General features: G+C 33.8%; 12 protein-coding genes and 1 pseudogene across 13 annotated transcripts; 5 read left to right on the plus strand and 8 right to left on the minus strand.

Moving 5' to 3' along the window:
- Nucleotides 1-441: 441 nt before the first annotated feature.
- LOC146887839 (uncharacterized) lies at nucleotides 442-1,119 on the minus strand. Its single transcript, XM_085670426.1, has one exon. The coding sequence runs from the start codon at nucleotides 1,117-1,119 to the stop codon at nucleotides 442-444; it is 678 nt and encodes a 225-aa protein (XP_085526552.1).
- Nucleotides 1,120-17,872: 16,753 nt separating this feature from the next.
- LOC146887840 (uncharacterized) lies at nucleotides 17,873-21,499 on the minus strand. The gene is made up of 6 exons (XM_085670427.1): nucleotides 21,215-21,499; nucleotides 20,221-20,941; nucleotides 19,756-19,932; nucleotides 19,451-19,669; nucleotides 18,536-19,378; nucleotides 17,873-18,453 (listed from the first exon to the last, which is right to left on the minus strand). Exons 1-6 carry the CDS (start codon nucleotides 21,497-21,499, stop codon nucleotides 17,873-17,875), a joined length of 2,826 nt encoding a protein of 941 aa, XP_085526553.1.
- Nucleotides 21,500-24,224: 2,725 nt separating this feature from the next.
- LOC114174924 (uncharacterized) lies at nucleotides 24,225-27,694 on the minus strand. Its single transcript, XM_085670869.1, has 5 exons — nucleotides 25,586-27,694; nucleotides 25,362-25,482; nucleotides 24,808-25,271; nucleotides 24,668-24,736; nucleotides 24,225-24,551 (listed from the first exon to the last, which is right to left on the minus strand). The coding sequence occupies exons 3-5, from the start codon at nucleotides 24,880-24,882 to the stop codon at nucleotides 24,351-24,353; spliced, it is 345 nt and encodes a 114-aa protein (XP_085526995.1). The 5' UTR covers nucleotides 24,883-25,271; nucleotides 25,362-25,482; nucleotides 25,586-27,694; the 3' UTR covers nucleotides 24,225-24,350.
- LOC146887841 (uncharacterized) lies at nucleotides 27,065-30,485 on the minus strand. The gene is made up of 4 exons (XM_085670428.1): nucleotides 30,094-30,485; nucleotides 29,728-30,023; nucleotides 29,050-29,121; nucleotides 27,065-27,242 (listed from the first exon to the last, which is right to left on the minus strand). Exons 1-4 carry the CDS (start codon nucleotides 30,256-30,258, stop codon nucleotides 27,065-27,067), a joined length of 711 nt encoding a protein of 236 aa, XP_085526554.1. The 5' UTR covers nucleotides 30,259-30,485.
- A 4,504-nt stretch (nucleotides 30,486-34,989) lies between these two features.
- Nucleotides 34,990-48,343, plus strand: LOC114178258 (putative AMP deaminase). Its single transcript, XM_028064066.2, has 19 exons — nucleotides 34,990-35,570; nucleotides 35,868-36,031; nucleotides 36,435-36,642; nucleotides 36,941-37,095; nucleotides 37,271-37,322; nucleotides 37,447-37,574; nucleotides 37,661-37,840; nucleotides 37,978-38,045; nucleotides 38,166-38,308; nucleotides 38,434-38,495; nucleotides 38,584-38,697; nucleotides 40,863-41,003; nucleotides 45,754-45,906; nucleotides 46,545-46,598; nucleotides 46,677-46,787; nucleotides 46,969-47,142; nucleotides 47,244-47,324; nucleotides 47,531-47,629; nucleotides 47,718-48,343. Exons 1-19 carry the CDS (start codon nucleotides 35,120-35,122, stop codon nucleotides 47,784-47,786), a joined length of 2,607 nt encoding a protein of 868 aa, XP_027919867.2. The 5' UTR covers nucleotides 34,990-35,119; the 3' UTR covers nucleotides 47,787-48,343.
- Nucleotides 48,344-55,896: 7,553 nt separating this feature from the next.
- LOC146887842 (uncharacterized) lies at nucleotides 55,897-57,053 on the minus strand (annotated as a pseudogene).
- Nucleotides 57,054-65,409: 8,356 nt separating this feature from the next.
- On the plus strand, nucleotides 65,410-66,754 carry LOC114176816 (thioredoxin H2-like). The gene is made up of 3 exons (XM_028061984.2): nucleotides 65,410-65,674; nucleotides 65,796-65,918; nucleotides 66,186-66,754. Exons 1-3 carry the CDS (start codon nucleotides 65,561-65,563, stop codon nucleotides 66,315-66,317), a joined length of 369 nt encoding a protein of 122 aa, XP_027917785.1. The 5' UTR covers nucleotides 65,410-65,560; the 3' UTR covers nucleotides 66,318-66,754.
- Nucleotides 66,755-67,716: 962 nt separating this feature from the next.
- LOC114178301 (uncharacterized) lies at nucleotides 67,717-70,129 on the minus strand. Its single transcript, XM_028064128.2, has 2 exons — nucleotides 69,289-70,129; nucleotides 67,717-68,436 (listed from the first exon to the last, which is right to left on the minus strand). Exons 1-2 carry the CDS (start codon nucleotides 69,687-69,689, stop codon nucleotides 67,986-67,988), a joined length of 852 nt encoding a protein of 283 aa, XP_027919929.2. The 5' UTR covers nucleotides 69,690-70,129; the 3' UTR covers nucleotides 67,717-67,985.
- Nucleotides 70,130-83,669: 13,540 nt separating this feature from the next.
- On the plus strand, nucleotides 83,670-84,107 carry LOC146887843 (uncharacterized). Its single transcript, XM_085670429.1, has one exon. The coding sequence runs from the start codon at nucleotides 83,670-83,672 to the stop codon at nucleotides 84,105-84,107; it is 438 nt and encodes a 145-aa protein (XP_085526555.1).
- Nucleotides 84,108-93,012: 8,905 nt separating this feature from the next.
- Nucleotides 93,013-94,350, plus strand: LOC114176812 (toll/interleukin-1 receptor-like protein). The gene is made up of 2 exons (XM_028061978.2): nucleotides 93,013-93,653; nucleotides 93,850-94,350. The coding sequence occupies exons 1-2, from the start codon at nucleotides 93,151-93,153 to the stop codon at nucleotides 94,250-94,252; spliced, it is 906 nt and encodes a 301-aa protein (XP_027917779.2). The 5' UTR covers nucleotides 93,013-93,150; the 3' UTR covers nucleotides 94,253-94,350.
- A 7,859-nt stretch (nucleotides 94,351-102,209) lies between these two features.
- Nucleotides 102,210-104,483, plus strand: CRR28 (Tetratricopeptide repeat (TPR)-like superfamily protein). Its single transcript, XM_028063930.2, has one exon. It carries the CDS (start codon nucleotides 102,454-102,456, stop codon nucleotides 104,287-104,289), a length of 1,836 nt encoding a protein of 611 aa, XP_027919731.2. The 5' UTR covers nucleotides 102,210-102,453; the 3' UTR covers nucleotides 104,290-104,483.
- A 496-nt stretch (nucleotides 104,484-104,979) lies between these two features.
- Nucleotides 104,980-112,497, minus strand: LOC114175384 (uncharacterized). 2 transcript variants are annotated; one of them, XM_085671142.1, is made up of 4 exons: nucleotides 111,956-112,497; nucleotides 106,950-107,586; nucleotides 106,242-106,533; nucleotides 104,980-105,394 (listed from the first exon to the last, which is right to left on the minus strand). In XM_085671142.1, the coding sequence occupies exons 1-4, from the start codon at nucleotides 112,480-112,482 to the stop codon at nucleotides 105,360-105,362; spliced, it is 1,491 nt and encodes a 496-aa protein (XP_085527268.1). In that variant the 5' UTR covers nucleotides 112,483-112,497; the 3' UTR covers nucleotides 104,980-105,359. The 2 variants fall into 2 exon arrangements, with proteins under 2 accessions (XP_085527268.1, XP_085527267.1); XM_085671141.1 differs by having other exon boundaries at nucleotides 106,950-107,540; nucleotides 111,949-112,497.
- Nucleotides 112,498-123,056: 10,559 nt separating this feature from the next.
- Nucleotides 123,057-137,078, minus strand: LOC114178461 (uncharacterized). The gene is made up of 3 exons (XM_028064381.2): nucleotides 136,592-137,078; nucleotides 128,608-130,310; nucleotides 123,057-123,489 (listed from the first exon to the last, which is right to left on the minus strand). The coding sequence occupies exons 1-3, from the start codon at nucleotides 136,919-136,921 to the stop codon at nucleotides 123,345-123,347; spliced, it is 2,178 nt and encodes a 725-aa protein (XP_027920182.2). The 5' UTR covers nucleotides 136,922-137,078; the 3' UTR covers nucleotides 123,057-123,344.
- Between the last annotated feature and the right edge of the window lie 7,101 nt (nucleotides 137,079-144,179).

Consider the following 144,179-nt stretch of genomic DNA (forward strand, 5'->3'; position numbering starts at 1 on the left):
GACAGCACGCTTTTACATGAAATCGTGTAGGGGGTAACGTTTTTCATGCAGTAATCGATTACCATATGATGTAATCGATTACTCCATGCGTTGCAATTTTCTGTGTGTAATGTAATCGATTACAGACGAAGTGTAATCAATTACATGTGTAATGCATTATGTTCGGGTTAAATGTAATCGATTACAAAGGTATTGTAATCGATTACAATCCCAATTTTTTTTAAAAAAATTGATTAAATTAGAATTGGATACAGAGCCAAGCATAATAATTTGTAATGATTTTATAGAGTTTTTTGGTCCATCAAAGAATAAAGTATTTGAAATTATAGTGGATGAAGGCATAAGAAATGTTAATGTCATAAAAATTATCTTAATTTTGACATTGTAGAAAGAAGAAAAAAGCATTGAAAAGTAAATTAATTGAAATAAAAAATGTACAAATTATTGGCGAAATGGACATTGTCCCCTATGATGACCCTCAGTGCGACAATAAGAGCATATTTTTGGCTTATTCGTAATGGGATGATCCATTTCGTTATGGATCCTAGTCGTTGTAGGTCGTCCGGAAGCCTTGCGCCTAGTTTGGGGGTCCGGAATGAAATTAGGACCTGTATATGTTGACCAATAGTCCTCATTTCGCAGGAGGTGAAATTGGACTTGATAAGCCTTATTTATGTAATCAAGGCTGTAAACTGGATCGATAAAATTTGAAAGTGGCATATGACCAAAAGAACAAACAATTATGACGTGATGACAGGGTAACCGACTAGCTTGGAAGTGACCACAATCACACCACCAATCATTTAATCTAACAGTGAATGAGATTGGTTTTGGCCGATATTGATGGGGGCTCGATATCTCTTGCACCTCGAATTCAGAATTATCTCGATCGTAGCGTTGAACATAACAATATGCGGATTTCTGGTGATTTCTTTTGAACAAGGCAGTGTCATCTTTTGGATATTGATGACCAGCTCTTAACATAGAGTTTGCCTTTAAGCCGTTTTCAACAAACCAAATATTTATGTTTTGAAACGTAATTTTCAATAGTGCACAGATAGGTAATGATCGAGCCCCCTTAAGCACAGAGTTCATGCACTCCGCCAAGTTTGTTATCATGTGCGTGTACCTGTGCCCCCCATCATAAGCCTGAGACCACTTATGTAAGGGGATTTTATCAATTCAAGCTACTGTTTGGGGGAATTGGGACCTCATAGTTGAAAGTTTTGCTTGCATAATAGGTTGTTTGACTTCGTAAGCTGTGAAAAAGAAATATAAAATGAAATGAAAAACTATTTTGTTTGAAGGAAATATTTTATGCATGTGGAATGTAAAGTTAGGAAAATGTTGTACCCAAGTTAATGAATTGTTTCTTGAGATCAGCATTTTTGAAGCAGTTGTTGAAGTTGGAACCTAGATGACGTATGCAGTAAACAGAGTGAAGATTGTCTGATTCCCAGTCAACTTCTTCCGATCGTAGGACTGACAAATGCCCTTGCCTCTATCAGTAATTAGGCATAGATTTGGTTGAGGAGTTACATGCTCTCGTAAAAGTTGAAAAAACCAAATCAATGTCTCTTTTGTCTCACCTTCTACTATGGCAAATGCCAAAGGAAATATGTTTCTATTTCCATCCTGAGCAATTACAGTTAGCAAGGTGACATGATATTTGCCTGTTAAAAAGGTTCCATCGACTTGAACAACAAGTTTACAATACTTAAAACCTTCAATGCATGGTCCAAATGCCTAGAAGCAACGCTCCATAATGTATGTGGATGTCTCATCCTCAACATCAACATTAACTGGAGGACCAGAAAGTTTGAAAATTGTCCCAGGATTGGTTTGTTGGGCAACTTGTAACCATATGGGAACTTCATTATAAGATTGATCTCAATCCGTAACGAATTTTTATGTCTGCGACCAAGCTTTTGATGCGAATGCTTGGATTTGTCCGGACCAAATGAAAAACAATGGAAGTAATTTGGGTGAAATCCAGATTGCAGTGCTCTTGTGAAATTAATGTAGAGAAACAAGTATGTGTACCATCAATGGACTTGATTTCCCAATGATGTCTGATTTTACTATAAGTAGCCCTCAGATGCCATTGACATCCATTGTTGTAATGGATGCATCGTGCAACGTAAAGATGAGATTTCGATTCTACCACATTGAAGCTGTATCCATTGGTGATGTGATAATGTTTGATGGCAGACACGTTACCTCTTTTGAATCGAATTGCATGTGTTCTTGTAGTTCGACTTCCCCATATGAATTGTAATCCATAGTAGGAACCAGAACAATTTCTTGGTCGTTTGCATTGTCTTCATAAAAATCATCGGAAGTAAACTTTTCAACAATTTCTGGAATGACAGGTTCATCATCGATTGGATTAGACGAAGAAGATCCTCCATAATTCCACGAACTCATTATAAACACGTTGGTATGCAAATATAGTTTAGGAGATTTGAGATGTGAAGCTTGGTATGCAGAGAAGTATTGATAGAAGAACCAATGGTAGTGTGATTGTATATATAAGCGTTTCAATTTCCATAATCAAAAGGAGTGGGTTGGGGGTGCAAAAAGAAAAAAAATAGGATTTAAAGAAAACGTGCACCCCCTACACATTTTCTTATAGAAAACGCACACCCCCATCACGTTTTCATATAGAAACGTTTTCTATTTAGAAAATGTACACCCCTATACACTTTCAATTTAAAAATGTTTGCCCCCATGTCATTTTCTTCTTAAACCTATTTATTTTCCCGTTTGAACGTGATTCTTGGACGTCTGTTGCACTTGCAATCTGCCATATTACTATTTGAACTTCACGCTTCTGCACAGTGTTATTCACAATAATTCACGCTTCTACACAATGGTATTAAAAATAAAGCATGCTTTCTCTTCTGCACAATACTATTCACAATAATGAATGCTTTTTTTTCTCTCATTCACCTGAAACTTAGAAAAATGGTGTGAGAATATTTTAGAAGGTCATTATTATTGAAGAGAAAGGTGTGTGTGGTGAATAAAAGAAGCCATGTAGTGGTATGCATGGGGGTGTAGGACAATAGACTGTCATTGGTGAGACAATTCATTCGGTACGTGAGAGAAAGAGAAAAAAGGAAAAGGGAGGCATGTGAATGAATAGTATGGTGATGTAGTTTAAATAGGCATGTTAGGTGCAAGACTTATTTCACATCACAAAATACTTCATAGCTTTGCCATCGTAGTTGGATTTGTAGTGTATCAAAAATAATTTTTCATCTGTCAATCTAACAGGTTCGGTCATTTTTATGATTTTTTTTGTGTACGTTTTCTTATTCATCAAGTTTAAATGATATTCTGGTAATCTTTTCATATATTTTTACGTAGTTTATTATGGCTCAGAACACAACCTACCAGCAAACTTGTTTGTATTGCGTCATCAAGACGATCACATCACCAACCAGATTTGGGAAGGAAATGAGAGAGTGCTCCGACCACGATGCCATTCTATCTGGATTTTAAAACATACAGATCTTATTGACCCTAGGGTCAGAATGTTAATTGATGAACCTGGTTTTGGTCACGTTTTGAAAGTGAGTAATATGGAGATTAACCACCTCATGGTAACAGCATTATGTGAAAGGTGGAGGACTGAAACTCACACCTTTCACATGCCACTAGGAGAAACAACTGTTACCCTGGAGGATGTTTCACTACAACTGGGGGTGCCAATTGATGGTGAACCTGTCACCGGTGGAAGTTCCAGAAACCTGTTGCAATTGTGTCAAGATTTATTGGTGAATATTCCACCCGAAAATATGATCACAGGGAACCGGATAAAGCTATCATGGCTAAATAGCAGATTCTGAGAATTATCGGATGTACGAGCACACATCCTCATACTGATTGGCAGCATGTTGATGCCAGATACATCAGTCAGTCTCGTGCATTTTATGTTCTTGCCATTGTTAAAAGAATTGGATCATATTTCAAATTTTAGTTGGAGATCCGCAGTATTGGCATGTCTGTATCGTGCACTGGATCACAACACAAAATTCCAACAAGACAACATTGGTGGATGCATGTCATTGTTGCAGTGTTGGGCGTGGGAGAGATTCACATGTATCTCTCCAAAAATACAACCAGTCACGGATGAAGAGATTGTGGCTAGCTTTGCGTTGCCCTTAAGTGTGAGGTGGTGTCGACAAACATGTTCCGTCTTCCATGACCAAACTATTGTGGTGGAGTTCCGAAAAAAATTTGATCATATTCAACCAAAGCAGGTTCATTATCACCAATGCTCTACTAGTTTGTTTGCTGAAATTCCCTTTGTTTTTTTTTATGTTTAATATTAACTTTAATTTTTGCAGTTTTTATGGACACCATATCGACAACCCCATGTTAGTCGCATGATAATCATAAATGCTTCTCCCATAAGTCGGGCATTGGTTCTTCTTATCTGTTTTGCGACTGTTGAATTTCACCAAGTCGACCGGGTAGTCAGACAGTTTGGTTGGCGACAGAGCATCCCAGCCGACCCGATGAACTTGGATGAGGTTCACCGAATTGATCTCCGAGGAAGGGGGGAAATTAATTGGAGGCAATATCACCATCGGTTTATAATGGTATGGAATAATCGTCATAATTTCATTGTTCAGGGCGAACCTTTCACCAAAAGTGGTCATCTGCATTATAACTCTCCCTACATGCAATGGTACATAAATCATATCATCCGTTACATCTCGCCTATTGCGCAATCATCCGATGATGAAGTGAGAATCATTTATTTCATGCATATTTTTAAATTAAACTTTTTATTGTTATTGATTTTCAAACATATCAATTAATTATTAATTTTCTTTTAGTATGACATGCCTGAGCAATATCAGAATCTGCCTTCACATCAGCAGTTTCATCCGGATAGACCCTTTTTCTGGCCTCCTTCACTCACAAAATCTAGCTCCGAGTTTTGGGAATTTGGATCAAAGAATGCATCCTCCATCGTCATCTCAGTAGGTCCCGACTTCATATGGTTTTTTCCCACCGCCATCAAACTTTGGAGCGGGTCCATCCCAATATTATGGTGGTTCATCTGGCCCACAATTTTCCAGCTATGGGGTGTTCCATCACAAATGTTTAGGACATCATCACTGACTCCACCATCCGCATACCGAGGCCCGTCATCTTCACAACAATACTACAGACCTGAAATTCCATTTCATGTTTCAAAAGAAGGTTCTCAATCTGTGGAAGTGGAAGATATTGGCGACAAAAGTGAGTCACCCCCTCCTCCCCCACAACCTGAGAGACGACCTCGACGACCCACACGAAGGCCACCATGCGGCACAGGCAGCCATCGTTGAACAATGTATTGTCAAATAAAATTATCACATTATGGGAGAATATTGTACTATGTATTTGTACTATTTCAATATGACAATTGAATATGTACGTAATCAATTGAAGCTCTATAATTTTTTCTTTATTTTTTCACTCAATAATGGTGCCACTACTATGCTTATAAATACCACCTCCCTACACTACATGAAATGCAAATTTTTAAGTGTCCAACACATCCATTGCTTGACATCTCCTTCTACCTTTTCTTTCTTAATTGAAAACCCTAACATGGAACATTTTTCCCCTGAAATGTTTGGCATCACAGAGTCTCAGGATTTCACCAATTCTTACATAGCTGCCTTATACACAAACGGTGAAATGAAACTCTGTGAGGATGGGGTGAAGTTCATATGTCAGAGTCCCCAGATATTTCGCATTCCATACATCTGCACATACAACATGCTAAAACAAAGAATTTGTGTAGCCATTCCATGCCAATCAAACACATCCATAAATAACCTATACTTCAGACGACCCACCATGACTTCTAAAGGAAATATTGTCTATGACGCATTTGAATTAAAAACATATGAACATGTTTTTCAAATGTTGCAATATAAGTCTTCTTTCCCTTTCAACACAATGATTGAATTGTATGTCACCTTCACAAGATCACCTGAAGAAATCCTTTCTCTTTTAACTACAAACACCTCATCATCATCATCCTCAAACTTTGTCCCAACTTCACCAACTATTCTTTATTATGGTGGACCTTTAAGGGGTGCTAGTATAACAAAGAGTCCATCTGGTTTTGGTCTTGAGTTTGGTTCGGATGCCACGAAAACCTTCTCCATCAGACATGATTGCACCTATAATGAATTATTACAAACCATAACTCAATTAGTCGAGTGTGGTGATCGCAGAGTTGTCAAACAAATTGGCTATCGTCGCCCTACAATAATACGCAACAGGCGACTAGTTCATGACACTGCGGAAATCAAATGTGACTTTGATGTGTCACAAATGATCAGTCGTTGGAAACACGTACAAAGTCTAGACCAATCTGTCAAAAAACCGCGTATCTCTTCGTATATCGAGCTTTTCATCCAAACTAGAGGCATCAGACCACCAACACCTACCGAAGAATACGAAGATATCAATTCTGGATGGTTTGTGGATCACCAAGGGAGAACAAGATACAGATGGTTTTCGTAATGCATTTAGTTTATTTTCTTTGCTTTCCATTTTAAGTTATGTGCAAGTTGTTAATCATTTTATTTTTCTTTAATTAGTAGAATATTTTAAACCTTTTTATTAATGGAGTAGAAATGGTATCACAAAAATATGTTATGTTGTAATCAATTATATGGACCATGTTATCCATGACCACAATTAATTTGGTGCAAAAATATGTACTGTAATCGATTACCTTCATAGTGTAATCGATTACCATCATCAAATTTTTGGCATCTGATGCGAAGGTAATCGATTACAAAGTAAGTTAATCGATTACGATTTACCTTAATTGATTAAATAATACCCGTAATCGATTAACACGTGCTCCTGCAACAAAATTGTAAAATGTAATCGATTACACAAAGCCTATAATTGATTAACGAACTAACAAGAGTCCCTGGATAAGAATTTCTAACTTGGTAATCGATTACAGAAGCCCTGTAATCGATTAACAGGAGGTTTTAGGAAAAAAAAATGTCACGCTGTAATCGATTACACTAACCCTGTAATCGATTACAGCTCGTCTTCCACTATAAAAACAACATTTTCTCTCTCCGCCGCTGCAGACCAAAAACCCCATCGCACCCCCTTTGCCTCCACCGTGTTTTCACCATTGTGCCTTCATTTCTTAACCAAATCACCTCCCATTCGTTGCAATCTTTCTCATTTTCAATTCTCTACAAAACCCACTGATTAAAATCTTCAGAAACACCAAAAAATGGCTGAATCTTCAAGGAAACGCAAGACTCAAACCGGTGCTCGTCGTCGCCGTGGTGCCACCGTGAACGAACCTGAAGAAATGATTGCACCCTCATAGCCACAAAGACTCTTCTCTTCCGTAGCACAATATGAAAGGTATACTTCAAAATTTTCTAGCAGAGATATTATTGAACTCAGATATCCTGATGATTTTATTGTTGAGCAAAACTTTGAGTGCTATGATATACTGCATAACTTGGGATTGTTACCTTTTTTGACTAATCGTCAATGTTATTATCCGTAGTTAGTTAGAGTATTTTATTCTAACTTACAAATTACTAATGAAGGGGTTATTCTTAGTGAAGTTAAGCATGTTAAGATTAGAATGGATATAAATATGTTTTATGGTATAACCTAGTTGGGCACTCAAGGTGTCTGTTTTGAGGGAAATATGGTGGAGGAATGGAGAGATGATTATTCTAGTCGCAATGCAAAATTAATGATTTGTCGTGAGAATGTAAATATTGGAGGAAGAATACTGGCAGGCCAAATGAAAGTGGAAACATGTATCCTGCACTACATCCTATGTTGATGCTTGGTGCCCCGATCAACTAACCTTGCCCAAGCTACTAAAGAAGACATTATCTTAATGTGGGCAATGCTGACCGGAAGGCAGCTTAACTGGGATCATCTGGTTAGATATCGCATGAAAAAGGCATTAAGAGACCATGCCCTTTTACCATATGCAAATCACATTACTGACATTTTAATTAAGTTTAATGTTCCTTTAGAAGATGAACCATTTGAGGAGGTTAATTGGAGAACAGGTCCAATTGGTGCTGAAGTTATTCATTCCTTTAGTTTGGTGAATGGATTCATAAACGTGATATGCAGGATGCACCTATTCATGATGACCGCTCACCATCTCCACCGCCTCACCCTACCCAGGATGCATCTGCTACTATGCTTAATGATATTATCCACAAAATCCGCGATCTCTGGGCTTTTGTTGGTTCAAGATTTGATAGTATAGATGCTCAGGTTGGTCAACTTGAGGAAGACATGGCTTATGTGCGGTGCCAATTTCCCCCTTCTTAGATGCATTTTAATGTTTATTTCATTCAAAAACTTTGTATTTGTTTAATGCACTTTCACATTGACATTATTATGTTAGTACTTTAATTGATTATAATGTTTTTTCATTATTATCACTATTTTTAGTTTCATATTCGACTATATCATATGTCATTGCTTTCCTATCCAGTAAAATGTCTGTTAACGTTTTTTTTCAAAAAATTATGCATGTAATTGATTACACTTCGTCTGTAATCGATTACATTACACCCAGAAAACTGTAACGCATGCAGTAATCGATTACATCATATGGTAATCAATTACTGCATGAAAAACGTTACCCCCTGCATGATTTCATGTAAAAACGTTCACCCCTCACATCACTTTCTTTAAAAATAGTGCACCTTTCTTTAAAAATAGTGCACCCTCCACACGATTTTCGCCCGCTGACTAATTTTGACCAAAAAACGTTTGGGGGCTAGATGATTTCTTCATACGAAAACGTCCTACCCTGACACGATTTGCCCATTTCCGTATTTTTTTTAAAATGTGCCTAGTTCCATAATAATGCAAACTGAATTCCCTATAAGGAAAAAAAAAACCCATGACTCCACATGGCCGAAACGTACTCGGCCCACTGATAACTGGTGGTATTGGCCATGATGTGTCCAGCCATCCTAGGCTGAGAACTTGTTGCTTTCACCTCACCCTGTACAATTGTTATATCAGTTATTGAGTGACCTGTCATAGTATATGTTTATCATGCATATATGTTAATTTGATACTCATCATAGTATGTTTGAATTGTTTGAATCCTTATTAATGTTTTTTCTCGAGTATTTCATTTCTCCTTTCCACGTTATCTCTACAGTAGTTCACAACTTATGCTTCCTCTTTGCATTCTCGCCAACTCCATTGTCGTGTCTTGCATTCTCACAACTTTCGTGGTGGTTGTCTTCTTCCATTATTGAATTCTCATGAAGAGGTCAGTTATTGAATCCTAAAATGTTATATTCAAAATTGCTTCAATTTGGGAAAGAGCAATTTGTTCTTATTGTTCCTCACACATTGCACATTTGTTTATTTACTCATATGACTATTTTGGTATGCTGCCATGAGTTGTCCTCAGAGCAAGTATCATCGGAGAGCAGAGTTGCAAGTCAGATCGAGGAAGGCGGCATTAGGGTTTAATATGATCTTGAAGAGTCTTTTGAATTTTCTTTGTAGTTTTTATCTTTTAATTAAATATAGGAAATAAGGATTCATATAATGGAGATTAAATGTCGTATTAGTAGGTATATTAGTTATTGAGAATTATTATGAAATTCGTAGGATCTTTCCTAATTCATCCTATACAAGGATGCACTTTGTAATAGATTGATATATATATGAATTATGTCAGAAAAATGAGTTTTCTCTTTGTGATAGTTTTTTGGAGTTATATGTTATATGAACCCCAATTTTGATCTTGTCAAGGTAACCTGTGGCGATCAACCACATGACTTATCACTCACATTCTCATCTTGATTGAGTGTGACATCAATATCCTTTCCCAAATTGAATATCATAATGGTCTCCCTGATTTTTCATCAGAGTTGACCATGTAAAGGTTGCATGATGACGAATTTGTCATGGGTAGGTTCGCCGGTGAGAGCCACTTATCGTTGGTGTACAAGGAGATGGAGAATGGTAGGACTCTCTTTCGGTTGGAAGCGCGAGAGTTAGAGAAGTTTGGACTTATTATTTGTACACCTAGCATATGTCGTATCTTTCGCCACGTCATAGAAAGTGCACATTTTCTATATCTGCAACTATGGTACCAAAATAACTATAATAGTAAGCCTCGTACACCTGACATAAAATCTCGTGTATAGTAGTGATCAAGAACAAAGTACCACATCAATTATCATCAAGTATACAATGCAATGCTTTATCTCTTAAGTTTGGATTTATTTTAAGTATATAAGAATGGTATCTTTTGGGTGAACTTAATATTTATAATAATAAAATTTTTAGAATTTACACAATTTTAATTATGTTATGGGCCGAAGCATAGTAGTGACAAGTGAATTTATTTTATGAGGATATTATCTAAATTTGTTCTGATTTTAATTAAAAAAATTTGTATTGACTAAGTATGAGCAATATTCGAATTTTTAAATTGAATAGGGGGCGAAGATGTGTATGGACATAAATGTCATGTCTCTCGTTCTCACACCCCTCGCAACACCTATTCTTGCATCCTCATATTCGTTCTTTTTTAAATTATTAAAATATCATTAATTTATTAAGTAATCTAAAATATTTATTTGAAATTCTCTTTGGTCCTTAATTTATCGTTATAATTTATTTATACTTGACATGGGAGGAAAAAAATGTATCTTTAACATTTAATATTTGATACTATGATATTTTCTTTGTTATAATTTTTTATTTTTTGAAGAAAAATTATTTAATTAATATTTAAAACAATAAAGAGACCGGTAGGAACTTAAGTGCGAGTACACTTATTCTTCAACGGGATGAGGATGTGAGAAAAGTCTCCTATTCATTGGATATTTAAATGAGGATGAGGATGAATTTATATTTTGGAGATGAGATAATTAAATTTGTACATATCTTACTTTTTATCATCCTTATTTACATAAAGAACAAATATTATTAAATTATAATATATAAATGAATGTAAATTTCAATTTAGTTATATAATGTGATCAAATTATCTATAACTATATATAAAGCATTGCTCTTTTTGATGTCCACATTTATTTTTCGTATTTACCCTTTAAATAAAATATTTTTTAAATTAAAATAATCATTTTATCAATTTTATTATTTTTTAAAATTTAACATTTTTTTTAATTTTACCATTTTTTTAATTAATATAATACATATTTTAAGAAGATTTTTCTTTTTTTCATACATGATGGATTGTTAACTGCCTTTATAAGAATAACTGCTATTTTGAAATTTGTTGAATAAAACTGTTTCTTTTCTTTTTTATCATATTTGTAAAAATATATTTAACTTTATTAACAAATATAAAATTTTACTTTTACATATGAACTTAATTAATTTACAAATATTAATCACCTATGTCATAATACAGCTATTTAAAAAATAGAACAAACATGTACAACAACATTTATGTGTCTAATAGTACCTACAAAATAAATTAAAAATATTTACAATAAATTTAAAAAATATTTATATTTAATTTCATAATTATAATAATAATAATTTTATTATTTTTTATTATCATAAAAAAAGAGTGAATACATACTATAATGCATATATTTTCCCTAATAATATAAAAATGAATTCACATCTTAATTTATTAATATCGAATATGATCAAATTTTCTCCTTTATGTACACAATTTATATTTATATTTTACCTTTTATAATATAATTATTTTAACAATTTTTTTCAAGAATAACCGCTATTTATAAATTTGTTGAACTACTTTCTTTTTCATCGTACCTGTAACGATATATTTAACTTTATTAACGAATATAAAAATTTACTTTACATATCAAATTAATTAATTTAAAAATGTTGATAACCTATGTTATAACATAATTATTTAAAATTTGTGGACACAAGTGTGACAATATTTATGTTCATGCTAGTACCTATAAAATAAATAAAAATAATTCACAATAAAATTATAAAATTTATTTATATTTAATTGCATATAATGCATATATATTTACTATATAAATGAATTCATATCTTAGTTATGTCAATGAATTCATATCTTAGTTATATCGAATAAAAATACACATCAAATTATAATACATATATGAATGAAAATATCAATTTAGTTACATAAAATAAAATTGAATTGTATTTAAAATTTACTTTCTAATATAATATTAAAATATATAAAGTTGACTTGAATTTAAATATACTTTAGAAAGAATAAAAGATAATTATAATTTATTGTGAAAAATATTGAGTTTTTACATTGCTATTTAATTACAATATCACGACTAAGATATCGGTTTTGTTTAATAATAATAAATTTAGCATAATTTTTAATGATTTGATAATGTAATATTTTTATGATGTGTGGCGGAACTTGGACAAAAAAAATATAAGGTACCAAATTAGATTTTTTATATATAAATTTTTTTTAGCTAAAAAAGCTTTTCATTTTCTCTACTTAAAAAATCACACATAATAGTAGAATAAGAAAAATGACTATCATTCACTGATATATCATGATATCAAACTATGAATATCATCTTAGATAAGTCTTTCATACCTCATTAATTTAATTTGATGACTCTTTTCTCATATCACGTTCTAATAAATTTTTTAATTTATTATATGTAACTCTAAAAACTTTAGAGATTTGTTTTTCATTGTCTTGAATGTTTGGTTCTCATGAGATTTCTCAAGTTTAGTTATCGTATATGCATTCTTTCTCATCTTTATCACAAACCTTCGTCTTTAAATAAAATTAATTATTTTACTCTTTATCATAATCTTTCTAATATAAAATTATCACATCTCATCTATTTAGAAAAATATAAAATTTATCTTCACAAATCATAATTATCACATTGCAAAATATAACAAAACTCATACCACTTTACTAAATAAGCAAGACCGTATAACTTCAAAACTTTAACAAATTTAGGAAAACAAAAAATTCCTAAATTTCATAATTAGGATTTATACTAATTTCATAAAAGAGTCTTTAAAATTACTATTAGGGTTAATACTAATTTGGGAGAAACATCATAAGAAGAATAATAAATCTAACATACATAAATCATAATAAGACACTAATATTAATCAATAAGAGATCATGTGAGAATGTATAGTTTAATTTCAATCTGTATATTTTCTAACATGTGTTCTCCGTTCTATCTCTTTGTATTTTTTTCTTCTCACGTACTTTCATGATAACTTATATGATAAAAAAATCTTATAATCAGAAAAATAACTCTAATCTTTTTTATAAACCGATGTCTCCGTTTAATTTTTTATTTAACCTTTATTTTAGTTTTTATTATAAATTTTCGTAATGTAAATAATATATAAATATAATTTTAAAAATTATATAAATATATATGAAAAATAAATTCCAAAATTTTTTGGGGAGCGTGCTCCCCTCTCACAACAATGTTCCACCCTGTTTACGATAAATGAACATAAATATACATATCTAAAAATATATGCTGACTTTGTTAGTTATCTATAGACTCTTTCAATTTCTTATTTAACATATTTTTTCTCATTCTCTAATTAGTTTTTGTTTTCGTGTCTTAAAAGATAAGACCGATAAAGCTACATAAATTTTACTTAGTAATAAACATGTTTGAAATGCATTATAATTTCTTATTTGAAACATAAAATCATTGTCTCTTAATATATAAAAGAAAAACTCAATATCCTCGTAAATAAGCATTTTTATTATTTGAAAAATATAAATAAAATACTTTCATCTCCATTCATAACCTTATGCCTCAAATATAGAATCTCACCCACCAAACTCCAACACAATCGAGCACAAAAAATTTGTCAAATTCACTAACCTGATAAAATTTCATCAACGCAATCTACCACAGTTCCGTTTGGATCGAAACACTCCTGGATCAATCGTATGAAGAAGTGATTGGATTAAATATCCAATTCAAAAGGTCCTTCTTTTTACACTCCCACTTTTTTCTTCTACACCCTTCATTTATTTTAAAATATCCATTTTGCTTTTTATTTTTGGATAAAATATAAATTCAATAAAATAATATTTTAGGATAAAACTAGCATGAGACCCGTTGGTTTTTAAAATTTTTTTGTTTAGAAAATAAATTTTAATATTATTATCACTAAATCAATAATTTAAATTAAAAGTTATAGAAGTTATAATTGTCAATTTAAATATATTGAATGATAAGATTCATTTAACAATGATATAATTATATATTTACGTATAATTAATTATTGCTATATATTATGTGTTATATGTTATGTGTTTTTAAGTAATTTGGAATAATCAATTTGTGATTACATTAATTGTTATTTTGTTTAGATTAAGAAATAACAGTATGATGTTTTTTAGAAGTTTAATAACAAAACATTGTTTGTGATAATAAGTTTAGATTTCTAGTAAAGATTAAAGAGTAAAAAACAGGTCTGGATTTTTTTTTTTGTTTTGAATTTTCTTGTTTTGAAATCAGATTTCAAAGTTATTTTTTATAAACCCATTACTATTTATATTTACATGATTCTAAAGACTTTTTTTCTTAATTTAAGAATATGTAATAATTATATTCCTTAAATAAATATAATTTTCATATAATTTTGTAGAATTAATTATGCTTATATATTAGTGTTGTTATATTTGTAATAGTATGGTCTTATTGCTTTATTAATTTCACAATTAATTTGAATTTAACGTTAATTTCGGTTAAATGTCGTATGTTTTGTGATTATGGTTTTAGATATTCTTTGACCTAACAGTACATCATTAAAGTGCTATGATAAACGTTTTTTACTACCAATTTAATATAATTAAAATAAAAGTAATATTTGTATCAGAATATGAAAAGATGGCGGCAATATGAAGTTATTACATGTCTTATCGAGGGGTGATATTTGTGAAGCACGTTGATTGGTTTCGTCAAGAGGTTTCATTTGGTGCAGACGTTACGTTTGGTTTCTTTAAAAGGTAAGTTGGATTAGTGTGCGTGTGTTTGGTCAGAAAGGAAGGAACAAACCATCATCCTTCGCAGTTACAGCACGGTCCAAACCTAGAAATGTCTTCATCCAGGCCTATCAGCTTCACAAACTTTTACCAGAACTCAGTCATGGTGATGGAGCCCGCAGAGGTTGGTCGATTATCTTCTTTCATTTAGTTAAAGTTTGCTTTTTTGGATAGGAATACCTACTTTCTGGCCTAAAGTTTATATTTTTTTTGTAAGATGGTGTTCTGGTTGAAGTGTCTCTAAAATTTTTTGTTCAAAGTTTTGATTTTTATGAATCCTTCTCCTTTGGTATATGTCAAGAATGTCTCGAGTTTGAAGTTGGTTTTTGTGAACAATGGGGCAAATTACTACTGATGGGGACCAACTTTTTTAGTGATCCGAAAGGAAATGTGATAAATATAGAGTTTGAAGAAGGTCTTTTGGCTCAGAGGCAGATTCTGTCCTTTTATAACCTAAACAATGTTTACTATGTCTGTACCGTTTATTGTGGAGATCGTTATTTTCGTATAAGGGTTTTCGACTTGGATTGGATGGAGGTTGAGTATCTTGGTAAAAAAAAGAATTCTCTTGCATGTAACCCTTTGTCCTCAATAAGGTTTTTCCAAGCATTCAGGGTGCAGTTCATCCCAGCCACATATGCAATATTAATCCATTTTTATTATATTTAGAACTGCATTTGTATAGTCATTCATACTAATATATTTTATCTGTTGATTGTTGTCGTAGTTGTTGATAACTTTGCCGGATTACTTCCAAATATTCTGTCAGGATAAACTTGCGTTTAATTATGCGGTCAAGTTGTATGATCCTCTGTCGAAGATGTTTGAAATATATGTCGATACAGATGAGTCTTTGAGGATGGTTCTGTTTGGTTTCAGTAGGTACATTCCAATTATGGGTTGACTGGTCCGTGTTACCTACATTTAAACTATGTAGGAAACAATATATTTCTTCATAGGATCTTCTCGACCGAAGGAATAGAAATGGATTATAACAGGAATTCGGCCAATGCTTCAAACACCCAAGTTCCAGTTGTTGTTGCTGATTTTGAGAAAGTATTAAGCAATTATGATGTTAAAGTATCTTCTTTGGTAAGATTTATATGTATAGTGTTGTTTTTATAATTTTGTTCATATTTATGGTGGCTTGACACGTTTTGTTTGAATGTAGTATTTGGATTCCAAATTTGTAAAAGAATGCTTGATCAAGGGATGCAAAAGCTACACGCTGATGAATGGCCAATCTCAATTCTGGAACTGCAAAATTCGTTGGACGGACAGAAGTTCCTATGAGTGTTATTTGAGTTGTGGTTGGAAGAAATTCTGCAAAGAAAATGGATTGGCTGCCGGTGATCGCATAAGATTTGTTATGGAGAATGAAGAAAAGAGCGTCATCCATATATTGAAGAATTAGCTTGTTGTAATGTTTTGAATATTTTGTCTCTACAACTATTATGTAGGACCTATGAACATTTTGTTTCAGTTTCGTTTTTATGAATTGCAGATGTTAAATATTTTGCATATCAACATTAATATGTTTTGGAATGTTGATATATATGTTTATATAGAATTGCTTATTTATTTATTATATTGACTATGTCTACTAATTCATAAATATGTACATGTGTCTTGTGTTTACTATACCAAATTTGAATTTTCGTTATCTACATTATTTGATTAAGTTAAAAATTTGAATAAATATAAATTTGATATTAGCGAAAAATTTCAATAAATAAAAAGTATTATTACCAAATATTCAATTATTTTATAATTAGTAAAACTATAATTAAACCTTAGTATAGTTATTGTTAATACGATTTCATAAAGAATATTGTTTATCTATATAATTGTTATTCGGTAAAAATGGTTACAAGTTAAAAATAATATAAGTATTCTAGTTTGGAATAGTATTAACTAAGAGGAATTCAATTCATTTATTATTGTTATTATTTATAAAAAATTAACCATTCGTTTTCTACGATAAAATTTACTATAATATTACATTAATATAAAAACAAAATAACTTGTATATAATAATATTAGTTATATTTATCTTTAAAAAGTCAATTTTATAAATAATTGTAATGTTCATAATTTGTTGGATTTAATATAGTTTGGATAGTTATAATTAGGACAACTTGTTAATAAATGAACATGGATCATCATTTGTATCGGCTTATTACATTAATAATATCAGACATGTAGGAGGTGCGTTTGATAATTATGGTAGTCTGTTTAGTTAAATATTCAATATTACTTGGGCTGCTGATATGAGTTTGCAAAGTCTTCTTCGGGTTCAAAACATTATTAAGCTGACAATTGTGGGAGGTCAACTGCATGATTACGGTGGTGTGTCAAGTAAAAAGATTCAATATTAATTGGGCTAATTATATGGCTGGAAAGTAATACTCTATATAAGCAATTGCTATATGAACCTACATCAGGAGTTATTCGAAAATATTGTGCCAAGGGTACCAAAGAATTAGGATGGTGTCCATAATAAGTACTAACATCATTTGGTTGAATGTCTACATATAATTAATTCTTGTTTTCTTGTTGGTGTATGGTAGTTTGCATATTTAATGCACTATGCCCAATACGATTTTTACGATAATGTAATTGTCATTTCAGACATGATAAATGGAAAGGATAACATCAAAGTACCAGATCTTCATTTATTACTGCAAGGCATTGTTACAAAAAATTAATACATTACGCCAGAACATCATATTTATGCACATCAATTAAGCATTCTTACTTTTGTAACTATTGCAGATATGCATTCTTAACAAAATACAGGAACATGTATCTTATCGTTCATTACACATTGTTGAAAACTTCTTTGAAAACTACATTTGTGGTAGCAGTCAAAGGATTATTCTCAGTGTCATGGATTAAAATCTTTAATCCTGACTTGCTTTTAACTCTAGAAGCTGCAACATATAACTGACCATGACTAAAAATTGGTGTAGGCAGATACAATCCAACACAATCTAAAGATTGACCTTGAGATTTCTTTATGGTCATAGCATAGAATAACATGATCGGGAATTGTCTTCTAATCATCTTGAATGGCCACAGTGACTGAGATGGGAACACGGACATACGCGGAATGTAAACTTTTGTTCCTTTGTTTTTCCCAGTTATAATTTTTGCACTAATTACATGCTTTGCTAGTCTAGTGACTATTAATCTACTTCCATTACAGAGACCTTCAGATTGATCCAAATTTCTCAAAAGCATTATTGGTGTCCTAACTTTGAGTCTTATACTATGGTTTGGTAATCCTGATGTTCTCAATGAATTTAAAAATTCTGGTGTAATACCATCATATACATCAACGTCCATGGTGTCAGAAGTATCAATGCATTCTGCATTGAGGTATTCTTTGACTTCACCTGAATTAGATGAATAACAATTGTTAGACTTTTAAAAGATGACAAATGTATGAAAAAATGATAAGTATGAGTTAAGCATCTCCTGGAATAGAATCCAGAACAAATTTATTGATTTCATCTACTGTTTCAATTCGACTGGCTAGAATAGCTCTTGATATCAGAAACATCTCATCGTTGAATTTTTCGTGTAGTTGTGGATAAGTGCTACTGATTATAGCTTGGATAGGGTCTTTGTAGTTCTTGATTAGAAATTCTGGAGGGATTTCTATATCTACTAAGCCATCATTGGGTTCATTCAGTGAACCATCACCAATTTTGATTATCCAGGAAGAAAACTCTTCAATTTCAGCAATAGTAGAGTTGTGCAATCCCTGCTGTAACGGTCGCATGTTTTTGGTCAAGTTTAGGATCTGGCAGAGCTCCCATAGATAGGATGAGTTGATAGTTGCATGAACAATATAAGATCTACTTCCTCGAGAAATAACAGGAAGAATTTGTCTAAAATTCCCTCCAAATACTATTACTTTGCCACCAAAAACAAAATCAGATTTGTTGTGTTCTCTCATGATATCTTTTAAAGTTCGATCCAGTGCTTCAAAAATAAACGTGTGTGCCATTGGTGCTTCATCCCAAATTATGAGGTTGGCCAATTTCATCAAATCTGATAATTCACTACCTTTTGTAATGTTGCAGACAGAGTGTTCAAGTGTTGGAACTGGAATCTTAAATTTTGAATGAGTTGTTCTACCTCCAGGCAATAACAAAGAAGCTATACCACTTGATGCAACTGTTAGAACTATTTTTGCTTCAGATAATGTGTTCCACATAAATGTTTTTCCAATTCCTTCATATCCATATAAAAAGAACATGCCCCATTTTTCATCATGCACCACATTTATAATCTTTTGGAAAATATGTCTTTGTTCATCTGCATATCAATAATAATTCAGATATATTGCAATGACTTGTATTGCAAAAATGTATAGAAGAAATGACTAACCTGTCATACTTCTAAAATTTGATTGAAAGATATGTAGTTCATCATCCTTGTTGTAATCAAGTTCAACATACACTAATCGGTTGCCATAGTAATTTACTACAAAATCATTAGGATAAGGCATGGAGGGGAATTCCTTTAATGTTCTTCTATTATTTTGTAAAAGCTTCTCAATTTCAATCAAAGTCAAATTTTGCAACAATTCCATATTCAGGTTGAGGCCTGCAACAAATAACTTAAGTTAACATACTTTCATATCCAAACTTAAGATTAATATTGTTAAAAACAATTTCACCTGGATTTCTTGCAAATAATTCTGTCATTATATAGAATTCCATCAGAAAGCCATTCCCATGTTTTCTTCCAAACATCCTCAGGTTTGTTGATACTATTTGACATGAGGACAATTACGAATAATCTCCTCAAGAAGTTTCCAGATCCCCATTCTTTGGCTTCCTTGATAGCTTCGACATATTCTGTATCATCTGCCAAAAATCCAGAAGCTTCACATGCTTATCTAAATGTAGGATAAGTTATGTTTTCAATAGTTCGTAGATCTATGTAGGATATTGGACTTTTAACAATTGTTAGCATCCTCCTTAGGTAGAAAAGTTCACTAGTTGCTGAGGGAACCCAAATAAGTCTTCCAATGGTATTTCCTTTTTTCCTTGGTTTCCAACACCTTTGATTTTTATTATATACATACTTAGTAACAAATTGTGGATATGTTAATTCCCTTACATCTAAATATTTCTTATTGCACTTCATCCAACTTGTGAACATGGACTCCCTAACTGTCGGTTTTGCCATAATTTCATCAATATCATCATCATCCTTGAAGTACACTGATTGCTCGCCAGGTAGATGAAAAAATAATCGTTCAACAGCTGGATTTCTTCCATGAATTGGAAATGAAAATATTCCCCAACATGCTTCGCATGGAGAAATATATCTGCAATCAATATATTGTTTGATTTCATCACTTGGAAGATCAGTTGAAAAACCTGGCTTATCATTAGAAACAATGGCAACAATAATTCTATCACAGCCCTTATTGATGTACTTAAATAAGTACTTGATTGAATTAGATCGGTTACACCATTCTACATTCACATGAGCCTGATATTTGAGTAATATGGTAGGATTGTAAGGAACCACAAATCGGTTATCTAGTGCAATATCATTCTTCACAATGCTAAGACCATTGTTTCTTCGGCGATAATGAGGAAAACCATCTTCTGAAATTGTTGTAGTATCTTGAAATTTCTTTGGATAAAATCGAGAACACGATCCATTTTTCATGCATGGAGATGATGTCTTAGAGATTCCACATGGGTCGTGAATCATATGTTCTTTTACACAGTTATACAATTTTGCATCTTCGTTGGCACATGGTATTTCAGCTGAGATTACCTTGTTAATATCCATGGTTGTCGGATACTTGCTAGATGGATGCAAAAATAACAGCAAATGAGCATGTGGCAAACCATGTTTCTGGAATTCAATACTATACATTATGCAATCACAGATCAGTTACATGATTAGAATAATCAATTAAATGAAATAAGTAAATAATTAAGTATATGAAATATACACACATGCTATGACCCTTCCCAATATGTTCTTCTTTCTTAAATCTAATAATAGTTGGTCAAATTTGATTCTAAAAACTCTTGCAATGATATATAGCCTGTCTAAAGGAGTTAATTTTAAAGGGTTCAATATTCTGGAAATCTCGGGTCATTTTGGATTGCACGTAAAAGTTACAAAAAGATCTAGGAATCCTACATGACCACATATTGCCATGCCATCAAAATATAATTGATCCATAAATCTCCTACCACCAACAAAGCTAGATGGAAGCACAAAACGTTTTCCTTTCTGTGAAGCTTCTATGTAGCTATCATTACTTGGTTGATAGAGGTTACTGTATTTGTCAACCCTAAGCTGCGACTGATTGTTTCTGATGAATGATAGCCTTTCAGACTCAATCATTGTATATCCATCTACAACAAATTGTTGGAATAATCTTCTTGATCTAAGAATGGTCATTGCCTCACATTGTCAGGTTTGAATTCTGAAACAAAACCATTCCCTAATCGTTAAGTGGTTACGTTTGAGTGCCAAACAATCACGATGACTAATATCATGCCTATATCCATCTTCACTATAGGGAAACAACAGAGGATACTGATATCCCAAGTAGCTTATGTGTAACTCATTTATTCTTTGTAATTTTCATGTTTTGCTTTCCATAATAATATCCCTAGGAGAAGCAGTATCAACATCTCCTACTATTAATGCAGCAACCTCTGAAACGGTGGGGATGTTATATATACGTCCATCGTTCTGCCTATCAGCAATAAGTTTTAATTTAAGATCATGATATAGCTACTCCGCATATTTGTCCCTTGCCATTCGAAAAGATTTAGCGTGCATATTGTACTTATCTAGCATATTTGTTAGTGTTCTAACAATTTCAGCATCAATATCATTGTTGTTCCTACATTGAATTTCAGATCAATAGAAAGATGCAACATAATATAATAACAACTATTAAGACGAATGTATTGTACCTCAGAGATTGAATTCTGTTGTGTATCTTGTTTTCAGTATCATAAATATATAGTTGAGCAAATTTTGGCTGTTGTCCAATTGGTGGAAGAAGACTACCAATTCTGTGACATGATTGTCCTTGGATTCTCAAATTTGGTGGACCACCTCCATTGTTGTATTTATTGTCAATTTTTGCTCAAGGTGATGTGAATGCAAACATCGTGTTGTATGTTCTAATATTCTTCTGATAACTTCTGCTCTGTTTTGAATCTGATTGAAATAAAAGTTGACTTAGCTCATTAGGGGTTTTTTTCAACATTGACAATTCAACTTTTCCATTTGAGCAACACAGTTGAAAGTTTGGATTAATCATATGATGAGATTTGTCAATGCGTTCTTGATACCACATATATGCATTGCAATGTTGACAAACATAGATCGGATCTCTTATATATGCATACAATTTGCAAATTAATATAATTATTAGTTCAACTTCCTATATATGATAACAATTATGTTTATGAAAAACTTTTTAGATTACTTATCTTGCATTAGCCTCCGTGTTTCGATGGTTCATATCATGTACTTCATCAATGACTGCTTAATTAATAATGATGAACATATCAGTAATAATGGTAAAACTAAGTAATTTTTTGGTAAATGAAATGACTATTAATTTCATTACCAAAATAAAATTACCTTCTATTGCTTCACCAAGTGATTCAGACTTATCCGAATTTGATTGTAGTTCATGAACATCTTCCAATACAAATGATTGAGTTGGTATATTGGAATGACTTATGTTAGTCACATTATTCACAGTGATTTCAAACTTCTCAAGCAAACTTTGTGGCTTTTTTCGTGTTGCTGTAACATTTCTTTCAACATTCCTGAATCTAACATCAGAACATTGAAGTTGTGATTCCATATGCAATGTATCTTGATTAACAAAATAAGTTGTTACATCAGCTAATGGTGTACGATATCGTGTTTTGTTTTCAACGCGCTTCTGATTTTTGCATGTAGCATTCATCCTCTTCTCCTGCATTATCAGTTTTCTTTTTATTCTTGCACTTGAACTATAGATTTTATTTTCATCGGCCATCATTCTACATTAAACAGCACACAGATTGACAATTATTTCAGAAACAACAACATTTGCATATTATATAAAGGTTATATATGAAGATGATAGAAAAAACTTCTACACGAAATTTTCAAAACATTATAGATATAGTTCATAATCCTGCTTTGTCAACAGAAAAATGTTACAACTCCAATTAATGAATAACAATAGTACATTGTGCTTCAATCGTTTAGAACATATTTGATTTACCAAATTCTCATATGTTTATCCATTAAAGGTTGTGTTTACATAAGGCTATCTACATATTTTGGCAGTTGCATGTTACTGGATAGATGAATCGTGAAATTTTTACCGCCAAAATTAACACCACTATAAAGTCATGTCAATGGGAAGCATGATTTGGGGTTATTAAATGCAAGTCTTTTCACCTTAATGTGTCTAATCTGCCAGCTTTATACATTTACATTTCATTATATTATATATGACATTGTACATGCAGATTGTTCTTAGACATTGCTTGTAGTGCAGGAAATAATCATCAAATTCATTGGTTTAATACATTATAATATCGTACCATCAACTTTAAGTATTGCACATTTTTGGCTTTATTAAATGTCGATCTGATCATTGCTTTAAATGAATTATGATATCGTATTACTCCATAAACTTTTACGTATCTTTATTAAATGCATGTCTAATCAATCCATATAAGATGTTATTAAAAACATATCCAAATGTAAAACTGAATGGATAGGTTGGAATGTAACAAAAGTTCGAATTAATATACATGTTAACAATCATGTATGAACGGGTATCATGGTAGTATACTTTAAAAAATATTCATAACACAGTCTGATAGTAGTCTACTTTAAAAACAATTGATAACATCTTCAATTCTGACAATAAAAACATTAACGTATGGAAGGCTACAAATTATTTTTTATAATACAAGTTAGTGTTGACTTTATAAATGTTAAGATATAAAGTCACTATGATTTATGAATTGCTAAATACGATCTCTAAATATATCAATGAATTAAATATTTAAAGATCACAACATAAAAAAAATGCACAAACTTCCTTCTAGGTAATCACAACCAAAACTATTTAAAATATTAAAGAAGGTTCACCAGTGCAATTTATCAAAACAGGATCAACGAATGTAGCCTTTGAAGGAGCCAAAACATTTCTAACAAAATGAACATAAAGTTTTAAGCAACATTTACTACAATAATTTCCAAGGCTTTCATAAATTAAATATCATTTCTCCTTCTTGATAGTCTTCATTGTCTTTGTAGCTGACAATTGGGCTAATGGCATGTCCTCCAAAAGATCAAATTCCATGAAATTTGATGGAATGTACTCTATGTCTTCATTGTTACTGGTAGTACAAACATCTTTTTTGGGCATGACACATAAAACAATATCTGGATCAAGATCAGCAGTCCTAGAAAGGCACATCTGCAATGAATCATATGTTCAGTAAAATTACATCTTTAAACTGTATTACATCTTTATTACATCTTTAAACTGTCCAGTAAAATTATGACGGTAATTGTATCTACTTATATACTTACTAATGAACTATCAGTATCAGCAGATAAGTCGCATGCTGCATTATCACCACATTCAGCAAGTTCCATTGCCTGAAAAATTTAACATCCAAAATTATAAATTTTGATCAGACCACAAATCAAACCGACTTTAAAATACTTACTAAAGAACTCCCAGTATGAGTATGTACATCAGACTCACTGGCACTCATACGTTTTCCAACCTCAATTGCCTGCATTATTCAATATACATTAAAACATACAATACATTAAAATGGGTATTAATAAAAGTAGCCAATTTCAAATCTATTCACTATGGACTTCTCCTTATGAAGTTGTAATTCATCAGAACAATTTTCCTTAGCTTCAACAAATTTGATTACCTGGAAAATTTGATCTGTTTAGTTCTATCTCAAAATAGATGACATAATCAATACACAACAATTAAAATTACAACCTGAGTTTGTCCAAGAATACTACTAATGTGACCTATAATTTCACGATCAGTTGAAACTCTCATTACTGAAGCAGGTCGGTTATTTCCTTGGGGCTTGACCTTGAAAGCCAAAGTACAACCCAAAAGAACGTCTAGATCCTTTGGAAAACACTTAGGATCCTCCTCACCATCCTAATATATTTTGAGAAACAAAGATGAAATGAAATATGAGTATTATTATGACACTATTATATTACTAATGGAAAAGTAAAGTTGTACAACCTTGATCATTTTCTTTCGCAAATCACCAGTAGAAACACCAATTAAATTGATGCAGTCTTGGTCCCAAAGCATGAAGTTAGCAACCTTTTTTCCATCAGTCACTTGAATTTCAAGCTTGTATCTGAAAACATATATTGAATCATAAATAAGATTATAATATACGTAATCTATTAAGCATTTATTACTAATTAGTAAGATAATTTTATTACACAACTATTACTAACCTCATTTTTGGATACTAATTATAACCATCACAATTCAAACACTTAAAAGAACCAACTTCATATGTTCTTTTTGCGCATAAGTTACAAACCAAGTAACTCCATCCATCATTTCCTAAGTTAAATTTAAGTACATGTGCAACAGTAACACATGAAATCTCCTACAACAATAAAAGAATGATTAATAATAACAAAAATCGATTATAAAAGTATAGAAAATCAAAACTACCTCTGTCAACACCCAATTTTGTCCGGATTATAATATATATATATTCCTTTATTATTATTATTTTTACTTATTTATTTTATTATTATTATTATTTTTATTTTCTTTCTTATCTTATTTTACTTTGATTTTATTATGTCCTTTTATCTTATTTTATTTTATTTTATTTTTTCTTTCTTCTTTCTTCTTTCTTCTTTCTTCTTTCTTCTTTCTTCTTTCTTCTTTTTTTTCTTTGTTTTCAATTCTCTTCATATTTATTTTATTTTATTACTATTTATTATTTTAAAAACGGATTAAAAAACATGAAAAGAAAAACATATTTGAAAAAAAAAAGCAAAGAAAAACAAAAAATAGGAGAAGAGAGATTTGAAAAAAAAAAACAGAGAGAGGTGCGGGACATTCAATTTTTCTGCACAGGATAGGCTAGCCCTTTCCTCATTTGTTACCCTGAAAGTCCCGTTGCTGCAGACTCATCACACAAAAATGGAAATTAAATCAGCTGCATATGCATGGATTGATTGAAGAGGGGGCAGACAGAACAAGGCAAAGAAGCAACCGCCACTTTACACCATGTTACATCTCTCAACCACGAACAAAAGGGATCTCATAAGTATAACAAGAAAAAAGAGAACGAGGAGGGGACACAAAAGCTAACTGGAAATAACAAATTTTAAGATACAGTTTCGCAATATAACATATAGCAAGAGCAAGAAAAAAGGGAACACTCAACGAAGCAACACTCAACAAAGCAACAACAAGGGAGGAAGAAAGATTTTAAAAACAGAGAGAAGAAGGGAGAAACAGGCAGCTCGAGCAAGGAAAGAATTGGGGCCACAGCACAAGTTAATGAACTCCGAGAGGTGAGCCCTGCGCCTATACTTGATTGAGCATGATGTAAGCGGGCGTGTTAAGTCTGATATGTTTCGTTCTAATCCTCGAATGCCATGAACAAGATGATATTATTGTGTTTGCTGCATTTTATTTGTTGGATTTGAATCACACGATTTTGCTACTCCCCATTCTTTTCCTCGTCACGATCCTCATTCATCTATGCTCACCAATCTTCTCACACACATTAGTGCACACCAATATGTCGCATTCTCTTATATGACAATCAAGACTACGAGACCAAACCCAGCACGCACGTAAAATCTCCTCCATTCACGTCCTCACTTCAACTTCAACCTCAAACACATTCCCCATTCCTCCAATCTGCACAAAACAACCAAAGCCAGAGAACCTCTATTCACTCATCCTCACCATTTTCCATATCCAACTAAATAGCCAAAGCTGTGAACATTCCTAGGACCTGTTTTCACCATTATCTCGTCCACATTCTCACACACGAATGAGCCCAAATCTGTCTCGGCTTTCATCTCCAGATTCATACCTTCATCTAACAACAATCTTTCCTTCCTCAATGTTCGAATCCACCTGCATAGAAACCCAAATAAAAAATAGAGTATGCGCACCAATGGCAGTGGCCCTGTAGTTCGCGCAGAAGCAGTTCGAGTTGCGCATGAGGGGAAGGAGAGTGAAGGTCGCATAGGCTCTCGTCGCCAACGACCGTGGTGGACACCGGTGTCGCCCGCGATGGCTGTGGTCGATGGTGACGAGGTGACGATCTTTCGAGGTTCGAGTCAACGCGTGCGCGAGAACAAATCGAACAAATCGTTGAGCCGCCGAGAACGAGGGCGACGTCTCCGCCGTCAATGGGCGCCGCTGGCAAGCTAGTCGTATGATGGTGCGGTGGCGTGGTGATGCAACGGTGAAGGTGGTCGTTGATGGTGGCGAGTGTGCGCTGGTGTGGGTCTTGGTGTCGTCGAGAGAGAGATAGAGAGAGGGTTTGCCTCTTGATTCAGGAGTTGCTAGGGTTTAGGTTAATCATATTCGTCACACGTGATCAAGTCTCAGCCCACTTCACTCCTTGCACCACCATTTTTGACACTTTCACCCTCCTGTGTATTAAAATTGGGCCTGCGTGGTTTTTCTCGCGCACCCCCAATATTAACTACACACCCCGCGAGTTTCCTTGGGCTGGCAACCTTTGTTCCTTGCGCACCCGCACAATTACTAATCCCGCACCCCTGCACACGCTTTTTACTCCTATTTTAGACTTGTTTTATATTTTACTCGCTACACCCCCATCTTTCAATACACACACCTCATTTACTTCATACACCTCCCACATGTGATACTCATGCACCCCCACTAATGACTCATGTACCCACATATTTTGTTTTCCACTTTTATCCTTCTTTAGTAATTTCATCCTTTTATTTGTTTATTTTATTTTATTTATTTTTTATTTTAAAAAAAACACAAATATATTTGAAAATTATAAAAATTACAAATATAGAAAATATAAAAAAAATGTTCTCTTACTTTTTTTATTGTGTCTGTCCGGCTGCTCGTGTGACATTTTCTTCCAAATAATTCAAAAATACTAAAAATAATTTTCTTTCTCTTTTTTTTTGTGTCTGTTCGGTCGTCTGCACCGCGTGACACTCATTTTCTAAAAATATAAAAAATGATTTTCTTTCCTTTTTAGTGTCTATTCGACCGCTCACGTCGTGTGACACGTATTCTCAATTAATTCAAAAATACCAAAAAAATATAAAATTTCAAAAAATACAAAAAATGTCAATATTTTCAAACAACAGTCTTTTTAAGAACTACGTGATCCTTGATTCTCCACTGTGAGATACGTAGGAGCAAGGCCAGTCCTTGTCAGGTTCACCTCCAAAATAATCATATCATTCTCCAAATCGTTTTTCCCAAATCGTTTCTTTAAAGAACTATGTAACCCTGATTTCTCATTTTTAATGAGAATACCTAAGACCAAGGTCAATCCTTGTTGGGCCCAAAAAACTAAAAAAATATTTTGTTTCTTTTTAGCATTTTTATCTCATTATTTTTGGGGAAAATTAACATTTTGAAAACCACATCAACTTTGCATTCTTTTTAATTAAAGGTACCGCCCTCGGGCGGGTGCTGTAGGGTGCTAACACCTTCCCTACGCGTAATCGACTCCCGGATCCAAAATCTGGTTTTTCGCGGACTTGTCTTATCTTTATGGTTTTCCATGGTTTTCCAGAATAACTATGGTGGCGACTCCAAATCTCTTTTTTAAACCTGTTTTCTTTTTTTGGTTCGTCGTCCCGTCGCGATCTCGGTTGCGACAACCTCTATGACAGTCAGGCTCTTTGAAACACTTTTAACAACAGTTTTATACATAAACCTATCAACATGACTAATCTGGGAAGACCCACTATATTGGCTTCCCTCCTCAAAAATTTCATGAGTAGAGGTTCTACACAATAAACATTAGTTAGTACTTTATGAAATACAAAGAGTTATACAATAAGATAGTCGTAATATAAAACTATTACTTTGAAAATTCCTTCCTAAATTGAGTCAGTTCAGGTATATCATCTCCCAAAATCAACTTCGATCCATTCCAACAATTAGACAATGACACCGACCATGGACCTATACAAAATAATTTAAATAAATTTCCAAATAACGCAGACTAAAAAATATAACAAACATTTCGAAATACAATGAAACCTGAGGCAACCTTTATCTTTGCTTGAGTAAGAATAATAGCAAGATAAGGTGTTTCACGACTTTCCCTCCAATAACTAACCAATCGCATACAATATGAATCTCAAAGAGTGCAACAGATTGACGCACCACTACATTATAGAAAAAAAAACAACTTCAAAAGAGCATTAAAATGAAATAATAAATTTAATCTTTGACAAATAATAACATTATAATCAATTGTACCTCAAGTCCTTTAGGTCAAACACAACATTTTTGGAACTTGGTTTCTCCTCCACATTATCCACCACACCAATGACATCTAAAATGGAAAAACAAAACAGTAAGTAAACATAACAAAAAAATAGCAAACATATATGAATGAAGGATAAAAAACTTACCAACCAACAAATATGCAGAATAGTTTCCATCAATGATATCCTTTATACTCTTGAACTTCCAAACTTTTGTAGGAATACTGGCAATTGGTTGTCGTCGTACAAACGTTGCTCCAATAAACAATAGCTTAAAGGGGTGGTCGCAAACTCTATATTGAGCTCTGTTGTTAAGAATTTTGAAGTTATGCATTATATAACTTTCTCCCTCCTTTAACTTGTCTTCCCACGTACTAATGTCTTCCTTCTTAATCATAGCAGGAATAACATCACCCTGACCAGCATAATCATGCATAAACGTCAAATATATCCATTTTTTCTCCAATTTCAAACATGTAATGCACATAGATCATACAATGATACATTACCTTCTGGTCTGTCAAAATCATCTCCATATTTCGTTTGGACTCCCATGACTCAACAAACCACAGATCCACAATTCGGACAACAAGTTTCAAAGTCTCCCTTTTTCCATCAATATCCTTGATCATATCAAATTTCCTTGCCATCTAATACATAACAATAAAATAGGTCAAATGTTTTACAGGAAAAAAAACTATACAACTTCAAAATAACAAAACACATGAAAAACACATGAACAACACTCAAAATAACAACATCTAAAACAACAAATAATATTCAACAGTTTGTAAATAAAAAATATCAACCTTTTCTTCGACACCCTAAACATAGGAAAAATTATATGTTTCAGCTTTATAAGAAAATAAAAGTTGTGCACCGAGTAAGAAGAAGAACAAAAAAAAAAGAAGAAGAAGAACAACAACAACAACAAAAAATGATAAAAATACAACAAAAAAGAAACTACACCAAAAACAACTTCTGCAAACCTTCAACAACAACAATCACAAAAAAATAAAAAACACGAACAAAAAAATTTTAAACTTAAACTACTGTGAAGAACAAAAAGAAGGACCTTTAAAAAAAATAACAACGATCAACCAACAAAAATAAACAGCCAAAAAAAAATTACGTTGGTACGAAGAAGAAGAAAGAAGATGCAATGAAGTCGAAGAAGAAAAAAGAAAGCAAATATGTGTTTCAACAAAGCTAACGGAAGAACAAAAAAATAAAAAAACACGAACAAAAAAATTTCAAACTTAAGCTACTGTGAAGAACAAAAAGAAGGAGCTTTAAAAAAATAACAACGATTAGCCAACAAAAATAAACAACCAAAAAAAAAACTTACGTTGGTATGAAGAAGAAGAAAGAAGATGCAATGAAGTGTCGAAGAAGAAGAAAAAAGAAAGCCAATATGTGTTTCAACAAAGCTAACGGAAGAACAAAAATTGAAATGCCTCCACCAAATGCAATGCCTTGAAGAAGAAGCCTCCGACTGTCAGCAAACATCAATCAACATTTAATGCTTTCAGCGGGAAAAAAAAATCCAGAAGACAAAAATATCCTCAATTTGAGACAGTTGTCAATAAGTTAAGATGTCTATTTCAGTAATTTACCTATACTAAGAATTTCTTAGATATATAGTAGATATGTATACAATGCCTTTTATATACCACGAGTTAGGTGTCCTATAATTAATATCATGAAATTTTACTTCAACTAGCATTTTTACACGTGCATTGCACGGTTTTAAAAATAAATATATTTATTATATAAAATAAATTTATAAAATACAATTAAAATTTAATATGAGTATTTTTTTTGTAAAATTAAATAATAATACTTTATTAATTTTATGTTGAAAAGTGTATTTAAATTATTTATACATTATTTTAATAAAATATATTATATCATATTTTTTTAAAATAAAATATAAAAATTGAGTAATTAAAATAAAGAATTCAAATTTAAATGAAATAATAATTAATAATCTCATATTTTGAGAATAATTAATAAAAAAAACTTTATATTAGTACAAGAAACACAAATAAATTTTATAAACTTAAATTAAATTTAGTAATTAAGAAATTTTCATATATATATATATATATATATATATATATAGGAATATTGTTTATAATAATGATTGTGTCTTTGATAGGAAAATAAACAATTTCAATAATTAAATGACTTTAATTGTTATCTTATTTTTTTTAGTAAAATAAAAAACTTCAATTGAGCAATTATATACATGTTATGAGCAATTATATACATCTTATGAAGTTGTTCTTGACTTCTATAATTTAGAATCTCTTACTTAAGCATGAATTTGATTTTCATTAGATGAATTTATAAAAATAATCTAAATGTAAATCTAAGTTCTACATAGAATAAAAATAACAAAGTTAAATATCATATAAGAAAAAAGACTCATAAACTGTTTTATGTTTTTAAGTTAAGAATAAAGTCAATTCCTTTTGTGACTTCATATTACACACACACACACACACACACACACACACACACACACACACACACACACACACACACACACATATATATATATATATATAATTTCTCCCTAACAAACATTCTTGTAAGAAGAAAAAACACATGAGTAGTATTCTATATTTATATCACTTGTAAGGGGTTTTTACTTACCGTTAGTCTAATTATGGTCTAACCATACCTTAATACGGTTATTATGTTGATTTGTGTTATGTTTTTGTATTAATTAGTTACAGTGGATGCTCGACCGTTCGGTCACATTAACAACTGACTGGCCTACACTTGCTCGGAGAAATTTTTATGATGACAAAACTTCTAAAATAAGAAGGATTTACATCAATATTGATATCAACAAAGATTTGGTCGAGTTGGTATGCTCTACCAACATGATTGGTCGGTGTCTAATGTTGGTTCGAGACATTGTGGCATGGACTCATTAGTCCATATTATACAAAAATGTTACAATAAATATTTTAATCAATTAAAATATTGAATTATTCGATTGAAACACTTAAAACTAATAATAATTCCTGACATTTTATTTTTATTTATTAAATTGTGTTTTTAATCAATAATAATTTTCATATATTAAAGTGTCATTTTAATTCAGTACAAAAAAATATATAATTTTTTCAGTTCAAACTATAGTTTATGACAAGTCAAGATCGTCTCAAATTTTATTTTTAAATAGATAAAAAATGGAAGTTAAAAAATGTTACTAATTACAATATTTAAATGTGTTGATTAATCACACATTTAAAAGTGAAAAATAACACAATTAGTTTAAAATTTTAAAAGTTTAAAAATCAAATAAAAAAATATAATCGATTAATATAATAATGTTATATGACATTTTTACGTGATTTTTAACTTTTTAAAATTAAAATTTTAAATCAATGGTGTTATTTTTCACTTTTAAAGTTTTTGTTCTAATTTTAAACTAATTGTAATCTTAAAACAAAAATATTTAACAAAAATGTGAATTTTAATAAAAATAATAGTATAATGTTTATATAAAAATTAATTGTCATAATTTTGAGAGAACAAAATCGCTCAATTTTAAAAAAAGATTGAGATTGAATTCAATAAAAATAATGAATATTAGAACCAAATTGAATATAAAAAACTGATCTGATAGTCACGTGAACATTTTTTTAAATAAAAAAATTAAAAAATTAAAGAAACACGAAATGACAATGACAAATCACTTTCTACTATTCGTTAAACGGTAATAAAAAAGATCAAATTGAACAAAATTAATAAATATTAGTATCAAATTGAAAAAAAATATTACAACCAAATTGAAAAAACTAAATAAAAATTAGAACCAAATTAGTATTTAAACATACAAATTATCATTTTAATGTTTGGAATACAATTAAAAATTAAAATAAAATGTAAAGATAATTCGATAGCAATAAAAATCACCCTACCTTATATTGTGCTTTCCTAATACTAATAGGATCATTTTCATTGTGACAACCCTTATACCCAACAATGCATTCTGTGTCTGTCTGAAAGTTGTTTTCTAAAGCTAACATTCCTAAAAAAAATCCATCATTCGCAAAAAGTTGGGAAGAAGTCAGATCAAACTGCACCCATAAAAATCTCATATCAGCAAAACTATGTAATCAAGTGTATATTTTCAGAAAACCTTTTTTTCTTAGAGAGCTAAAATTGAGACAATTATATCTTTATGGAGCTTTCATGTGCACAATTAAATATCTAATTTAAGTGATTTTGTTCTTGTAACAATTGTATTTGTATGTAAGGATTGTGACTTGGATATGATTTTCAGGTATATCTTGTAATATGGTATTTCAAGAGGCTAAATCAAGTCTTGTAGCGTTCAACACTTTGATTCTTGTTTGTTTTTCTTTCATTGCTTTGTTATATGATTGTAAAACTTGTAACTGGGCAAATAAATGTAACTCTAGTAGACTTTACACAAGGAAACTTTAAACACATCGAAAAAAATAAATGGAGCAAAACATCAAAACTAAACCACAATTAACCACAATCATTAACGTAAACCAAATTGCAGATTCCTATTCTAACAAAACAAATACTGAAATTAAATATTTGTTAGATTAGAAGAAAATAAAAAGCAAATTCCAAAAATGAACAATAACAATAATTAAACCTTTTGAAGAAATAATAAAATGATAACCTTTTGAAAACATGGAAATAATAAAAATCAAACCTTTGACCTTGTGCTTGAGAGATCCGCCATGGAGAAATTGAGAGATGAAAATGAGAAATAGCCATGGTGAGAGGGAGAGAAAGAAAGGGTGAATCAAGTAAATGAGAAGAGAAAGCAAAAGATGCGTTAGGGTGAAAGGTTGAATCTAAAAAGAAACAAAAAGAAGATTAATTAGGGTTTAATAAAAGAAAAGAAATGGTCTTGGAGAAAAACGGAAAGAAAGTTTAAAAATTGAACACGTATCAAAGTTCTTTGTTCTGCTACATGTTGCAATTTTATGCATTAGGTGTTTTATAATGGAAATTATCTTTTTGAGTTTTAAAATGTGTTCTGAAGAGTGTGTCATATGCAACATGGTTTTGCTTTTTGTGTCTACTCAATTGTATTTTTTATAAATAGATATATTAGATTTAGTATATCTAATTCAAGAAGATTGTTACATTTTGTCAAAGTGATAAGTTTGAGTTTTCAGATTAGTAATAAAATGAAATAAATAAATAATAAAACTAAAACATTAATTCATCAAAAATATTTTCATTATCCGTATATTTCACGGGTTAACATCACCAAAGTTTCAGCGAAAATATAAAGTTGCCACGTGTTGCGTGTTCTTTTGGGTCCCATGTGAGAGAAGCCAACGTATTCAGTTAGTTAGGTCGAGCTAAAGCCACCTTTCTCATTTCCCTCTTCACTTTTCCACTCACTCTTCACAGAGTGCGTGCGACCGTGTCTCACTGCTCTCCGACCAAAGCCTCCAAGATCATCATTTAAACCAAACGCATTCATAGTCGCTTCCTCCAATGGATCCCTCATCTTCCACGTCGCTCCCTCCATCGCTTCACCTCGCCATGGCGGCGTTGCTCGGAGCCTCTTTCATGGCCATCTCCGCCTTCTACATGCACCGCCGCACCGTCGACCACGTCCTCCACCGCCTCGTCGAAATCCGACGCAAGCCGCTCGCCGCCTCCGACGATGACAGCGAGGATGACGACGATGATCTTAGCGGGCTCGGAGACGATGACGGAGGAACGGATAAGGACGCCGATCCGAGGAACTATTTCCGAACCTTTTCGAAGTCTATGGACGACACATCAAACGTGCTTCGGAGCTATAGGTTTTCGTCTTCGATGCCCAACGTGGTTTCCGCAGCTGATTGGTTCCCCGAGGACACTAAGAATCGTGCCTCGTCGTTCGAAAACCTTCAATTCGCTCCGCTAGGGCTTCCGTCTAATCGGACGGGTTCCACCAATGGTTTGAATGTTAATTCTCGTTTTAGCTATGTACAGCTTTTGTTCAGTTCTGTTATGTTTCTTATTTTTATTAAAATGGGAGTTTTTCTTAAAATTTAATTCGCATGCATTTTTAGACTGTCATCCAAACATAAAATGTCATATATAGCATGACTGTTGATTTTTGTAATAATTACTTTAAAATTATGGTTTTTAATCGTTGCGTGTACAATAATATACTGATAGTGTTTGAAAATTAAGCTTTTTTCTTTTCTTTTTCGTTTGTTTTAATGATGTTTCTTTTGTTTGGTCTGTGAAGGCGAGAGTGCTCAGATTTCGCGTTCGTATAAGAGGATAGCTTCTGTTGGTAGAATTATGACTCCGAGATCACCAGGGAGAAACCCATTCGAAAGTGCTGGGGATTCTGATGAGGAGGAAACACAGCTTGCTGATAACAATACCATTCCTTTCTCAGATACTTACGTGAGAATACTGATTTCTTATTTATTGCAAGGATGGCAACTGTTTTAAACTTTGTCGACTAAAAGTATGGCCTGTAGTTGATTGTTATTCGGGGGAGTTGGGAAAGATGCATCCTCCTTTCAATAATTTTAGTTACCGTTTTATCAGGTTTCAAAATAAATGGATATTATTTAACTTAATGTCTTGAGTTGCTTTTTGTTTGTCAACTTAGTGCTTTGATGGTTCAGGGTTTCATGGTATACAAACTTCTTTTATTGATAATTTGGAAATTATATAGTATCAGTGTGGTCTGGTGCATAATCATAAATCTTCTGGCTTTCTAATCTTTGCTTATTTTTGGATTATCATTATTCATTTTACAGTTATTTCTATCCTTATATTTTAGTGATTCATGATGTTGCAGGGAGTAAATTCAAACATGGGCAATTTGTCTGCCGTTCCATTCAGAGTTGATGATGCAAACTGTGCAAAAAATCAGATGTATGGAGAGGTTTCAAAGGAAGCGAAAGCTGGTGCGAATATGAATGTGGTTTCTTCAACTTCTGTACATGTAGCTGAGGATGACCGTGTGTTTGCCAATAATGTCTTGCCTGCAAGAATCCCTGGGCATGGTACATTCATGTCACTATCATTATCTTTACTGTTCTACTTAGTCCTTCTATATATTGGTTCATGTGAAATAATTTAAGCATTACCCCTGCATGACATGTTACATATTTTTATCCCCGTTTTGCTATCTTTAAGTTGATTCTACATGCCCCCAGTTTTATTTTCCTTTTTCATGTATATCAAACGATGTAGTTATTTTAATTTTTTTTGTTCATAGTGTGACTTGTATAATGTGGAACAAGATTGAAAAAGCTAGAATTTAATACATAATCTTTTTCTTACTTTACACAATATATTCAGAGACAAATATAGAAGAGGATGAAGTATGCAAAATGATTCAAGAATGCTTAGATTTGCGTGAGAAATATATTTACAAGGAAAATATTCCATTGAGGACAGAACCTGTGGAAACTAACTTTGACCCGTATCATTTTGAACCAGTTGAAGCAACAAAAGTAAGTTTAATACTTCTCTGTTATTACTTTTTTATTAGTCGCACATACTGCTACATGTGGAATCTTCTTGAGTTATTTATGGTCAATTTTGTTCTGAAGTGCTCTGTTGATATTGTTGTATTGCTCTGAAGTGTTCAACTGATATTTTTATATTGACTCTTTATGTTGCAAACAGCACCACTTTAGGATGGAAGATGGAGTCATTCGGGTTTTTGCAAGTAAAACTGGTAAGCATGGAGTGTTAACAACATGAAAATGGAATGGTTCCACTGCTATCTTTATTTTGTCGATTATTTAGTTTGTTAAGTAAAAAAAAGTTCAAAGAACTGAGATTTTTGTGAAACTGCTCAGATACCGAAGAGCTCTTCCCTGTTGCAAGCTCAACAAGATTTTTTACTGATATGCATTACATTCTAAAAGTTATGTCTATTGGGAATGTTCGCTCTGCATGCTACCACAGGCTACGATTTCTTGAGGAAGTATGTCTTCACAAACTTTAGTCTACATGGTCTCTTTGTGCTTGCCAGTGGCATTTGTTTATAACATTCATCTGATCATTACACAGAAATTCCGCCTTCATCTGTTACTAAATGCAGATAGGGAGTTTCTGGCTCAGAAGGGTGCACCACACCGGGATTTTTACAATATCAGAAAAGTTGATACTCATATTCATCATTCTGCTTGCATGAATCAGAAGCATCTTGTGCGCTTCATCAAGTCAAAATTAAGAAAAGAATCTGATGAGGTAAAATAACTTTTGGGTCTACTTAACTTTTTTATGAGGTGGTAATTTGTTGCTTGTTTCACCCTTCGTCTCTTTCTATTTTACTTTCGAGATTCTTAGTTTTTCCTAATTTTCCATATCAATACTTATGTTAACAGGTTGTTATCTTTAGAGATGGAAAATATATGACACTTAAGGAGGTTTTTGAGAGTTTGGATTTGACTGGGTATGCTTTATTTTGTTCTCTATCTCTTTTTTCATCTTACTATTTGGATAATTGAGTTTTGGAAATATTTATTTGCTTGTGTGTCGGAACCTTTTCTAATTAATGGAAATTATGACGCAGATATGATCTGAATGTTGATTTGTTGGACGTGCATGCAGATAAGACCACATTCCATAGATTTGACAAATTCAACCTTAAGTATAATCCTTGTGGACAGAGCAGACTAAGAGAGATATTTTTAAAGCAAGATAATCTTATCCAGGGTTGGTTGCTGTATATAAATGTTCCCTATTGTTTTCTTGTATTTTTATTAATTCTAATTGAATATTAGAAGTGTTAGTTTTTGCTTCTTGAATTCATACGGGCTTACAGCCACTAAAATTCACAGGAAGGTTTCTTGCTGAAGTAACAAAGGAGGTTTTGATAGATCTTGAAGCAAGCAAATATCAGGTTATTTATCCCCATTATAATATATTTTGTTATGGTGTCTCCTATCCTAATTCATTTTTTTATGTATAAATAAAAATAAAATTTACAGATGGCTGAGTATAGGATCTCTGTCTACGGAAGAAAACAGAGTGAGTGGGATCAGCTGGCAAGTTGGTTTGTTAACAATGCTCTTTATAGTAAGAATGCTGTATGGCTAATCCAGGTACTATTCAGCTTCTAGTCTCTGATCCAGTTTCAATCAGATTGGTTTACATTAGCTTCATGTGTGTTTTGGTTGAAGTTCTTTTCCATTAAGACACTAACCTACCCTTTTCCTCCTTAATTCTTGAAAGAGTTAAATATGTTTTTAGTCCCTAAACTTTAACACGAAATTGGAATTTGTCTCTATCAAAAACTTTGATACATTTTGATTTCCAAACTTTAAAAATGAATTAATATAATCCTTTTACCCCGATTCTGTTAGATTCTTTTTACGTGTCAAACACGTTTCATGTTAGCATTTAAGTTGCTTACACCATTTGACACGTTCCCGCTTCAATGTTCGATAGGAAACAGGTTTGACGTGTAAAAAATTAACGTAAGTGGGGTAAAAGGACTATATCTATTAATTTTTAAAATTTAAGAATCAAAATATGTCAAAATTTCAGACAGGGACAAATTTCCATTTCGCGTCAAAGTTCAAGGACTTAAAAAATATTTAACCCTTCTTGAAATTACTACTTCATTTTAACCCTTCTTGAAATTACTACTTCATTCGGTCTTCCTTATCTTTGAGTTTTGGGACTGTTTCATCTTTTTTAGCACAATGACAATGAAAATGGCAGTGTTTAGATAGAATTTTGACAAATTCCCTAGGAACATTGGTGAAAATCACTTCCTACGTAATTTTAGGTTTCTAACACTTACCCGGTTTCAATCAGATTGGTTTACACCAATTTCACGTGAGTTTATGGTAAAAGAGTTTTCCATTATGACAGTAACGTCCCTTTTCTTATTTAATTCTTGAAGAATTACTACTTGAGTGACTCTTCCTTGTCTTTGAGTTTTAGGACCATTTCATTATTTATCCCAATGACAGCGGCAATGGTACAATGTTTAGATAGAGTCTTGACAACAAATGCCCTTGGAACATTGGTCAAAATCACTTCGTACTTAATATGAGGTTTCTAACAGTCTGTGCACCATATTGCTCATGTGCTCTATACTCAACTTGCTTTTCCTTATAAGATTAACTTGTGTATGTCAATATCTCCTCAAGAAGTGTGCAGTAATCCTTTTACACAGTTGCTGAAATATTATTGTTGTGAACAATATTTTCTATTTTTTGATTTTGCATTCTCTCTTCTTTTCCATATAAATTTTTCTACCGTTTTGGATGGATCTTCCACCTCAACTTCTTTTTCTATGTTACTTTTATTTATTTAGAGTGTTGATCGTTGCACTAGGAAAAGGCTGCTTGTTGTCAACAGCGTTATCACCAGATTGCCTACATCTTTTCCTTCTTCAAGGCTTGAGAAGTGTTTGAAGTGCTCATTGGGATTAACATTTTGTTTAACAACTAACATGGTCTCGTAAGCAACCTGAACCACGAAAAAAAAAAAAAAAAGAATGCAAAAAGTGTGAGTTAGTTAACATTATTTGTATTTTTGGAACTTGTTAGGAGTTCTACATTGAGTAGATCAGCTACTTGAATGTGGTATTTAAGTTGTGAGGCTCTCCCACCTAATGGACTATTCTTTTTGGGTTGAGCTCTCCTCTTATGCTTAAATCCTAGCAATATGCTTTCATTAAGTGTTAGGCTACGAAAAGGACTACTCGTATGCTGGACTAAGGTGCAAACCGAATACTTATAGATAACTGAAGCTGTCTCAAAAAGGAAAGGGTTACCACTTGGTCAATATCAATAAAGTGAGAGTCATTATGGACGTCAGCTCTGGAAAGGGGTCACAAATTTAGGAGTCTCACATTAAGTATGATGAGCTACTTGATGTGGTACATAAAGGTTCTCTCACCTGATAGACTAGTCTTTTGGATTGGACTCTCCTTTTGTGTTCAAGTCCTAGTAGAAGTACAAGCAGAAAAGTCCACTTTATATGGTACTGATTCTTATTATATAGAATGGAATGTGTAAGGCAACTTATTTTCAGAAAGTCAGTGACTTTAGTTCACATTGGATCATGAGAATCACCATAAATATGAATTTTATGTATATTCTATTTGATTTGATATGATGTTCCTTATTTGTTGGCGTTTATTTAGAATTTTGTTTCGTGCTTTGACTGCTTTCCCTGTTGCCATCTTTTTTAATTTGGGATATTTTTCTGTTTGTTGATTTTGACCATGTTTTGTGAACTTGTATTGGCACAGTTACCACGGTTATACAATGTGTACAAGAATATGGGAATTGTTACCTCCTTTCAGAATATTCTGGATAATGTGTTTATTCCTCTATTTGAAGTCACAGTGGATCCAAATTCTCATCCTCAATTACATTTGTTTTTGATGCAGGTTAGTCATTTTTTTTCTTATTTGCTTGCACACCCTACTCTTGTTTGCGTGTACATGTATTTAGTTGTATGGTTACCTAATTTTTCAAATGTAGCATTTTAACAACTATGTATTTCCTGGTGTTACTGTTACACTGTGCCACTGGTACATGAAACCATCTATCTTGTTATATAAGAAACAGAAAGGTGAGTTTTAAAGCCTTATACAGTTCAATAACATTGAAAATTAGGCATGCTATCGAAAGGCAAGAAATAAGATAGGAAAAGCTGCGAGTGAGGTAGAACCGAAAGCCTTTGAGGAGTTTTCCTGTGATCTTGAACATAATAGGAACATACTATAAATAAGCTTGTCAAAATTAGGGAAAGAAAGTCAAGAGATCTGAACCAGTAAGATGGATTAAAGATGAAAAATGAAGTCTTTATCCAAGCATGATCAATGATCAACCTGCAATATTGAAGGATTAGAAATCCAACGGGGATAGCCAAGCTTTGGCTTATTATCGTAAAATCCAAGTTGGAAAGGGAGTGGTAAAAGAAGTCTTTAAAATTAATAAGAGTAAAAGTTGATGTTGATGGTGTTCCCATTGAAGTTCGTTATCAATTTCCTTGCAAAGCCATTTAATGGGGTTTGATAGCTAAGAAAATGATAAATGAGTGGAGTAGCACTTTGGTTACTATATAACAGCTTTGGAGATACAAGCATTCTGTCTGCTGCAAAGGGATAGAAGAACTATGGAGTCATGCTATAGAATCACAGAAAAAGGGATGGCACAGATTAAGAGGAGATCAGGATTGCAAGAAATCAATTTGGATTTATACTGAAAGTTCTGCAATCAATGTTAGCTTACCCTTATTCGGTGTTCCCATTCTGTCTGGTCACGGACCCAGATGGTCCCCCTACCGGCTGCTGAGCTTCAACTTCAGCCTTTAACTTTTCCATCACTCTGGCTTTCTCTACCAAAGCAGGGAATTCTTTGATAGAGAGTGGAGCCACCATGAGTTTGAGATTGTCTCTTAACCCATTCTCAAACTTTCTGCACTGTCAATCCTCTGCCATCCGCAGGGTATGGAATTTGCCCAGATGTTTAAACTTTTTAGCATACTCCGATACTGATATTTCTCCTTGCATCAGTTGCAAGAACTCAACCTCTTTAGCGTACCTCACACTGTCAGGGAAGTACTCAGCATAGAACTTCTCGAACAGATCCCAGGTGATAGGTTCCCTGCTCTCCTCCAGCATCTTCTTCATACTAGACCACCAATGCACGACTTCTCCAGCAAGAAGGTACACTGGTACTCAGTGTACGCTAATCTATTCTCTGCAGGACACCTCTTTGCATCATAGATTTGTTCCATATCCCTTATGCCATCGAAGCGGGATGGATGGTGTTGTAGAAAATCCTCCAAACTCCACTCTTGCACTCGAGGTGGTGGAGCTTGGGAAGAATCGGCTACTGAACGGTTTTCTCCTATTTGATGCACGGCTTCAATTGCCTCTGCTGAGTTGCCTCCGCTGCTAGCCTAGCAGACTCCATCTGTTACAAAGCTAGGTTGTGCTGATTCACCATGTTAGCATTCTGCTGCTGCATGGCTGCAATCATCGCCTCAATTGCTCCCACAAAATGAAGGTTATCTGGGTTTGGAAGAGGAGGAGGAGGAGGCCTAGGTGCCATAGCTCTGACCACACAGAAAGAACCATCAGTCTGACTAACAGATACCATAATTATGCCAAAGACGTTACGAGGAACACACAACAGAAACTAAGCAAGCTCACACCTACAAATCCTAAAGGAACCACTGCTCTGATACCAAAAATGTAACATCCCATTTAATAGTTTTCAAACTACTAATCAAAACATTATATCATGATCAAGCAAAGCATATAGTCAGAATAGGCCATATAGAATGTTAATACAGTCATCCAAAATAACCATATAAGTCGCTAACTATATGTATAACGTGTACATCCAAAAACTTTATCCCAAAGCATGAACAAGAACTACGGCTAGACATCCCTAGCCACGGGTCAACTCCAGTCCAAGAGAGGAGTGTCTTCGCCTGGATCCTTCTCTACTCACACCAATTAGTAGGTGATCATTGCAAAAGAGAATATACACAAGGAGAACAAACGCAAACAAGAAGGGTAAGCTAACTTAAATAAGAGAAATCATGCAGTTCATTTATGAATACCAAGCAAGTATTTCACATTCATCATAATTATTTAAAACCACCACAACACAACACAAATACATGACTTTAGACTCAATATCCAGATTATGTAAACGACATTGGATCTCTTGGTAGTGTGCTCCTGTGACGATCCCCAAACTCTGCAGAGTTTGGGCTCAAGGGGTTATCACCCGACCACTCCCAGGGTAAGTCCCCTTCGTGTCTAAGACGGATCAAGTCCAAAGATTAGGACCTCCTGCTACTCCTCACGACATAATTCATTCTGCTCTATCTGAGCGTGAATGATTATTGGAGTTTCAAGATACCAACCAATCAGGAGTCCTCATGTCCTTACACACACTAACATACTCTTTTGAATTTCCCTTGAAATTCTAGTTCAACCACATCTCCTCATAGTCCAAATTCATATAATTTCACCACTCATGTTATTAGTAACAACAATCCAAGCATATAATAGCCTAATTGCACATTTTCACATTCAAACATATAATTCCACCCATTAAACAGAGAAATAAACCCTCAACTGCAGTGGTTCTCGCTCAAGCTAGAAGATCTAGCCCAGGCGAGAGGCCATCTCGCTTAAGCGGGTCATTCTCGCTTGAGCGAGGCTCCAAACAGTGGGCAATTAAAAATGAGCGAATTCTCGCTCAGGCTAAGTTGTTTCGCTTAGACGAGAGTGTCGCTCGCTCAAGTGAAACCAGCTCGCCTAGGCGAGACCTTGCGCAGTGACATGAGTGAGTTTCTGGTGTTTTCGCTCAGGCGAGAGCTACTCGCTTGGGCGAAAACATCAGATTTCCAATCTGTTTTCACATGCAGAGCTATGAAATTTATGCCAACAATCCCCATTCAGCGCAAACAAGTGATCCAAGCATCAAACAAACACAAATTCATGCAATCAAAGTCATCAGGGATAATTCTATACGAAATTTAAGCAAAACAGTCAGCTTCCCTTACCTCTAGAAATCACCAACTAGCAAGAACACTTTCAACAAGGGACACCTCAATTGCACCACCTAAGGAACCGGAATGCATAAACTTAGAGTGAGAATAAGATCCTAATTCGATTTGGTAAGAATGGAGCTCTAAAATTTCGAAATTTGAAGAGAATTGGGGAAACTGAAATTGACTTACATGGTTGAGAAGGAAACTCAGCTGGGGGAAGGGTTTCTGTTCTGGTCAGGTTCGCTTGCTACAACAAAAATGGAGGATGGATCAGAATGGAAGCTCAAGTTCTCTGGTTAGAGAGAAGGCAATGAAAGCAGAAAGGGGAGAAAATGCAAAGTGAGAGTGGAGTGTGTTGTTATGTGAAAATGGTAGCTGAGAGAAAGAAAGTATATGGAAAAGGAAAAAGGGGGTCTCACACATATGGTTTTGATTTACATGGAAGCAAAAGTATTCAAAATTGGTAAAGACTTTTGAAAAGAAAGGGGTTTGTGTTATTTATATCTACTAGAGAATGGATAGATAAGTATAATGTGAAATCATTCCAGAGATAACTCTTGGAGGCAAGACCAAGGAATTTTCCACAAGGATACTCTTGGAGTCCTTGCTTATTTAATCTAGTTTGATGTGCTTAGTCCTCCTTACCATGAACATATATTATAGAAGATTACCCCTGAATATATGGCTTTTGCAGATAATATTGTTTTCGATTGAGGAATAGGGAAAGAGTTAACTCCAAACTAGAGCTTTGGAGAACGAAGTCAGGATCAAATGGTTTTAACTTGAATACAAGTAAAGGCATGGTATATGCATTGCAAATCTAACAAGAAGCTAGGGGAACATATCTTAGAGGTAAGAAATGGAGAATATATTACAGTGCAGATTAAGTTTAAATATTTGGAATCGATATTACAAATGGGACAATTAACTGGGAGGCATACTATTGAGGAAAAGATTTTAGAAAATTGGTTAAGATGATTTGGGCACATTCAAATGCCACTGGAGGCATTAGTGAAATGGGGTTGAGGGGTGAGGGAGAAGGACGTTTGAAGAAATTAATAGAAGCAATTTCGAGATGAATAATACTCATGAGAAATTGGTTTTAAACTAAGCCCAATGACATGTGATCCATCTCATCAAGGGAGATAAGGTTATTCTGTTTTCAGATGTATTCCCTCCGTTGTAGGATTTTATCTGTTGTTTTTAATGTATGTAAATTCTCCTAACAGTTTACTTTGCAATTCTACTCTTTTCTCATGTTGCCAATTCTTATTATTCAATTGAAGTTTTAATTGAATCAGCTCCATATCTGTCAAATCAAACTGATTTTCTGATTTTGTTGCAAGCAATTTTTAAAAAACTCAATGCACTTTAAAGTAATAAAGGGGTGTATCTACTGTATTTTGATTTTTTTTTTATTCCAGTTTATAAATGTAAGATTGTTTTTGCTAGTATAGAATAAGTTGAGGACTGAACGTATTCACCATTAAATTTGTTTCTCATGATTAGTCAGTTTTGATTTTTGTTTAAAATTGATAGATGAAAGATATTGATAAAATGAAGCAACTCTGTTCTTTCTAGAGTTTCTTTCTTTTCTAAGTAGCTTCTTCTGCATACAGGTGGTTGGATTTGATCTTGTAGATGATGAAAGTAAACCAGAAAGGCGTCCAACTAAGCACATGCCTACTCCAGCTGAGTGGACAAATGAATTCAATCCGGCATATTCTTATTACCTTTATTACAGCTATGCAAACTTGTACACGCTCAACAAGGTTTATACTATTTCTTTCTTTGTCGAGCTTAAGAATTTAACAACTAACCATTGCCCTTTTTAATTTCCATTGGGGCACAGATTTTTTGGTTAGATCTATACTTGAAGAAATAGGGACGACAAGGGTATGGGTCATAATATGGCCCAGTTGTGAGTAAATTTGGTACAACATAGGCTTTGAAGGAAAGTAGTTAGTGAGGGGAAGGCTTTCGGCAGGAAAACCAGTTGTAGAGGCAAATAAAAAAGTGAAACAGTAAGGAAATAGTTAGTTTTAGTCATTTTCTGAGGGCTCTACAATTCCCTCATCACGAATTGTTCCTTTGTGTATCTTGTTTCTATTTATAGGGATTCTGCCATATATTTTTCTTATCTGGTGCCTAACAAATTGTTCGAGAGCCTTTTCTAATGGAATTTTTTTTTTCCATGGTCAAGTCCCGTCTGGAGAGAAACCGGACATTCTATAATTGGTGGTTTGTTATAGTTGTGGTTGACTGGTTTTTGTTTCTTTTTTTGGTTGGGTGTGGTGAAGTTGAGGTCTCCAAGTTCAAGCAACTTGATAGACAACTTGAAACAGGAAGAATAGATTTATAAAATAATTCCTGGTTATCAACAATATTAATATCTCACCATCTGTTTCAGTTGCGTGAATCTAAGGGAATGACCACAATAAAGTTGCGGCCTCACTGTGGAGAGGTTGTTTTCTATTCACTAGAAGCATAGTTTAACTCTTTATGTTCAATATGATATTTATTACCCAATCTACTGATGCAGGCAGGTGACAGTGATCATTTGGCTGCCGCCTTCCTTCTATGCCATAACATTTCTCATGGGATTAATCTACGTAAAACTCCAGTTTTGCAGTACTTGTATTATCTTGCACAGGTTAGCCCTTAGGAATATCATTTTGCCAACCTTGTGATTCTATAAAAGTTGAAATCGAACACTACATATTTCATTGCCATTCTGAGTTTGGGTCCTGTTCATTACCAATACTTTATTACTTTCTCTTTGTCATGATAAATATTGACAATATGTTAATACCATTATGTTATTATCACTTTAGATTGGATTGGCTATGTCACCACTTAGCAATAATTCCCTTTTCTTGGACTATCATCGCAATCCACTGCCAATGTTTTTCCAGCGAGGTTTAAATGTCTCTCTCTCCTCCGATGATCCTTTGCAAATTCATTTGACAAAAGAGGCACTGCTAGAAGAATATAGTGTTGCAGCAAAGGTCTAGTTTCTGCCAAACTCCTAGCCTCTCTAGATAAGTTGGTTAAATATTCTGTTTTATATTTACTGTGGAATTATTTTACTTAAACACGTGCATTGCAGGTATGGAAGCTCACAGCCTGTGATCTGTGTGAGATAGCTAGAAATTCTGTCTACCAGTCTGGATTTTCACACCAGGCAAAGGTAAATTAGAAGACAATGTAGGAATATTCTGTTTTTGCTCACCTGTACCGAGGCTCTGAAAACTTATTATGGACAGTTAGTTGTAGGTGTTTGGTTTGATCTTCTTTTGATATATCTTCTTAAGTTCTTGTTGAATCATTCTGATCTTATTTATGAATGTATTTTCTGTTTATATTAATTTCTTAATGTTTTATCCTCCTTTACAGTCACACTGGCTTGGGGAAAAATATTTGTTGAGAGGTCCTGAAGGAAATGATATTCATAAGACAAATGTTCCCAGTTTGAGGATTTCTTTCCGATACGAGGTGAAAAAGACCGAGAAACAAACCCTATATACTTTCAGTTTGATTTTGTATTCAGTCTTTTTTCACTCAATTTTTGTTGATTATGCAGACATGGAAAGAGGAAATGCAATATATTTATGCTGGTAAAGCCATCTTTCTTGAAGATGTATACCCATAGGGGACTTTACCATTCACCCCGTGGTAACGCATACTTGGTTACTGGGATCAATGTTCTGTTGAGCAGTAGCAGCTTCGGCAGTGAGAAGTTTTTGTAACATCCTAGTTCCTATTTGCCTGATATAACAAATAATGTGGACCGGCGTAATTTTACATGGTAGAGACACTTATGCCAGTTATTAACAGAAGTAACAAGATCGGCATCTCCGGTGCTTTTGCATGGTAGAGAAAGGTAAAGAGTCGGAGAAAGTAAAAGAAGTGGGTCTGCAATGCACTGTACAGTAACGCATGGTGTGATGGTCGGACAGATTTAAAATTTCTCTTATTACAGTACAATTCGTTCTTTATGAACGAGTGAATAGACAGAATGAAAGGTCCTCTCGAATCTCGTTTATTTTACTACACTTGTCTATTCGATGCTACACGGCTCTCCTTTTCTGTTATTTTCATGGCAGAAAAAAACAGATGTAGCTCACAACTCATACTTTAACTTAAATCTTTGAAAGTGATGACTATAGTACGAGTGATCAAAGATGGAGAACGGAGTTATATTGTTCATGTGTTAGTGTTTAATCTTCCTTCAACCAACTACATATCGCTGGCTAAATTGCTTTAGTGCTCTCTCCTTAACTTTTTAAGGCCGTTGGAGTTTCCAACGTGATAGTTATTAGTTTAGGAGCATTTTATAAAGAATTTCTTAGCAATAAAAATAAAGAGGGTAATTTTCGTGCATTTGTAACATTGTTTTGAAAATTTAGTAAATCAATTAAATTAATTACTTTTAACTATCCTCCAAAATGTCGCCAGGGAGAGGAGGTGGTTGGATGAAGATGTGCCCACAATGCGAAAAAGGGGAATAAAATTAGGATCTCTTTCTTTTTCTATACACGGAATAGTTAATTAAGTAAATATTATAAATATTAAAGGCCATCTCTTCCTGCACCTTTTACTCTTATGAAATGTTATTAAACAAAAAATTAGAAAACAAAATGAATGTCTTTATTGTTCTCCTTCCTTCCGTCCTCCCTCAACTTATCATTCCAAGTCATGTTCTTCCTTCAAGACACTATGAAATGTGCAATTCAAAATGTAATACCAAATTTGGGAGTCCATTCCGGATTGCTTAATATGATAAGCACGTGTAGATTTTCCAATTAACCAATTTGAAACTTGGTTATAACTTTTGTATTGACCAATCCGGTATGAAGTAGTGCATCATGAATATATTTAGGATTTTTCAATTCGAAGATCATTATTAAATTACGAATTGGACAATTCAAAATATATTCGAGCAATTCGAAAATCATAATTGAGTTTTGGATTGAATAATTGTTGGAATACAATCTTGGATCGGGTAATACATTCTAGATTAGCCATTTCAAAAGTGTATTCTGGGTTACGCATCCCAGTACACATTGCATTCAAAATATGTCTTGTTCTTTCGCAAACATAGTTTGTAATTGTGATTTAATTTACTGATGAGGTAAAACCCGATTATCATTTTGTGGTTCGATTTGTATCCTACTTTATGAAAAAATTGTTATATGTGCTTGAATTGTTGTGTTTTATCATGTGAATAACTGAAACTAACAAGGACATCATTGCCCAAATAACGTATGCTACCATTGCCGATGATAATGTTCATCATGCAGCATATGCACATTAGAGGGAGATGTGTGCGTTGTTCGCGAGAGGAGACCTGTGTGGTGATGGGGTATAGTGCGGCGGCATGGAAAAGAAAGGGGAAGATAAGAGAGAAAAAAGAATTAGGATTTTTAGTGTCACCGAGGATTAAAGGGGTATTTTCAAAGTTAGGCGTGCAAGAAGAAACAATAGGGTGCTGGAAGAAATGACCAATATTAAAACGGGCCAACCCATTTGTTTTTGATTAGTCTAGTCTTGACCCATTAATGTTTTTGGACCAATTAAAATGCTAAATTTGCTTTCCCTTTCTGCACCCGCTCATTTGCTACATAATTTACGCCAAAAGTCAAAAATGCCTTTGATTTTTGTGTTGATTGTGTTGCAATAGCTATAGAAACCAGAGAATGCAAGGATGGTGACGTTTGAGCTGGTTAAAAGAGGTTGATGATAAAGCATATGGTAACAAGCAATGGACCATTGTATTCATAATTACGAGAGATACAAAGTAATTTCACAATCTATTCTTCATCAATTTATTTTTTTATACTTTTCCTTAAAACTTAAAATTTAAAAGAACACTTATATTTTCTACTAATAACCTATTCTTTTATACCTTCTTCACCCAGACTAGTCAACTTTAAAACACCACCACAACCAGAAATTGTCAAAATACTTCTCCTTTAAACTTTCATTACCCTTATTTCTTCTTACAAAGAATAACCCATTTAAAAAAAAAAAAAAAGCTAAGTTAATTTTATCATTATCAAAACCTCTTTCACTTCAAGTGTTTAGGTTATATTTTCAATCAAAATCTTAAAAGGTGTCTTTATTACTTATTACAATATTAAAAGCTTAAATTCCTACTTGTCACCATTTATATTTTAAAAGTATAGTTAAATTGTTCTTTTAAAAGGGTTGTAGAGTTCATTTATCTTTTTTGAAGTTTTCCAAGTATTCTTGTAATATTTATTATCATGTTACTTGTATGAAACAATTTATTTTTATTTTTGTTTGTTTTATGACACTATCTATTGTAACTGACTCTTAGATTTCATGGAGGTGAATGTTTTGCCGACACCAAGTGCCAAACAAAGGGTATGAAATGGGAAAGGAAAGGACTGCATGTTGTTGTTGCCGACACAAATGAGCTTATCCCATCACCAAACATCCATCACTATAAAAAAAAATACTATTTTTAAAAAAATATATTTTCTTAATGTAAAGTCTTTATTGCTTTATTGTATTGATGTTTGTTTATCATTATACTATTTTTGATATAGCAAATTCTATAATATTTTATATAATATAATTGTTTGAATTAATATATTAAGAGATTAACTTTAGAATACAATGAAAACGGTTAAATATGTTTTTTATTTTCAAATTATATTTTCATTTTAAATTAAATTTTAATCGTTTATTTATATAAAATATTTTTCTAACAAATAATATATAAAATATTTTATACGTAATAATAGTTAAAAATATAATATTTTACATTTTTTATAAAATATAAAGATAAAAATATTTTATAATTTTGTTTAAAAATTAAATATAACTTTACAACAATTTTAGGAAAAAAAACAATTTAATGAAAATGAAGGAACTAAATTGATAAAATGTTTTAGGAAAGTTGGTCGATGCTAATACTCCACACACAATGTCAACAATCTCCTTTATCTTCTTTTCATTTTGATTTTATTTTATTTTGACACTATGGTTGTGTGAAATAATGAGCTTTATTTTGATCCAAAAGAATTAATATGCCTAATGACAGTGAAGTCAATTGGTGTAACAGCTGGCAGATATGATTTAACTCAAAAAGTGTTAAACACCTTTGTTTATTGGCATCTAGTTGATTATTAGTTTTATGGCACAAAGATAATGTTCTATTTTAGTATTCTCATAGATGCCTATGTGCGAGCTTAATTTTCGAATTATTCCACTTCCACTTTGTTAAAGTTTCATTAAATTTATTTATCTTAGTAATATGTATAATGCTTTGATTGTTAATGCTTGAAGAATCTATTTTGTATTTTTATACTTTTTCTCTCTATTTTCTTTATATATTTTTAATCTTCGGGATATTAGTATTATGCAGATGGATTCTTCTAAAACCAGAAGTAGCTATTTCATGTTTTCTACTTCATAATTAAAAGAAAAAAATTTGAAGAAAAATATTATTATATCATCTATTAATGACAAAATCAAATAATAAGATATTTAAATAAAAATTAAAACAAAATTTGTTAAAAAAGATTCAATTAAAATATTTAGATTTATAATTTTAAAACTTAATTATATTATATTATATATATATATATATATATATATATATAATATTTTAACACAATATTATGAAATTTCATGTTTCTAAAATATATATAAATTTTTCAAAATTATACTCTTAACTCTTAGAATGTTATCTGCACACCATTTCTCATATCAATTATAACAGTAATACAACATAAAAGTGTGTTGATTTCTTAAACAATCATATCACTATAACATCTCAACAATTTTGTAATACTTATCGGTAACTCAACTTTGACTTTCAATATTTCAGTGGTTTACAGTAGATGCTTCCGAAAAACTGCAATTACAACTAAGACGGCGTGGTTTGACTATTTGAATCTCTCATTTCAAAATTTTATTAATTCATCTGACCAATTTGGGTTAACTTTTGGTCACAGCAACTCGATTCGATCAAATTGACTCGAGTAAATCCTTTATAAGTTGATTTGAACCAACATTTGCTGAATTAACTTGTTTTAATATTTGGCTTGGACTAATTTGAATTTTTTTTTATAATTAACTTGATTGATCTTTAGTTTGGACAAATTTTATTAAATTGATTTTATTTAATTTTGACTTCAAGTTTTGATCTAATGGACTTGATTTAAATTTCAGGATAAATTGACTCAACTTTTGGCTCGGTCTTGTTCAGCTTAATTACTCAGCCCAATTAATTTGGTTCGATCTTCGTTCCTGGTCATCTCAGCTCGATTTTTGGTCTGGATTGACTCAGCTCAATTTTTGGTCCGAATTGACTGAGCTCAATTTTCAACCCAAATTGACTACTTCAGTTTTATTACACTTTTGGCCTTACCAGTCTTTTACTTTATATTTTTTTTTTGGTTCCGAGGCATGTGAACCAAGGCATTAGTTTATTTTATATTGCTTCCTATTTAAATCTATTCGTTTCTTCCTTATTTGTAATCATTCTTTATTTTGGCAGTTCAAATCTTTATATTCTGAACATCTTTGTTTCTAATTTTTTTGAAATAAATAAAACATATAGAGTTTTTTATAATGATAATTGGTATCTTTATTACACTAGTTAAAACTTATTTATTCATATTCGTTTCTATCACAACAAGATAGACAATCCCTATGGATTGGACTAAATTGACAATCGTGCTCTCTATACATATTATACACATATTCATATCGGAAAAAAAAAATTAAACTGTTATATATGATCTTAACATTTATATTTAACCAATAATATTTCAAAATTTTAATTTTAAAATAAATATTTTTAAAATGAAAATTTGATCTTAGAAGATAAATTTAAGGTTTAATTACTTTTTTGTCTATGTTTTTGTTCAAAAATATCAAATTAATCCTCTAGTTTTTTTAAGTTTATATTTGGTCATGATTTTTTAAAAATTGATGCAATTTGGTCCTTTTCATTAAATTTCTTGAAATTGATCAATGATTTTTCATCAAAATTGAAGTTGTTAATAAGGATAATTGGCTTTATTGATGCGATTAACATAATCATAGTGTCAATTTTGATAAAAAAAAATCATTGATTCGCTTCAATAAATTTAACGAAACGACCAAATTGCATTAATTTTTTTAAAATTGAGACCAAATTGAAACTTAAAAAACAAACTGAAAGATTAATTTGACTTTTCTGGACAAAAACAGGGACCAAAAGAGTAATTAAATCTAAATTTAATTATTTAATCTAAAATAAAAAATAAAAATATAAGATATTTTAATTAGTCTACCTAAAAACAAAATTAAAAATTAAAAAATATTTAATTACAAGTTATTCATAACATGCATTTTAATTTTTTGAAATTTTTAAAATTCTTCAAATGATATCTTACACCGCTTGAGCGATCCCAATTATTACAAGTGTCCATTTTGCTTCCGTGAGATGGAATCTATTTCCAATATTCTCTTCACATGTAATTTGGCAACTTAGGTGCATATCAAATGTCATGCTTGGAAAAAGGTTCATATAATTTCATATATCTATCTTAAAGCACACTTTTTGGCAGGAAGCACTTACGAGATTTCAATTATAGAAAAATGAGAAATGGAGATTTATTTTACATGTTGTGTGAAGGTGGGTTTGGAAATACATAAATGAATGGATTTTTTGAGGAGGGTCTTTAATTAAAATTGTTGTGATGCAACAAGTGTTCTTCACTTCTTAATCGTGGATGAGAGGGAAAATATCTCATTTTTATTACGAGTTCATGTGGCTTTTTGTTTTAAAAAATATCCATACGAATGGAGGATTATTTGTAGAGTAAAATATGCATTTGATTTGATTCACCTTCAGGAAAATAGTAAAGATAAAATACATCTTATTTTGCATGAAGAATTACATAATAGATTACATAAAAATATAATCCAAGGAAGCGAAATATGACTCTCAACCAATAATTCTACCCATTTTCTAAATAGATGGAAGCATGGCTCAACCACATGCTATTTTGTTATTCTTTTATCAATAACATTAGGATGTCTTGCTACACTTGGTACACTTGTTAGGTTTTCAAATTGTTCTATGTTTTGGATTTGTGGAGAGATATCTAATGTTGGTATGTTGGATTAACAAGATATGGCTCAAACTCTCAAGTTCACGTTTCTTAAAGTTAAGGCTTAAGGTTTGTGTGGTGATAGATTCAATATCAGATATATCAGATTAATAAAATATAAGTCAATCGCATTGACGAAGATTAATATGAATAATTTTGGTTTTTTTTTTCCCTTATAGGCATTTCAGTTGGCATTATTACGGAACTAGGCACATTTTAAAAAAATTACAAAAATGGGCAAAACGTGTAGGAGTAGAACGTTTTCATATGAAGAAATCGCCTTGCCCCCAAACATTTTTTGGTCAAATTTAGTCAGAGGACAAAATCGTATGGGGGTGTACTGTTTTTAAAGAAAATTGTTGTGGGGTAGGATGTTTTTACATGAAATAGTGCAAGGGGGTAACGTTTTTCATGCAGTAATCGATTACTGCATGCGTTGCAGTTTTCTGGGTCTAATGTAATCGATTACAGACGAACTGTAATCGATTACATGCGTAATGCATTATGTCCGGGTTAAATGTAATCGATTACAAAGGTATTGTAATCGATTACAGTCTCAATTTTTTTTAAAAAAATTGATTAAATTAGAATTGGATACATAGGCAAACATAATAATTTATAATGATTTTACATAGTTTTTTGGTCTAAAGAATAAAGTATTTGAAATTATAGTGGATGAAGGCATAAGAAATGTTAATGTCATAAAAATTGTCTTAATTTTGACATTGAAGAAAGAAGAAAAAAACATTGAAAAAGTAAATTAATTAAAATTAAAAATGTACAAATTATTGGCGAAATGGACATTGTCCTCTATGATGACCCTCAGTGCGTCAATAAGAGCATTCTTTTGGCTTATCCGTAATAGGTTGATCCATTTCGTTATGGATCCTAGTTTGGGGGTCCGGAATGAAATTAGGACCTGTATATGTTGACCAATAGTCCTCATTTCGTAGGGGGTGGAATTGGACTTAATAAGCCTTATTTATGTAATCAAGGCTGTAAACTGGATCGATAAAATTTGAAAGTGGCATATGACCAAAAGAATAAACAGCTATGACGTGATGACAGGGTAACCGACTAGCTTGGAAGTGACCACAATCACATCACCAATCATTTAATCTGATAGTGAATGAGATTGGTTTTGGCCGATATTGATGGGGGCTCGATATCTCTAGCACCTCGAATTCAGAATTATAGACAATATGCAGATTTCTGGTGATTTTGTTGGAGCAAGGCAGTGACGTCTTCTGGATATTGATGACCAGCTCTTAACATAGAGTCTGCCTTTAAGCCGCATTCAACAAACCAAACATTTATGTTTTGAAATGTAATTTTCAATAGTGCACAAATAGGTAATGATTGAGCCCCCTTAAGCACAAAGTTCACGCACTCCGCCAAGTTTGTTATCATGTGCGTGTACCTCCGCCCCCATCATAAGCCTAAGACCACTTATGTAAGGGGATTTTATCAATCCAAGCTACTGGCTGTGGGAATTGGGACCTCATAGCTGAAAGTTTTGCTTGCATGGTAGGTTGTTTGATTTCGTAAGCTGTGAAAAAGAAATATAAAATGAAATGAAAAAATATTTTGTTTGAAGGAAATATTTTGTGCATGTGGAATGTAAAGTTAGGAAAATGTCGTACCCAAGTTAATGAATTGTTTCTTGAGATCTTCATTTTTGAAGCGGTTGTTGAAGTTGGAACCCAGATGACATATGTAGTAGACAGAGTGAAGATTGTCTAATTCCCATCAACTTCTTCCGATCGTAGGGCTGATAAAATGCCCTTGCCTTTATCAGTAATTAGGCATAGATTTGGTTGAGGAGTTACATGCTCTCGTAGTAGTTGAAAAAACCAAATTAATGTCTCTTTTGTCTCACCTTCTACTATTGCAAATGCCAAAGGAAATATGTTTCTATTTCCATCCTGAGCAATTGCAGTTAGCAAGGTGGCATGATATCTGCCTGTTAAAAAAGTTCCATCGACTTGAACAACAGGTTTACAATACTTAAAACCTTCAATGCATGGTCCAAATGCCCAGAAGCAACGTTCCATAATGTATGTGGATGTCCCATCCTCAGCATCAACATTAACTGGAGGACAGGAAAGTTGAAAAATTGTCCTAGGATTCGTTTGTTGGGAAGCTTGTAACCATCTGGGAACTTCATTATAAGATTGGTCCCAATCACCATACTCCATGGTAATTGCTTTTTCCTTCGCAATCCATGCTCTTCTATATGTGACCGTGTATTCGTAACGACTTTTTATGTCTGCGACCAAGCTTTTGATGCGAATGCTTGGATTTGTCCGGACCAAATGAAAAAAAATGGAAGCAATTTAGGTGGAATCCAGATTGCAGTGATCTTGTGAAATTAATGTAGAGAAACATGTATGTGTACCATCAATGGACTTGATTTCCCAATGATGTCTGATTTTACTGTAACTAGCCCTCAAACGCCATTGACATCCATTGTTGTAATGGATGCATCGTGCAACGTAAAGATGGGGTTTCAATTCTACCAAATTGAAGTTGTATCCATTGGTGATGTGATAATGTTTGATGGCAGACATCGTTGCCTCTTTTGAATCAAATTGCATCTGTTCTTGTAGTTCGACTTCCCCATATGAATTGTAATCCATAGTAGGAACCAGAACAATTTCTTGATCATCTGCATTGTCTTCATAAAAAACATTGGAAGTAAACTCTTCGACAATGTCTGGAATGACAGCTTCGTCTTCGATTGGATTAGACGAAGAAGATCTTCCATAATTCCACGAACTCATTATGAACACGTTAGTATGCAAATATAGTTTAGGAGATTTGAGATGTGAAGCTTGGTATGCAGAGAAGTATTGATAGAAAAACAAATGGTAGTGTGATTGTATATATAAGCATTTCAATTTCCAGAATCGAAAGAAGTGGGTTGGGAGTGCGAAAAGCAAAAAAAAAGGATTTAAAGAAAACGTGCACCCCCTACACGTTTTCTTATAGAAAACGTGCACCCACTCCACTTTTTATAAAGAAAACGTACACCCTTATCACGTTTTCATATAGAAAACGTGTACCCCCCAAACGTTTTCTATTTAAAAATACACTTTCTACCCCCATGACATTTTCTTCTTACACCTCCTTTATTTTCCCGCTTCAACGTGATCTCTAGACGTCTGCTGCACCTACAATCTGCCATATTACTATTTGAACTTCACGCTTCTGCACAATGCTGTTCACAATAATTCACGTTTCTGCACAATGCTATTGAAAATAAAGTATGCTTTCTCTTCTGCACAATACTATTCACAATAATACATGCTTTTTCTTTCTCTCATTCACCTGCAACTTTGAAAAATGGTGTGAGAATCTTTCAGAAGGTCATTATTATTGAAGAGAAAGGTGTGTGTGGTGAATAGAAGAAGCCATGTGGTGGTGTAGGACAATAGGCTGTCATTGGTGAGACAACTCATTTGGTACGTCAGAGAAAGAGAAAAATGGAAAGGGAAGGCATGTGAATGAATACTATGGTGATGTAGTTTAAATAGGCATGTTAGGTGCAAGACTTATTTCACATCATAAAAGACTTCATAGCTTTGCCATTGTAGTTGGATTTGTAGCGTATCAAAAATAATTTCTCATCCGTCAATCTCACAGGTTCGGTCATTTTTATGATTTTTTTTGTGTACGTTTTCTTATTCATCAAGTTTAAATGATATTCTGATAATCTTTTCATATTCTTTTACGTAGTTTATTATGGCCCAGAACAACAACCTGCTAGCAAACTTGTCAGTATTGCGTCATCAAAATGACTACATCACGAACCAGATTTGGGAAGGAAACGAGAGAGTGCTCCGGCCACGATGTCATTCTATCTGGATTTTAAAACATACAGATCTTATTGACCCTAGGGTCAGAATGTTAATTGATGAAGCTGGTTTTGGTCACGTTTTGAAAGTGAGTAATAGGGATATTAATCACCTCATGGTAACAACATTATGTGAAAGGTGGAGGACTGAAACTCACACCTTCCACATGCCACTAGGAGAAATAATTGTTACCCTGGAGGATGTTTCACTACAACTAGGGTGCCAATTGATGGTGAACCCGTCACCAGTGAAAGTTCTGGAAACCTGTTGCAATTGTGTCAAGATTTATTGGGAGATATTCCACCCGAAAATATGATCACAGGGAACTAGATAAAGCTATCATGGCTAAATAGAAAATTCCGAGAATTACCGGATAACGCAAACCTAGCAACAATTGGACAGTATGCACGAGCACACATCCTCATACTGATTGGCAGCATGTTGATGCCAGATACATCAGCCAGTCTTATGCATTTTATGTTCTTGCCATTGTTAAGAGAATTGGATCATGTTTCAAATTTTAGTTGGGGATGCGTAGTGTTGGCATGTCTGTATTGTGCACTGGATCACAACACAAAATTCCAACAAGACAACATTGATGGATGCATGTTATTGCTGCAGTGTTGGGCGTGGGAGAGATTCACATGTATCTCTCCAGAAATACAACCAGTCACGGATGACGAGATTGTGGCTGGTCTTGCGCTCCCCTTAAGTGTGAGGTGGTGTCGGAAAACACGTTTCGTCTTCCATGACCAAACTACTGTGGTGGAATTCCGAAAAAAAATTGATCATATTCAACCAAAGCAGGTTCATTATCACCAATGCTCTACTACTTTGTTCGTTGAAATTCTCTTTGTTTTTTTTTATGTTTAATATTAACCTTAATTTTTGCAGTTTTTATGGACACCATATCGACAAGCCCATGTTAGTCGCATGATAATCATAAATGTTTCTCCCATAAGTCGAGCATTGGTTTCTCTTATCTGTTTTGCGACTGTTAAATTTCACCAAGTCGATCGGGTAGTCAGACAGTTTGGTTGGCGACAAAGCATCCCAGCCGACCCGATGAACTTGGATGAGGTTCGCCGAATTGATCTCCGAGGAAGGGGGAAATTAATTGGAGGCAATATCACCATCGGTTTATAATGCTATGGAATAATCGTCATAATTTCGTTGTTCAGGGCGAACCTTTCAGCAAAAGTGGTCATCTGCATGATAACTTTCCCTACATGCAATGGTACATAAATCATACCATCTGTTATATCTCGTCTATTGCGCAATCATCTGATGATGAAGTGAGAATCATTTATTTCATGCATATTTTTAAATTTAACTTTTTATTATTATTGATTTTCAAACATATCAATTAATTATTAATTTTCTTCCAGTATGACATGCCTGAGCAATATCAGAATCCGCCTTCATATCAGCAGCTTCGTCCTGATAGACCCTTTTCTGGCCTCCTTCACCCAAAAAATCTAACTCCGGGTTATGGGAATTGGGATCAAAGAATGAAACCTCCATCGTCATCTCAGCAAGTCCCGACTTCATATGGTTTTTTCCCACCGCCATCAACCTTTGGAGCGAGTCCATCCCAATATTATGGTGGTTCATCTGGCCCACAATTTTCCAGCTATAGGGGTGTTCCATCACAAATGTTTAGGACATCATCACTGACTCCACCATTTGCATACCAAGGCCCGTCATCTTCACAACAATACTATAAACTAGAAATTTCATTTCATGTTTCAGAAGAAGGTTCTCAATCTGTGGAAGTGGAAGATACTGACGACGAAAGTGAGTCACCCCCTCCTCCCCCACAACCTGAGAGACGACCACGACGACTTACACGGAGGCCACCATGCGGCACAGGCAGCCATCGTTGAACAATGTTATTGTCAAATAAAATTATCACATTATGGGAGAATATTGTACTATGTATTTGTACTATTTCAATATGACAATCGCATATGTACGTAATCAATTGAAGCTCTATAATTTTTTCTTTGTTTTTTCACTCAATAATGGTGCCACTACTATGCTTATAAATACAACCTCCCTACACTACATGAAATGCAAATTTTCAAGTGTCCAACACATCCATTGTTTACCATCTCCTTCTACCTTTTCTTTCTTAATTGAAAACCCTAACATGGAACATTTTCCCCCTGAAATGTTTGGCATCACAGAGTCTCAAGATTTCACCAATTCTTACATAGCTGCCTTATACACAAACGGTGAAATGAAACCCTGTGAGGATGGGGTGAAGTTCATATGTCAGAGTCTTCAGATATTTCGCATTCCATACAACTGCACATACAACATGCTGAAACAAAGAGTTTTTACAACCATTCCATGCCAATCAAACACATCCATAAACAACCTATACTTCAGACGACCCACCATGACTTCTGAAGGAAATATTGTCTATGACTCATTTGAATTAAAAACATATGAACATGTTTTTCAAATGTTGCAATGTAAGTCTTCTTTTCCTTTGAACACAATGATTGAATTGTATGTCACCTTCACAAGATCACCTGAAGAAATCCTTTCTCTTTTAACTACAAACACCCCATTAACATCATCCTCAAACTCTGTCCCAACTTCACCAACTATTATTTATTATGGTGGACCTTTAAGGGGTGCTGGTATCACAAAGAGTCCATCTGGTTTTGGTCTTGAGTTTGGTTCGGTTGCCACGAAAACCTTCTCCATCAGACATGATTGCACCTACAATGAATTATTACAAACCATAACTCAATTAGTCGAGTGTGGTGATCGCAGAGTTGTCAAACAAATTGACTATTGTCGCCCTACAACAATACGCAACAGGCGACTCGTTCATGACACCGCAGAAATCAAATGTGACTTTAACGTGTCACAGATGATCAGTCGTTGGAACCACGTACAAAGTTTAGACCAATCTATCAAAAAACCGCGTATCTCTTCCTATATCGAGCTTTTCATTTGAACTAGAGACATCAGACCACCAACACCTGCCGAAGAATACGAAGATATCAATTCTGGATGGTTTGTGGATCACCGGGGAGAACAAGATATAGATGGTTGTCGTAATTCATTTAGTTTATTTTCTTTACTTTCCATTTTAAGTTATGTGCAAGTTGTTAATCATTTTATTTTTCTTTAATTAGTACAATATTTTAAAATTTTTTATTAATGCAGTACAAATGATATGACAAAAATATGTTATGTTGTAATCAATTATATGGACCATGTTATCCATGACCACAATTAATTTGGTGCAAAAATACGTACTATAATCGATTACCTTCATAGTGTAATCGATTACCATCATCAATTTTTGACATCTGATGCGAAGGTAATCGATTACAGATTAAGTTAATCGATTATAGCTTACCTTAATCGATTAAATAATACCCGTAATCGATTAACGAGTTGTCCTGTAACAAAATTATAAAATGTAATCGATTACACAAAGTCTGTAATTGATTAACGAACTAACAGGAGCTCCTGGATAAGAATTTCTAACTTGGTAATCGATTACAGAAGCCTTGTAATCTATTGACTAGAGGTTTTGGGAAAAAAAATTTCATGTTGTAATCGATTACACTAACCCTTAGTGTAATCGATTACAGCTCGTCTTCCACTATAAAAACAACATTTTCTCTCTCTGCCGCAACACACCACAAACCTTCATCGCGTCCCCATTGCCTCCACCTTGTTTTCACCATTGTGCCTTCATTTCTTAACCAAATCAACTCCCGTTCATTACAATCTTTTTGATTTTCAATTCTCCACAAAACCCACCGATTAAAATCTTCAGAAACACCCAAAAATGGCTGAATCTTCAAGAAAACGCAATACTCAAACTGGTGCTCATCGCCGCCGTGGTGCCGCCGTCAACGAACTTGATGAAATGATTGCACCCTCACAGCCACAAAGACTCTTCTCTTCCGTAGCACAATATGAAAGGTATACTTCAAAATTTTCCGGCAGAGATATTATTGAACCCAGATATCCTGATGATTTTATTGCTGAGCAAAACTTTGAGTGTTATGATGTACTGCACAACTTGGGATTATTACCTTTTTTGACTAATGGTCAATGTTATTATCTGGAGTTAGTTAGAGTCTTTTATTCTAACTTTCAAATTACTGATGAAGGGGTTATTCTAAGTAAGTTAAGCATGTCAAGATTAGAATGGATGTAAATATGTTTTATCGTATAACCCAGTTGGGGACTCAAGGTGTCTGTTTTAAGGGAAACATGGTGGAGGAATGGAGAGATGATTATTCTAGTCACAATGCAAAATTAATGATTTGTCGTGACAATGTAAATATTGAAGGAAGAATACTGGCAGGCCAAATGAAAGTGGAAACACGTATCCTGCACTACATCCTATGTCGATGCCTGGTGCCCCGATCAACTAACCTTGCCCAAGCTACTAAAGAAGACATTATCTTAATGTGGGCAATGATGACCGGAAGGCAGCTTAACTGGGGTCATCTGGTTAGATATCACATGAAAAAGGCATTAAGAGACCATGCCCCTTTACCATATGCAAACCACATTATTGACATTTTTATTAAGTTTAATGTTCTTCTAGAAGATGAACCATTTGAGGAGGTTAATTGGAGAACAGGTCCAATTGGTGTTGAAGTTATTCATTCCTTTGGTTTTGTAAAAAACCAAAACGGTGAATGGATTCATAAACGTGATGTGCAGGATGCACCTATTCATGATGACCACACACCATCTCCACCGCCTCAGCCTACCCACGATGCATCTGCTACTATGCTTAATGATATTATCCACGAAATCTGCTATCTTCGGGCTTTTGTTGGTTCAAGATTTGATAGTATAGATGCTCGGGTTGGTCAACTTGAGGAAGACATGGCTTATGTGCGGCGCCAATTTCCTCCTTCTTAGATGCATTTTGATCTTTATTTCATTCAAAAACTTTGTATTTGTTTAATGCACTTTCACATTGACATTATTATTTGTTATGTTAGTACTTTAATTGATTGTAATGTTTTTTTTTTCATTATTATCACTATTTTTTGTTTCATATTCGACTATATCATATGTCATTGCTTTCCTATCCAGTAAAATTTTTGTTAACATTTTTTTTCAAAAAATTACGCATGTAATCGATTACAGTTCGTACGTAATCGATTACATTATACCCAGAACACTACAACGCATGCAGTAATTGATTACATCATACAGTAATTGATTACTGCATGAAAAACGTTACCCCATACACGATTTCATGTAAAAACGTGCACCCCCCACACAACTTTCTTTAAAAATAGTGCACCCCCCACACGATTTCGGCTGCTGACTGATTTTGACCAGAAATCATTTGTGGGCCTGACGATTTCTTCATACAAAAACGTTTTATCCACACACGTTTTGTCCATTTTTGTAATTTTTTTAAAATGTGCCTAATTCCGTAATAATGCCAATTGAATTGACTATGAGGGAAAAAAATCGAATAATTTTACATAAGTTTTAAGACAATTTATGATCTGTAAGGATAGATAACATTGAAGAGTTGGGGACGATGAATAAAGGTCATAATAAGAAAATTTTCATAGGAAAAAAACAAAAATGATAAAATAGAAATTAAGTCATGAAAAAAACATAAATATCGAATGCTTCTATCTCATTAGACCGAGTACCTCTTGGTTAAACCAGGATTGTTGCCTATCATCTATTTTGCTACATTAAATAATATATATTTTAGAGGAAACCCTTGTCGATGACCTATTGTTGAATTTTTTAAACTTATTCTCAAAATCGACTTTAAGGAAGAATTTCTTTTTTTCTTTTTGTTGGTTTGTATTACACTTTCTAATTATAGCTTTGAACCATTCGTGTAAGACATATGCTTTGGCGTTAGTTTTTTAATTGTATATATTTTTATTTGTGGTCAATATAAAAGATACTTTCGGGGTGGGGGATGTCAATGTTTAAAGCTTATAAATTAGGTTCTGAAAGTTGGGTCGAGTAACTTTGTCATGTTCTTGTATGGTTTAAAAAGCATTAATCTCTATTGTGTCTTACAAGGAAGGAGATAATATGAGTTATTTTATAAGAAGAAGTTCTATCGGTAGAATAAAGTAGTTTACAATGAATGTTTTCATATAATATATGTAAAAGTTATTTTATTTTCCGATTAAAAAAAACTCTAAAATAAAGAAAAGTTACTTTATTTTTCATAGGATACCATTTCCTAGTTATAATAATATGAGAAACTTGTGCTAGAACACGTGTTATGAAGATTGAAACATTGAAATAGTAGAAAACGTAAGAATTTGAAGGAAAAAGGTGATGCGAAGACAAAAAAAGATGTAGTGCAATTGGTTCGGTAATTGGCAGCATCTACGTATATAGGAATTGGCAGAGACATTTTTATTCCATAAATGACAGCAAATTGGTGGTTGTATGATTCCTTTGTTTGGCGAAGTTGCAGAGATAGAAAAGTTTCTTTTTGTACTTATGTTTATGTTTTCCATTATCATCAAACTCTTTTACAGCATTAATTTTAGCTGAATCCAACCGTGTAACAACTCAAAGTCAAACTCTGCTTCTGATACTTCATGTCAGTTACACATCATCAATACAAAATTTTATATTTTACTTTGGATCATACTTTTTATTTTTCCCTTCTGGTCTTTTATATATTTTTTTATCTTTGCCACTTATATTGTTTTGGTATTCTTTTTAGGTGTTGAGTTTTTTTTTTACACCAGTATTTCAATCAAATTTCGGTTTTAATCCTTAGTTAATAACGGAATATTCAATCAGAAAAATAAAGGTGAAACTTTGTAAAATTAAAAATGCTGTGATAATTTGAGTGTTTTTTTAACAATAATACTAAAACACCAAACTCAATTACAATATATCAGAGATTGAAGTACAGATTTCCTCTTATTCACCATCTTTGAATTCCAAAACATTGGCTTGATCTTTCAGCAGAAACGTTCACTTGTTAAATTCCTGGTTTAGCCAATCATGAATATGTGTACTTTGGGAAGCTTCTTGCATACAAGGATAACCTTGTGGTGTCTAGAAAAAGAAACCTTAACAACCAAAAAATGAGAATTTGAAAGAGGTTACTGTACTTTCATGTTAACATCATGGGACGAGAATGATGTTGGGACCATCCATTTTTTGCAGGTACTTATGCTCTCCATTGTGTCCCTGAACTTGCTAGCTTTGAGGGTCCAATTTACAGCTTGCCACAAACACCAGAATCTGATACGTTTCAAAGAAATCATATCTTAGTTTCCCACTACTTAGTTACTCTATATATAAACCTCTCCCTCCACTTTAATTTTCCATCATCAAAAACAAAGAACCTCTTCTTTTTTTTTCAACTTATTAACTTTGATTCATACAGGGTTTTTTCAATAACCTACGTGGGATCAGACTTATCTGACATGGCCATGGTGTATGGTGGTAGAACAACTTCACTCCCATCTCAAGTCCTCACCTTCCACTCCTCTACTAAATGGAATGAGCACTTTGATGCCTTCAAAAAAACTAACAAACTGGTTTGTTCGGAAACTGTCTTTTGGTTAATTAGTGTAGCATATTGAAGTGGTGAAATGTTTTGCTCTACTTTTCACCCCAAAACTACTAAGGTTTTACTGAGATAATTTTTCATTGATACAGATGGTGGTTGATTTCACTGCTTCATGGTGCAGACCTTGCAAACTCATGGACCCGGTTATCCAAGAGTTTGCTGCCACATTCAGAGATGTTGAGTTTGTCAAGATTGATGTGGATGAGTTAATGGTATGATCACTCAGTCCTTTTCACTTTAACTCATTAGGTTCTAATTTCAAAAATCATACATTACAAAACTCTATTATGGATCACATGTGTTAGTTTTTGGTAAAAATTTGTCTGAGTTTCCATATTTATATACTTGGTAAATTTCATCTCTCGTTTTAATATGATAAGTTTCATAAAAAATGGTGAAACTAAGTAATTAAAATCATCTATCCAAGGTCAATTTTGATCAAAAGTTTACTCTTTTTATGATTTGGATTGTGAAAACAGGAGGTAGCAGAACTTTTCCAAGTACAGGGAATGCCAACTTTCATGCTAATTAAGAAAGGAAAAGTGACTGATAAAGTGGTGGGAGTAAAAAAGGAGGAGCTACAAAGGTTGATTGAACAACACAGAAAATGAATGTGTCATCAAGCAATAAACTAAAATCAGCAAGTTCACTTCAACATATATTTTTACAGGATCTTCTTGCTATGCACAATCTTTCATAGTCACGGCCAGAGAATATTGAGTGTCCTGAATACTTTCTTTGGGGATGTTTCTCGTCATGTTTCGTTCCCTCGTGGATTCTAGTTTAGTCCAATTTTCTGTTTTTTTTTTTTTTTTTGAGAAAATAAACAAAAGGAAAAGCCAACAACTCATAGGATGCTGAATAAGTTGGTACCATTATTTCAAGTAAAAACAAGTGTCATTGTTTAATGTTCACATCACAATTTAATATTTAGACCTATTTGCAATTTGTAATGTGTCGGTGCTGATTTTAAGCCATGAATGAAAAACGACACAAAAGGGCTCTGATGCATCCAATTTCTATATAATATATATGTTTTAAAAGGTCACATCCATTGGATTGGTTAGTGATATTTGACACTTTATCAGTATCCATTACAATCAACATTATTAGCAAAACACCACACCTCTCTCAGAAAAAGAAAAGGAATTTATTTTCAAAGTTCTGATAAAGTAAATGCAGAAATTGATAGACATATCATGGGACCAAATGCACGGCCACTGTAAAATGAATGTAGATTCTTATCAGCAAATATCTACAGACTAGTCATTTTCATAGCAATGAACACCAAGATTTGGTTGAGAGGTTATTTCATACCCTCTACGGGTAGCCATTTAGGAAAATATTTATTCTCTGTCCTCAAGCTTGTAAAAAAATATCACCTTTGATCTTTGGGCCACTTAGCATTGCAGCAATACAAGACACTCCAACAACTCAGTGCAGAATGTTATCTCCCTAATCATTAGGAAGGTCATCTCACTGAAAACACAATCAGTTCCTCCATGATATCTTCCATTGTTGAATTTGCTAAGCCACTCAAAATCAAAGACTTCAACAAAAGTGGTCTAATTGTTTTCATCTAACCAAGAACTTGAATGTTGCTGCAACAAAGCTCACTCCTTAAATGAGTTTGGTTGGTGGAAATCTCTCCCTTAGATCATAGCTACCGACTTCTATAAAAATATTCAAATTATAGGTTCAAATAGTTTATTCTTATTTGGGTTTGATTTTGTCCCTTTTGTCTTTTTAGCTACTCGTTTTGATTTATTGATATTATTTGACTTGATGCCAATTGCAGAGTCTCTCGTGCTCTTTGCATTCTTTTGATGGAAAAGACCTCTTATTTCGCTGAAGTTGATGTCTTTAATAAATGATGGCATTGTTAACAGAAACGGTAACATCAAATTCTAAAATGATAAACATAATTACGGAGGCTAAAAGTTATTTAAGTCAAGATTTAAATATGAATAGAAGGAAAAGGTGAAAAGAAGAAAAGGGTGAATAAACATATTAGGACTGTAAATATTCTCATCCATTCAATAATGCATTGTATTGTAATATTGATTGAACACAGTCCAGGACCCTTACAGCAGCTGAAATCGCTTTATTCCAAAGTTACACCTCACTGCAGACATGGTAGTAACATGCTTGGTTTATTTGTATTATGCACACTTTTCATGTCTAAGACTAAAGTTGTATTTCAAGTATTTACACCGTAAACTGAGCTCTCACCTCATGTGTGTTAATTGGGAAAAAGCCACAAGACATGAAAGACTGAACTAGTCATCAGTGTTGCTCAAAATCCTTTTCAGCTCATACTTCTGTTGTGTGGTAAGCCTTGATGGGAACATAACATCAAACTTGATTCTCAAGTTTCCTTTCTTTCCAAGTTCCTTTGAGATGGGCATTCCTTCATTTGGGACCACCAACACAAATTTTGGTTTCACAACATCAGTCACTTGAATTGTGAGCTCTCTTCCATCCAAGGTTGTTAAGTTGAGAGTCTTTCCCACAAGAGCCTCTACAAGTAAGATTTTTTGTGTCACAACCAAATCATTTCCATCCCTCTTGAATAAAGCATGTGGTTTCTCATCCACCACAAAGATTAGATCATCAGCAGCACTAGCTTCTGCTTCTTGGTTTCCTTTCCCAGGAAATGTTATTTTTGTGCCTTTCTTCCAACCAGGTTTGATATCTATTTTCAAAATCTCTTCCACAGTCTCCAACTTACTGCCAACACCGAAAAGAGTAAACTTGTGAACCCGAAAGCACGTATTTCCAAGCAGTCTCAAATTGTAAAAGGTAATAGAAAATAGGCCATATTTGAAACACTCTTTTCTATTCACTTAACCAATTCACCACAAAGCAAACCTTAAACTCCAATATCTTTACAAAAACTAACATTTTATGCAACTTCCTGATTAATAATTTCACTTTGTTTCTGTATATGACTAAAATAACATGAGAGGACTAACACAAATCCCAAAATAATAAAAAAGATATATTTTTTCTCCACATGTGGCTACACAAGTATGCATGCGTGCCTGCTAAGGTGTGTGTGTGTTATCTGGCCTGGTCAGTGAATAGCCAAAAGAGAAAACAGCCAAACCAGAAGTGGAATAGCAAAATAAAAAGAAAAAATATGCTAATAAATCAAATAGAGCGAATAAATCACAGTTTCAAGTAAAACGTAAATTGTCCAATAATTTGCAAAATAATACAGAAATTGGGTCTTGGATAGTTTTCTATTCATGAACTAAATACTGGACAAAAATTCATCCATTCGAAGTACAGTGTAATCCCAATAAATATCAGAAAGTTTTTTTTTTTTTTTTATAGTTTCAGAGTTTTTACAATTTCAATCAACATCATAGCACATATAGCCCATAAGCACTAAAATGAATTCCTTTTCATAAGACATGCACTCCAAACAAAATATTACTATGGCAGCATGAAACCAATCAACAATTCAACCATGCATATTCACTGGTAAAAAAACAATTAAAACTACAACCACACATAAATTCCACCACTAATGCAAGAATTAAAACAAGAAATACAAGGTGAAAACACAGATATTACCCGAATTCATGATGTACAGTCCTTGAGATCTTCAACTTCTTTCTGCAACCTTTGTAAAGTTCCTCGAGGGTGCATACCAATTTTCTCTCAACCACCCCAACTTTCTCATTTTTGGGGACCCTAACACCCCCATCACCCTTCTCCTCCTTCATCTTCATAGAGTTCAAGGGATAGTGGCCATAAAAATCATAGATCTGGCGCTTCTTGGGATCGCTGAGAACATCATAAGCCTCCGAAACCTGCTTGAACTTGGCCTCAGCTTCTTCTTTCGTAACAGGGTGGTGCTGATGGTTCTTATCTGGGTGCCACTTCATGGCCAACCTCTTATATGCCCTCTTGAGTTCTTCGTCCGAGGCATTGCGGTTCACCTTGAGGATCTTGTAGTAGTCCCCTGCACCCATCTTGGTCCAAAATTCAGCCGAATTGTGAGCGAAAAAACTTGCCTTTGTTTTTCCGTTACAGGGTAGAGAAAAGTTCTGTGCTTTCTTGGGTTTGGAAAGAAAAAACAGAGGGGTGGGTTTGACTCTGTGCACGTGGCTGCAAAAGGGGTTGTGTGGGTGAGTCCAATAACACGGAATCTACTAGTCCTAGCTGTGAATGAAGGAAAATGCACACGCGTAAAAGTAGCAAAGATCACGTTCAATGTTCAGAGATAACAGGGGAGAGAAACACTCAAACAGAGAGTGAGTGAGTGAGAGAGAGAGCATGAGAGTTTAAGGTTGAACACTTGGATGGTGATGGCTAAGAGATAGATAAATATCGATTTAGCATTTTGATTTTGAAATTTCTGATAGGGTTGTGGCTACTACTCAGTGTTGCAGTATAAGGAGTACCTTGTGGACAAAAATGTTCTACAAGATCCAATTTATAATGGCCAAATACTGCTAATAAAGAAAATGTTGAAGCCTTTCTTCAATTCCATTTTGGTTTTTTATTTTAATTATCTTCTCAATTTAGTTTTTTCACCTCTTGGTTAATTTGTTTTTCATTATTTTAATCATGTAACTAAATTCTATTCGTTATTGATATCTAGTATATTTAATAAGAATACAAACATGGAATTATATTATATTGTTTTGTAAAGAATCAATCTTTTTCTTACAAAATTTAGTTATTAATAGAGTGAAAAAAAAAACTTCACGTTTATTACACAATAAAAAATATTATATTATCATTTTTTATATTCATAATGACCTATCTATTACTATTGTGTCATTCATATTTTATATATATATATATATATATATATATATATATATATATATATATATATATATATTAAGTTTTTAGGTAGGGCAAAAGTTAACAATGAAATTCAAATAAAGTGATTAATAAAGACAGATAAAATAAAAGGACTAAATTTACGAAATGAAAATAATAGGGGTACGAAAATACAATTACAAGAATTTTGAACTACCTATTAAAGACACATTTATGTTACTGATCAGAAAATGTAATTTCACATTATATTTATGAGATTTGACTTAAATGCATGTATCTCCTAAATTACTGAAATGATACAAAATTGAAATTTTTGTAACATTTGATTTGGAGTTTAATAAAATTAATCCAGGATCATTAAATTAATTAATTCCAATAATTAAACTTATCTAAGGTGTGTCACAAAAAAAATATATTGATTTTAACCTTTAATTAAACACATCACAAAGATTTTTAACTTTAATCTTGTATTATTTTTGCCACCTGCATTTTTTTTTTCAGTTTATTAAATTATAAAATAATTTTATTTACATTGCTATTTTAAAGACTTTGAGGTCTCTATATTATTAACACTGTTTTTCTCTATACTGTATAATTTCTTTCAATATATATTTTTCATAATTACATGATTGTGTAAAGCTTTCTTTTTTTCTTTTATTAATAATTGGTTATTGTTTAAAAATCTAGCTAACAATTTTCAATAAATTTCTTTCTTTCTTTTCAGTACCATTTTTTTTCAATAACTGTTCTTTGTTATTCCTATTATAGTAAAAAATATTATAAATTTTGTTGTTGATTGATATCAGAAAAAAAAATCTTACCTGATGATCATTCTTTCTTTCACTTCTCAAAACTTAAATATTCATAAATATTGATTAAGGAAATATTTAACATAAGAATAAAAATATCTAAAAAACAATTATTGGTGTGAATCACAAATATAAAGAATCATGATCTCTATAAATGATTAAAATATATTTAGTTGATAAGAAAAATATTGTTAGAGATATTTATATGAATTTTGTAAAAATTAAATGCTGTTATTTTGTTATGTGAACAAATCTCATATTTGTTAAACATAAATTGTGTATATTTAAAATAAAAAACTTTAAATTAAATACTTTATTAAACGTAATTATTGACTTAATGGTATTATTTTAGTAAATTTAAGATAAAAAAAAATTATGTTAACTCACTAAAAACCAAAAATAGATAGTTCCTACCTCCTTAACTTTTTAGGGGACTTATTTTAGCACATTCAAAAGTTATACATTACTTAAGAGTTAAGGTAAATAGTAGTTTTTATATACTTCATCCCCTAACCTATCAAATTCCTTTTCTAAAAGCAAGATGGTGATAAGAGTATGACATTTTAAAGTGGGATAATGATATTTCAACAAAAGTTTTTGACAAGTATTTGACAAAGGTGACGTGGCAGCGATTTTTTTTAAATTTTAATTACGAAATGGTTAGTTCACACGTGCAGCGGAAAGAGAAACCAAAATGAAATTAAATGTCAGTTAGAGAGAGAAAGTGAAGAGAGAAAAGGGGGAAAGTGAGGCAGGGGGGTTGCGAAGTGAGAAAATGAAGAGAGAAAAGGGGAAAAGTGAGCCCGCCGGAGTTTGTGGTTCAGTGAAACTGAGATTCCGGCAACCATTTCGCCGGGGGGGGGGGGGGGGGGTGGAGGATAGTTATCAGTGAAAGCGAGAAAGATAGAGAGCAAGAGGGATAAAGCGAGAACGAGAATGAGAGAGTGATCGGAGTTAAGCATTGCAGATTAGTGGTGGATAATCGCAGTCATTGACGCCATTTGGGTGGGTTACCAAAGGCAAGTCGTAGAAGAAGTCATCAACGACAAGGAATTTGTCATCCCGAGCGTACACAACTGTATAAACAGCTGACGCCGATGTGGGTAGTAAGGACGCTGTATGTGGGGAGTTGAAGCAAAGTTTTTTGAACAAAACTACAGGACAAACCAATAAACCTAATTAAAATGTGGTAATTGTAAGCAATATATGTCTGACTGAATCGAATATTATTGATGTATTTACTAAATTTAAAATCATTTTATTGGGTTTTTTTTTGCAGCTTTCTTAGTAAAGTTTGCCCAAACTCCCTAAACATATATGCATAACTCCCCACATCTGCGTGACATGTTTTACACATGATTGTGGAGTTTAAAAAGCACAAAATTCAGTGAAAGTAGTGTTAATTGGAGGTCTGGACTTCGTCAAGAATTTGCATAATTGTTTATGCTCCAATAAGGAGATTTAAATAAAGTTGTGTACAATATGCAAGCAGTACTGATTAAGTTGAACTCCACTCCCCAAGTAGTTGCACTTAACTCCCCACTTACCATTACAGGTTTGAATTTGGTCTCTAGTAAGTCTACACTCCCACCAAATTACTTGAATTGGGATTGGATAATGGAAAGGAATATTTGTTGGGCTAAATCAAACACAAATGATGTGTTTACACATTATATTAATTGTGTTCGCTTTTTCTGCAGTTTTGTTAAAAAAGTTTGCCTTTACTCCCCACATATGTATGCATAAGTCCCCATATCTGCGTCAAATATTTTTTACCGGTTTGTGTAGTTGAAAAAGCACAAAATTTAGCGAATGCAATGTTAATTGGTGTACTGGACTTCGTGATTGACTTCGTCATTGAGTTACATCATGGCCATTACTCGAATAAGGCGATTTAGGAAGAGTTTTTATTCAACGTGGAAGCAGTATTGAAAAAGTCCGACTGTACTCCCCACATAGGGGCGAGTAACTCCCCTTTTTTGTAACAGGTTTTTACTTGGGGTCCTCTGAGGCTACACTCCCACTAAATTAATTGAATTGGAATTGGGTTATGCAAACGAATATGTTTCTTAACGAATGAAATACGAATAACGTATTTACCAAATTTTAAATAAGTTTATTGGTTTGTCTTGCAGCTTTGTTCAAAAAACTTCGGTGCAACTCCCCACAAACAGCGTCCTTACTATCCACATCTACGTGAGCTGTTTATAAAATTGTGTGCACATATTAAATCCACATACTTCACTTAATTCAAATTTAATTGGTCCATTAGACTTCGTGATTGAGTTACTTGATGGTCAATGCTCGAAAAAGGCGACTTAAGAATAGTGTTAGTTCAATGTTGAAGCAGTATTGCAAAAGTTCATGTGTACTTCCCACATAGTTGCGAGTTACTCCCCGCTTTTCTATCAGGTTTATACTTAGGGTCCTGTGAGGCTACTACTCCCACTTAATTATTTGAATTGGAATTGGGTTATGCATACGAATATTTTTCTTAAGTAATGAAATAAGAATAACGTATTTACCACATTTTAATTAGGTTTATTGGTTTGTCTTGCAGTTTTGTTCAAAAAACTTTGCTTCAACTCCCCACATACAGCGTCCTTACTACCCACATCGGCTTCAGCTGTTTATACAGTTGTGTACGCTCGGGATGACGAATTCCTTGTCGTCGATGACTTCTTCTACGACCTGCCTCTGGTAACCCACCCAAACGGCGTCAATGACTGCAATTATCCACCACTAATCTGCAATGCTTAACTTCGATCACTCTCTCATTCTCGTTCTCGCTTTATCCCTCTTGCTCTCTATCTTTCTCGCTTTCACTGATAACTATCCTCCACCCCCCCCCCCTCCGGCGAAATGGTTGCCGGAATCTCACTTTCACTAAACCACAAACTCCGGCGGGCTCACTTTCCCCCTTTTCTCTCTTCACTTTCTCACTTCGCAACCCCCTGCCTCACTTTCCCCCTTTTCTCTCTTCACTTTCTCTCTCTAACTTACATTTAATTTCATTTTGGTTTCTCTTTCCGCTGCACATGTGAACTAACCATTTCGTAATTAAAATTTAAAAAAAATCGCTGCCACATCACCTTTGTCAAATACTTATCAAAAACTTTTGTTGAAATATCATTATCCTTTAAAGTGAGCAGTGTTTCAAATACATTGATAACTTTAGAATTAATATCTGATATTAACAAACTTTAAATTAAAATAATAAAAATGTGTTTATTTTCGATAACAGAGATTCACAAAACACAGAAATACTAAAAAAATAATTGAAAACCAATATGAAGTAGTACAAAAAATAACTATACAATTTCTTTTTTTAAACTTCTTACAATATTTACATATAAATACTAATAAATAAATTATATATATATATATATATATATATATAATCGATTATGTAATATATAGAATCGATTCTTTATATTTGAGAATTGATTTCTGCGAGTTAGAAAATCAATTTTATATACATATTATATATATATATATTATATAATTACTTTTTATATTAAAATAAATATAATTAACAAAATAGTTAATATAATAAAAAGGATAAAATATAATAAAAAATAATAATAAAATTTATTATCTCAATGAATAATTTACAAACTTTTCGGTAATATTTTACTATCTTTCTCTGAATTTGAACATTTTCACTTTTCACTCTCTTTTTCTTCTTTTCCACTCCTTGAAATTTATCCATCAATCCAAAGAAAGCATAAGGTTATTAGCATCTAACATTTGAAATTGGTAAAATTTGAAACTGATAAAATACAATGGTGAATATTAATCCATAATTTTGAAAACGTCAAAATAACATATTCAAATTTTATATATTCAATTACTAATAAAAAAATTAAATAATTGGGTCATTAACACTATGATTTAGAATAAATGAAAAAATTGAATTTGTGTTGTTTATAATCTTTATTTTTATCATTTTCTTAATTTTTTCTTCATTTTTATCATTTCTCAAAAAAAAATATTTTTTAATTTTTCATAAGTATATCTACTCTTTTTTTTAAAAAAGAAAAGAAAAATAAGACTTAAAAATAAACTATCAAAATCTATCTAAATATCGAGAGATGTAATTATTTTTAAAAAAAAACTAGGAGACTAACCCGTGCGTATGCACGGGTTGTATTTTTATAGTTTTGTATATTAAGTAGTAAAATATTATGTTATGAAATATCATGAAAATTATGTTATATTGTTGTAAATGTTGTTACTAAAGTAACGAAGTAGTAAGTACTAAATCTAAATGATGTAATAATAATTTCAATTTTAAGTATAATAAATAATAATGTTTATGCTATAAATATTAATGTCAATGTTATACTAAGGTTAATTTAACGATAATATAATCTATAATTATATATAAAGATATACATAAGTAACAAAACAAATAAAAATGACAACTAATTGAAATATGATTTTATAGTAAATAAAATTAAAATGTGTGTCTAACTATAATAATAATAATATCATTATATTAATATTCCGTAGTGTTAATAATAACTATACAACAACTAAATATATAAAAAGATATACATTTTTTCGTGTTCTTTTTCTATTTTACAATTTTATCATGTTAATTATAATTTGTTAAATTTAAATAATTATTCATAATAAAAAATTAGTTGTCAGTTTTATCATTTTACTAATATAGAGATAAAATAAACAATAAAACAAATAAAGAGCGCAAGTAATTGAGATATGATCTCGTAATAAATAAAAATAAAATGTCTAAACATAATAATACTGATAATAATAATAATAATAATAATAATAATATTATAATAATATCGCATAGTGATAATAATAATAATAATAATAATACAACTACATATATAAAGAGATAAACATCTTTGATATCCTCTTTTGTTTTTTCAATATTACCGTATTAATTATTATATTTTAAATTTAAATAATTAATTATAATAAAATAAATAGTTTTATTAATTTATATAATTATTTTTTTGAATTGAAATAATTATTTAAATATAAAGATAAATGAATAACAAAACAAATAAAAATAGCAAGTAATTGAAACATGATTCTTACCTAATAAGTGAAAATAAAATATGAAACTATCCATAATAATAAAAACAATAGTAATAATAATAGTAAATATTATAATAATTATATTTCTTATGGATAATAAAAACAATTATATTTTAATAATAATAATAATAATTACAAACGATAAAAGTAATATTAATAATTAATTATTATTATAATGGTTAATAATATAATATTTTTGAAATATGATAATAATTATAATAATAATATAATAATTATAGTTATTAGTTATAATTCTTATTAACGATAATAATAATAACTATTATTATTAATAATAGTGATAATTAATAATAATAATATTAAAATAAAATAGTTATAATATTTAAGAATAATAATAACAATTATTTTATAATAATAATAATAATAACAATTATGGATAATAAAAATAATATTAATTATAATAATAATGGGGTTAATAATATAATATTTTTAAAATATCAATTTTTTAAATTAGATATGATAGTAATTACAATAATAATATAATAATTATAGTTCTTGTTAATGATAATAATAATAATTATTCTTAATAATAATAATGATAATAATAATAATAATATTTCTAATACTTCTTTTCTCATATCAATAATATATAATAAGAAAATTAATATATTACATATTAATATTAATAATAACAGTAATAATTTTACTATTAATGATATTAATAATACTAATATTAATAATATTATAATGGTGGTTATAATTTTACTATTGTCACTATAAATAATATTTATCAAAATTTTAATATTAAAACTTATAAAAGTATTACAAAAAATAATATTACTTATAATTAATATTATAGTTGAAATTATAAATAAATGAAAAAGTAAAAATAAAATGACTTTTGTAGGATTTGAACCCAGGTCCTTTTGTATAAGAGTTTTAAAATAAAGAACAAACTAATTTTTATAACACGTGTCAATAAAAGAAGATGGGTAATGTAGTAATTTTGGTGGTATCTTCTTTTTTTAAGATGTAATAGATATGATAATTAAACTACAATTAAAATTAGGTTATGAAAAAATACATAATAGTTAATTTTTTCTTTTATGTTTATAAAATAGTATTATACAAAAGACTCATAGGATAAAAAAAATATCAAACTAATATTTTAGTATCAAGTGAGACATGAGAAAGAATTACCCTTTTTTATATAATGAAATAAAATATGTGATTAGAACAAAAATAATAAATTTATGTTTAAAGAGAAAAAAATTTATGTTAATAAATTTTTTATTCTTTATTATATTTAATTTTGTATTTTATTATTTTATTATTTTAAAAAAATTACAAATTTAACTATTTTAATTCCCATAAATTTTTAGTATAAATATATAGAATTTTTAAAGTTAGGAGAGCAGGACATCTTTCTGCCTCCAAGAAGATGCACCTCTGATAAAATGTACATAGAAATGCAAATCTTTGAAAATATTCATAGTAAAAGTGAACACATAATCATTGTTGAAAGTAATTTCTAATATGATCTTTAAAATAGTAAGTAAAAAAATGTGTTAAAATATATGTACTGTATGTCCCATCGGTCTATCGGCCACGCCCAGTCCTCAGGTCCATCGAATAAGGTTGGGAGGGCTTGTGTATGAAACATATCCACCGGTCGAGTGGCCTCACGGATGGACTGTATAGGACCATCGGGCAATCGGTTTCACAAATGAACCACGTATCATACTGCAAGGAACCATCAGTCGATCGGTCTCACGAATGAACCATGTTAAGGACCATCGGTCTATCGGTATCACAAACGAACAACATATTATATCATAAAGAACAATCGGTCGATCGACCTATATATTATTTACACCTTACTCAGCAACGGATCATCGGTCGTTCGGTCCCACACGAACAACACCTTAATTTATAAAGGACAATCAGTTTATTAGTCACAAGGTCGATCGGTCAATCAATCTCCTAAATGATTCGCGTAGTGCTTTATAGGCGACCATCGGTCGATCAGTTATAAATATTATATTCCCTTGTTAAAATCAGAAGGTAACCAACCTAGCCAAGCGGCCATCGGTCGTATGGCCAAACAACACCAGTCAATCAGATTAATTAACATTAAACAAGCCAGTAATCTTGATTAGAGGATCATTGGGCCGCAATTAAGGATTCCTAATCACAGGCCCACACCAAAAACTATAAATAGAGCCCAAAGGTAGGTTGGTGAGGATCTTTAATTCGCATTTATTACGGCAGTTATACTGATACACCGATCGGTCCAGTAACTGACTTAAGCATCAGAGCCTTTTAGACAGGTACCCCGATCGTCTGCCCAACCGATCGAGCGAGGAAGTGGATTTCTTGGAGAAGAAGTTATCGCAGTTGCGAGGAGAGGAGAGTTCAAGAAAAGGAGTAAGATCGAAGAGACTCTTAGTAGACTCTTGGTCCCTACACCCGAAACATTTTGGCGCCCACCGTGGGGCCGAGCAGTCTTCTTTAGACCATACACCCTTATAGTGACCAAGGAACCGAACTAGCAACATGGACGGAGGAAGGATGGTGGATGATCAAGTAGATACAAGGGAAATAATCAGGGTAATGCAGCAGAGGATGGATGAGATGCAGAGGATGGATGAGATGCAAAGGAACTATGAGGTGCAGATGCAGATTCTACGTGAGTAGAACACCGCCCTTCGGCGAAAGGAGGAGGGTATCCCTTCAACTGCCACTGTGCCCGATCCGCTCAGGCTGAGCCGGGTGCAGCAGCATCGGAATGCCGAGCGCATGGAAAGTCGCCTGCCCCCCACAGGACAGGAGCAATCACAGCCTCCTCGGGTGGAAAAGACGTAAGCATCGAGGGGAAACCTCTCTCACACGATGGCCGAAAGTTCTGGGGCCAACGAGGGAGGTCACCCTTCCCAACAACCGATCCACGCGTCAGGGTATTTCCCCTTCACTCAATTCATTCTGGAGACGCCGCTACCGGAGAGATGGAAAATGTCGACGTTCGACAAGTACGACGGCACGACGAACCCTGACAACCACATGCGGGTCTTCACGCACCAGATGATGTTCCACGCAGTGAGTGACCCGATCTGGTGTCGCGTTTTCTTGACCTCCCTAACGGGAGAGGCGCTGGAGTGGTTCTCTGAGCTGTCGGCCAACAGCATCGACTCCTTTGCCACGCTAAAGGCCAGGTTTAGCACGCAGTTTGCACCCCTGAGGCCGGCTATCCTGACGGTAGATAATTTAGTGAACATCCGGCAAGAGGATGGGGAATCGTTGAGGAATTATCTCGATCGGTACAACCGTATGTCGGTCAAGATAAAAGACCTCAGCGATGAAATCGCCCGGCATCACTTCTCGTATGGACTGCAACCGGGTGTGTTTGCAGACAAGATAAGTCACAAGAAGCCGAAGACGATGGAGGAGATGAGGGAACGAGCGGCTAAGTTCATACAGATGGAGGATATGCAAGAGTTTAGGGTGAAGAAGAGGGAGAAGGAAGATGCAACATCCCAGAAGAGCGCCCCCTGACAGAGCAAACCCCTGGCCCGGCCTAGTGAGAAGAAGACACCAAAGTTCATGACGTATACCCCCCTGGCCGTTTCCCGGGTGAAGATCCTGCAGGAGGCCTTCAGTGTCGACTCTCTTCCTGCATCCAGGAAGAAGCCCCCACCTCCCGAAACTGATGGCAGCAAGCACTGTCAATACCATCGGACGATCGACAATACCAATGAAGAATGCCACATACTCCGCGACAAGATTGAGAAGCTAATTCGGCAAGGGCATTTGAAGAAGTATATTCAACAAGATCGCCCCCAACAAAGCTCGGTCAGAAACAGGAGCCCCGCACGAAGGCAAGCCCCAGCCAGATGGGGGAAGTGGAGAGAGCCGGAGCTTGAGAGGCGAAGAAGAGAACCATCCAGGACCCACCGAAGCCCGAGGAGGAGTCGCAGCCGAAGCAGGGACAAACCCCTGAGGGGTTATATCAATACCATCTCTGGAGGCTTTGCTGGAGGTGGATCGAGCTCGTCCGCTCGGAAGAGGCACGTTCGGGCGCTCAAATCAGTTCACCTGGTAAAGAAGAAGGTGTGGTCGATGCCTCCCATCACTTTCACCGACGAGGACTTCAAGGCTCCTGATCCTGATCATGATGATCCTATGGTCATCTCCATTGAGGTAGCCGAATATGGAATCAGGAAGGTGTTGGTGCCCCAGGGGAGCTCCGTCAACATCTTGTACTGGAAGACCTTTCGGAAGATGAACCTCTTCGAAGATCTGATTGTCCCTTATAATAAGCAGATTGTCGGATTCTCGGGCGAACGAGTAGACACGAGAGGCTACCTGGACCTCCGCACCAGGATCGGCTCACGAAGGGACGACCCGGAGGTAAGGGTTAGATTCTTGTTGGTTGAAGCTAACACTTCCTATAATGTATTGTTAGGAAGGCCTTGCCTTAACGCTTTCAAGGCGATCGTCTCCACCTTACACCTGACCATGAAGTTCCCGTCGGATAAAGGGACGATATGCACCGTGCATGCGGACCAGCAGATCGCCAGACAATACTATGCAACGGGACTGAAGATCGCTCCTTACAGCCGTCCTAGAAAACAACACCGATCAAAGGTCGTCATGACAGATCTGGACCCCCGAACGAACACGGAGGATCGAATCCAACCTGGGGGAGATACAAAGGAGATTTTGATCGGTCTGCGACTAGGACAGGTCACGAAGATAGGAGGAGCTTTGAAGTCGGACGACGAGGAACTCCTAGGCGCGGTAATCCTAGAAAACAAAGACCTCTTCGCATGGTCGTCGGCCGACAAGTCGAGCATTCACCCGGACGTAATGTCCCATAAGCTGGCTATCTTCAGAGAAGCCCGACCGAACGTCCAAAAGAAGAGGAAAATGGGGGAGGAGCGGAGAAAAGCGGTTGAAGAGGAGGTGAAGAAGCTGGAAGGAGCCGACTTCATAAAGGAAATCAAGTACACCACGTGGCTGGCGAACATGGTGATGGTGAAAAAAGCAAGCGAAAAATGAAGGATGTGCACGGACTTCACCGATCTCAACAAGGCATGCTCGAAGGATGCATACCCCTTGCCCAACATCGATCGGTTGGTGGACGGGGCTTCGGGGCACAATTTCCTGAGTTTTCTGGACGCGTACTCAGGGTATAATCAGATCCCTATGTATGGTCCAGACAGATCCAAAATGGCGTTCATCACCGATCGGGCAAATTTTTGCTATGAAGTCATGTCGTTCGGCCTGAAGAATGTAGGGGCTACCTATCAAAGGCTCATGGATCGGGTCTTCAGAGGGCAGATCGGTCGGTCCATGGAGGTATATGTGGACGACATGGTTGTAAAGTCGCAGACAGCCGAAGACCACGTTAGTGACCTCAAAGAGGTCTTTCACCAAGTGCGCAAGTACAACATGCGTCTCAACCCTGAGAAGTGTGTTTTCGGAGTGCCAACCGAAAAATTTTTGGGTTTCATGTTGACCGCCCGAGGCATTGAGGCCAACCCAGACAACTGTGGCGCTATTGCCGAGATGAGAAGTCCCAAGAACTTGAAGGAGATCCAGTGGTTGGTCGGGCGGCTGACATCCCTTGCGCGTTTCCTGCCTAAGCTCACCGAGAAAATTAAGCCGATCCTGAAGATTATGAAGAAGCAGACCGCGGATAAATGGGACGATCAATGCGAGGCGACTTTCCAGCAAGTAAAGGAGATGATTAGCAGTCCACCAATTATGAGCCGGCCGGTAGAACAATTGCCTATGCAATTATACCTATCGATCTCCGATGACACGATCAGTGCGGCCTTAGTATAAGAAAATCTGGAGCAGCGACCGGTGTACTTCATCAGCCGGGTCTTACAGAGCGCGGAAACGAGGTATCAATTGATAGAAAAGATAGCTTTAGCGCTATTGACAGTCGCACGCCGCTTGCGCCAGTACTTCCAGAGCCATCAGGTGATCATCCTATAGCCAAGATACTCATGAAGCCCGACCTGGCGGGAAGAATGATCGCCTGGTCGGTTGAACTATCTGAGTTTGGCCTCAAGTATGAGCCAAGAGGATCTGTCAAGGGCAACATTTGGCAGATTTCGCCGCGGAACTCCACGGGCCGATCCCCCGTCGGAACAAACGTGGGTCCTCTTCGTTGATGGCTCGTCGGACAAACGTAACGCCAGAGCGGGGATTGTCATTGAAGGGCCGGGCGGCTTTATGGTTGACCATTTCCTGCAATTCAAGTTCAAGGCGTCAAACAACCAAGCAGAGTATGAAACACTGATCGCCGGGCTGAGGCTAGCAAAGGACCTAGGCGCAAGAAGGATAAAATGTAATACTGATTCGCGGATCGTGGTCGAGCAGGTGCAAGGGGAATATCAACTTAAAGACGATCTGCTGCTGCAGTATTATCACAAGGTGATTGAAGCCATGAAAGAGTTCGAAGAAATAACTATCCACCATATCCCTCGAGCGGAGAATGCCAGAGCTGATAGGCTATCCAAACTGGCAGAAGGAAAAGAAAAGGGTCAGCTGAAAACCATCATCAGGCAAACCCTGATGAGACCCTCGGCCGGAGAGTGCGCAGCAGTGGATCGACCGGCAGACTGGATGAGTGAGGTGCGAGAACTCCTGAGAAGATGTGATGCTGGGGAAGACGTGAAACCGATCGAGCGGCGTCGAGCGCTTCGATTTGTTGTCATCGGAGAAGACCTGTACAAGTGAGGCTTCACCGCGTCGCTCCTCAAATGCCTATCAGGGGAAGAAGCGGGGTATGTCTTGAACGAGGTCCACAACGGCGTTTGCGGAATGCACACCGATCGGAGGACGATGAAGGCGCGAATACTCCGAGCGGGTTACTACTGGCCGACCATGGAGCAAGACTGTGAAGCCATGATACGCAAATGCGAAGGCTGCCAAGCCAATGGAAACGACGTTAAGAGAGCCCCGACCGAGCTACATAGCCTGGCAGCCCCTTGGCTGTTCGCACAATGGGGTATGAACATCATCGGTCCATTCCCTATCGACCGAGCACAAAAGAAGTTCATACTGGTTGTCGTAGATTATTTCACCAAGTGGGTCGAAGCCGAAGCTCTGGCCAACATCACCGCTCAGCAGGTCCACTCGTTCGTTTGGCGAAACATTGTCTGCCGCTTCGGTCTGCCCCATACCATCATCATCGACAACGGCCGATAGTTTATCGACAAGAAATTGAAGGATTTTTATAAGCAAGTGGGGATACGCCATGTAACCAGCTCGGTCGAGCATCCCCAAACCAATGGCCAAGCCGAAGCCATGAACAAGGTCATAGTGGCAGAGCTGAAGAAAAGATTGGGGGAAGCCAAGGGAGCATGGGTGGACGAACTGCCGCAGGTCCTTTGGGCCTATCGGTGCACCCCGCATGGGACGACCGGAGAATCTCCCTTCAACCTGACGTACGGAACAAACGTTATGCTACCAGTTGAAGTTGGAGAGCCGACTCTTCGGCGGGAGATGCAAAACCTTGACGTAAATTGCGGACGCATGCGAGAAGAATTCGACTGGACGACAGAGCGGAGAGAAATAGCAGTCGTACGAGCTGAAGCATGCAAGAGGATGGTGGCCAGAAGGTACAATGCAAAAGTCAAACCGAGGAGCTTCATCCGAGGAGATCTAGTGTGGAGAAAAACCAACGAGGCGCGCAAGAAATCGCCACAAGGGACCGAATTGGGAGGGGCCGTTCCGCGTAACTGAAAGCTTGCAGAACGGAGCCTATCGGCTGGAGTACCTAGGCGGCAAGGAAATACCGAACACATGGAACGCCTCACATTTAAAAATGTATTACAGTTGACATTTTCAATAAAATGAAGGTTTCATTCAAGTCAAACTAACTGACCGACGGGGCTCCCCACGGGACTCGAGCAAAAGCCTGACCGGTCAAGGCGAGGGCTTCCACGAGGCCATGATTTCTGCAAACAAGAAAAAACGCGTAAGTTAATTGCAACCCCTACAACGATCGGGAAGATCAGAACAACTAACCATAAACCACCCTCGGCAAGTCTGGAGAGCGGAGGCATTGAATCAGCGGCCTCGGGGGGATCTTGTCGGGCAGGGTCTTGAGGACGGCTAGGTCGACCCGCTCGGCGGGGGTCAAACGGTCTTCTACCCAAGGATCAGTAGGTGGAGGGAATGTTGTCCAGTACAAGGGGAACTTCGGTCGGCCTTCCTCATCGAAGATATACTTCCTACCCCGGTCGGGTATCGCGACCTTGAAAAAGCCGGTTTTGAAACCCTTGTACAAGGCAAGGTAGAGAGTGAACAGACTCTTGTTTGCCCCAAGAAACGAAACCCAGCCTTTCGACGCCGTGGGTCGGGTCTTATAGAAGTGCAGGAACAGAGGCATAATGGCCGTCAGACCGGCCGCTCGGCAAAGAACCTTGAAGGCCTGCATTGACGCCCAGGCGTTCGGATGTATCTGGGTCGGCGCACATTGAATTTGACGTAGGACCGCCATTTGCCAGTCGGCGAACGACACAGTCAGACCCAGATCGTTGAATAAGCAAGCATAGACATAGAAAAACTCTAGCTTGGCCGCTCCCTTGCCATGGCACACCCTTTCGTTACTGGCACACACCTTTACCCGAAGAAATCCGTCCTCCACCTCGTCACCGAAAACCTTGGTCCGCTCAACCAGATCCCCAAGGTCGTTACCCCATCGGAACCTCGTCGCATGCGTACGCGGCTCATAGGGGGGCCATTCGTATCCCTGCACTTCTGGCAAATTTGTCTGTTCCCCCTCGTCACGAACGTCGATGCTGATGACGTCCCCACTCTCTTCCGGAGAGACGACTTGTTCCACTGCTTCAGTGACCAGCTGCTCGGCTTCTGGGCTACCGTTGAGAAGGATGGGAGAATCCGCCGAACTTGACACTCCCCCGAGCGAGGTCCCCGCATCTGAGGAGCTGAACAAAGCGGAGGACCCGTCTGAACTCGATGCGCTGGAAGACATTATTACCTGTAGAAAAAAGAAGACGATTGGCGGCTCGGGTAGAAAGAGAGAGGAAAGCGTGAAAATAATGACAGCCACAGACACCTATTTATAGGAAGACCTAGGGACACGTGTCAGCACCAGAACCACACGATCAAGCGCAGATCAACGGCCCATACTTCGTGACGCTTCGCATCTTAACTAACAGGCGCGATCTACGAAGCAACATAACTGTCAGAGAACCTCGTCAGCCCATCGGCACTTTAGTCCTAGTAAACCTTCTCGCTTCACCTGTATCATCGCTCAAGGCTAGGGGGGCTTGTGTACTGTATGCCCCATCGGTCTATCGGCCACGCCCAGTCCTCAGGTCCATCGAACAAGGTTGGGAGGGCTTGTGTATGAAACATATCCACCGGTCGAGCGGCCTCACGGATGGACTGTATAGGACCATCGGGCAATCAGTTTCACAAATGAACCACGTATCATACTGCAAGGAACCATCGATCGATCGGTCTCGCGAATGAACCATGTTAAGGACCATCGGTCTATCGGTATCACAAACGAACAACATATTATATCATAAAGAACAATTGGTCGATCGACCTATATATTATTTACACCTTACTCAGCAACGGATCATCGGTCGTTCGATTCCACACGAACAACACCTTAATTTATAAAGGACAATCAGTTTATCAGTCACAAGGTCGATCGGTCAATCAATCTCCTAAATGATTCACGTAGTGCTTTATAGGCGACCATCGGTCGATCAGTTATAAATATTATATTCCCTTGTTAAAATCAGAAGGTAACCAACCTAGTCAAGTGGCCATCGGTCGCACGTCCAAACAACACCAGTCAATCGGATTAATTAACATTAAACAAGCCAGTAATCTTGATTAGAGGATCATTGGGCCGCAATTAAGGAATCCTAATCACAGGCCCACACCAGAAACTATAAATAGGGCCCAAAGGTAGGTTGGTGAGGATCTTTAATTCGCATTTATTACGGCAGTTATACTGATATACCGATCGGTCCAGTAACTGACTTAAGCATCGGAGCCTTTTAGACAGGTACCCCCGATCGTCTGCCCAACCGATCGAGCGAGGAAGTGGATTTCTTGGAAAAGAAGTTATCGCAGTTGCGAGGAGAGGAGAGTTCAAGAAAAGGAGTAAGATCGAAGAGACTCTTAGTAAACTCTTGATCCTTAGACCCGAAACAATATAATTATTTGTTTCTAGTATACAATATCACTGATCAAACCCTCCTTAACGATCATTAAACCAACTTTTCCTATCTCACACACAAATGTCAATATCTCAACAAAAATCCAAAACATCTGTAAACAATTTAGATAAGCTTTCTTAAATGCCTAAGTGTGCTTCTTATTTTGATGAAATTAAGCTTGAAGCAAACTTTAAGATAGAGGATTTGACACTACCAACCACCATGTTGATGATACAAGAGTTGAAATTGTGGATCTTATAATCTTGATACAAGAATTGAAATGTTAAGTTATAGTTGAATAGATTAAAAAACATTTTCATCTAGTTAAAATGTTCTTAAGAAATTTTTAGGTAAGAACTTTTTAATTATTAAAACTTAATTTTAATATATTAATTTCACTATATCGTTTTAATTGCACCATCCATTATTTTAATCGATTAAAATGATAAATTAATCTGATAAAACGCTTCACATTTGGACTTTTGAGATTTTAATAGATTAGAAGTGTGATTTGCTCAATTAAAATCCTAAAAATTGGCGCATTTTTATGTTTTAATAAATTGAATCAGATTTTAATCTACTAAAACAATCAACTTAGAGGGTTTTTCTTTTGAAAAGTCGAGGGACATTTGCTTCCTCCAGCTCATAGATTATGAGAGCTTAATGATTGTGGTTCCGTTAGGATCATAAGTGAAACTATAACATAGGAAAGAGTCATTTTGACTTTATTTTTATAGAACTTGTTACCTTTATTAAATACATTTTTTAAATGGTTACATTATTTTTTTTTCTTTATTTTTTTCAAAAATATTAATTTGGTAAGTTTTTTTATCCATCTCAATTTGGTTCTATTTTGGGATATTTGATGATTATTTTTGCTATTACTGTACTAAAAACATTAAAAAAGAATCATGTGTTAGCTTGTGATTTTTTTAATTAAAAGATAAATAAATAAATTGTCATATGTAAAAGTTGATGACGTGCCAGTGACATTATGATGTAGTAGTGGTAGTGTGTCACGCCGTCAGAATGAGCAATTCCATCCATCCCTAAATTAAAAATAAAATTTAATTTTTGTATAAATGTTATACTAATAATTTTACTAAAATTGATAATTTTATTCAAATTTATATTTTTATTAAATATTTTTAATAAGATTAGTTTATTTACATTTATAATTTACATTAAACTTTATTTAAAATTATTTTAAAATGTTAAATTTATTTGTTTTAAATTATTAAAAAAAATTACATTTGAATTTATATAATTGTTATTTTTAAACAACCTCAAACATTTATATTAAAAATTATTGAATTTTTCATATTTTAAAAATATACAATTATTTAAAATAAAAAAATTCAAATAAAATAATATTATGATGATATAAAATATCAATACAAATAAAGTTTAATATAAAATATAAATTTTAAAAAGTTAAAACTTTTGATAAATTTATTTTATTTTATGAAATATAATTGATAAAAAAGTTTAACCTATTTGTTAGTTGAAATTAATTTTGAATTTTTTTTTCTATTAACATTACTTATTATTAACAAATTTAAAATAGTTTTAAATAAAGCTTAATGTAAAATATATATTTAAATAAACTTAATATTGTTAAAAATATTTAATAAAAATATCAATTTTAATAAAAGAAAATTATATCATTTATTTAAAAATTAAATTTGATTTTAATTTGGAAAAGAATAAAATTGCTCAAAATTTAAAAAAATTAGAACTAAATTGAAACAAAATAAAAATACAAGACCAAATTTAGACGAAGGTAAATAACACCTTGGCATGACAATAACATGTGACACTATTACTGTCGCAGCATACTGCTATGTGCTACATGTCACGTGCCATGACGTAGATGTGACAAATTTTTAATTTTTTTAAATTTTAAAAAATTTTAAAAATTATAAAAATCACGAACTAATACTTGATATCTGTTTAATATTAGTAATGAAAAAGACTTGATTGTATCAAACTTTCCAAAATAAAAACCAAATTGAAACGCATAAAAAAAATGGGACCAAATTAATTTTTTTTTTAATAAAAATGGAAACTATAGACATAATTTAACCTTTTTAAGAAAGTTTTCCGTGAAAGAAAACCTTTTTAATAAGAATATGAAATAAGGTTGAGAAACAACATACCTTGAAATGTTAAGAAAAAAGCTAAGATGGTAAAAAAATTGAAGGAAGCTTGAAAAATGCTTAAAGGTAAAGCATGCATAAATGATAAAAATGACAATAATATTGTATAAAAGAAAGAAAAAACACTTTATATAGAAGAAAGAGATATCACTTCAAATGAAATTATATAAAAATCAAAACACGTCTTTTCATCTACTTCCAAGTTTCATGAAATTTTAAGATAATTATAGGTAAATAAGTCTTTTGGCAAGTCAAAAATCTTGGTGTTTTAGGTAGAACTAGGTATTGGAGCACAAGCCTCAGGACCACTTGCCTCATCACAACACCAGTGCAAGTTTGTATATTTTTGTAAAGACAATATCATATTCTTTTAATAATGTTTTCACTTTAACCCACAAAAATTAGGTTCTCATTTTTTTTTTCATGAAAATATTGTTATGAAAAATGGGCCAAAAATTATTATTAATTAACATTTTTTATTATGTTAGAATGTTAACCAATATGAAAAAAAAAAATCCAACCATGAGTTTTTAAAAAGGGTAAAAATTTTCTTTTATGAAAGTTGCCATATAAGAAATAGTTAGAGAATTAGAGCAGAGAAATTGAAGTAAGGATAATATTAAAAATAAAAAATGTGATTAAGTGGGTGGTTGCGATTTCGACAGCTGGACTGATAAGAAAGAGACATTTCTCTTCTCTTCTCACAACAACTTCAAATAACTTCAAATGCATCATATTATACTTTTCTTCTTTACATTAATATAAATCTCTTTTGTTTCCTTTAAAAAAAAAATAACAAATAATTGTACTTGCTATACAAACAAACAAACAATAATATGACATATTTTGTCTACTTTTTTTATTTAGTAGGCCTATTACGTGTGCTTTATTTGTTTTTTTCTCGTTTAAATGTAAATAATTATATTTATTAAAACACCTATGACCATCATGATTCTCCTAATCCAAATATTTAATATTTTTATAGAAGTTTATGTTCCCATCCAAATTAATTATTACCACTGAAATGTTTTTTAATTCAAATTTATTTTATATTCAAATTAAAATTGTTTTTTATTAAACAAGTACATCAACCATAGTGTACGATTGTTCCAATTTAACCATTCTTTGATAGATACCTCTAGATTTTTCTAAAAAAAATAATAATATAGATAACTAAATTGTTAGCTAACAATGCTATTGTTGTTAACAATGCCATTACACATTGAATTCTTGAAATAGTTTAGTGTAACTATCTTCAAAATTATTTAATTTTCTTCTATGTCACCTTTTCTTCTCTTTATATAATCTTTTTTTCCTTCACATTTGGATTATCGCACTAGCCTATTTTAGGGTGCATATTTCATTCCTTAGTTAGTTGTTTATTTTTTACAACTAGTTTTTCCATAAACACTTATAAAAAACATTCTTCGTAAATTAAAAGTAATTTATATATAAATTAAGAATAAAAATTTTAAAAAATTGTATGATTTGTTTAAAAAATTATTTTATGTACGAATTAAATTTAACATTACAATCTAAGAAAAAATAATTTGATTTTTTTTATCGTAGAAATCTAGCCCAATGAAATACGAAAGTTTTAGTTTTTAGTTTTAGTTGAAATACACCATCCAAAACAACAAAAAATGTATTATAATTAATAATTCAGAATGCATTTATATTCCATATTATGTAATCTGGAAGGTGTGAGACCCTAAAATAATAATAATAATATTAACAAAATAAAATTAAATAAAATAATTGGAACGGTGACTAACAAAATTAATCATACATTTAATTTTCAAAAAAAAAAAATGTAACTATTACACATTTTACAACCAAAAATCATCATCATTTTGGAATTAAATAAACAAAAAACTTTTGTCACTTTGGTGGAGAACAAATTATTGTACATATAATTTCAAACAAATATATACCTATGTTATTAACCATATATAGCACTTTATTTTTCTTATCATAGGTCAAACAATTGATAAATTTTCTTTATGTCTTTCTTTTGTGTAAACCAATTTCATTATAACATTAAAGCACAAAATTCAATCAATTTGCAGCAAAAACAATAATCTTTATACATACAATCAAAATGACATAATTTTATCATCTAATCAAACTGTATGTGAAGTAAAAACCCTATAAGCATAATATAGGATAAAAAAAAAAAAAATCTTTTTCATACCCATCATATGTAAAAATCTTATAAATCCAATTAAATGAATAATGATCCCAGGTTTCACTCACTTTTAATTCATTATCTATGATTTCTCTTACTGGGTACAAAAACATAGATACTTGTCAAAGGGACATTGTCTATACAGATACAAGGTCTTTCATCCTACACCCCACCTTTTTCTTCCTGCACTTCCATACAATTTGAAATTCCCAAATTATTCTTATATTTTTTAGATTGAGTATTCTAGAAAATATTTTCAGATAAAAAATATTTTTCAGAATACTCAATTAAAAAGTATAAAAATGTATTTATATTTGAACGTTTCAAAAGATATTTATAAATCTAAAAATATATTATGAATGTTTTGGAAGATATTTATAGATTAAAAATATATTACGAAATAATTAATCTGTAATACAAAAAAAATTTGGAACAGATGTTCTAAAAGTCATTTTTTAGTATGAAAATATAGTCTGGAGCACCTATTCTAGAAATGTTTTTTTATATTCTAAATTGAATATTTCGAAAAATATTTTCGGATCTGAAAATACATTTAAAAATAGTTAATTCACAATAAAAAAAAGAAAAAAAATCTGAAGCAGGAATTGGTGTTTCCGAAAATATTTCTAAATTTGAAAATAATTTTGGAATTGAAAATTCAAGTTCATAGTGTATTTTTTATCCAGAAATACCTTCCAGAATAGTCATTCCGGAATAAAAACAAAAGGTTGGAATAGGTGTTTTAAAAGTTATTTTCGAATAAGACAGGTGTTCCGGAATGTATCTCTCACCAATTTTTTTTTTTTTTTTATAAATCTATTACTTGAGATTTCTTTTTCTTATTTTTTTTTCTATACATCTTTTTTAATTTTTTTTAAATTAAAAAATGTAAGTTAAGTTCATTAAAGAGAAGGATTTTTGTTTTTTTTTTTCTGGAAAACAAACTGCAAAAAGTGGAAGAAGAGGAGAGAATGCGTGGTGATGGAAGAACTTCTCTCGAACTTCTCGAACTTGAATGGTAATGGAAGAAAGAGAAGGAAAATGACGATAAAAAGGAGCAGGAAAATGGTAAGGGAGAGCTTCTCCAACTCAAATGGTGATGAAAGAAGGAGAAGGATAATTGCAGGGGGAGCTTCCAACGCTGTGCTCATGGAAGAAGAAAGAGGAAGAATAGTGGAAATTAAGCAATTAGGGTTTTTAATATAATTTAATTAAAGAGTAAAATAGAATATAATATTTTATGGGGTGTAGGAAGAAAATAAGAAGGTGCAGGAAGAAGCACCCATAGATACAGACCATATAATTTTGTTAGACCCGTTAAATAATATCAGCAAATTATTCTTAATTAGTTGAATTACTATTTTATTCTTTATCCTATAATATTTATTTACTAATCTCTTTAATTAACAAGTCGTATCACTCACATAACATATAAAATATTAGAATTTATCTACGGATTATTTACCCACATATCATATTCATGCTTTTTATATTTACAGAAAAACTCATTAATAATGATTTATGCGAGTCAAATTTTGACGCAGATGATTTTCATTCACAATGGTTTGTTATACACATAATTTAGGGTCTGTCCAACGAGTTTGACCTCGTCAATCAAATCAAGTTTTTATAGTGAATAGAAGAAACTAAGGGATTACAAGGCAGACATAAGAGAATCATAAAATCCATACTAACACATGCATTATGCCCAACCTTTTTATCTTTTTACTTTCTTTATTTAGGTTCTTACTAGATCTAAAACTCAAGGAAAAAAAAGAAGAACATAAATGAATTTTGGACTATTAGATGAATGAAACAATAGTGCAAAACCCTACACGGTAGTAGTCAACGTCCTCTAAATACATGCATGATATCCGCACAATGAAAACACTAAAACCATTCATCCAATATTGCGTGCTGCTTTGAAAACGAATCACGCGCTTTTATGATTTCTCCATCCTTATCCAAATGAAATGTGGAGATGAAGTTGCTCGCTTCACTTTCCAGCGTCAAATTTTGAATCACAGAATCAACAATACTCACCAATTCTTATAATTGGAGGAACCAAATTAACAAAGTCAAAAAAAAAGAAACAAAAGGAAGCCTCCACTCAAATTCCACTTTAGCCACACGTAAAAGGGTTCCCACTTAAATACATTAACCTTGAGTTGATATATAGTTTTATTGAAACACACATTTTGATTTTCATTATTACAGGTAGATTGAAAACACAGATGGCATCATTTGTTCCTCCTCTTTCTCCATCTTTGTTATCCAAGACCCCTCAGCAAGTGCATCAAGTTTTCCTTAGCTTTAGGGGTGAGGACACACGTTACAGTTTCACCAGTCATCTTTACGCAGCATTAAGAAGGCTTCAGGTCAAAACTTACATTGACAACGATTTGGAACGAGGCGATGAGATATCACCCTCGCTTCTTAAGGCAATCCAGGATGCAAAAGTCTCCGTCGTTGTTTTCTCCCAAAACTATGCTTCTTCACGCTGGTGCTTGGACGAACTCGTCAAAATCACCCAATGTAAGAGGAACAGTGGCCAAATTATAGTGCCTATTTTTTACCACGTTGACCCAACCCATGTTCGCCATCAAACTGGTTCCTATGCACATGCTTTCGCGTCGCACGAAAAACGTTTCGCCGCTGATTTGAATAGGGTTCAAACGTGGCGGCTTGCACTCACCGAAGTAGCCAATATCTCTGGCTGGGATTGCTTGACCACAAGGTAAAACATCTCATCTTTAGTGACACCTTTTATTACCACCGTTATCAGAAAATTTGTTGTTTTTTGGTTTTATTCTTTCACTCACCGTCAACCATTCATTAACATGTAGTTTCACTTCCAAGATGCTGTTATACTTAAAAGTATACTTCTTAACTCTGAATTTTAATTGTAATACTTTTTTGAAATTGATGAGCAGTGTGGAGTCTGAACTAGTGGAGATAATCGGTAAGGATATATTTGAAAAGTTGGAGTCGGTGACAGGTGGGGGACTGGAAAGACGCATTGGCATGCAGAAGGAAATGGCACAGCAGAAACTGGAGAAGTTACTGAGAACGGGTGATGTGAGGGACATGGAAGAGTTGATCACAGCGATGCATGAACTTGGAGAAGTGAAATTGGAGAAGGCGATGCAAACGGATGATTCAGGCGTTTGGAAGGAGGTTATAGAGACGTATGAGCGTATATTGCAGCTTAAACAGGACAAGTGGATGCGAACACTTAATACGAAAGACATGCAGGATTTGATAAGTACGAGGGGGCATGTTATGCAGATTCAGAGAGAGCAATCCAACCGTAGGATGGGCTTCCGCGGTATATAGATGCATCTTTCGTTCGCTTCATCATTATGTAATTTAAATTAAACCAAATCAAACCTGTGTAATTTGGATTGATTTAATTGTTTTTAGTTTTAAAATAATTTAGTTATTTATTGTTTGATGAACAATGATTTTAGCTGCAAAAAGAAGATATGCCCAGTCCTTTTAGGGGCACTAGAGCTGCTACGCGTGACCACTTTACTAAAATAAAAAAGAAAAAAAAAAGGCAGAGTTGCGTTATAGAGAAACGGAAGAATAAAGGAGAAGAGAAAGGAAAGACTAAAAGAAGAACACATCCGAAAAGTTTTTTATTTAATAATTTAATATTTATTAAATTCAGTTTTTCTTTTTTCTTTTAAAAGATTTACATATTTTTTTAATTTGAATTTAAAATTTAATTCACAATTTAAATACGGTTTATTATGTAAATATATCATTATTATTACATTAATTGAGACCAATTTTTATATTTTCATTTATTTTACTTTAAATTGCGGAACATAAAGTTACAAATTTTATACTTTGAATCTCTCTTTTCTTAAATGATAAATTAACATCTCATTAGATATAAAAATCATAAAGAAAATAAATTAAACTTTTACTTAATTAATTTTTACGATAATTCAACACTGGATTATTATTTATGGATTATTATTTATAGCTTTCTTTTAGAATTGTCGAAAACGATTTTTTCAGTAACATGTGAAATTGATATACATTATCTTTAGATGATTATATCAAGAATAAGTCTCAAGATTTTTTTAGACGTATATTGATTGATGTTGATTTGTTATCTAATTTGTCTGATCAATTTTTTGTGAAAAAGTCATCATTTGTGTTTATTGTTGATGTAAAATAAGAGAAATTACTTTTATTTTGTTTAAATTGTAAAATGATTCGTTATGGTCTATCTAATTGTACATGGTTACAAAATGAAGCCAATGTTATTTCTAGTAGGAAAAATAGTTGACAAAAAAATACAACAACATTATTGTTCTTAGGTGATTGGTGCATAGAACATTTCAGCTCAAGTGGTAGAGTCTGTGGTTCAGTTTTTATGGTGCAACATGTTGCCGTACAACTTGTTGCTCTTTCACATCCTAAGCCAGTATTGGTTAATCATAATAATATTTGTGTTGCGAATGAGTATTCTCTTGTTAATAATCTAGATGGTGCTAATGAAATCTGATACCTTGGCTGGTATGTCTTCTTTGGAGGATGTCATTCCCATTATCAATAGTTTGCAAGGTTTCCAACAATTAGATTCAACTCATAGTAATTCTTTGACAATTTGTAATTCTTTGACGTCTAAGAAAATTTGCTTTGCGGATGAATTGAAAATAGCTTTTAAATGGACTAATATATGCTTGATATAGTAGGAAGATTCTAATAGTGAAAAAGATGGTGAACTAATTTAAACTACAGAGAAATCTGGTAGGGGTAAGTTAAAAAATGTTAATACTAAATCCTCCAAAATAAGGACCTTAAAAGTTAAAGGTCTTTTTTGGAATATGAGAAAGTTGGCTAACGATATTTAATTTTAATATACTGAGGATTTTAGTTTTTTTTCTAATATACAAAATTTAAAGTATGAAATGATTTTCATGATTTATATTGATATTTTAATATTATCTGTCTATGTTTTTACTTAGCATTTTTCACAATAGGTATTTTTTGTCTTTATATACAATGTAATCGTGTCGTGGATTTGGTGCGATTTTCTATATTTTTTTAATAATTTCTTCGTATAATGAGAGTGATGCTTAATATAAACTTATTTGAAAAAAAATACACCTAAGTCACGTTAAAAGTATTTGTAATCATTGAATTTTAAAAAATATATATTAGTTGTTATCAGATATTACTATCACTATAATTATAATAGGTTAAATAATGGGATGTTGAAAGTTTTTACTATCAAACGTGCATAGGAAAATTAACATGAAAATATAAAGCATCATTTTTAGCTTAATCGAATTACAAATTTTAGAGTTTTTTTTCATAATTTAAAAGAACATGTAAAATATTATAATAGTATTTAAAATTATTTTTAATATTTGAAATTAGTTTAAATTTATGAATAATATTAAAAAATATATACACAATATACAATTAATAATAATATTTAAAAATATTTAAAAATAGTGTTAAAAAAATGAAAGTTGTAATTAATAATTATCAATATTTATCTAAATTTGTGTAGTACTATTAAAAATGTCTTAAAGTATAATTAATAATAATAAATAATTAGTATTTAATTAAACATTATCTAATATTAATAATAATCTTTTTATTAGATACTAAAAAATTACTAGTTTAATAACTTATTTTAGAGTTATTATATTTATTAGTAATAAATGTAATTGTAAAATTCATAATTAAATTCAATTTTAATCGACATTCACATATTCCTTAATTACTAAAATTAATTATTAATGCTAAAAACGTAAGTAATAATAATCATCAAAATTTTAATTTATTATATAATATTTTAAAGCAATTTTTTAAAATTAAAATTTTAAAATATTTGATTGATTTTATGCTAATATATTTTTAGAATAATTTATTATTATTATTACTATTATTCTTAATTTATATATTTAATTATTTAATAAATATTTAGGTGATATGAAAATAATATTATAAATATATAAACTAGATTAAAAAGAAATTTTAAGGATTATATCAAGCAGTAAAATTAATTTGGGAAAATATTTTCTAAGATTTTTATTAAATAAAATGAAGTTTACATTCAAGTAAGTATCGTTATACGAGGATGACTTTATTACATGATGGTTTTCTAAGTCCAAATTTTTTATTGTTTTTTTGTGTTGTATTTTGTTGGACATTAGGAATACACTTTACTGATATTTTAAATATTTTTTTAATATATTTAATCAGTATATTAAGAAAACATAATAGAAAAATAACCCACAAAAAACTAACAGAGAATCCAAATTTTGATTTTTTTGGTAGTGGTTGTTCTTCGAAGGTCGGTTGCTGTTTAGACAAAGGCTTATAGTTGGATACCGGTATGAAAAACCTCATGAGTTTCATGCACTATATGTCGGTAAATGGAACACTAGAATTTTCAACATCAATATAAAAGTTCTCCAAATAAAGTGATTATATGTAAGTATGGGCTGAAATTGGTGTTGTAACATTTGTTGTAAATAAATTTCACATTAGATCATCAAAACTTGATAAATGTTGTCAAACATTCATAGTCGAGGTGAAGGTATAATGTACTCAGAAGTTGGGTATGGAAATTTTTTGAGGAACCGAGTAATGGAATAAGTATTCATTTCGAATGAAAGAAATAAAAATCACTTGTGATTTTATATTTATGGTAATATGTTGGGAAATTTGTAATTCTAGATCACTTTTTACGTGAATTTGTAAAAAGGGATTGGTTGAAATTTTTATTGTAAAAGTGGGTCGTGTCGTCAGGGGAGGACGACATTAAAGGTGAAGTCATCTTCCCATAGGTCGGTTTCTCTCTTTTTTTTTTTTTTAAATGAAATCGTCCAATTCCCGACCAGTTTTTGCATATATCCTGATGAAGTTGTCCGGCAGGAGGTCAGTTTCAGTTTTTTATTTTTTTTTCGTTGCAATCAGTAGTATACTGCATTTTAAAAAATTACTTCTTTACTTTTTCAATGGTTGATTCTGGCTCAGCCTCCTCTTCCTCCAGAATGTGGTGCTCCGTCCCGGAACGGGTTCAGCTGCATGCGGCCATGTTGGCCCTGCAGTTTGGCTACGCCGGATTCCACGTCGTCTCAAGAGCTGCCCTTAACATGGGCATTAGCAAACTTGTTTTCCCAGTCTACCGCAACGTTATTGCCTTATTCCTGCTCCTTCCTTTTGCCTACTTCTTGGAAAAGTTAGTCACTCACACTGCTACTTCCTCTAACATCACATAACATAACAAAACTAACCAACCCTTGTATAGGGTAATCACCGATGCCCCAGCCACACAGAACACTGTTCCCGCAACCTTCGCTATCCCATCCTTTCGGTTCAGCCGAACTTGCTCTATCCTGAAAACACGTACCCACACTAAGCCTTAGGCATGTGTATTATATATTACACTATAATCATATCAATATCTAAATATCTTGGTGTCTGGCGGCGGTGCAATTAAGGGCTTGCCTGAATATGGCTGCCATCAGAAATGTAATGGCTGGGACAAAGTTTTGTATCGCTGATGCAAAGGTTGGGGATGTGTTGTCCAATCCAAGCAAGTAGAAACCCTGGTTGGCAGTGATCCTGTGTAACCAAAAAAAATCAAAAACTAAAACCGGCCTCCTGCCCGACAACTTCATCACGGTATATGCAAAAACCGGCCGGAGGCCGGACGACTTTAGTTTTAAAAAAAAAAAGGGGAAACCGGTCTATGAGAGGACGACTTCACCTTTAATGTCGTGTTCTCCCCTGACAACGCGACCCACTTTTATAATAAAACTTTGGGTTAAATATGTTTTTGGTCTCTTAACTTTCAGTGAATTTTGAAATTAGTCCATTTCGAAACTTTAGACCAATTTAGTCCTTCATCTTTCGAAATATGTGAGTTTAGTTCTTTTAATCAAATTATGTTAGATTTATTTGACATTTCAAGTGTGTTTCATAATAGTATTTGACTTAACATTAAAGTAAAAATATGTCAAACAATATAAACAACTTAAATACAATCCTAAAATACGTACGAACCATCAAATAAACCTACCAAAATTTGATTAAAAGGACTAAATCCATGCATTTTGAAAGATCAAGGACTAAATTGGTTCAAAGTTTCAAAATGAACTAATTCCAAAATTTACTGAAAGTTAAGGGACCAAAAATATATTTAACCCTAAAACTTTCAACCGACCTCTTTTTACAATTTCTTGATCAAAGTGACCCAGAATTACAAATTTCCCTAATATCTTTTATCTTAATCACAAAATTTCATATTTTTTAAGACATAGAGACAAGCGAGCCAAATGATAGGATAAAATATAATATTCATATCATCCAATTAAATGATAAAAACTCAATTAAAAATAGTCAAATTTATGTTACAACTTGTGTTATTTAATAACAAAGTATTATGAAACATTAATAAGATAAAAGGAACCAAAATCCATTTATACATTAGAGTTAAGGGGAGAAGTTACGTTATAACCCTAACCAAACAAATTAGTCACAAATATTAAAAAAAAAAAACAAAAAAAGGTAAATTATTCATCGGATAAAGTAAATTGAAATTACGAAAAATTGTCTTAAATTTCTCTCTCTGTAAAGTTTACCATTATCTTCCTCTTAAACTTCAAAAGAAAGAAACTAAAATTATTATTTGAGATGAAGTTTGCGTAAATATCTGAATGTCTAAGACGTTCAATATGAAAGATTACAAATAAAACAAATCTTGAGCTTGGCCTCGAAACAATTCACATCATGTATGTGGTTCGCTTATCATGACAGGATAAATGTATTATAAGCTATATGATGCACATATACGATACGAGTATCGGATACGACATGTATTTGATACGTCGATACGTTTATTTTTAAAATAATAGTATACAATACGTGATAGATGTGATTTATAAATATTGAAAAGTGTATAATAATTCTTACAAACAAATAAATATATGACTTTTAATGTGTGAATCCAAATTTTCTAATTAAAGACTAATTATTTTGGTAGTCAAAACCTAGTATGTGATACCCCTTTTATTTCTCCTTATTTTCTCCTTTGCATATTCACAGAACCACTCACAAACTCAACATTCTTCTTCTTCTTTCCTTCTTGATCTCTCCCACTCTCTCTAACTAGAGGACTTAAGCCTCCATTCTGATCCATCTTTCCTTCTGTTTGCAGCAAGTGAAACTGAGACTAGAACAAAACCTCCTCCCCCAGCTGAGTTTTCTTTCCCTCCATGTAAGTTAATTTCAGTTTCCCCAATTCTCTTCAATTTCGAATTCTGGAGCTCCATTCTTGCTAAATCGAATTAGGATCCCATTCTCACTTTATAAACCTAAATTCCAGTTCCTTAGGTTGTGAATTGAGGTGCCTCACGGTTGGAAGTTATCCTTGCTAGAGGGTGATTGTTAGAGGTAAGGGAAGCTAACCTTTATCTTAAATTTTCGTATAGAAATCATCCCTGATGACTTTGATTGCATGAATTGTGCCTGTTTGATGTTTGGATTACTTGTTTATGATGAATTGAGGCTTTTGGTATGAATTTCGGGGTTCTGCATATGACAACAGATTGGAAATCCGATGTTTTCGCCCAAGTGAGCAGCCTTCGCCTGAGCAAAAACACCAGAAAACCCACCCTTGTCACTGCACGAGGTCTCGCCTAGGCGAGCAGTTTTGCTTGAGCGAGAGGCCCTCTCATCTAAGTGAGACAGCTCGGCCTGAGCGAGAATTCGCCCAGAGCCTGGGTTGTTCTCTGTTTCGAGTCTCGCTTAGGCGACAGTGATCCGCTTAAGCGAGATAGCCCCCTCGCTTGGGCGAGATCATCTAGCTTGAGCGAGAATTACTGTAGCTAAATGTTTAATTCTCTATTTTTAAATGGATGAAACTGTAATTAAATGAGATAATGTGAAACTTATCATACTATGATTGGATTGTTATAGCCGGTAGTGTGTGTGGTGAAATTGTATGGATTTGGATGATGAGAATAAGTGGTTGAAGTGGAATTTCAAAGGAAATTCCAAGTGGTATGTTAGTGTGTGTAAGGACATGAGGACTCAATATTGGTTGGTATCCTGGAATTCCAATAATCATTCACGCGCAGATAGAGCCGAATGGATTATGTCGTGAGGAGTAGCAGGAGGTCCTAGTTTTTGGACTGGATCAGTCTTAGACGCGAAGGGGACTTACCTTGGGAGTGGTTGGGTGATAACCCCTTGAGCCCAAACTCTGCAGAGTTTGGGAACCTTCACAGGTGCATGCCACCAAGAGATCCAATGTCGCTTACATAATTCGGATATTGAGTCTATAGTCAATATATTTGTGTTGTGTTATGGTAGTTTGATTAATTCTGATGTATGTGAAAAACTCTGCTTGATATTCATAATTGAACTGCGAGATTTCTCTTAATTAAGTTAACTTACCCTTCTTGCCTGTGTTATTTCTCTTGTATGTTCTCTCCTTTGCAATTACCAACTACTAATTGGTGTGAGCAGAGAAAGATTCCGGCGAGGACACTCCCCTCTTGGACAAGAGTTGACCAGTGGCTTGGATATCCAACAGTAAATTTTTGGCTCATGCTTTGTATCAAAGTTTTGGGTCTTTAAGTTAACTTTTTCCTTGTATAGGTTGTACATATAGTTAGTGACTTATATGGTTATTTTGAATGATTATATTAGCATTCTATAATGTCTCTTTTCTGACTATCTACTTTGCTTGATCATGATATAATGTTTTGTTTAATAGTTTAAAAACTATTAAATGGGATGTTACATGGTAGCTAATGTTAGTGACCAATTTAAAAACAAATTCATAATTGAAACTATTTTAATTATCAATTTAGTTTCAATTATGAATTTAGAGACCAATTATAATTTTTTTGAACTATTTTAGTTCTCAATTTGGTCATTATATAGTGACTAATTATTTTTTCACTAAAATTGGTCATTGTTCAAAGATTTTATTATATTGTACTACGACTTTATAAATTATATACTTCATTGATAAATATCAGTAAAGTATCAGACACGATGTGTCAAATTCGGATACGTAATCCAAGTTGAAGTATGGGTCCATCGTAAATTATAAGTTACTCTAAATCTAAATCTTGTTGTGTAACTCAAAAAATAAAAAAATTGTAGAATTGTTTCTCTTTTCGGTACGGATGTATTGAGTCTCACATGTTACTTAATTTTTAAAATTTTAAGAAACCTCTTGTTCTTAAAATGATTGTGCTTCACAGTAACACAATTGTGCTGCGTAAGTATGTTCATGTTTGTGCTTATTTTAAAGATCCTTTTTTCCATCGTTTATATAGCTGATTGTTTTCTTATTTTTGGATGATTTGGCATTGTTTCTTGTGATTAGGTAGAAAAACTCAATCATACCTTAGCATCCACCTTATCCGCTTCATCCAGTGAAGAAGATAACGGTTGATGGTTGATACGGAAACATCGTTGATCTCTTTACATCAATTTTCCCGAAGAAATCCCACGTTGTAATATTCTTCATTGAGTCCTTCACCATGTCTACAAGCCCCCCTCCTCTGTTTTTCTCCACAGCCACCACCACCAACAACCACCAAAGCCAACACTTGAGCCACACACACCTCATCCACTTGTTGAACCCCAACACCTCTATGTCTCAACTCAAGCAAATTCACGCGCAAACGCTACGCACAGTTGACACCAACCACCCACAAGCTCTTTTTCTCTATGCAAGAATTCTTCTTTACTCCTCTCTGGCTGATCTCAACTACGCCACTCGTGTGTTTCACCACTTTTCGCACCCCAATTCCTTCATGTGGAACACCCTCATAAGAGCCTACGCGCGAAGCACCAACACCAACCACAAACACAAGGCCATGGAGCTTTACGAAGCAATGGTGACGGGGGAAGAGAATACCGCAGTTCCCGATAACCACACGTTCCCTTTTGTTCTGAAGGCATGCGCTTACACGTTTTCTTTTTGTGAGGGAAAACAGGTGCATGCGCACGCTTTGAAACATGGGTTCGAGTTAGACACACACGTTTGTAACAGTTTGATTCATTTTTATGCGACGTGTGGTCGCTTAGATTCGGCAGAGAAAATATTTTATAAGATGAATGAGAGAAGCGAGGTTTCCTGGAATATAATGATCGATTCTTACGCAAAGGGTGGAAAGTTTGACACTGCTTTGAAAATGTTTGGAGAGATGCAGAAGGAGCATGAGCCCGATGGGTATACGATGCAGAGTGTTTTCAGTGCTTGTGCTGGTTTGGGTTCTTTGTCTTTGGGTTTGTGGGCACATGCTTATATTTTGAAAAAGTGTGACAAGAATATTGTGGATGATGTTTTGGTCAACACTGGTTTGGTGGATATGTATTGCAAATGTGGTGAGATGGAAATTGCAAACCAAGTGTTTGAAAGCATGCCTGCTAGAGATGTAAATTCATGGAATTCAATTATCATGGGTTTTGCAATGCATGGTAAGGCTGAAGCTGCGTTGGACTATTATGTCAGAATGGTCAAGGTAGAGAAAATTGTTCCCAATTCAATAACTTTTGTTGGTGTTTTGTGTGCATGTAACCATAGAGGCATGGTTGAGGAGGGTATTGTTCACTTTGACATGATGACTAAGGAGTACAACGTGGAACCAAGATTGGAGCATTATGGTTGTCTTGTTGACCTTTTTGCTCGACCAGGGCGCATCGATGAGGCTCTAAACGTGGTCTCAGAAATGCCAATCAAACCAGATGGTGTAATTTGGAGGAGTCTTTTGGATGCTTGTTGCAAACAACACGCAAGTGTTGAGCTAAGTGAAGAAATGGTAAAGCAAGTCTTTGAATCAGAGGGGAGTGTGTGTAGTGGTGTTTATGTGCTTTTGTCAAAAGTATATGCTTCTGCATGTAGGTGGAATGATGTAGGGATGCTTAGAAAACTAATGACTGATAAGGGTGTGACTAAAGAACCTGGCTGCAGCTTAATAGAGATAGATGGAACGGTTCATGAATTTTTTGCAGGGGACACCACTCATCCACAGAGTGAAAATATATATAAGTTTGTGAATGAAATTGATGAGAAGTTACAATCAATAGGTTATTTACCCGATTACTCAGGAGCAACTACGATTGATGAGGCTAATGATGGTAAACAGAATACTCTAAGATTGCATAGTGAGAGACTTGCCATAGCATTTGGGATCTTGAACTCAAGACCAGGCATTCCAATTAGAGTGTTCAAGAATCTTAGGGTGTGCAATGATTGCCACAGGGTTACCAAGTTGATCTCCAGAATATATAATGTGGAGATAATTGTAAGAGATAGAGTACGATTCCACCACTTTAAAGACGGAACTTGTTCTTGTATGGATTATTGGTGATTCATGCTGGTGTTCAAGGTAATATGTATATTTGAAAATCACATTCTAGAACAAGAAGGATTGAATTCATTCTTTAAACTGTCCTTATGTTAACATAGAAGGATTGATTTTGTCAACAAATATCTCTTCATATATACGAATGTTATGATGTTATGATTAAATCTCTGAACAAATGTCTAAAAGACATTATTACATATCAACATGACTCCATGTTAGTTTATTAAACTACTAGTATTTGTATGCATCTTGTTTCTTCAAGATTCTTATCTTTCGGCTGGGAAATTGTAACATCTCCGAGAATGATTCAAAGCAAAAAGCCTCAGTAACAGGACTAAATGGATCACACGTACTAGCTGCATTTGGAATTTTTGATCAAGAAATCATGTGAGATATATTTTAAAGTGGTTCACCTCTTTGAAAGACAGCACATATGATTCCGACAGAGTATAATGCATAATGTGCACTGGATCATGTTGACAAATAAACTTATATGATATTGATTTTACAATGCAAAGATCTACCACTTCCAGTCTTTATTTCATTCCATGCAGCAAAATTACAAACAACTGAGGAAAAATGAATATCTGATTAAAAAAATGTTAATAATTCTTGAAATTCATGTATGACTAAAAATAATTTATCTCTACTTTGCTGACAGTGTCTATACAAGTGGCTTAAAAAACATGAAAAAAAAAGAAAAATACCAAAAAAATAGATACAACAAAATATATGAATCCACATTAATAAACTGAGATTAAAGCTAGCACTAATAAATAACAAGCCCAACAAAGGCTTCCATCTGCATAAGAATCGTCTACATTCTACATACATAGTATTGGACACCACTTAAGAGTGGATATTGCTGACATGAGCCTTACCAAAATACTTTAAGGTACAATTTGACCTCCACCAATTCTTCCTTATGAATGCCAGGGAATCACTTGAAATAGGTGAAGTTTTGCAACAAATTCTTAAATGTTATCATATAAAATTTGAAACAGGCTTTGGATCACAACGTAAATAGGCCTTGCATTTCAGCAGATTCAAGACTCCAACAATAATCTAGCTTGTCAAAGTAGACCTTGCTCCTCAAAGTCTTTTGCCACTGAAACACCAGAACAAGAAGCAAATGTTAGTTAGTTCAGCACGATAACATATAAGATAACTCTAACCTAAACGTGAGGAAGAAGAAGCCGAATAGTGTAACTGAAGTCTTATGTGCAATTGAAACAACCAAACCAGAATCACAGGAATTTATGAGTTCTTAGAATTTGCGTGAACATGCTACATAAGTGGTATAAACCATGACAATATAATATAAAATGGGAAAAGCTAATATTCGTTGAATAACTTTTATGGCATTTGACGAACTATAACTAGATTTTTCCTTGAAATGAAACAATAATCAAGTCCTGAAGAAGTAGCTGATTTTTCTATGAAGTAGAGAAAAATATGTAAAGCAGAACAACAACTTGAATACTTGGTATAGAATTTTGTAGTTCATGAGAGAATTATAATGAATGAAGCCATCAACATAATCCCCAATTCTTCAACTTAATACTTCTTTTGTTTTGCTCAACATCCATCATATTTTATAGGATCCAAGATATCGTATAAGTAAGTGCACACAAATTTGTCTAGAGAGAGAACAAAAGTGAGAGAAAATAGCTTATAATTTATAAAACTCTGGTTTAATCAAATTTGAATAACAAATTATCATTTCTAAACGTCAGACAAAAAAAAAAAAACTGTCTAATATAGAGGTTTCAAAATAATAACAAACCAAGGGCATGTTTCTTCAGCGTAATAATCTAGGAATCAATTTGCTATTTTTATATCCTAAATTTTAGCAGAAACAGTTTAATGAATTCCCCATAAAGTTCATGAAATTGGGTAACAAGACAAGTACAAGACAAGTAAGAAGAAAAAGATTTGACAAGGGAAAGACTGACCTTTAGACGAGGGAAGAACCAAAACAACTTGCATGGTGACATTGTTTGGAGGAAGCTGCAAGCGAAGAGGGTAGAGTTTTCCATTCAAAGGACTTCGAGTACACACAATAACTCCCTGAAGCCCCGTTTCTTCCTCAAACTTCCGAGTCAATTGCTCAACCCCATTCCCTTTGAAAACCAAAGAATAACCCTGCACATTCTCATCATCCACGTCCCCATTATCCTCTGCAACATGGTAGTATATAGTCCTCCCCTCCAACTTTGGTGGCGAACCCACATTTGAATCCGTTGACTACAAACCCATCCAAACAAAACATTAACAGTATAATCTTAATACAACACTAATTTATGAAACACTGATTTCTGAAAGGACTAAAACCTCATCACTTCATATTATGCATTAAATTTTTACAGTCACAACTAAAATCAAATTTGAAGATACTTTCAGAAGCAAAGTCAACTATTTCCATACCAAACCCATCATGCTACTGATACCAATTTTACTAATGATTAATAATGTCTACAACAGAGTACATTTATAAAAACTATTTACTGAATCAATTAACAATTTTCAATTACACAACAACATGATCCTATCAAACTAAAAAAAAAAAAACACTATATTCCAGTTGACTCCAGGCAATAATTAACATTGAACAATCAATTAAGAAAAGTGTGAAAGAAAAAGGCATAAACATAGAGACATACCTCTTGTCTGGAGAAAGTAGTGGATTTGATGGAAATAGCAGAGGGAGTAGAGGAATCGAAATCGAGGGAATCGGAGTGAGGAATAGGAGGAGGAGCAGGAGACACGACGTGGATCTCCAACACATCAACATCCCACAAGATCCAATCCTGTGTGGCGGTCCTATGAGGGATATCATGCGTCACAGAGTTCCTCCAAGGTGGGAGGCCCCCATTGGCCCTCAGAAAGTTCCCATAACGGGTCTTCAGCTTCACCTGCGCGCCCTCCCTCACAGGCTCCCACTCCACGGAGGAGTCCAGCCGCCGCGGCATGCTCTGCACCACCTTGCGCCCCGTCACACCCAGCAGCAACGGCTGGTTCGACGCCGTTAGATACTTGCCGTAACAGCTCTTGAGCCGCAAGAGGTTGTCGAACTCCGGAATGAGCTCCACCGTCCACTTGGAGTTCTTGGAGGATCCGTTTCGGTCCTGGGTCACCGACTCCTCGTCATCCTCCGCCAGGAGGTACTTGTCGTGGTGGCTGCGCAGCCGCACCACCTTCGCGCGGTGGAAGAACTCCATGCCGGAGCGGAACACGCTGTCGGAACTTGTGCTCTGCATAGCAATAGTCGACGGGTTAATCGAAATTTTCGATTTTGTACTATGTATCCGAGGAACAGGGTGGTTGACTGACTGGTGTTTGTTTGATTGATTTGGATCACAGATGAAATGCAAGTGACTTTGTTGAGTTGGCTTTGATTTGGGCTTAAGGTATATATATATATATATAAAAGAAAATAGAAAGTTGAATTAGTTTATAAAGAATTATATTTTTTAAAAAATAGAAAAACTGAATAGTATTGTTTTAGAACAATGAAAGTTTTATAGTTTATTTTGTTTAAGAAACGAAAATAAAAGTGTAATTTTGTATTTTTTTTTTACTATTGAACGATGTAGATTGGGTAGAGTGAAGAGCAAATTGTGGGTGGCAGGTAGTAAGAAAACGAGAAACGCGAGCCAAATGAAAGGTACGCGTTTGGTGCATTGCTGCTGAAACTCCGCGTGAGCCAGTTGGGGGAGGTAACAAAAACACTCACGGTTTCATAGAAATTAAAACTTTCTAACAAAATCAACTGTTTCTTTACGTGTTTTGTTTATGTAAATGAAATTATGAATTTAATTGTTCGAATACAAATTTTAAAATTTTCATATATTTTATCTGTGTTCACTTTTCTGTCATCACGTTAGAAATTTTACTTTTTTATTTATTTCTTGTCTTCACCTTCGTCTCGCATCTCATGAAAACTCATAACGGTGTGAGAATTTTATTGCTCTAAAACTTTAATAGAGTGAACGTAAAATGTCATATGTGAAAAGTTATGCTGACAAAACATCATAATAAAAAGGACAAAACATTGATTCCAAACATTATTTGGAGTTTTATTACAGATTACTTCAGAATAAAGAAGCCGTGGATTAAAACGTAAGTCAAGCACTTATCACTACTGAAAGATCGTTCGGATCGGTCAATCTCATTTGACTTATTAATGGGCTTTCCTTTTATGTTTAATCTGTTTGAAAGATTAAGAATACAATAAATAGTTACCAATTTGTTAAGATTAAGAATACAATAAATAATTAACAATTTGTTAAGAAAAGATATTTTTTTTATACCATGTAAAAATAAATGCATCACTTATAAGGTTTTGTAGATCTGATTTCATCATTTTTACATTTCTTATTTTTGCTTAGTTTATTATATTTTTATTTGAAATTAAACTTTATCTTTAATAATATGTAATGGTTTTAAGGAGTTGCTTATTTTTCTTTAGGTTATGAGTTCCTAATTTGTTTTTTCGTATTATACTGTATTTTAGTTGCAATTTAAAATATATTTTATCTGATCATGTTTTAATCTTAGTACGTGGATTTTCTATTTTTGGGAAAGTATGTTACTATTCTGCATTTACCTTCTTTATTTTTCTTATAAGTAAACATGTTTCCTGGCTAGTACTTATGTTGAATGTAATTATGCATTTGATAACACTTTAAAACTTGCACTCTCTTGTTACACATTCTAATACATTTTTTTTTAAATATTGTAACAACTATTTATAATAAAATTGTTAACTTGGTCAAGTTTGCATATTTAGATTTGATCCACGTGGAGTAGAGTAAAAAAAGTTCATACGACAAAAAGTCTACATAATAAAAAGTTCACAGGAATAAAATAATAACAAAAGTCCTATGGATCAAGATTAATCTATGACTCGATTTGTAATATTAAGTCTTAAGTTAAGATAGAGAGAATTTGGTCAGGACCAAATTAAGTAGGTTATTCAGGTTGGATCAACAAGTTAGGCCTAGGTCAAACAAAGGTTGATATAGTTCAAGTAGAGTCAAATACACTTCATGATAAGCCAACTTGACTCAATTTGAAAGTTGAGACAAATTAGTATAGATTGAAGGTCGATCTAATTCAATACAGGTCGAAAGTCAATCTAAGTTGATTTGGACCGAATGTCAATCCAAGTCAACACAAGTTAAAAGTTGACTTGAGTCGGTCAAGTTGAAGACAAGCCAAAAAATCAAGTTATGTCGACCTTAGTTGAAGGTCAACCCCAATCAGTTAGACCTAGGAATCAAGTTAAGTCGTCCTGGGATGAAGGTCGACCAAGTCAGCCTAGGTCAAGCTGATTTGAGCCTATTAGAGTTGAAGGTTAAAGACGACACTAGTGCAAAATTGCATTTTTACCTCGCCTTATAGGTCTCGGTTGGTAAGGAACCGAAGCATATAACGGCGCGGTGGCATTTTTGCAATTTCAAGCAACTTTTATGCCTCGGTTCAAGAAAAGCCCGAAGCCAAAAGGGGTTATAGGCTTCGGTTCAAAAAAAACCGGTGCCAAAAGGTCCTTATATGCTTCGGTTGAATAGACCCGAAGCCAAAAAGGTGACTAGAAATTTCAAAAATGCCACTAGCGGTTACGTCTTTGGCCTCGGGTGGCACTGAACCGGGACCAAATAGGGCTATATGCCTCGGTTATTAATTGAACCGAGGCCATATACTTTAATTAGGGCATCTCCTTTACTTCTTCCTCGCGCGCCGCTGCTCCATCTCTCTCTGCGACAACACTCTCCTCACTCTTCCCCTCTGCGCACACTCTCCTCACTGTTCCACCACCACCCCACACTCTCCTCACTGTTCCACCACCACCCCACACTCACTGTTCCCCTCTGCGCACACTCTCCTCACTCTCCTCACGGAAGAACTGGTTTACGAAGAGGAGAACAACGCAACGCAGAGTCTCCGTCACCCTCGGAACCGCCGCCGCTACAGTCTTCACGGTGGACAACGCAACGCAAACCCTAATCCCTCTCACGGTTGCGCGGCCCTGCTCGCCTGGGACTACGTCAACGATTGACGCCGGCACGCATTCGCTGCCACCACGCCAGCCACCGACACTGGGTCCGCGAGCACCAAGGAAACCAGCCCTCCGGCCGCCGCGACAACGACCACTCCTGTCCGAGACTCCGACTCTCTATTTCTCTATTTCTGATTTGTTCTTGGGTGTGAACGTTTGGGGAAGATGAAATGTGAGAGCTTTGTACTGGGACGGGGTTCTGATTCGGTGTGATGTTGTATTGCAGGGAAGCGGAGGAGGAGGAAGAAGAGAAGGAGAATGAGGCGGATGACGGTGGTGACGCGGAGGTCCGTTAAACCTATCATCAAGAACGTGCAGAGGGACATGTCTCGTGAAAATTTTAATTAAAAAAAAAATATTTTTACCTATGGCTTTGGTTCAGTTAGAACCGAGGCATAAAAGAGACTTTATGGTTTCGGGTAACAACCGAGGCCAAAAGAGGTACCTTTTGGCCTCACCCCAATATGCCTCGGTTCCAGACCCGAGGCAAAATGAAGAAAATGACCGGGGCAAAAAGCCCTTATTGCACTGGTGCGAGTTGACTCGGGTCAAAAATAAATTCGAGTTGGCTCAAGTGAAAGATGGCACCAAGTCATTTCGAAACTAAAGCTCTTATACATTACAATTTAATTAAATTCTTGTAATAATGTTAAATATACTTTGATCGTAACCTTAAATTTACTTTAAGAGAAAGTTTTAAGAATTGAAGCATTTTGAGATCTTTTATTTGATGGATCAATAAAATAAAAGTTTTTTTAAGAATAAATTAAGAATGACCCATGATTATGTATGAAATTAACACATTTAATCTATAGTCTCTAAACCAAATAGTCATACAATGTCGCGGTCGAAATTAGAAATCTATAGTGAGAGATACAATAATTATATATATATATATATATATATATATATATATATATATATATATTAATGTTTTATTCTTTAACTAATATAATAAACTATATCACTAATATTTCTTGCATATTGAAAAAGCACCCCAGGAACTGTATATAAAATCTAATTTCAAATTAGTGTACACTGTCATTTCTAATTTAATCTCCATCGTCATCTCTATTTTGTTTAAACAAAACCCGGTTACGTTTTAAACCCTTAAAACTGTGTTATAGTAGGTTTTACTAATAAGTGTCTTTAAAATGATGATTATAAAAGTAAAAGAAGAAATGTTTAAAAAGCAAGACGAGCTGAAATTAACTTTTTTCCAGAGAATATATATATTAATGGAGATATTTTATTCCAAATTAATTGAAATAGTTATTTCCGTTTTAATTTATGGCAATACGATTTTCTTTTCTTTATTTTTCAACAACACACCCATCTGCGAGTTCAATCCAAGCACGTTGTTGCCACCTAAGAATATTCAATGTGATATTAATTCATGATAGATACTAAAAACTAAGTGTGTTCTAAACAATTAAAAAAAAATGAAAAGTGTTTTTAGTTAAGGCTTTTAAATAAATACTGCAAATTAATTCCAGATGATGAAAAATGAATTTGGTTATCCTCTAGAAAAGTTGATCTTAGAAACGAAGAAGATACAAAAGCTGAAGTTGAGTAGTAAAAGCAAGAGCGTAAAGACGTACCTGCGACAGTGACGAAAGCGACGTGGGCGAAGCCGGTTCTTCCGACGAAAAGCGAGTCTCCGGCAAAGAAAGCAGTTTGTCGGGAAACTCCAGAGGCTCCACACCCCACAAGATCCAATCGTGAGTAACGGAACTATAAGGGTCATCGTGCGTGATCGAGTTTCTCCACGGTAACGTTCCACCGTTCCCTCTAAGGTACTTCCCGCACCAGCTTCTCAGTCTCACCTGGAACCCTTCCGTTATGGGTTCCCATTCCAATTTCCCATCCCAACCCTCCTCCAAACTCCCCTGCACCACCTTCTTCCCCGTCACGCCTAACAGAAAGGGCGCGTCCGTCGCCGTTAGGTAACGCCCGTTCCAGTTCCTCAGACGCACGTGGTGGCTCTTCCCCTTCACTTCCTCCACCAACCATATTGCCTTTCCGGTTGACCCGTTTCTGCTCTGACGGAGTTTCTGGTGGTCGTCGTCGGCCACTAGGTACTTCCCGAGGTGGCTCCGTAGCTTCACGGCCTTGGCTTTGTTGAAATACTCCATTCCCTTGTGCCTCCCACTACACTCTTATGCTTCCTGTTATTTATATGAAGCTCTTATTCTTCGTTTTCATCACTATTTAATGTTCAGTGGTCCCAGAATTTTGTATTTTTGGATGGTTAAAATGGATGAAAATTAAGAATTTTACGTATATAAACCAAATAACGAATAGATTATGTGTATAAATCTAATTATAACAAGACTTACAAAGACTCTTACTTAGGGTTGACGGAGCAAGTTGGACTTGTATTATGGGTTTGAAATTTGGGATTTTTAGAAAGGACAAGGAAATGAAATGGAAGTTTCATAAAGAACATTCTAAGAAAATGAAGAAACAAGTGAGTTTCAGATTGAGTTGTTCTAGTAAAATTCACTTTGATTGTTTCTACATCTTCATCAAAATTTGCCTTTGACTATGGAATAAAATGTTATTTATTACATTCTTTATATATATGTCATGCATGAATTAGCTCTCTGCATCATCTCTTCTTAGAAAGTTAAGAGTTGATGTCACGTGTATTAAAATTACGTTTTCCTACTCATTTTATTAGTTGAAAATGTTGTTATATAATAGTGTAATTTATACAATGTTAGTAGCTTTTCCAGAAATATATTTATAAAAAGGAAAACGATCGTTTGACAAAGAAAATGTGACAAAGTTTTTGACAAAGTGATGTGGCATATATTAAATGAATTTTTTGAGTTAAAAAATACTGGTGCACGTGTGAATGTGGAGGAAAGGGAGGTGGTTCACGAAACGGGGTTCTCTTTCACAGAAGCTGCTCCTGTGCTGGTCTTCTCGGTGGTGCAGATTCAATTTCTTCAATCCCACCTCCTCTTAACCTTTTCTTCCCCACGGTAAGAGAGAATGATTCTGCAAAAAAGCATTTCGGCACCTAATTAGAATTTCTGCTGCATTTACCCAAACCCCATTGTGGTTGCATTTCGAATCCCACCCACACGAAAGCAGTTTGTCCCGACGGTGGTAGACGAAATTACAGCGGAACGTTTCCGACGATGGTTGACAGAAAGCATTGAAGTTGTAGAAGAATTTGCGAAGACTAAGGCTGCAATTTTAAATGACAATCAATAATTACCTATATGGCAAACACTTTAAAGGGTTTTGCACAAACAGTTTTCACGGACAGGTGGTAACTTCATTTGCATTTTCTTTTCACAAAAAATTTTTAATAAAAAATCAGTACAACTTTTTTTGTGTCACCAATATATGACAAGCACAAAAATTTCCAAAATAATTAGCGAAGACTAAGGCTGCAACTTTAAATGGCAATCACTAACTACCTATATGGCAAACACTTTAAAGGGTTTTGCACAAACAGTTTTCACGGACAGGTGGCAACTTCATTTGCATTTTCTTTTCACAAAACTTTTTTAATAAAAAATCAGTACAACTTTTTTGGTGTCACCAATATATGGAAAATACAAAAAGATCCAAAATAATTTGCGAAGACTAAGGCTGCAACTTTAAATGACAATCACTAACTACCTATATGGCAAACACTTTAAAGGGTTTTGCACAAACAGTTTTCACGGACAGGTGGCAACTTCATTTGCATTTTCTTTTTACTAAACTTTCTTATTAAAAAATCAATTCATCTTTTTTGGTGTCACCAATATATGGCAAGCACATAAACTTCCAAAATAATTTGGTTTGACTAAGGCTACAACTATAAATAACAATCACCAACTACTTAAATGGCAAATGCAGTTAAATGTTTTGCACAACAGGTCTTCATGGCTATGTGACAACTTCATTTACATTTTTTTTTCACCAATCTTTATTATTAAAAATCAGTACAACTTATTTGGTATCACCAATATATGGCAAGCACATAAAGTTCCAAAATAATTTGGTTTGACTAATGCTGCAACTTTAAATGGCAATTACCAACTACTTAAATGGCAGATACAGTAAAGGGTTTTGCACAACAAGTTTTCACGGACAGGTGACAACTTCATTTGCATTTTCTTTTCACCAATCTTTATTATTAAAAAATCAATACAACTTATTTTGTGTAAGCAAGATATGAGAAGCATATAAAGTTTAAAAATAATTTGCGAAGACTAAGGCTGCAACTTTAAATGGCAATCACCAAGTACTTAAATGGCAAACGTCGTAAAGGGTTTTGCACAAAATGTTCTCACAAACAGGTGCCCATTTGAATTGGAACAAAATTTAGACAGGGATACATGCCTAACTTTCTCATCCAAATATTAGTGCATAATTTGTGTCCTTGGGTATGTCCTTTACACATTTTGGAAAAATAATTTGAAATTTTAGTTGGAGGTTAGAGTGGAGGACATTGACAACTTAAATGGAAAATGCAGTTAGTGTTTTTGGATCAATACAGATGTACATATTTGTGACACATCAAACCTAATAAATGACACTAATTTGGTCAACACAAAGTAACTGTCTTATACATAGTAAGTACTTTAACATAATATTGTAGCAAAAGCTCTAACTGATGTCTCATAACAAGGTATTCCAATGTCATAATAACATAAATACATAAATTATTTTCTCTCCAAAAATTTCAAATAAACAAGTACACACATCTATTTATGAAACTTTCGTCTCTGATATGTGGCAAATGGAGTTCGAATTCTTGCACTCTTCAAACGTAATCGTGATTGATGCTTCATTCGATCATACATATTGCTTTCTTCACATTGGGAAAACCCTACCAATACGATTTGACAATAAAAATTCACAAATGCCCAACAATATATAAACTCTAGAAAAGTCAGGTACAAAAATTTCTTTCCTATTTCACATTAGGAATTCATACAACGTGCTTAAGTCTACGTTCTTACTTTGAAACACTTTCCTACAATTACTCTCCACTTCGATTTCGTTTAAATTGAATTTTGGACCAACCACCCTAAGACCAAGACCTAGACAAACATTCAATAAAGTAAATCCAACTTATTGGGATCTAATTTGAAAGCATCCACTCTTTTCGTCCCATTTAGAACATAATTTACTAAGAAGGTTTCTAGACAATTTCGTAGACTCCTTTCAACATTGTTAACCATCCGAAACACGTCCCTTCAATAAATAACTTTTGCTCTACTGTTAACTGGTTGTTAATAGATGCAACATATTTTGTTCCACCAGAATGCCTCAAATGTATCTGCAAAGAAAATTAAACAGCTACACTAATGGGACTTATTAAAATGTCAAACTCAAATCAAATGTATGGTAACACTATTCATACCTTATTTTCAATAGAGTCATTACCTTGTTGCATATCCATACTTAGTAAAGATATCAACAAACACTCACCAATGCCCTAAAACCTAAAAATGACCACACAAAAAACCAATCATAAAAACCGAAAAAGCATATCACCAAAACGGATAAAACACACAACACAACATGGTCAAATTAAGTAATCAAACTAATAAAACAAGGAACAAAGTATTAAACAACAAATTGTAACTGTTTATGTGGCAAACGTAGTACAACTTTTAGAATTCAAATAATATAAAAAATATGAAAAATTTTAACCAAATAATTAGCACATTAGAATGTGCTTGGAAATAGAGTTCCAATCTAAATTCTTAAATGGTGTTAACTATGTTCATGTTATTCACCATTGACACTAGTAGCAAAGTGATACAAAATGGGTAAGGGGAGTTTTCAAAAGTTCCAATATTCTTACAGGATCATAACTACATAATTTAATCTCATTTTTTGTCATAAAACATATGTAGCATATATGATTCGGGTAAAACTTTGTTTCATAGGTTCATTCAACAAAATAATATGAAATCAATTACTAACAAAAAATAATTTATCAAATTAAAAATATGAACCAAAATCAATTTTAATAAAAAATTGAAAAAGTAAAAACACGCTTTTATTTTCTGTCTCGACTATTATAAATGAAAACATTCCATGTTAAAAAAATGAGACATCACTACATATATTATTAGGGCTAGGCATAATTTACTAAACTATACTAAACTATAGCTAATTGTAATATATTAAACTAAAATATACTAAACTATTCATAATAATAATTGAACTGTACTATTAAATAGTTCAGTTTTAAGAAACTAAACTTGTGTTAAGTTAACTAAGTTAACTAAGTTAACTATTGAACTATAGTAGATTGAAAGAGCAAAATACCTCAAATAAAATATTGGTATTAGGATAAAAATTGGACTTATGTGTTTTATGTCTTACGTTCTATTCTTACTCTTTCATATTGAAATATTTATTTTATTTTGTTTTAATTTTTTTCTTTACTCTTTCTTTGAGAAAAATATAAAATATTTATAATTAATTTATTAAAAAAAATTATAAATTAATTCAATATCTTATTTTATTTTGAATGAATTTTACTATGTAATGTTATTTTTATGTTATGATTTTACAGAAGTTATTTTTAAAAATTAAATTTTGTGACAGTTAACATTTTTATAATTTTTTATTTATATTAAAGTTTTTTTAACTTAAATATTGAAATTAGTATAATAAATATAAATATTGGTACTAACGTATTTTTTATTTTAAAATCTTATGTAATATTATTTTTTAGTTTAAAAATATTTATTATGTGGCATCAACTTTTTTGAAGAGAATTTATTTTAAAAAATTCTTAAAATATTAATTTTAGAACTTCATAAAATTTCTATAACATTTTTCACACAAATATTAATGAATACAAATGTTAAAAAAAATATTAATTTGAGAATTTTTTTAAAATAAATTCTTTTAAAAAATTTTACGCAACATAATAAACATTGTAAAAGTAAAAAGTAATATTACATAAGATTTTAAAATATAAAAAATAATTTAATACCGATATTTATATTTATTATATTAATTTTAATATTTTAATTACATTTTAAGTTACGGAAAACTTTAATATAAATAAAAAAAATTATAAAAATGTTAATTGGTGTATTGAAGTATTATGCATATTTCAAGTATTACTTTCTAAACACTTTCAAATTATAAACTTTAAATTATTATTGTTGTTGGGTATTGGGCTCCCTTCCTATGTGGAGAAAATGCCCAAAATTTGAGAAGCCCATGTCTCACTTAAACCTAGTGGAGAGGAGGCTGTAAAATAAAGAGAGAGGCAGAACAATAGAGTCAGAATACACTGAAAGCCCTAACACAGAGGGAGAGGTAGAGGGAAAATTCTGTTCACGTTTTTCATATAGCTGTCGCAGTAAATTCGGCGCTGCGGATTCCTTCACCGTTGGATCGGGCTGAAATTTTTACAGCAGGTTCGGAACTCATTGCTCTTCATTCTGACCGGTCGGATCTTTGATACGAGGTCTGAGTTGGGAGATATTAATTTCGCACTGCAGCAGTGATTTGTAGAGGTTTTTCCCTCTTGTTCTTCTCTATTTGAAAGCTTTGTTGCTTTGTTATTTGGTTGGGTGGTGGCACTAATTTGTGCTATTGATTGAGACTCTTTTGTACTCTTGTTGATCATAGTGGAGCTATTTCTTTGGTCTGGACGACTCGTGGTTTTTACCCTTGATTTGAGGGGTTTTCCACGTTAAAAATCTTGGTGCCTTTATTTGTGCTTTTGGTGATTTATTATTGCTGCTCTTTGATTATTGCTCCTCATAGATTCTTGCAAGTTAGGGGAAATTATATCCGCTGCATTCTCTGGTATATTGTTTGTTGTTGTTTTCCCCATCAATTGTGTAGTACAATCATATGTGATTAGTGCAATTCGATTCAAAATAGTGTAATTCAGTTCAAAAATAGTGGAATTCAATTCAAAATCAATGCAATCCGGTTCAAAAATAGTACAATTCAGTTCAAAAAGAGTGAAGTTTATCCAAAATCAGTGCAATTTGGTTAAAAAACGGTTCAAAACAGTGTAGTTAAGTTAAAAATTAGTGCAGTTCAGTCCAAAAATAGTACAGTTCAGTTCTGACGTAGTGCTGTTTTAGTTCATAAAACAGTTCAGTTTATAATAGGTTCAGTTCAGTTTATATTATAGTGCAGTTCAGTGCAGTGTAATTCAGTCCAGTTTATTTTTAAGAATAACAGTTCATTTCAGTTCATCTGAATTGTTTTTTAGTTCAGTGCAGTTCATGCGAACAATTTTTTAGTTCAGTGCAGTTTTTGGTAGTGGAGTGCAGTTTTATTTATTTTGTCCAGCCCTTATAGTCTATAAACATAGATTCATCTAGGAATCGAGTTTCCTTAGAACTTAAGATCTAGAAAATAAATAATTGTGTATTGCACGAAGGATACCACTAAGGCTATGAATTTCTATTATTCAACGTTTTTCGTAGAAATTTCAGAAGGTGGTTCGTGTAATTCGTCTAAAAGTGCTTTTCATCAGTAAATATGTTCGAATAAAAAAAGGGAAGAAAACACGTCGAATTCGTCTCAAAGTTATACCATATGTGACTAATTCTTCGTTGTTTGTGATTTGTTTATATTTTATTATTCGTATTATTTTATAAATTGTCAATATATATATTCTCACCAATAAGAATAACATGTATGAAAAATTATTATTATTGTTTGTTATAAAATACAGTAGTTTTCCTTTTGATCAAATTTGATTCCGACATAGCTTGTATTGAATTTCAAACTTATAGGAGTTTTCTAATTAATAAAATTCGTGTTGATTAAGACTTTTGTATAGAAAAATTGCCACGTTAATGGGTGCTTTATGAACCTATTAATATACACAACATGAGATAGAGGAGCAGAAACCTTGGGATTGCAAACATTGTCTCATTAAGAAGGTAGAGACCGGACCACATTAGGTCATGCCTCTTTACATTAATAAACAGTTGAGGTGAGTATAGTAAAGTTGACATCAAGAATGTTGTAGAACTGTTATGTTATATTTCATGTTAACTTACCATTTTGTTTGTGTATGTGGCTTTGCCCATGGGAGCAGATAACAATACAGGAAATGATGCACAACTTGGAAATGAGTAAAAGACCTCGAGTGTAATCTAGGACTCTTTCTTTTTGTCATCATTAAGGATTCCTCTAATGTGAAACTAAGTTTAAAACTTCTGGTTCTCTTATATGAAGGAGATGTAAGAACCTAACAGATCCTTTTCATGTTTCGCTTTCAACAATAAACAATGTTTTGTTGTCAATTTATTTCTTTCGTTAAGTTATATTTATTTAAACGACCCTTATGGGAGGCAGTAAACTACCCTTGTGAGAGACGTTAGGCAACCTTGTGAGAGGCGTTAGATGACCCTTGTTACATGATCAAGTGTTTTACGCGAGAGAAATTTTTACCCTCGTTCAAATGAGTTTTACCCTTAAACCCCGTAGCACCATATTAGGGATGTTACAACCATTGTCAACAAGACATATTTACTATTCCATATCAGAGTCTACCTATGCCTTTAATTTGACAACTTATGATGAATTACTACAAATTATATGCATTGATGAGTAATATATTCCTTTATGGAACTTGAGTTATGCTCACTTTATCTAGAAACATGAATAATCAAATTAAAAATGTTGTAAACAAACGAGTTTCTCGCAATGTTTAAAACAACAACCCAAATTAATACGTCTAAAATACATTCACATCAAAATAATACAAAATATGTATAAATAATATGAATTGCATTACAAAGTAACAAGGTTGTTATGGCTAGTGCAAAGGACCAAGGAAAATGCGATAAAGCTTCTGTGGTCTATCACATATGTAGATTTATTTGGAAAATTTGATCATAATCTATATTGTTCTATTGTGGTCTATGAAATTCGGACACACCTCACAAACATAGTGTTCTGTGTCCGACACATACACCAACAGTTATAAGTAAAATGTCCAGAAAGATATATCTATATTTTTTTTAAATAATTTTGATGACTCAAACAATGTTGAGAAACGTAAATATAATGATTTTCTAAAAATAATAAAGTTGTAAATTTATTATATACGTTTCTATTATGATTATAGAAATAAAGGAATAAATCTTTTATGATCATTAGTTTTCATTTTTTGAATATTAAATAAATGGATTAAATTTATTTTTATATTAGGTGACAATATGTTTGGATTATTACATTTGTTTAATCTTGTTTATAGATTATTTTGAATATATAAACATTGGTTGTTAAATTAAATAATTCATAATAATAATCTAATATATAGATCCATGTCGTTGTATCCTATACTTTAGAGACGACATGTGTTGAAATGTCCGTTTCCGTGGTACATAGATTGTGGTTGACTCGTTTGGGATACCCTGCTTGTAAAACTTATCGCTCATCATCCATGATTTCTTTTCTTTTTATATTTTCCACAACATATACTTTATTCACAATATATTTTTCATTTAATTACATTGGATTCTTTCTATTATTTCAACGACTTAAGTTGCATGCCATTGTGTAACACGTAGAAGGAGACTTGCCTTCCAATTCTACATGTGTTTTTTTTTTTTCGGATCATCCGATAAAACATCCTGCATCAAATAATTAACAATAGTTGTCATCTAGTTCGGACTTACTAGGTCTATCTGCAAAACGTCTTCCGGATCCTAGCTTAGTGTAGTAAGTGTTTCTTGTATTAGGGTTCGATGTTGGTCGATGCTTTTCGTACTTGCTAACTTAGAGAGAACGTCAACTCAAGCATTATCTTCTCTAGAAATGTGTTACTGAAAATTCCTTGAACTTATCTATCATACTTCTAGCTATATGAAAATCGTGCTACAATTGAAGCTCTTTTATTTAGAACTCACCCTTGATCGGCCCAGTAACAAGCTATAAGTCACTTTGGCATTTCAACTTCTTGGCGCCTAGTACATGAGCGAGCTCCAATCCTAAAATCAATGCTTTGTATTCAACTTGATTATTAGAGTGTCAAAGCCAAGCTTAATGGCATGTTCTACAACCAAATCATTAAGAACCTTCCATAATCACACTTGCCCCACTGCCTTTCCTATTTGACAAATCGTTCTCCAATGCACCACAACTTCATCAAGTTGGGGCAACTCAATTAGAAAGTTAGATAAGAACTGAGCTTTCATTGAGTCTCGATTTTGAAATGTCAAACCGAACTCAGACAATTTCACTGACCAGACTATCATCGGACGAACTAAATCGGATTTTTGGAATATTTGCTTGATAGGATAATTTGTTCGGAATGTAATATTGTAACTCCAGAAATAATGTATGAGACGTCACAGCGATAATACTAGTGCCAAAACTAGTTTCTAAATGATATCTTTCTTCCACTATAGTTGTAAGGTCCTGCTTGTGAAATAAACAGGTTGTTGCTTTACTGAGCTTTTAGACAAGTACCATGTTGATTGTTGTGGGTGCTACTGTCAGGTACAACACGAGGTCCACATCAGGATGGGGACAGGCTAATACTGCCAAGGAAGTGATATCATTCTTGATATTCTAGAACATGGGCTCACACTTCTCATCCCAATAGTATTCTTGCACTCCTTTTACCAACTTGAAAAGGTTTAGCTTTTTTTTTTTCTTATCGTGGAAGGAACCCAGAGAGTGTTGCTAACTTCCCATTGAGTTTTTGGACCTATTTGAGAATCTCAGGGCTTCTCATAGAAAGAATAACCTCACACTTATCAAGGTTGGCACCAATGCCATGTTGTGTGATCATGAAGCCAATAAAATTTTCTCCTTTAACTTTGAAAAAGCAAATTTTTGGGTTAAGTGGTATATTGTGTGTTCGAATGGTTTCAAACACTTTCTCTAAGTCAACATGATGATCCTTGGATTTTACCAATTTGACTTCGTCAAATATAAACCTCCATTGTTTTAACAATGAGGTTAGTAGTGATGAACTATCTTCATTCCCCATCTCAAAAATGAGTAATCGCATCGTATAAGGATCATATACAATGTGGAGGCATGATAAAGTTTTGCAGATGTCCCACTTGGATGTCAAATGTTTTTATTGAATTTGGTTGAACAATCTCTAACTTGAACTAACCTGATTGTTGGCGTGTAATCGAACTAAGAATCACCATGAGAAGGAAGTCCACCTATAATAACTCTCAAACACCTAAGTCGATAAGAGATTTTTTAGTGACTATGTGAGTAAAAATAATTATGATATAAGATACTTAATGTACTGTGGCATATATTTACAACTTTTTAAACCTAAGAATGAGCAAGAGAGAAAGCGCTTCGAAATTTGAAGATGGAGAATATATATATATATATATATATATATATATATATATATATATATATATATATATATATATATATATATATATATATATATATATATATAGAGAGAGAGAGAGAGAGAGAGAGAGGGCACTTAGAAAGAGGAAGAGCATACAAAAAACGAGTGGGTGAAGAATTTTAAATTCGTATTTATTTTTTGAATTTCAAATTCTAGTGGTTTACTATTTAAAATACCATGTCAAAAAATCCTAAATTCCAATTCTTTTGAATTTCTTTATCCATACAGCCCATTTTACAGTAAACAATTTTAAATTCATCAAATAATATAAACATTCCACCTCATCCAAGGAGACAATAAAGGAAGCCCTCAAAGGAAGCTCTCAAGTCAGACATTATACAAACATTACAATCACTCCCAAACATAAACTCCCAGATAATATACAGTAGTAGCAGCATTCTACAAATAAGACATACCAACAACGTTGGTCTACTATAGAAGATCTTAACTTAGGGAATTACCCAAAAAAAGATTATCAAGGGAAAAGTGGAAATCAGAACTGTAGATGAAAGCCATATTATTCCCTACTCATTCATCAAAGAACAAATTCCCAGAAAGTACGGGTTATACTACAGATTACAAAAGTAATCATAATACAAGCGAACAAATAAATGGACATGGACTACAAGAAAATAATGTAGTTACACCTTACTTTCGGGGAATTGAAAGACTGCTCTCGAGCATAAAGGAGAGATCATGCATCTGTGACATCAGCATCTCTACGTCATCTTTTGACCCTACTGCAGTGGAAACATCTCCAGGGTTTTCTCTCTCGACATCCACTTCAGCCACCCTAAACATGCAACAGATGCAATAAATTTCTATTTTTATAATAGAAAATGTCAATTAAGAAACAATGTTAGTGAGAAGAGTGTGCAAAACCCACATCAATTATCCGAGGCATCAAAAGTGTAAATAGTTTAAAATTAAGAACTTCCAAGCCTCTAGCACTTTTAGGGTAGAAGAAAATAGTAGTTGCCTAGGGTGGAGAAAGATGTTTGAACATTGCACTTATAATAAAAGATTATTAAAATAAAGAAAACAACCCAAAGTTTGCTCCTTCCAACATTCTTTATTCCATAACATGCAAAGCTAAGAATCATGCCATCAATCATTTCCTCTTTCAACTAGTCCATCCAAGAGAATCCTTGTGCACTACTAGATACATCAGTTTCTGTTAGGAATGAATTTAGGGAGCATCTAAATTGAAAAAAACCTCTACAGATTTATTATAGATAGAAAAATAAGGAAAAGGTCAAATTGTACATAATAGTACTGGGTCAAGTTGTTAGTTATTTCAGTTATGTCTGTTGGAAATCTTTTATATATGGGACTCTTCCTCTCCAGGGTGTTATACTAGAGTGCGATTTTGTCTTACTAGGTTTCCAGTGTGAGAAGGAGAGTGCTCTTTTTAGGGGTATACATTGTATACCTTGTTTCTTGCAAGAGTTATGTTGATAATCAATACAAAAATTATTCAATTCTTTTTCTCTCTTGCGGTGTCTTTGAGTCGTTCTTTGTTAGGAATATGTTATCACTTGAACATATTAATATGAAAGAAAGAAAGAAATGTTTTATTCAACTGATTTTTTTGAAACCATACATCGGTCTCTATCTATAAAAAACTCTAACCCTATAGTAATAATTATAAAGAAATTCTAGAATCTTCAAAAATTTCCTAGTAATACACTTAATATCCTATTAACAACACTCCTCCTAAGGCTAGTAAATAGATACCTATCATTCCCAACTTGCATGTAAAATCATGAAATCGTTAGTTGGAAGACTTTTGGTAAACACATTTGCTAACTAAAGTCCGAATGGGACATAACATAAGTAGTGATAAGGTTACTATCAAATTTCTTTTTAATAAAGTGTCGATCTATCTCTCTTAATAACAATATTTTTTTTATTAGATGCATAGCTAATGATAAGCATTTAACTTTAGGATCTAACTTTCCATGCAACTGACTATGAATATAAACAAACAAAACACATCCAAACACCTGACTATGAAGACTAGAGAGAAAAGGAACATATAGAAAGAAGAAAGACATGGACTCAAACCATCTAAAAAACGATAGCAGTGAAGATAGCCTCACCCCAAATAGATTTAGGGACATACATGCGGAAAAAAAGTGTTTGTGTCACCTCAAGAGAATGCCTATTTTTTTTTCAGCAACACATTTTTGTTGTGGTGTATCCACACATGTGAATTCATAAACAACACTATTCTCAAAAAAGAATTCAAATTTTTCTTTCATGAGGAAAATCCATGTAACATGGGTAAATTATTAATAAAAGTGAGAAACCATTTAACACCAGATATACCAAAGTTTGATGCAAGCCCCCAACGTCAAAATAAACCAAATCAAAAGGATGAACACATTTTTTTATCACTAGGAGGATATGTGGCATAATGGTGCTTTGCAAGTTGACATACAACACATTTAAATGACTCGAGATTATTTAAAAAATAAGGAAGGGAACATAAACATAGACTTCAAAACAAAAAAAAAAAAAGACAGATGTTCTAGACTACAGTGGAGAAGCCAAATTTGAGAGGATTAAAAGTAGTTCAAGATTGAAGACAAGAGACACCTGTTTGTATATTGATACTATCCTTAGTTCCCAAGTTCTTAAAGCAATACAACCCTCTTGTTCCTTAATCGTTACAATCATCCTCCCCATGGCAAGATCATGATAAACATAATGAGTGGGAAAGGTTACAGAATAATTTAGGTCATGAGTAAGTTTTGAAACATAAACAAAAATTAAGAGAAATATTGCCACATCCAACTACTAGGATACATGTTCCATTGACAACAGTAATGTCATTACAAGAAAATGATGAATGAGGGAACATATGGTTTGTCGCACCAGAGTCTAGAACCCAAGAGTCCTTACATAAAGTTTTAGAAACATTAAAAGACGAATTGGAGTTATTACCAATCATGGTTAGAGAGAAAATACTAAAAGGTGACTTACTTTTAAGGTTTAAACACCATGAGAAATTTTAGATGTTCAAGTCCAAGATGTAGTGCAAGCATTCCTTCTTCAATTGAAGAGCATGAAGGAGATTTGCCTAAATTTTCAAAATCTAAAGTTGTGATGCTAAAATAAATGATAGGGACACCTTAACTCCCTTCCGCTGACAAAGGACGACAATGGACAATAGACCAATAAGACAAAAATCTCTGGTGACAGAGGAAGACAGTGGCTCTAGTAGATGTGGCCAACTGGAGCAGTGGCTACGACAATAATGATGGTGAAAGCAATATTGACAAACTTGGATTTATCTAACGAAAGATCATTTTGAACTTTTGCCTATTTATATGTCTTTCCTCAATGAAATTAAAAATCAATTTGGAAAAGTAATAAAAATCTTATGTAGCGATAATGCCAAATAATATTTTTCCTCTAGTCTATCTAAACTCTTAAGCTCGTAAGTATTTTGCATCAATCTACGACAGTAATGATGGTGAAAGCAATAGTGACAAACATGGATTTATCTAATGAAAGATCATTTTTGAACTTTTGTCTATTTATATGTCTTTCCTCAATGAGATTAGAAATCAATTTGGAAAAGTAATAAAAATCTTACGAAGCGATAATGCCAAATAATATTTTTCCTCTAGTCTATCTAAACTCTTAAGCTCGTAAGTATTTTGCATCAATCTACTTGCCCTTATTGATCTCAACAAAATGGTATAGCAAAAAGGAAAAATAGACATCTGGTTGAAGCTGCTCATACCTTATTAATTGATGCAAATATGCATGTTTATTATTGAGGTGATGCTATCCTAACTGCCTATTTCCTCATTAACATAATGCCTTCTTCACCTACTCCATTTTATTTCGACAATAACCCCTCTTCAATATCACACCATATGTTTCTATCATATATGTTTTGCCCATGATGTCTATAGGTTTATATAAACTCTCAGCCAAAACCATCAAATGTGTTTTCATGGGTTATTCTCAACTTCAAAAAGGATATCAATGTTACTCTCCAACTACCAAGAAGTACTATATGTCTATCAATGTCACCCTTTTCTAACCAACTCCCTTCTTCCCTCCTACACAAGATTCTATTTCTATCCAACTTGTTTTACTTGTGTCCTTAATTGAATCTTTTGTTCCTTCGACTTCTAACACCTAAAATACCATACAAAATCTTTCTAAATCGTCATCACCACCTTTTATTACCTATCAACACATGAACTGAATAGCTAGTCTAGTATCTCAAGGTGAGTCCTCTTCAGCAAATCCTTCTCAATCATCACCTAATATCATGTCCTGAACAAGATGACTCTAGTTGGCTCATGTTCTCAAACAATCTTCCGTGCTTGGTTTGAAAAGTTTAGCCACATTGTTCAAGCATTTGGAATGAAACATAGTGAGGCAGACCACTATGTTTTCTATTGTCAAACCACCCCTAGAAAATGTGTATACTTAACCGTGTAAGTTGACAATATAGTTATTATAGGGAATGATGCTACTTAAATTTCTCAGTTAAAGGAACACATACGCAATCATTTTCAAACCAACAATCTTGGAAATCTCAAATAACCTAAAAATAATACAAAGGAATCAAATGAATTTTATAGAATGAATTTCCTTCCTTTAGGATCTCATACTTACAACAACTTTAGATACATCAAATACAATGTATGAGAGGGAAGAGAAGAGAATTTGAAAAGCTATATCTAGAAACTAGGTGCAGTGCAGCAGAAAGCACACAACACCTTTACAATAAATTCTATTTAAGACTATTTATTCTAACAATTTATAATCATTCAAAGTATAACAATGGAAACCTATTAATGGAGAATATACCTAATTATCAATTGTACATATTTCCCCAATTACTAAGATCAAATCATATCTTTTACAAACAAGAAAATATTCTTGATTCAGTCATGGGATTTGCTTTACTTAATGATTAGACCTCAGGCAAACTTCCATTCCATGTCTAAACCTTATCCTAAATTGTCAGCCAAGTATTGTGGACCTTATTTGGTTTTACAACAAGTTGGATCATTGCAACTTACAACTTCCAAAATAAGCCTGCATACATCCGGTTTTCCATAGGATATAGGAGGTCATCCAATTGACTCAGACTTTCCAGCAGTGGTGCAGGGAACAAAAGACAATTATCGACCTTTGCCAATTTTAGGCACTAGAACAGTGATAATAAATTGGATACAGAAATTCCTGAGGTGTTGGTGCATTGACTGGGCAAGCTGTCAGAAGAAACTACCTGAGAAGATCTTTCATCTATTTGTAATCAGTTTCTAGATTTCAACCTTGAGAACAAGGTGGCTTTTGAGGGAGGGAGTATTGTTAGGAATGATCTTAGGGAGCATCTAAAATGGAAAAACCTCTCCAGGTTTATTGGTTTATTATAGAAAGAAAAATAGGAGAAAGGGTGAAATTGTAAATAATAGTAGACTGGGTCAAGTTGTTAGTTATTTCAGTTAAGTCTGTTGAAAGTCTAGTACATATAAGACTTCTTCCTCTTCAGTGTTTTTGTCTTACCGAGTTTCCAGTGTGAAAAGGAGAGTGCTCCATTTGGGGGTATACTTTGTATACTTTGGTTCTTGTAAGAGTTTTGTTGAGAATCAATACAAAAATTATACAGTGCCTTTTGTCGTTCTTTGTTAGGAATCTGTTATCTTCTTTTTAGTTCAAGAGATTCCAAACAGTCTCCTTAGTGGTGGATCTCAGCCGTGTAAACATCTCTTTTGTTGAATTATACAATTAGCACTAAATGGTAACTTGAGTGACTGAACTGAAACTCCTAAAGGTGTTGAAAAAACAGTCAAGTCCACCTGGTACTAAGAAAGTGACTGAATTGAACTACATAATTATATTAAATATTTGGAACCAACAAAATATCAAGTCTCACCTGTTGGAATAAGTAGCTTGAAGAGAACTCGGTGAACTACCAAACTGTCCAGGAAATAAATCATGCTGTGGAAGCCCGCTAAATTCTATATTTTGTGATCTGATTGACAAACTTAGTAAATTCGCTTCAGATGTCCTTTCGGCAGAAGTCTGATTTGCAGTTTGATTCAAAACATTGCTGGAATGATCTTGGTTAGTGGCCAAGCTAGTAAAGTCATTCCAATCATCAAATGAATCAATATCATTAGTAGTCCTGGTATCATTTGTTTTGTTGTTGCTGTCTTGCCATTGGTTATCTTGAGTCCAGTCAAAACTATCATGAGAAAAAGCATTAGTACCCTTTTCTGTTTTCATGTCATTAAGATCAGCAGATATCCCAGTCTGGGCAGTAATCAAAGAGTCGGAAACAACACTAGAAGGATTATGTGAAATAGCTGAGCCAGTAAAATCATTCCATGCATCAAATGAATCACCCACTTTATTAGTAGTCACAATACCAGTTCCCTTGGTATCAACGGCCTGCCACTGGTCATCTTGCATCCAGTCAAAATTACCAGAAGCACTTTCAGCTGTTCTGGTATCATTTCGACCCTGGGTCAATTCAAATGTATCAATTTGATTCATTACCTCTGAGTTGGATACACCAAAGGAGGAATGTTGTGTATTGACTGAGCCAGTGAAGTCATTCCATGAATCAAATGAGACCACAGCTACATCAGCACTGATGGTATCTGTTGTTTCATTATTGCTATCTTGCGATTGATGTTGCATCCAATCCAAATCCTTGTTAGAAGAGCTATTGGCATCCTCCACCATTTTGGTATCATTAAAATCAACAGAAAAGCCAATATTTCTAGTCTGGCCAGTTGTATTTGAGCTGGTAACAGTACTAGAAGGGTCTTGCGTGCTAGCTGAGCCAGTAAAATCATTCCATTCATCAAATGAATATTTATCTTCAGCATTAGCCACGGCATCAGTTGTCTTGTTATCACTCCCTTGCCATAGGTCATCTTGCATCCACTCAAGATTTCTACTAGAACCACTAGCACTATCTGTTGTTTTAGTACCAATATGATTGATGGTCGATTCTGATTTCCCAGTCTGGGCATGTAACATCGAGTTTGAAGTTCTCCATCCATCACCCTGAAAATAATCATGTTCAGTGGATGCTGAGGGATGGAAATCGTCATTCTCCTTACCTCCAACAGAACCTTTCCAGACTCCATGTGCTGTATCTAAATCAACTTTAGAATGATCAACAGATTTTGACAATTCGTGAATAGGACCAGAACTAGATGATGTAAAGCTTGCCTCCCAATTGGAAAATGAATCATCACTCGGATTTTCTGCAGACCCTGAAGCCATTTCTGAAGCTTGTACATTCTGAAACAAACTAAGATTTTCATTCGCTTGGAATGTGTTATCTAACACAGTACCCACCTGTCTTCCAGAAGCCAAGTTCTGTCCAAACACATCTGAATCAGATTCCTTCCGGTCAAAATAACTATCAAGATCAACTCCAGCCAAACTTAATGAACTTCTTCCCAAAAAAGCTGCAGAATCTGAAGTACTCAACTGAGTTATCTCAGCCTCGGAAGGCCATCTAATTTCCAAATCCAGCAGTTCAGATAGGGGAATCTCATCTTTTGATTCATTCCTCCCCCTGTTCCATTCATTTTCATCCACCACTGGTGCCACCATCTCCTGCCAATCAATGCACAAAGTTATCACAAAAATACATAAAATAAAACACCTCAATTTGTTAATAAAAAATTAAAGACAACCTATTATCACCTTTAATACAAACCTTTATTGTATCATTTACCATGGTAAAACTCCAATTTAGATTGGAAAACATTCTGGTCAAAGTCTCTAAGGGATCCTAACCAGAGCATTCAATGTGTATTTGCCCTTAAATAAGTGAATATCTCCATGATACCGTTCAGCTCTGTATTGAAGGCTTTTGTATCCGATATGATACAAAGTACTTTATTGGACACCTTACAGCCTCCATGCATCTCAAGTAAAGGGTGTAAGGATGCAGAGAACACAACATGGATCCCATAGAGGAACACCTTTAGATTCCTTCCATCTTCACAGGATTCTCCGGTATAGAGAAAATTCTATGAAGTATTTTTCAGACAGAAATTGAGTTGGAGTTGCCCATTGATTGATGTTATGCTCTCTAAAGTAAGAAAAAATTCTCTAGTGGAAACTGAAATTCATAGAAGTTTGCACATCATCTCTCTAGCGGGTCTACTATCTTCTTGAAATTCAAGTCTACAACCTCGTATAACTACATGAAATGTAACTAATAGCAATAGCTAATCTTTGCTACAATTTTTCAACATCGTCTAATGTGTAATGGCAGTTGAGCTCTACAACAGGTGTTGATCTAGTGATAATAGTTACTGGATATTATCAAGCTCTTAGATTATAGAGGATTTTGCATCTCAATGGAAGGAGGATTGAACATCCAATTGTTGGAATTGTCACGAATACTAAAGCCAAGTAACATTAAATGTCCAGATCGGTGGCAATTGGGGTTTTCAATATTTATTAGGAAGTGCTTAACCCAATGCGAAAGTCTCCTCACAACTGAGTTCAAGTAAGTTAAAGCATAGTAATTTCCAAGTTGAATGTCTGATAAGTCATTGAGCGATGTTACTTTATCTTTGCAACAAGTTCAACAATGAGTATTCAATCTTCCACCTACTAAACTGCAAAATCCTCATATTAAACTCTACAGTGGAAAGAAACTTTGAGCTGAAACTGTGTGGTTTTGATACAACATAGGTGTTTTATTTATATTAAGAAAAAGGAATCAATACAATAAATAGAGGAGATTTGATATGCTCTAATAACAAAGATATGATACAAGAATAAATAAAAATTCCTAATAACAAATCTAGTGGTGATGCTTCTAGACTCTAGTTTTTCTCTTTCCAATGACAACTCACCTCAATATATTTTATCCTCTCATAAAAGAGTGGATCAGAGGCAATGTGTAATTCTACCTAGTTGTCACATACAAGGTGCATTTGGGAACTTTGTTCAAATTTAAGCTCTTCAAGGAGTTGTTATAGCCATGAGCTTAGAAGTGATTAATGTTGTTAGATATAGTTTGATATTATTAAGATATTGTTTGATATTATTAAGATATTGTTAGATATTGATAACCACAATATCAAACAATATCTTCTATTTGATCTTTTTATTTTCAGTTACTCTTTTTACTTATACCTCTCTCTATTATAAATAGATTACCCTATGTGTGGTTTATACACAAGGGAGATTAATCTCAATCCCTATTTTCTTTATTCTCAACATGGTATCTAGAGCTTAAGGTTTTTTTTTCTTTTTCCACTATCGCTGCCTCCGCCTCTGCCGCCACCGCCGCTGCCACCGGAGCCGCCGCCAGGAGCCGTCGACGGAGCCGCCGCCGGAGCCACTGCCGGAGTCGCCACCATTGTCGCTGCCGAGTCGTCGTCGCCGGAGTGTTAGTTCCGACCGGCGACCATACAGTTTTGATCGTCCCTCACGCGCCATTCGAAGCCGCGTCTCTTCCAGTTCCTCCATGGCGTCTTCCGCTGCCTCTTTCAGTTCTGAAATCTCTTCTGTTTCATCTGATATACTTGTTATGTACAACAAATTTCTCAAATGGTACAAGGATCAACAGTTTTCTAGTTCCACTGCATTTGTTGGTCTAACTCAATCTTCTTCTCCTGGTCCTTGGGTTTTTGATTCAGGAGCCACTGATCATATTACTGGTAACAAATCTTTGTTCTCTTCTTTATCCTCTACTAATCCTTTACCTTCTGTTACACTGGCTGATGGTTCTAAAGTCTCATCTCATGGTGTTGGCACTGTTAAAATTTTTCCTTCTTTAACCATTGATAATGTTCTTTATGTCCCTGGGTCTCCTTTTAACCTGTTGTCCATCAGTCGCCTAACTCGTTCTCTTGATTGTGTTGTTTCTTTTACCAACAATTCTGTCTGTTTACAGGACCGGAGTTCGAAACAGGTGATTGGCACAGGATATGAGTCTCATGGTCTTTATCATCTCCGTCCCTCTACACACTTTGGTGCAGTTATGGAGTCTCCCTCTCTTATTCATGCTCAGTTAGGTCATCCAAGCCTTGCCAAGTTACAACAGCTTGTCTCTGCCTTGTCCAAGTTGTCTCGTTAGGATTGTGAGTCGTGTCAATTAGGCAAGCATACTCGTACTTCTTTTCCTCGTAGTGTCACACGTGATGCTTCGTCCCCTTTTGCCTTGGTTCACTCTGACATTTGGGGTCCTAGTCGCGTTAAGTCTACTTTAGGTTTTCAATACTTTGTTACTTTCATTGATGATTACTCCAGATGCACTTGGTTATTTTTAATGAAACATCGTTCGGAATTATTTCATATCTTTCAATCTTTTTTTAATGAAATTAAAACTCAGTTCGGTGTTTCTATTAGAGTTTTGCGTAGTTCGGTGTTTCTATTAGAGTTTTGAGTTCTCCCTTTATTTTAAGAGTCAATCTTCACCTCTGACTCCATCCAATCCTGACAACTCTTCTAATACCTTTAATGTTCCTATTGTTTGTGACCCTCTTACTGTGTCTTCTTCACCCTCGGTTCCTGCTCCACAGTCACCTGCTCCTCCACCACCTCTTCAAGTTTATAGTCGTCGTAATCAATCACAACCACCACCATGTGACTCCACTCAAGTGCCAACTACTCTGTCTCCTCTGGCTCTGACACTTGAGTCTGACCTTCCCATTGCCCTCCGAAAAGGTATGCGTTCTACCCGTAATCCCTCTCCCCATTATATTGCTTTGAGTTATCATCGCTTGTCATTACCTTTTTATACATGTCTTTCCTCTCTTTCTTCTGTGACCATTCCAAAAACTGTCTGTGACGCTTTAGTCCATCCTGGTTGGCGTCAGGCCATGGCAGATGAATTAAGTGCTCTTCATAATAGTGGAACTTGGGAACTGGTCCCGTTGCCGTCTGGGAAATCTGTTGTTGGTTGCAGGTGGGTGTTTGCTATCAAAGTTGGACCTGATGGTACTATTGATCGCCTCAAAGCTCGTCTTGTAGCCAAAGGTTATACTCAAATTTTTGGGTTGGATTATAGAGATACTTTTTCCCCCGTGGCAAAGATGGCTTCTGTTCGTTTATTTATCGCCATGGCTGCTTTTCAACAATGGCCTCTATATCAACTAGATGTTAAAAATGCTTTCCTCAATGGTGATTTGCAAGAAGAAATCTATATGGAGCAACCTCCTGGATTTGTTGCTCAGGGGGAGTCTTCTGGGATGGTATGTCGTCTTCGCAAATCCCTATATGGCCTAAAACAATCTCCTCGGGCTTGGTTTGGAAAGTTTAGCAATGTTGTTCAGCAATTTGGTATGACTCGGTGTGAAGCAAATCATTATGTCTTTTATCAACACTCGAGTGCTGGATGTGTTTACTTGATAGTATATGTTGATGACATCGTTCTTACAGGGAGTAACAACCATGGCATCTCTCAGTTGAAACAACATATCTGTCACTATTTTCAGACCAAAGATCTTGGCAAACTCAGATATTTCTTGGGTATTGAGGTGGCACAGTCCAATGATGGTATTGTTATATCTCAGAGAAAGTATGACATGGATATTCTAGAGGAAACTGGGTTGATGAGTTCAAAGTCTGTTGATACACCCATGGATCCCAATACTAAACTTCTACCAAATCAGGGAGAGCCTATATCTGATCCTGAGCAGTATAGACGATTGGTTGGGAAATTGAATTATCTTAATGTTACTCGTCCTGACATTTCCTTTGCAGTCAGTGTGGTAAGCCAATTTCTTAATTCTCCATGTGAAGATCATTGGAATGCAGTCATTCGCATCTTGAAGTATATTAAAAAATCTCCTGGAAAAGGATTGTTATATGGTTCTAATAACCATACAAGAGTTGTTTGCTATTCAGATGCTGATTGGGCAGGATCTCCTTCTGATAGAAGATCTACATCTGGGTATTGTGTCTCCATTGGTGGTAACTTGATCTCGTGGAAAAGTAAGAAACAAAGTGTTGTAGCAAGATCCAGTGCAGAAGCATAATATAGAGCTATGGCCTCAGTTGCCTGTGAACTTGTTTGGCTCAAGCAATTGCTTCAAGAGTTACAATTTGGAGATATTACTCAAATGACACTTGTGTGTGACAATCAGGCTGCCCTTCATATTAGCTCTAATCCTGTCTTTCATGAGAGGACCAAACACATTGAGATTGATTGTCATTTCGTTCGGGAAAAGGTTATGTCTGGAGACATCAAGACTGAGTTTGTTAACTCAGGTGATCAGTTAGCAGATATTTTTATGAAGTCTTTACGGGGGCCTAGAATTGATTATATTTGTAACAAGCTTGGCACATACGATTTGTATGCTCCAGCTTGAGGGGGAGTGTTAGATATAGTTTGATATTATTAAGATATTGTTTGATATTATTAAGATATTGTTAGATATTGATAACCACAATATCAAACAATATCTTCTATTTGATCTTTTTATTTTCAGTTACTCTTTTTACTTATACCTCTCTCTATTATAAGGGTGGTTTATACACAAGAGAGATTAATCTCAATCCCTATTTTCTTTATTCTCAACAAATGTAATTGTCCTGTATTTTGCTTTTGTACATGATCTTGCCACAACATTTTGTTCCTCATTTTTCCATGACTTTAAATTACCTCCAACAAGAACATAAGAACATGATACCTCGGAGTAGTGCATTTATCACTTGGTGACCCTGCCCAGTCAGCGTCAGAATATCTAAGAATTTGATGATTTTTTTTATATAAATGAGGCCATTTCTAGGAGCCCTTTCAATATACTTTAGGATCTGTACAATTTCACCTCAATGGTCTTAATAATTAGTGTTTAAAAATTGACTTGCTATGCTTACTGGAAAGGTAATGTTAAGCCAGGTCACAGTGAGGTAATTTAGCTTACCAAATAACCTTATGTATCTCCTAAATCAGAATAATGTTCTCCTTGGGCAGGTACAAGTAGAGGCATTTGATAATATGCCTGGAACTATTCTCACTAGATCAACCCTCATTCAAGAGCTCAACAGTCATTATGCACAGAAGATGTTGTGATTAGCCCATCACTGTCACAATCCTCTATATACAGAAGAGATTGATATATCCCTGGAATGTTCTCACTAGAAATTCTTAGTAAACCAACAACCCTCATTGCAGAGCTCAATTGTCATTATGCATCAGAAGGTGCTGCTATTAGCTATCACTTTCCGTTACATTTCATGCAGTTATGTGAGACTGTACACTAAATCCAATTTGAATTTCAAGAAGATAAGGGATCACCTAGGGAGAAGATATACGAACTTTAATGAATTTCGATTTCCACTGGAATATTTTCACCCAATGTTAACAACTTGAACTCAACCTCGTCTAAAAAATACCTCTATAATTTTCTTTATACTGGATAATCCTGTGAAGAAGGTTCCACTGTGAATCCATGCCGGGTTCACAGGTCTGCACCCTTTACTCGAGATGCATGGAAGTATCTAAGGTTTCCTGCCATATTGTGTATGACTTTGACCAGAACAGAAAACAATACTAGACTGCATCAAAGATTTTTTTAAAAATTAAGAACAAAACTTAGACGTAGTATTGCTCTCCGATCGAAATTGGAGTTTCACCTTGAAAACCAATACTGACATTTAAGGTAAGCATTTATTCCATATATTGTCATGGTAGAATTCAAATTTTGATAGAAAAAACACGCTAAAAGCACCTACAAAACTCCATCTAAGATTTATCTTAAAACAAATCATAGCCTAACAAAACGAACTATCATTTATCTACTTCTCTTTCCTATTTGCATTATAAACAAAAGAAAAACGGACATTACGTCAAAACAACACCTATCATTTCCAATTTTCAGCATTAAAAACATTCCTAATAGTAGAGAAAACACTGAGATTGGTATTACCGATCCATCTAGTTGAAGCGATTCAAGTAGCCACCGATAGCCAATGGTGCTCTTGAATTTGATGGGTTCAGGAGGGAGGTCCTTGCGGGAATTCGTGCCGCAAAATACGCAGACGAAAGATTGCATGTCGCGTATGAGTCTGCCATTGCAATTCTTACAGCGAAGATAAGACGGCGAGGGATCCAACTTCGCTATGGTTTCGGAGACGGATGGAAGCTTCGGGAGCGCAAGATTTTCCTCTTTCTCGGGTTCGTACCATGAGAGGTTCGCCTCTTTGCGGAGCAGAATCCGGAGCTGCTTTATCTGATCTAATGGCATTTCGAATGCCATTCTTAGGGTTTTGATTGAGAGTGTCTCTCGCTTCTTCTTCTTCGTCTTGAATCAGTGAGGAGACAAGTGAAGAAAAAAAGAAGACCAATGTTAGAGATGCGATTTGGTTTTGCGGAACACAATTACAGGCCTGTGTGAAAGGGTGCCGTTGTGGATCAATAGAGTTTTCAAATTTTTTTTTAAAGGTAAAGAAACAAATAATTATTTGTTTTAAATAATTTCATTTAAATATAGGTTTGTTTTCTTTATTTTTTTTTTAATTTTATCTTCATTTTGGTTTTGTGATTAATTAGATTCTATTTTCGTCAACTTTGATAAATTTGATCATTTTTAGTAACGGTGGTTAAATAGTTCACGTAGTTGAATAGTGCATGTCATGTGTCTTTTCTTGTTTTTTGTTTTGAAGGTTTAATTACTCGTAAGGTACCCAGTTTGGGTCAAGGGTGTCAAATTGGTACCCCGCGAAAAAAAGTTGTCAATTTGATACCCAATTAAGTTTAAGTACATCAATCAAGTCAATTTTCATTAACGCCGTTAAAGTTATTAACGTTGACCAATTAAAAGAGTCTGTTGACACAAAAATTTGACACCTGGAATACCAATTATTTGTGACGTGGTAATTTAAATAAAAAATAGGAATTTTTGAAATGAATTAAAAAAAATTGTAATGTTCGGAGTGGTCCTAAGTCAAGAAAAGCATAAAAACACAGTGAGAAGTGAGAAGGTGATCGAGGTTCATGCGATTTGGGGTTTCTGCAAAGCACAGGTGAAATCGTTTTGAGAAGGTGTGATTGAGATCGCAGAGGGGAGGAGACACTATTTTTTTGTCATTTCCTTCTTCAGTGCATTCTCTCTCTTTCTTCTCATCTCGTTTCTCTCTTCTTCTCGCCCCCTTTCATATACTCCGCCCCCAATCTTATTTCACTCCCATTTCCACCGATTTTCATCTTCTAATTTTCACCATCGACGACTAATCTGTGAGTCCTAAATTCCCATTTCATCTCCCTTCCGATTCATGACACAATGATGTTAGACCAAGCTTCTAATTTTTTCCTCTTTCATTTTTCTGTCACTTTTATTCTTTGAACTGTACAGCGACATTTGTTGCTAGAATAGGGTAATTTCAATTCCAATGCCAATTTCTAAATATTCTGATTTTTTTTTGTTTCTTTTTAGGTTTGGGATTTTAGGGTTTTGAAGTTTCTACGCCTAACCCGGGGGGATATTGATTGGAAGGAGGGGGAAAGGAAACTGGGATAATGGTTTCCTCAGAAGCTTTATTTTTATTGAGAAAAATCAAGAGGGTATATTTGGGACTAGGAAGAAGGTTAGGTTTAGAGGATACACCACTTTTTTTTATGCCGACGAAGAATACGCACAACCCTCACTGCGAGACATTGCAAATTGATTGGAAAGCACCTCTACAACTACGAACCACACACCACAAAACCACATCTTCAGGTCTGAACCAACAAGCAAATGGAGAGGAAGAAGAAGATGATAACGACCACAAAATGACTTAGGGAAAATTCAAACTTTACCATTCATTAAATAATTTGTACACGTAACACTGTACAATTTTTTTTTTTTACACATCTTCTTTCAACGACACATATCTGTTATGCGTTGCCACATCACCACAAATTTAACACTATTTCTGACTATCTAACGGGATGCACCTGATTGATGCACTTAAACTTATTTGGGTATCAAATTGACACATTTTTTTTGCGAGGTATCAATTTGACACCCTTAACCCAAACTGTGTACCTTACGAGTAATTAAACCTTTTTTTTAATTTTAAGAAAATTGTTCACATGTAACTCATAGTTGTGTCACGTGTGTCAATGTTAGTGTCATATATCAATTTGTGGTTGTCCTATTTATTTTTGTTCAATTTAGTCTCTATATTCATTATTTTTGTTTAATTTAGTTCCTATATTTGCTATTTATTTTAGTCTAAATTTTTGTTAAAATAAATAAATTTTGTCCCTTTCAAATTAACACCAACTTTAATATCTTTTATAAATATTATACTAATATTTCTTCTCAAATTTATATTTTTATTAATTATTTTTAATAATCAATTATAAATTATTAAATTTAATTACAAATTAAATATAATTCTTAAATATAATTGTTAAATAGAGTACAATTATTTAAAATATTTAAAATATTATTAGAATATAATTATTAAATTGTTTCTTCTAATATTTATATTCTAAAATAATAATATTTTTAAAATATATTTAAAAATTTTACAAATATTATAAATACTTTATACTAATATTTATAAAATTAATATATTTTGCATATGCTAATATATATTTTTAAAACATTTAATAATCATATTTTAATAATATTTTAAATAATTATATTCTACTTTAAATTAAATCTAATAATTTGTAATTGAATTTAAAAAATAATTAATAATAATGTTAATTTTAAAAGTAAATATATAATATTTATAAAAAAAATCAATTTTGTCTCAATTTAAAAGGGACAAAATGATTCCATTTAAAAAAACTAAAACTAAATTGAAAAAAAAATTATGAATATAGAGAATGAATTGAATAAAAATAATAAATATAGAAACTAAATTAAACAAAAACAAAGAACACAATCACAAGTTGACATGTGACACTAACATTGACACGTGACACAATTATGACTTGATACGTGGACAATTTTCTTAGAATTAAAAGAAAATAAAAAAAATAATAAAAAATCAGGTGCTGGCACGTGACATGTACTGCTAGAAAATGTTAACTATTTAACCACCGTTAGTAAAATGAACCAAATTGAACAAAATTTGACAAAAATGAGGACATTATTGAACACAAAATAAAGATGAGGACCAAATTGAACAAACATAATGAAAATATAGACCAAATATGTATTTAAGCTTTAAATAAGTTGTGTATGGAAGCCTGCAACTTTCGTTTAGATTAAGTAACAAGAAAAAATTGTAGTTAGAAACACAATTAAATTACATAGGCACTAAAATCTTATATTAAAAAGAAGGTAATGAGTGAATGATTAATAATTTACTATATACTTATCGGTAAATACTATATTTTTTTATTCTCATAGCCAACATTAGTTTCTTTAAGGTTAAAATACCCTTTTAGTCTCAATTTTCGTCAAGTTTTGTCAAATAAGTCCTAATTTTGGATTTGTGTTCAAATAGGTTCCAATTTTCATCAATTTTATTCAATTGGGTCCTTTTTGCTAACATCATTTAAATCATTAACATTCATGAACAGTGACTGCCACGTGTCACTTCGTGGTTTTATTTATTTATTTTTTTTAAATGTCCACGTGTCAACCAATTAGCGTGCTACGTGTCAAAGTCAATTTGTTATTTTTGTTCAATTTAGTCCTAGTTTTTGTTAACATGAACCAATTTGGTCCCTCTCCAAATTGAAACCAAATTTAATTTTTATATTAAAATTCATATTTTTTATTAAATATTTTTATATAATATATTAAAATTCACATCATTATAACTTTGATATAAAAATTAAATTTGGTCACATCTTCAATAGGGAAAAAATTGGTTAATTTTAAACAAAATTGGGACTAAATTGAACAAAAATATCAAATATAGGACCAAATTGAATATAGAACATTGACTTTGACACGTGACATATTATTAGGTTGACAATTAGACATTAAAAAAAATTTAAGAAAATAAATAATAAATAAATAAAAATTCAAAAAAACAATGAAGTGACACGTGACAATCATTGTTCATGGCTGTTAATAATTTAAACGGTGTTAGCAAAAAAGGACCAAATTGAACAAAATTGACGAAAATTAGAACCTATTTGAACACAAAACCAAAATTAAGACTTATTTGACAAAACTTGACGAAAATTGGGACAAAAAAAGTATTTTAACCTTTCTTTAAAATATAATGTTAATCAACTAAAAATAAATAAATAAGTGTGTAAGATCAAACTTTCTCTTTAAATATATTAATTTAAATATAACCGATAATTATGTTTCTTAAATGTAACACCTCATTTAAATAATAACTTTAATTTTAATGAAATGCCACACAGATAGAAATTTAGTGACAAGCCCTGGAGTATAAACGCTACTCATGACAATATCCAGAGGATGCTAGGAGAAACCAATGCACACCACGATGTCGGATACAAACGAAATCCAAGAACTTCACCATAGTTAATAGAGTACTAAAGAACAAAGTAGTACATGGGCCATAGCCCTGAAGAAAAGCCCAACAAAACATGAAGTCCAGCCCAGGTAGACTATGCAGCGGAACCAATCCCTTCCATGTTGACCTCGAGTACCTCTCGCATCTGCTCCCATCAATAAATTGATGATCATCGCAAAAGTAGAAGAACGACATACAACACAGTCAAACAAGCAAGGGTAAGCTAGAGCCAAAACCATTTCACCAAAGTAATCGGATACATATTCACAGTTCATTATACATACATCACACATGCATGTTAAGACCTTCCAAACAATACACTAAGACTCGACTCATCCGGATATATATATATATATATATATATATATATATATATATATATATATATATAATCTGGTCGGATTCAGCGGATGCTTGCACTTGTGGTGGATACCTCTGCTCACCCCCGAGCTATGTGTTACAAGTGTTACAATGAATCAATTTCCCTCACATACAAGGTTAGCCCTTAGTGAGTTTCAGGCCTCCTGCTACTCTCACCACAAGAGTCAGTCCGCTCTAAGTGAGACTAACTGACTCCTTAGAGTGTCAGGATGTAACCTTACCTTGAATCCTTACCAAATTATACATATGGGGTACCACCATGGACACCCACTAACAGGGGCCATGGAATTACGTCCCGACCACTGAAGCACGACCCTGAGAATCTCACCTAGAGATCCCAAGGAATTACGCACTGACACGGACCAACATTTTTAATCAATCAAATGGATTCAGCATGCATACACACCTATTTACATATACATCACACACATTTTCTCATAATTCACTTCTTTCGTATTCTCAGCCAAACCGTACCAACTCATTATTCTCGAACCATGAATATGGAACTCCGTTTCATATCATTATCATGCCACATTTATACCAACTCTTTCATGTCTCATGTCGAACTCATACCAAACTCATCATTTCGATTCCATGAATCATCTCATACATATGTCGTACTCACATCATGTAAAACTCATAAAATCTCAACATTACCATCTCATGCATACAAAATCACTCAATTCATAACTCATGAACCACATCCTTCATGCATAAACATTCAGAACATACTTTAGCACAATAACCCCATCATACATATGATATTCACCCAGTTAACATAGAAGAAAACAGTACAGGGTGCACCCTCACCCAACTCTCGCTCAATCTGAGGGTACTCGCTCAGGCAAGAGGTTTCCCTCGCTCAGGCGGACTCCCCTCGCTTAGGCGAGAATTAGAGGAGTGGAAATAGTGGCTCCCTGCGGGGTCTCGCTTAGGCGAGACCTCCTCGCTTAAGCGAGAATGCATCTTGCTCAAAACGGGGACTCTTCGCTTAAGCGACCCCTCGCGCAGGAATCCTGGGCGAAACCTCTACTAGTCTCGCCTAGGCGAGACAAGCTCGCTTGGGCGAGATTATTAGACTTCGCCATTGTCCGCACCTGCATCAGTTGTATTTTACGCATATTCAATATTACCAACCCTTCATCGCATTCACAGTAGCATACCAGTTCAAGAATCACAAAAACACCAACCAGACAACGGACAAGCACATGAAACAGAAAAAGAGGTCTAGCTTCCCTTACCTGGGAAAGGCCAACAACTGGATTCTTGGGTGTAAACAGAGAAAGACAGCAGCTCCTAGCGCGGTTTAGTGAGCTGGAAACACAAGAACAGAAAGACACGGAGCTACTCAGTACAACCCTAAAGGGAACTTGAAGCAACTGTGCTAAACATGAAAGATATGGGATGGAATGCGACTTACGTGGAACGAAACTGGCTCGAACAAGTGCGACGGAGTACCAAGACTGAACCCTAGCGGAGAAGACGGCTGCGGCTCAAAGCACCAAGGGGCAGACTCTGAAAGAGTAGGATAAGTGAATTAGGGCAGACATTTTGGGTGGCTTTATACATTGGGCCAACCCTTAGGCCCAATAGCTTAAAGGCAGCCCTTAAAACTTTAGGGCAGAAAACTAGGCCTTACATTAAACATTTAGATAGAAATTTGATTTTACCATAGTGTATATAAAACAATTTAAGGTTATCTAAATAAACCTATCCGTAATGTCTACATGAAAAGAAATTTAAAAGAAAACTGAAATATTTTTCCATATATTAAAACTAGTTTATGTATAAATTAAAAATTCTCATTTTAAAAAATCATATCTAATATTTGTAACCCCCATTTAATTTAATAAACGAAATTAAAGGAAGCATCACACTAAATAATATCTTAGCGCAGTCTCGAAGTTTAAACACCACTCCTTACAACCCAAGACACACCACGATGTCCAAAAAGAAACAAGTTATAAAGTTTAATAGAACCATATAGAAATCTAAAAGACAAACTAGTACATGGGCCATAGCCCTAAAGAAAAGCCCAATAAGAACATGAAGTCCAACCCAAGTAGACTATGCAGTGGAATCATCTCTCCCCTGTTGACCACGAGTACCTCTCGCATCTGCTCTCATCAATAAATTGATGATCATCGCAAGAGTAGAAGAACAACATACAGAGCAATCAAACAAACAAAGGGTAAGCTAGAGTCAAAAAGATTTTATCATGCAATCAGATATACTTTCATAGTCCAATATACATATATCATCCAAGCATGTTATGACCTTCCAATCAATACACTAAGACTCGACTCGACTCATCCGGATACATATAATCTGGTCAGATTCAGCAGATGCTTGCAATTGTGATGGATTACCCTACTCGCCCATGAGCTATGTGTTACAAGTGTTACAATGATTCAATCCCCCCCACACAAGATTAGCCCTTAATGAGTTTCAAGCCTCCTGTTACTCTCACCACAAGAGTCAGTTCGCTCTAAGTGAGACTAACTGACTCCTTAGAGCGTCAGGATGCAACCTTACCTTGAATCCTTACCAAATTATATAGATGGGGCACCACTATGGACACCCACTAACTGTAAGACCCACTAAATTTAAATAATTAAATAAATAATCATTTAATAAATGCGGGTAAGAGAAGCCTTTATGACATTAAATGCTAACCTTCATGACGTGGAAGAG

This window comes from Vigna unguiculata, chromosome 3 (genome assembly GCF_037176805.1).
Source record: "Vigna unguiculata cultivar grain cowpea cultivar isolate G323 ecotype 2 chromosome 3, ASM3717680v1, whole genome shotgun sequence".
NCBI lineage: Eukaryota > Viridiplantae > Streptophyta > Magnoliopsida > Fabales > Fabaceae > Vigna > Vigna unguiculata.

Coding starts and splice junctions, on each gene's coding strand:
- LOC146887843 (XM_085670429.1), top strand. CDS start 83,670: ATGAACAAGGTCATAGTGGCAGAGCTGAAGAAAAGATTGGGGGAAGCC.
- LOC114174924 (XM_085670869.1), bottom strand. CDS start 24,882: ATGCAGGCAATTGAGGTTGGAAAACGTATGAGTGCCAGTGAGTCTGAT. Junction 24,737..24,807: donor CTCATACTGGGAGTTCTTTA/GTAAGTATTTTA, acceptor TAAATTTTTCAG/GCAATGGAACTTGCTGAATG. Junction 24,552..24,667: donor CTGATACTGATAGTTCATTA/GTAAGTATATAA, acceptor GATTCATTGCAG/ATGTGCCTTTCTAGGACTGC.
- CRR28 (XM_028063930.2), top strand. CDS start 102,454: ATGTCTACAAGCCCCCCTCCTCTGTTTTTCTCCACAGCCACCACCACC.
- LOC114178258 (XM_028064066.2), top strand. CDS start 35,120: ATGGATCCCTCATCTTCCACGTCGCTCCCTCCATCGCTTCACCTCGCC. Junction 37,841..37,977: donor TAAGAAAAGAATCTGATGAG/GTAAAATAACTT, acceptor TTATGTTAACAG/GTTGTTATCTTTAGAGATGG. Junction 41,004..45,753: donor TACATTTGTTTTTGATGCAG/GTTAGTCATTTT, acceptor TTCTGCATACAG/GTGGTTGGATTTGATCTTGT.
- LOC146887840 (XM_085670427.1), bottom strand. CDS start 21,499: ATGACCATTCTTAGATCAAGAAGATTATTCCAACAATTTGTTGTAGAT. Junction 20,942..21,214: donor TAGGATTCCTAGATCTTTTT/GTAACTTTTACG, acceptor ATTGAATTCCAG/AAACATGGTTTGCCACATGC. Junction 19,670..19,755: donor ATATAATGACAGAATTATTT/GCAAGAAATCCA, acceptor TATTTGTTGCAG/GCCTCAACCTGAATATGGAA.
- LOC146887839 (XM_085670426.1), bottom strand. CDS start 1,119: ATGATAACAAACTTGGCGGAGTGCATGAACTCTGTGCTTAAGGGGGCT.
- LOC114178301 (XM_028064128.2), bottom strand. CDS start 69,689: ATGGGTGCAGGGGACTACTACAAGATCCTCAAGGTGAACCGCAATGCC. Junction 68,437..69,288: donor ACTGTACATCATGAATTCGG/GTAATATCTGTG, acceptor CGGTGTTGGCAG/TAAGTTGGAGACTGTGGAAG.
- LOC114176816 (XM_028061984.2), top strand. CDS start 65,561: ATGGCCATGGTGTATGGTGGTAGAACAACTTCACTCCCATCTCAAGTC. Junction 65,675..65,795: donor TCAAAAAAACTAACAAACTG/GTTTGTTCGGAA, acceptor TCATTGATACAG/ATGGTGGTTGATTTCACTGC. Junction 65,919..66,185: donor TTGATGTGGATGAGTTAATG/GTATGATCACTC, acceptor TTGTGAAAACAG/GAGGTAGCAGAACTTTTCCA.
- LOC114178461 (XM_028064381.2), bottom strand. CDS start 136,921: ATGGCATTCGAAATGCCATTAGATCAGATAAAGCAGCTCCGGATTCTG. Junction 130,311..136,591: donor CGCTTCAACTAGATGGATCG/GTAATACCAATC, acceptor ATTGATTGGCAG/GAGATGGTGGCACCAGTGGT. Junction 123,490..128,607: donor CAAGCTACTTATTCCAACAG/GTGAGACTTGAT, acceptor TTGCATGTTTAG/GGTGGCTGAAGTGGATGTCG.
- LOC114176812 (XM_028061978.2), top strand. CDS start 93,151: ATGGCATCATTTGTTCCTCCTCTTTCTCCATCTTTGTTATCCAAGACC. Junction 93,654..93,849: donor TGGGATTGCTTGACCACAAG/GTAAAACATCTC, acceptor ATTGATGAGCAG/TGTGGAGTCTGAACTAGTGG.
- LOC114175384 (XM_085671142.1), bottom strand. CDS start 112,482: ATGGAGTATTTCAACAAAGCCAAGGCCGTGAAGCTACGGAGCCACCTC. Junction 106,534..106,949: donor CTACTTTCTCCAGACAAGAG/GTATGTCTCTAT, acceptor ATGGGTTTGTAG/TCAACGGATTCAAATGTGGG. Junction 105,395..106,241: donor GGTTCTTCCCTCGTCTAAAG/GTCAGTCTTTCC, acceptor CTGGTGTTTCAG/TGGCAAAAGACTTTGAGGAG.
- LOC146887841 (XM_085670428.1), bottom strand. CDS start 30,258: ATGGCAAGGAAATTTGATATGATCAAGGATATTGATGGAAAAAGGGAG. Junction 30,024..30,093: donor TGTATCATTGTATGATCTAT/GTGCATTACATG, acceptor TATGCTGGTCAG/GGTGATGTTATTCCTGCTAT. Junction 29,122..29,727: donor TTTATCCTTCATTCATATAT/GTTTGCTATTTT, acceptor TTTATTGTGTAG/AACCTCTACTCATGAAATTT.